At 48.7% G+C, this 142,964-nt stretch overlaps 2 protein-coding genes across 5 annotated transcripts in view; one reads left to right on the top strand and one right to left on the bottom strand.

Annotated features, from left to right (window-relative positions):
* The first annotated feature begins 20,970 nt into the window (after positions 1-20,970).
* On the top strand, positions 20,971-82,117 carry NRTN (neurturin). 3 transcript variants are annotated; one of them, XM_083421949.1, is made up of 3 exons: positions 20,971-21,974; positions 74,022-74,161; positions 79,953-82,117. In XM_083421949.1, exons 1-3 carry the CDS (start codon positions 21,946-21,948, stop codon positions 80,399-80,401), a joined length of 618 nt encoding a protein of 205 aa, XP_083278075.1. In that variant the 5' UTR covers positions 20,971-21,945; the 3' UTR covers positions 80,402-82,117. The 3 variants fall into 3 exon arrangements, with proteins under 3 accessions (XP_083278075.1, XP_083278074.1, XP_083278073.1); XM_083421948.1 differs by having other exon boundaries at positions 20,972-21,809; positions 73,924-74,161; XM_083421947.1 differs by having other exon boundaries at positions 20,975-21,974; positions 73,924-74,161.
* A 47,518-nt stretch (positions 82,118-129,635) lies between these two features.
* The window catches only part of LOC310668462 (radial spoke head protein 3 homolog B-like), an 18,296-nt gene continuing 4,967 nt past the window's right edge, over positions 129,636-142,964 (bottom strand). For both annotated transcript variants that reach the window (XM_083421793.1, XM_083421792.1), the window contains exons 4-9: positions 140,815-140,960; positions 139,646-139,849; positions 138,058-138,220; positions 136,287-136,373; positions 134,996-135,393; positions 129,636-129,741 (exon numbers count right to left, since the gene is read on the bottom strand). In XM_083421793.1, the coding sequence (XP_083277919.1) occupies positions 135,017-135,393; positions 136,287-136,373; positions 138,058-138,220; positions 139,646-139,849; positions 140,815-140,960 (977 nt within the window). In that variant the 3' untranslated portion in view covers positions 129,636-129,741; positions 134,996-135,016. The remainder of the gene's footprint in view (positions 129,742-134,995; positions 135,394-136,286; positions 136,374-138,057; positions 138,221-139,645; positions 139,850-140,814; positions 140,961-142,964) is intronic.

The raw sequence follows: 142,964 nt of genomic DNA on the forward strand, positions 1-142,964 counted from the left end.
AGAGAGAGAAAGAGAGAGAGAGAGAGAAAGCGAGAAAGAGAGAGAGAGAGAGAAAGAGAGAGAGAGAGAGAAAGCGAGAAAGCGAGAAAGAGAGAGAGAGAGAGAGAGAAAGAGAGAGAGAGAGAGAGAGAGAGAAAGAGAGAGAGAGAAAGCGAGAAAGGGAGAGAGAAAAAGAGAGAGACTCCTGCCTTGCATTGCCAAGACTCCAGTTAATTTGTGATCATGTTCCATTTAACAAGACAGCCTAAATATTTAAAATAGATTTGCGAGCGCGCGGGACGCGAGATCTGAGCGAAAGCGCGCTTTGCGAGGTCCCCCGGCTGATCGGGTTACAGCGTGCTGCAGATGGAAATTATTACGGCTCCAAGCCGGGAAAGGAGGAGAGGCACGTAGGTTTTATACACTGGTGTGACAACAACAACAACAACATCCGGACCATCAGGGCCCAGGCAGCTGTTTTGAAGCCTGATAATTTAATTGTGCTTCTAAAACAAAACTAATTCTGAGCAGGTGTGCTGAGTTGAGGATCATATCTCCATTGGCAAAACAATGGTCTTGGATACTGGGAATGCCCAGAGCGCTCCCAGGCAACTGTTCCACTGAGCATCCATCCTGATTTGTTTGCAGGGAGGTTAGACGACGTTGGCTATTTGTTGTCGGAATGTGTTTCTCCAGCTGCTAGTCCTGGGGCAACGTGGTGTCAGAAGTGGGATCCCTCTCTAGCCAGGCATTTCCCCCCTGGTAATCTGGAGGACAGCATCTTAAAAAGTAGAGACATCACCTTGCCAACAAAGGTCCGTATAGTAAAAGCGATGGTTTTCCCAGTAGAGATGTATGGAAGTCAGAGCTGGACCATAAAGAAGGCCGATCGCCGAAGAATGGATGCTTTTGAATTCTGGTGCTGGAGGAGACTCTTGAGAGTCCCCTGGACTGCAAGAAGATCAAACCTCTCCATTCTGAAGGAAATCAGCCCTGAGTGCTCACTGGAAGGACAGATCCTGAAGCTGAGGCTCCAAGACTTTGGCCACCTCAGGAGAAGAGAAGACTCCCTGGAAAAGACCCTGATGTTGGGAAAGATGGAGGGCACAAGGAGAAGGGGACGACAGAGGGCGAGATGGTGGGACAGCGTTCTCGAAGCTACCAGCATGAGTTTGACCAAACTGTGGGAGGCAGTGGAAGACAGGAGTGCCTGGCGTGCTCTGGTCCAGGGGGTCACAAAGAGTCGGACACGACTAAATGACTAAACAACAACAACAACATCATTATATGCATTTTCTGAAACTTGAAAAATAAGTTTTAGAAAGGAAATAAGATAAGATAAGATAAGATAAGATAAGATAAGATAAGATAAGATAAGATAAGATAATAAAATAAAATAAAATAAAAATAATATAAAATAATACAATACAATAAAATAAAAATAATATAAAATAAAATAATACAATACAATAAAATAAAATAAAAATAATGAGTATGCGCCCGCAATTCAAATTTGAATTGCGGTTTACATAGAGGGAGCTTATTGTGTACAGTGTTTACTTAGCTGAAGTAAGATTGATTTTATATGGGTGTTTTAACTTGGAACTGTTTAAATTGTATTGTTTATGGATAAATTGATGATGTATTGTTTTCGATATGGGCCAATGGCCGCAAAATTAAATTAAAGAATTAAATTAAAGAATTAATGAGTATGCGCCCATTTCCTTTGCCTGTCCGTCAACTCTGGAGGCGCCGCAACAAAGACTTGCGAAATCTGTTTGCCAGAGGCAATATGGTGTGTACACAGCCCATGATGTCTCTATCATAGTCCTTTCAGCGCTAGGAATATAAACCCGTCATCTGCCTCCAGCCGTACAGATCACTCCCATGGTAGCGGACCCCATCCCCTTACTCTCTCACGCATGCACTCCCCTCTCCTGAAAATTTATTGTCCGGCACAACTCCCCCCCCCCATGCTAAGCCATCGCTTCCCAGACTGGATTCCCCCCCCCCCCCGCTTTCATCATACCAATAACTCAGAGGAAATAGAAAAAGCTTTCAAGTTTCTGTTGCTAAGGGCAACTGTTTTTATTGGAGTAGCCACATGTTGGGCACATGTGTCCAAAGCCATGACGGCTCTCTTTGCAAAAAGAGGAAAGGAAAAAGCTTGCCTTCCAGCCGAGGCCTCGTTCCCCCAGCAAAACGCCGCGGAATCGCAGGAATCTTGAGCGGCGAGGCACCTAAGGGTTCATCTAGTCCGCCCCGTGGAAGACGACAAGAGAGCAACCCTGACAGACGCCCGCCAAGCCTCTACTTAGATGGGGGGCTCCTGGCTTGATAGTAGTAGATGCGCAAAGGATCTAGGGGTCTTTGTGGACCACAAGATCAGTCAAGAGTGTTGATGCAGCAGCAAAAAAGGCTAATGCTATTCCACGGAGATCATGGCCACTGGTCCCATCCCCTCCTGACAAATAGAAGGGGAAGAAATAGAGACAGTGAAAGGTTTTACTTCCTTGGGCTCCATGATCACTGTAGATGGTGACAGCAGCTACGGAATTAAAAGACGCCTGCTCCTTGGGAGAAAAGCAATGACAAACGTAGACAGCATCTTAAAATGCAGAGACATCACCTTGCCAACAAAGGTCCATATAGTTCAAGCTATGGTTTCCCCAGTAGTGATGTATGGAAGTGAGAGCTGGACCATAAAGAAGGGTGATCGCCAAAGAATCAATGCTTTTGAATTATGGTGCTGGAGGAGACTCTTGAGAGTCCCATGGACTGCAAGAAGATGAAACCTCTCCATTCTGAAGGAAATCAGCCCTGAGTGCTCACTGGAAGGACAGATCCTGAAGCTGAGGCTCCAAGACTTTGGCCACCTCATGAGAAGAGAAGACTCCCTGGGAAAGACCCTGATGTTGGGAAAGATGGAGGGCACAAGGAGAAGGGGACGACAGAGGACGAGATGGTGGGACAGTGTTCTCGAAGCTACCAGCATGAGTTTGACCAAACTGTGGGAGGCAGTGGAAGACAGGAGTGCCTGGCGTGCTCTGGTCCAGGGGGTCACGAAGAGTCGGACACGACTAAACGACTAAACAACAACAACATTCCAGTGTTTGGATCAAGGGAAGTCATAGTCCAGTTCTGTTCTGCCTTGGTCGGACCACACCTGGAATACTGTGTCCAACTCTGGGCACCACAATTTAAGAAGGATGTTGACAAGCTGGAAGGTGGGCAGAGGATTGAGACCAAGATTATCAAGGGTCTGGAAGCCAAGCCTGATGAGGAACGGTTGAAGGAGCTGGGCATGTTTAGCCTGGAAAAGAGGAGACATGATAGCCTTCTTCAAATATCCGAAGGGTTGCCACATGGAAGATGGAGCAAGCTTGTTTTCTCCTGCTCTGGAGGGTAGGACTCGAACTCATGGCTTCAAGAAAGAAGATTCCGACTCAACATCAGGAAGAACTCTCTGATGGTGAGAGCCGTTTTATAGTGGAACGATCTCCCCCAGGGGGTGAAGGACTCTCCTTCTCTGGAGGTTTTTTAGCAGAGGTCGGACGGCCATCTGTCATAGATGCCTTAGCTGAGATCGCTGCATTGCAGGGGTTAGACTAGATGGCCCTTGGGGTCCCTCTACAATTCTATGATTCTATGATCTCGTAAGTGAACTGGTCCCAAGTTGTTAAGGTTTTTATATACTGCTAGCAAAACCACAGAACTGGTCCAGCAGCAAATCAGCAAGCAGTGAAGATATCTGAGCACAGGCATTGCATTCTAACAAGGGCTCACTTCTGTCAGCAATTGTGTCGCAGCATTCTGCCAGTTCTGGGTCAACGGCGAGGGAAGCCCCACATCAAGGGCATTGCAGTAGTCTATCCATAAAGCAAGCAGCACATGAACGACTGTGTCAAGGCTTTATGGGAACTGCTTCTGGGTTTTTCCAGAGGTTTTTGAACTTAATGAGTGAAATTTGTTAAACAGAATTAGTTTTTTGCCTCTGCATCTCAGCCCTGCCTGAATCCTGATTCAACCGAGATAAGAACTTCAATAATAATCCGCACCCTGCTTTCCTTTCTAAATTGGACATTGTCCTAGAAGGCAAGTTACTGATCTTCTAAGCACAAAAAATGTAAGCTGGAGGTGGCCGGCATCAGATAAAAGCCGAACATATGAGACACCCAGTCTAAAATCCCAAACAATAAATTCCGATAATATCCCAAAAATCAAACGCAGAAGGCAGCAGCGTAAAAACATTAGAATTAAAACAGCTAATTAATATCAGCTCCAGACTCGGAGGAGGAACACAGCTGGCTCCATATTTCAGCTCCTTTATTTCGCTTGCAGCTTCGTGTCCCTGCTGTGGAGTCCGCACTGAAAAATTGCCGCCAGAGGGTAGGACTCGAACCAGTGGCCTCAAAGTACTGGAATGAAGAGTGCAGGGAGAGCTGACCAAACCAGCTGGGAAATTGGGGATGAGGGGCGTGGTTTGTGCCTGAAGAGCGGAGATCAATGCATGTTGTTGTTGTTGTTAAGTCGTTTAGTCGTGTCCGACTCTTCGTGACCCCCTGGACCAGAGCACGCCAGGCACTCCTGTCTTCCACTGTCTCCCGCAGTTTGGTCAAACTCATGCTGGTCGCTTCGAGAACACTGACCAACCATCTCGTCCTCTGTTGTCCCCTTCTCCTTGTGCCCTCCATCTTTCCCAACATCAGGGGAGTCTTCTGTTCTCATGAGGTGGCCAAAGTCTTGGAGCCTCAGCTTCAGGATCTGTCCTTCCAGTGAGCAATCAGGGCTGACTTCCTTCAGAATGGAGAGGTTTGATCTTCTTGCAGTCCATGGGACTCTCAAGAGTCTCCTCCAGCACCAGAATTCAATGATCAATGCGTAGCTGTCAACTTTTCCCTTTTCTTGTGAGGAAGCCTATTCGGAATAAGGGAATTTCACTTAAAAAAAGGGAAACGTTGGCAGCTACGGATCAATGGAGGCCACGATGGGTCAGGCGGGGAGGCCGAGGATAGCAGAAGCAGGCTTTTAAGACTGTAAACATTTTGAGGAATGGATGAGTCCAAAGTGTGGGAAAAGAAGCGAAGGCCGTTTCAGCAGCAGAGGTGGACCAGTGGCTTCAAAGTCCTGGAACGAAGAGTGCGGGGAGCAATGACCAAACCAGCTGGGAACTTTGGGATGAGGGGCGTGGTTTGTAGCTGATGAACAGATCTTTCTGTCCATGCTGCTGAGTCCACACTGATAAACTGCTGCGAGAAAGCAATGTTCTTGTGACCGTATGAACGGTGGTGTCAAACTCCTTTCAGGAGAGATTGGGGACTCTCAGGTCTGGGGGCCAAATGTGGTCTTCTAGACTTTTCTATCTGGCCAGCCCTCAAGTCCGCCTCCCGCACCCAGCTGCTGACCCTCCAAGTGTCCTGATTTTCCAGGGACAGACCCAAATTTACAAAAGCCGTCCCGTTTGATCTTGGAATGTCTCGTTTTTCCTTAAAGGCAAAGGTAAAGGGACACCCTGAGCATTAGGTCCAGTCGTGGCCGACTCTGGGGTTGCGGCGCTCATCTCGCTTTACTGGCCAAGGGAGCCGGCGTACAGCTTCCGGGTCATGTGGCCAGCAGGACTAAGCCGCTTCCGGTAAACCAGAGCAGCATATGGAAACGCTGTTTACCTTCCCGCTGGAGAGGTACCTACTTATCTACTTGCACTTTGATGTGCTTTCGAAATGCTAGGTTGGCAGGAGCAGGGACCGAGCAACGGGAGCTCACCCCGCCGCGGGGATTCAAACCGCCGACCTTCTGATCAGCAATTTGCAACGGAAAAATGTTGGAGGGTATGGAGTTGTGCGACCCCCGAGCCCAGGAGATAAGGAAGAATACAACCTTTAGAAGACATCTGAAGGCAGCCCTGTATAGGGAAGTTTTTTAACGTTCAGTGTTTCATGTATGTTGGAAGCTGCCCAGAGTGGCTGGGGCAGCCCAATCAGATGAGCAGAGTATAAAATTCTAACAGCAGTACCTTGGTTCGCAAACTTAATCCGTTCCGGAAGTCTGTTCAAAAACAGAAGCGTTCCAAAACCAAGGCGTGCTTTCCCATAGAAAGTAATGCAAAACGGATTAATCCCTTCCAGACTTCTAAAAACAACCCCTAAAACAGCAATTTAACATGAATTTTACTATCTAACGAGACCATTGATCCATAAAAGGAAAGCAATAAACAATGTGCTGCAGCCACACAATCAATCCATCAGTAGCTGAACTGGGTTCCACACAGACACACACACACACAAAGAGCCGCAAAAACAAAAACGCAAAATAAATAGCAAAAACAGACAGACCTCAGTCTAACACTTAAAATGGAAGTTTGGCACGCAAATTGGAAGCGTAACACTCAAAACGGAGCATGTTCAGCTTCCGAAAAAAGTTCGCAAACCGGAACACTTACTTCCGGGTTTGCAGTGCTTGGGTTCCAAGTTGTTTGAGCACCAAGGCGTCTGAGAACCAAGGTACCACAGTACTGTTATTGCTGTTGTTGTTAGTATTAAATAGGAGATTCCTATGTTCTTCAGATAAGGGATTCGGGTGGCGCTGTGGGTTAAACCACAGAGCCTAGAACTTGCCAATCAGAAGGTCGGCGGTTCGAATCCCCGCAATGACGGGGTGAGCTCCCATTGCTCGGTCCCTGCTCCTGCCAACCTAGCAGTTCGAAAGCACATCAAAGTGCAAGTAGATAAATAGGTACCACTCCAGTGGGAAGGTAAATGGCGTTTTAGTGCGCTGCTCTGGTTCACCAGAAGCGGCTTAGTCCTGCTGGCCACATGATCCGGAAGCTGTACGCCGGCTCCCTCGGCCAATAAAGCGAGATGAGCTTCGCAACCCCAGAGTTGGTCACGACTGAACCTAATGGTCAGGGGTCCCTTTACGACTCTTAAAGTGGTATAAGAGAGCTTTACATGTATGGTATTGGATGTGACCAGATGGGATCTGGAAAGACGGAGAAGCGAATTTAAGACTGGAGACAGGAGGGGAATGTGCTGGGCAGAATTTCACCCTCTTCCTCCCTTGCCTGGCCTAGCAAAGTCCAGAGGGTGAGAGAGAAGGGGAAGGAAGTCCACCCCACCCCTTCTCTAAGTAATGACACCTCGTTTGAGGTTCAGGGTGACTTTGTGGAGAAAAGAAATAAAATGACTTGGAGCATCAAAAGAGCAACAACAAACTGTAAAATGCAGACCGTCCTGGTCAGAGTCAGTAGCTGCTAAAGCAAACATCTTAATATGAACCAGACTCGCTGCAGAAGAGAAAACATAGACGCAGAGCAGAGGGGGGGAAAAGAGTTTGGAAACCTCTTTTCACAAAATCTGGTTGTAGTTCAGGCATAGGCAAACCCGGCCCTCCAGATGTTTTGAGACTACAACTCCCATCATCCCTGAACGCTGGCCCTGTTAGCTAGGGATGATGGGAGTTGTAGTCCCAAAACATCTGGAGGGCCCAGTTTGCCTGTTCTAGTCCAACCTTTCTCCAAAGGAACTGTTACGGAAATTACCGGAGGGGGGCACATCTTTAAAGTTAAATATTACAAATATTATGCCTGAATATATCCTTTCAACTTGACAGCTCAGGGAAGTTACCTAGCTTTAAAAATAATATAAAATCACCTCCTTTCAGAGTTTCCTCCATCCCAAAGCTATTTTCCCCTGGAAAAAGGACTCCAGGGAGTTCCCAGAGGTGACAATTTCTGGGCTCATTGTTAGCCAAAGGAAGCCAAATCTCATCACCTGACTCGCCTCAGGCTCCAGACGTGCAAAGGAACTTCTATTGTACTTTTGGGTGGTGGGTACTTAAGACATATTTGTCTATGCTAATCTTATACCTGAGTCTTGCCCTGCCATGTCTGCTTGTGCTAATCTTGTACCAAGGACTTGTCTGGACATGTTTGCCAAGGTTAACCCCTCCCCTTTCGTGACATGTCAGGGATGTAGCAATGATGCTGTACGAACTGTATTCTGGGATATGGTGGGAAAGTTTAAAAGTCTTTGTCACCCCATCCCCGGGGTTCAAATTTGCTCTTTGAACCTATTGCGCAATAAACTTTGGTCTACAGCTATTTGCTCCGGTTGGCTGGACTCCTTCCTTTATTCCACAGGCACCCGCGGGCTCTGCCCGACGAGCTGGGTGACTGAGCAGCCTCGCACCTAGATTTTTTCCTTAACAGAAGTAATTCCAGTTCACGTTCATCCCTTTACAAAACAAACCAGTTTGGTTCCGGTTCGGTTTGCAGTTCAGTTCAAAGTTCCTCAATCCAGATTGCTACAAGCTGCTGTGCTCAACTCTAAAACGTACGTACGGTGTCTAAGAAAACATCATATACATGCAGCAAATGGTTTAATTTATTCCCCGCTCCCAACAATTATGGTGTTCAAAGAATCTAAAAAGTCAAAGGCATGTAGAAGAGAAACTTTCTTTTTGTTTGCTATTTATTTATTAAACTTGTGAGTTGCTTGACCTTGCCCAGCCAAGCAGACAAGCAGACAAAAACCCCGACCTGCATAAATTTATTGCCCCCACCCCAAATTTTTATTGGTTTTCACATTATAAACAAACAAACGCATAAGGCAAACAAACATAAACCGTGGCCTTGTTAAAAATTACACTTATTAACATTGTTAAGTGACTTCCTCGCTTCCCCTTGGTTGAACTTCATTGCATGTCCTTTTAACGGTTTTCCAAATCCCAATTTTTATAAAATTTAACTTAAACATTAACATCCTTAGATCTTCATCTTATGAAATTAAACATATTAATTCATCACTTAACTTAAATAAAATCCTAAGCCAATTAAGTATCTGCAAGCTGTTTTCAGTTAATTTAACTTAACCTATTTAACTAAGTAATCATTAAATTTAATCCAATCTTCCTGATACTCCTCCTCCTTCTGGTCACGGACTCTTCCGGTTAGCTCGGCTAGCTCCGAAAAATCCATCATCTTCGTTGCATACATTTACAGTATTTTTCGCTCTATAGGACGCACCCGACCATAGGACGCACCTTGTTTTAGAGGGGGAGAACAAGCAAACAAATTCTCCCCCTCTCTGTTCAGCGCCCCTTCAGCGAAGCGGAGCCCCTTCCATTTCTCCTCCCGCTTTGCTGAAGGGGCGCTGCGCAGCTCTCCCTCTCTGCTGAAGCCAGGAGAGTCTTGCTCTCCCGGCTTCAGCAAAAGGAACCCGAAGCCTTCGGAGCGTAGCGCGAGTTCCCGCTGCGCTCTAAAGGCTTCAGGGATAGCCACCTTCGGTTTCCTTTCGCTAAAGCCAGGAGAGTCTTGCTCTCCCCTGCACACCGGAGGCTTCAGGCGGCTATCCCTGAAGCCTGGAGAGCGAGAGGGGTCAGTGTGCATCGACCCCTCTCGCTCTCCAGGCTTCAGCAAAAGCAATGCGAAGCCTCCGGAGCGCAGAGGGAGCGCTTCGGAGGCTTCCCGTTGCTATCGCTGAAGCCAAGGAGCCTGCATTCTCTCCATAGGACGCACACACATTTCCCCTTCATTTTTGGAGGGGAAAAGTGCATCCCATAGAGCGAAAAATACGGTATTTGTTTGTTACATTTATGTGCCAACTTGATCTTGGGTCTCAAGGCGGTGCCCATGGTTCTCTGCCTCCCCATTTCATCCTCTCAATAACCCTGCGAGGTAGTTTAGGAGATGCTGCGATGGACTCCAAGGTCCAGATGGATCAAGCAGCATAGAATCATAGAGTTGGAAGAGACCACAAGGGCCATCGAGTCCAACCCCCTGCCAAGCAGGAAACACCATCAGAGCACTCCTGACATATGGTTGTCAAGCCTCTGCTTAAAGACCTCCAAAGAAGGAGACTCCACCACACTCCTTGGCAGCAAATTCCACTGTCGAACAGCTCTTACTGTCAGGAGGTTCTTCCTAATGTTTAGGTGGAATCTTCTTTCTTGTAGTTTGGATCCATTGCTCCGTGTCCGCTTCTCTGGAGCAGCAGAAAACAACCTTTCTCCCTCCTCTATGTGACATCCTTTTATATATTTGAACATGGCTATCATATCACCCCTTAACCTCCTCTTCTCCAGGCTAAACATGCATAATGTGAAATGGCTTGTTACTTACATTTCTCCACCCCCTTTTCTCTTCAAAGGTCCTATTTCGGTTTTCTTTTGCAGAAAAGGCACCCGAAACGTCTCTCCAGCGGGTACCACGAGCCCCTCCCCCTCCCCCATCTGGAAACCTTATTTTCTGGGGACAGCTGGAAAGGCTTAACTCTTAACATCTGCATTGGCGGGGCTGGCAGAGCAAAGGGATGGGTGTTGTTGACGTTTCCTTCTCGCCCCTTTGGAAATGAAGAGACAAGTCAATGCAAAAGAGGTGGCTGGGAATTGCAGTACTTTTCTAACTCCACAGGGAGAGATGATGGCAAGAAGAATTGCAGACTCAAGGCCGGTTGCAGGCTCAGTTTTTGAATGTGGCAAGTGAGGCATGGAGTAAAGTTCAGTTTTTCGGATCTGCCCGGTAAGTATCTTTATACAGCGATGTTAAGCAAAACAGTGTTTGCCTCCTGTTGCTCATGAGAATTACATTACATATATTTCAATATACATTGGTACCTTGGGTTACATACTGTAATGGTTCTAGGGGTTGCTCGTGCATAAGCCGGTGCAAACACCTGGCTGGGTTGCCTGAGTGAACCTTTTCTGTCCGGACAGCCACTCATCCGTGGCTGTCTCAATCGCTGGCAGAATCCGTCAGTGGGCGTTTCTTAAACTTCTTCCAGCAAAGAAGCTCTTTGACGCCTAGTCTTCTCCTACTCTCTCTGCGTGAAAGCCTTCTGCGGAAGGAGGGCGTGGGCAGCGGAGGACCCCTACTCTCCCCGCTGGTCCCCGGCAAGGAGTCATGGGGCCGCCTCGCCGCTTCCCCCATCTGCCCCCTTCTCCACTGGTGCTACGCTGATTCTCTTCCCCAGAAGATGGGCTGCCTCTCCCAATCCCGGGACGCTCTCCGGAATCCCTCTGGATTTTGCTCTCTCCCTCCGGCACTGATGGCAGTTCCCTGACACATACGCTTCAGGTTACAGACGCTTCAGGCTACAAACTTCGCTAACCCAGAAATAGTACCTCGGGTTAAGAACTTTGCTTCAGGATGAGCACAGAAATCGTGCGGCGGCAGCGGGAGGCCTCATTAGCTAAAGTGGTGCTTTAGCTATGTAGAACTGTGTGCCTTCCCTTTGTGATGAAATACACTTTCCTGGAGCCATCAGCGCACAGCCCTGGGGCAAAATCCTGCCCCTTGCTCTCGCCCCTGCCCTGCCCCCGGGAGAAAGCAAGATAGGGAGCCCAGCCAGAACAAACCTTCTCCTAACCCCACACCTTTCCAAAGCCAGAAGACGCTTTAAATGGTCAAAACTGTACCAGGGGGAAACATGCCATATTAATCATAATAATCCTAAATCCAGGTCAGCTATATAAAGGCTGATGTCAAGGAATTTAAATCCTATGAAAAATATACACAGCGCCGGTGTTTCAAACCAGAGTCGCAAAAAAGCATTGAGATTCTCTTCTTCGTACAACCCTTAGATTTACAGGGAGGTCATGTGGTATGGGCTATTTTGGGGGGCAAATAGTGGCCGGACTCCAGGGAGGACTTAACGCTTTCGGGAACAATACTTGTTGCCCCTGTAGGTTTCAATACAGTGGTACCTTGGTTCTCAAACTTAATCTGTTCCGGAAGTCGGTTCCAAAACCAGAGCGTTCCAAAACCAAGGTGCTCTTTCCCACAGAAAGTGATGCAAAATGGAAGAACCTCTTCCACACATTTAAAAACAACCCCTAAAACAACAATTTAACCTGATTTTTACTATCTAATGAGACCTTTGATCCATAAAATGAAAGCAATGAACAATGTAAAGGTAAAGGTACCCCTGACCATTAGGTCCAGTCGTGGCCAACTCTGGGGTTGTGGCGCTCATCTCACTTTACTGGCCGAGGGAGCCAGCATACAGCTTCCAGGTCATGTGGCCAGCAGGACTAAGCCGCTTCTGGCGAACCAGAGCTGCACATGGAAACGCAGTTTACCTTCCCGCCGGAGTGGTACCTATTTATCTACTTGCACTTTGACGTGCTTTCGAACTGCTATGTTGGCAGGAGCAGGGACCGAGCAACAGGAGCTCACCCCGTCGCGGGGATTCGAACCGCTGACCTTCTGATCAGCAAGTCCTAGGCTCTGTGGTTTAACCCACAGCGCCACCCGCGTCGGTGTAAAATCAATAAAACAGTATTGTTAAAAATGAAAATGTATTTTTTTCCCCTACCTGCACTGTCTAAAGTGGCTTTGCAGTTTTAATCCGCTTCCGCAGGCACACAATCGAATCGCTCAGTAGCTGAACTGGGTTCCACATAGTCACAAAAACAAATGAGCCAAAAAAGCCTCAAAAACAAAATGCAAAATAAATAGCAAAAACAGACAGACCTTAATATAGCACTCAATATGGAAGTGTGCCACTCAGAAAGTAAGAGAAGCACTGAAATCGGAAGCGTAACACTCAAATTGTGTCATGAGTGCATGCAGGAGCCAGGCCCTGTGACCAATAGGACTCTGCAGGACTGGGGCCTTCCTAAGTTTGTTCTGAAGAGGCAAGGTGCGGCCGCACAGGTGAGGCCGATTGGTAACTCACAGCACCTGGTGGCAAGAGCTGGGAAGGGCTATAAGGTCAGCATTTCCCTTTGGCTCTTTGCCACAGCAACATGTTTCCTGCCTTGCTGTGTTTGGCTCCTTGACTTCTTGATCCTTGGACCCCTGACTTTGACTTCTTGCTTCTTGGACCCCTGACTTTGACTTCTTGCTTCTTGGACCCCTGACGTTGTGACTCCTTGCTTGGACCCCTGACTTTGTGACTCCTTGCTTCTTCATCCTCGGACCCCTGACTTCGTGACTCCTTGCTTCCTGACCCTCAGACCCCTGACTTCGTGACTCCTTGCTTCTTGACCCTCAGACCCCTGACTTCGTGGCTCCTTGCTTCTTGCTCCTCGGACCCCTGACTTCATGACTCCTTGCTTCCTGACCCTCGGACCCCTGACTTCGTGACTCCTTGCTTCCTGACCGTCGGATCCTTGGCTTTTTGACTCCTGGCTCTCTGACCTTCGGACCCTTGGCTTCCTGACTTCTGGACCCCTGTTCCTGCTCCCACTCCGCCATCTTGCCCCTGGTCCTGACGTCCCCTGCTGGGACTTTGATCGCCCATGAACCGGACCGTGACAGCACAGTTTGTACCCAGTTTGGACTGGGTGAAGTCACCTCAAACTGGGCGGTGGTTATCTCCAGAAGTGCCCTCATCGGCACAGCTTGGGTTCATCGTACCCAACCGGTCAGAATCATGCCAAAGTCTGCCACCTTGATTCCAAATGGCCCCCCCAAACGTTGACTTGTCACCCCCATCTTGGGACCCCCAGTGCGGGTTTTGGCGACGGCATCTTGAGAGACAGCTGAACCGAGGTCAAAAAAAAGGGGCAAAGTCACACAGCAGCTGTGGTTCAGTTCAGCGTCTCAATTCAAAATGGCAGCTGGCAGCCAAAGATCGGTAAAATGGCCGCCGCTACCTCAGGAAGTTGTGCGCCAAGCTTGGTGATGATATCTCAACACGCGTCTCAACCGAAGCCCCAAAAAACCAGGCAAAGTTACATTTTAGTCTGCTATCGTGAGTCTAAATGGTGCTCAGTATCCAAGCAGGGATATCATCCACCTCTTGCGCCTCAGAAACCCTCATGGCAATTTTTGTGACGATATCTCAGGAGGCATCCAACTTTACAGTTCTATGATTTCTGGTTGAGCACGATATCCCTAGTGCAGTTACACCGTAGATTTTTCTAATGGCATTATGATATTGTCAGAAAGATACTGACCCCTTTCTTAATGTTCTCTCCTATGGAAATACCCAATTTTCGCAAGTTCCAAACAAGGTTGACGGTTCTTCATGCAGGAAAATGTCACCCTGAGGCAAGGCCTGCCTTCTATTTTTATTCCTTCCCCAAGCCCCCGCCTCCCCTGCCACCATTTTCTCTGAAAAGGGAACAGTTTGGTTGAAATACTTGCTTACAGAAAACAAATGTCACATTAAATTTTAATTTTAACCATCTGGCTGAACTCGTTTTGGAACGAGTAGATGAGCAAATGTCGTGCTTGGCCCACTTTACTGACCAAGAACTGGGAATTGTATCTAATGCCAGCCTTGCTCAGCACAGACCCACTGAATTAATGGACAAGGCTATGGTAGATTTGTTAATTTCAGTGGGTTTCTCCTGAGCAGAATTTAGCTTGATGGAGAGATGGCAGAATATCCTGGCGAAAACAGAAAGGAGAGGGGAAATCGCTGATATTTGCTTCTTTGTCCCATGTTCAGAACAGAAGGATAGAAGATAGATTCTTTATTTGCATCAGCCACTGTTGTTGTTTAGTCGTGTCCGACTCTTCGTGACCCCCTGGACCAGAGCACGCCAGGCCCTCCTGTCTTCCACTGCCTCCCGCAGTTTGGTCAAACTCATGTTGGTAGCTTTGAGAATACTGTCCCACCATCTCGTCCTCCGTCTTCTCCTTGTGCCCTCCATCTTTCCCAACATCAGGGTCTTTTCCAGGGAGTCTTCTCATGAGGTGGCCAAAGTCTTGGAGCCTCAGCTTCAGTATCTGTCCTTCCAGTGAGCACTCAGGGCTGATTTCCTTCAGAACGGAGAGGTTTGATCTTCTTGCAGTCCATGGGACTCTCAAGAGTCTCCTCCAGCACCAGAATTCAAAAGCATCAATTCTTCGGCAATCAGCCTTCTTTATGGTCCAGCTCTCACTTCCATACATCACTACTGGGAAAACCATGGCTTTAACTATACGGACCTTTGTTGGCAAGGTCATGTCTCTACTTTTTAAGATGCTGTCTAGGTTTGCCATCGCCTTTCTCCCAAGGAGCAGGCGTCTTTTAATTTCGTGACTGCTGTCACCATCTGCAGTGATCCCACTAGCCATAGCAATAAAATGAAATGAAATGAAATGCACTGAAGATAGAGGTAAAAACTTAACTATAGGAAATACATTTTGGGGGTTTACATCAATAATCAAATAGATCTTCTACTAATTGCCTCCGCTAAAAAACTTGCAGTTTTTGCTGTCACCTGATCATCTTGTTCTGCAAAGTAGCAAAGGTTGAGCGACCCAGCATGGGTAATAACATCACTCCTCAAATCTTTATAAAGTGTGCAAGTCAGAAACATACGAGCCACTCACTCAATACTGCCATCTCCACAGGGACATAACCGTTTTTCCAGTGGAATTTTCTGAAATTGACCCTCAAGTTTGGCCGAAGGCAGTCTTTTCAACCTTGCGAGAGTGAAAGCACATCTGTATTTTGGAATTGCTAAATTTCGCAAATAGGGTGCCCAAAGTGTCAAAATGACAAGGTAATAATCATACCATGGGCAAAATTTTATTATTGTGGCCAGATTACAGTGGTACCTCGGTTTATGAACTTAATCCATTCCAGAAGTCAGTTTTTAAACCGAATTCGTTCTTAAACCGAGGCACGCTTTCCCTAATGAGGCCTCCCGCCGCAGGTGCATTTCTACCATTCGGCTTCCGTTCTTAGACTGAGGTAAAGTTCGCAAACCAGGACACTGCTTCCGGTTTTGCGGAGTTCGTAAACTGAACACGGCTGTTCTTAAACCAAGGTACCACTGTATTCTGCTGTCTATTGGTGGTCTCTGTTGTTGCTTTCAGCCTGCAAACGATACGTTAACTCAGGGGTCAGTAAGCTTTTTCAGCAGGGGGCCAGTCCACTGTCCCTCAGACCTTGTAGGGGGGCCGGACTATATTTTTTTGGGGGGGGGAATGAACAAACTGCTATGCCCCACAAATAACTCAGAGATGCATTTTAAACAAAAGGACACATTTTACTCATGTAAAAACACGCTGATTCCCGGATCATGTGGCCAGCATGACTAAGCCGCTCCTGGCGAAACCAGAGCAGCACATGGAAACGCCATTTACCTTCCCGCCACAGTGGTACCTATTTATCTGTTTGCACTGGTGTGCTTTCGAACTGCTAGGTTGGCAGGAGCAGGGACCGAGCAACGAGAGCTGACTCTGTCATTGCGGGGATTCGAACCGCCGACCTTTTGATCGGCAAGCCCAAGCGGCACAGTGGTTTAACCCACAGCGCCCCACCCACTTCCCACAGATACCATAAATTACCATATAGCATATATTCAACACAAAAAACAGCGGCAATTTGTTGTTGACAAAGGACAGCGGGACATATAAAGGGCCCCGTTACCTTCAGTAGCTCAGGGCCAGATTTAGGTTTGATGAGGCCCTCATGGGCATGACTCCACCAGCCACCGGCATGTGAGTCGCGCCCTGACCTCTACGCGCCTCGCAACCCCCGCCCCACGCGCCCGGGTCCCCACCTTTGCCTTGGGGGCTAATGGCTGATGGATGGCTTCTCCTCTTTCCCTGACATCTGGTTTGCAAGCCGGAATTTGTTTTACTGCTGATGACTCAGGGCTGGGGCTGGGCGTCCCCCGAGGTGATGCTGAGGTATTAAAGGGGCCTTAGGTGGAAGCCGCGGAAAAGCCGGGATGATCCAAGAACCCTGAGAGGAGGCTGACAGGATGTGAGGGCAGCGGGGAGATAAGCAGACACAGCTTGCTGGTTCGGAATCTGTTGTCGTTCTATTCCCATCACCCCTCCGCCTTCCTGTTGCAGAAGGGAAGGCTGCCTGTGTGCAAAAATGCACCAGAGCTCTGTTGCTTTGAGCACTGGATTTACGAAGTGGAGTCCTTCCACAGTAGGAAGGGAGGGATAAATTTAGCCTCTTGGGCTTGCCGATCGGAAGGTCGGCGGTTCGAATCTGCACAACATGGTGAGTTCCTGTTGCTCTGTCCCAGCTCCCGCCAACCTAGCAGTTCGAAAGCACACCAGCGCAAGTAGATAAATAGGTACCACTCCGGCGGGAAGGTAAACTGAGCCTCCGTGTGCTCTGGCTTCCGTCGCGGTGTCCCGCGGAGGCCAATTCTGGATCCACACGTCCTTCCGCAGTGTGGACATAGGTTTCTGGGCGGGAGTTGATCCTGGTGAGGGTTTGCCAAGCGTGCCTTCCTCTTAGCGCGTTCCTCCTTTTCACCCTGAGTTTGCGCTTCTTCAAAGCCCAGGATTAAAAAAACGAAAAAGAAGATTGGAAAAAGAGAAACGGAGGAAACTGGTAGGTCCCTCTTCCACAGTCAGCCTTGCGACTTTCTGGCATGGGAGCCTGCTATGCTCTGTGTTCCCTGCCATTTCGTTTTGTAGTCGTGGCTTCTTGTCTAAATTTATGTGAAACGGGCCTCCGTTAAGGTTAAAAAGCTCTCCAGCTAAAATGTCATAAAACACAATTACAACCATAAAACCCCTAATAACAGCCAGACATAAAAAAATGATGTTAACATCCAGCACGAGCCGCACCCACTCGATATATGTAAAGCACATTGAATGCACATGGCTTGCCCCTAAAGGATCATGGGAACTGTAGTTTTCGTCGTCTTCTTCACAGAGCTACCATTGCAGCACCCTTGGCAAACAGTTCTATGGCCGTTGGAGCAAAGCCATGTGTTTCACATCGGCTTTAACTGTCTGATGTGGGTGTGCCAAATGGGTTACGTGACTACAAACCTTTCAGCAGCACAAAAAAGACACAACTTGGGAGCAATTCAGACTAAAGCAGAGGAACCCAGAATGCCGAAACAGCAGATTGGTTGGGGGCTCTTGGGGCATGGCTGGTCCAGTGCTCCAGAGAGACATGCTGCTTCTGCAGATATGGATGCAGGTCTCGCTGTGGTCCAAACCACTGAACCCCTTGGGCTTCCCGATCGGAAGGTCGGCGGTTCGAATCCCCGCAACAGGGTGAGCTCCCGTTGCTCTTTCCCAGCTCCTGCCAACCTAGCAGTTCGAAAGCACACCAGTGCAAGTAGATAAATAGGTACCACTGTGGTGGGAAGGTAAACGGCTTTTCCGTGCGGTCTGATTTCCGTCACGGTGTCCCATTGCACCGGAAGTCATTTAGTTCTGCTGGCCACATGACTCGGAAAGCTGTCTGTGGACAAACAACGGCTCCCTCAGCCCGAAAGTGAGATAAGCGCCGCAACCCCATAGTCTCTCTCTCTCTCTCTCTCTCTCTGTGTGTGTGTGTGTGTGTGTGTAATTTTTTAAATTAAACTTTCTAATTTACATTTCAAAATAAGAGGTCTCCCCCTGCTATAATCTTTAGCTTCCCTTTAACCTTGGGCCCCTGTATTTCTCCACAGTTCTCTCAGAGAACTGGATCGCAAAATTCAGAGAAGTGTGAATGTCAAAGGATGGCTGTTTTTCGATCCACGTATTGCAAGGATGAATGCTAACTTTGCAACTATCACCATTTCCTTCGTGAGAATTGCTCAGGCATGTAGGAAAGGCACTCTGCACACATCCAGGAATATTGCATTTTTGGTTTGTTTGTTTTTACTACATGGGACGCGGGTGGCGCTGTGGGTAAAAGCCTCAGCGCCTAGGGCTTGCTGATCGAAAGGTCGGCGGTTCGAATCCCCGCAATGACGGGGTGAGCTCCCGTTGTTCGGTCCCTGCTCCTGCCAACCTAGCAGTTCGAAAGCACATCAAAGGTGCAAGTAGATAAATAGGTACTACTCCGGCGGGAAGGTAAACGGCGTTTCCATGTGCGGCTCTGGCTCGCCAGAGCAACTTCGTCACGCTGGCCACGTGACCCGGAAGCGTCTCCGGACAGCGCTGGCCCCCGGCCTCTTGAGTGAGATGGGCGCACAACCCTAGAGTCTGTCAAAACTGGCCCGTAAGGGCAGGGGTGCCTTTACCTTTTTACTACATAATGTTGCATTTCCAAATATTGGCTGTGTGAGAAAGCCACTTCCACCTTCAGGAGGTGGGCTTCACGGCCTCTCCATGCACACGGTGGGTGGTGGCCAGCCCTGTGCGATTGGGGGGATTCCCGGCTGCGTCACCCCCTAGCCAGCCAATCAGCTGGCTCTGGGGGCGTGGCCTGCCTTATATAAACCAGGACGCGGCCGGGTATCTCCCTCTTTGCCACCCGCCAGCTGTTCCTGCTTTCCCACCCTATAAGGTTTCCGTTCTTTGACCTTGCTATGGACCTCGGTTGGTCGCCGTCGAGGGTCCTGGTAGAAATTTTTCCACTTGGCAATTTGGCACCAGCCACTTGGCTTTCACCTACCTCGTAGCAAATCGTCACAACTTTCTGGGTACAGTGGTACCTCGGGTTACATACACTTCAGGTTACAGACTCCGCTAACCCAGAAATAGTGCTTCAGGTTAAGAACTTTGCTTCAGGATGAGAACAGAAATCGTGCTCCGATGACGCAGTGGCAGCAGGAGGCCCCATTAGCTAAAGTGGTGCTTCAGGTTAAGAACAGTTTCAGGTTAAGCACAGACCTCCGGAACAAATTAAGAACTTAACCCGAGGTACCACTGTATTGGCGGTTAGGCATTGGTATTGTTTTGTAGATGGAAGAGGGCAGGTAGCACCATCACCTGCCCCACATATTGAAGGGTAGTCCAATAAAGGATTCCGGGGGGCGTGGCCCTGTCCGAAGCCTAGGGAGGTGAGGACCTAAGGCACGCCCCCTATTGGTGACCTAGTTGATGTGCATCAACAGGACTCCCCCTACTGGTGGTTAACCCTTCCTGGACTTCAAACGGATGGGCTGAAGTCGGATATAGTCAGTTAGGACCAATGCCTAAGCCAGTTCTGCTCATCACCTGTAACCAATAAAGTTGTGGCCTTTTTTTTTAGCCCATTAACCTTAATAATTGCATAATGTGTCATTATTTCCACCTAGGGAACTCTCCATGCAATGCTGGGGTCAAATCTCTTGTGGCTTCCTGGGTTAGCTCAGCAGGCAGAGCCGCAAGACTCTTAATCTCAGGGCTGTGGGTTCCAGCCCCACACTGGGCAAAAGATTCCTGTATCGCAGGGGGTTGGTCTGGATGACCCTTGGCGTCCCTTTCTACAATTCTATGAGTCTGTGAAAGAAAAGTGGAGCAGAACAAGATTCCACCTCAACATTAGGAAGAACTTCCTGACAGCAAGAGCTGTTCGACAGTGGAATTTGCTGCCCAGGAGTGTGGTGGAGTCTCCTTCTTTGGAGGTCTTTAAGCAGAGGCTTGACAACCATATGTCAGGAGTGCTCTGATGGTGTTTCCTGCTTGGCAGGGGGTTGGACTCGATGGCCCTTGTGGTCTCTTCCAACTCTATGATTCTATGATTCTATGATTCTATGTCCTCTAAAACACTTTCATCCTTTCTGCCTTCCTTCAAATCACTCTTCAATTTATGGACTTCCCTACGTGGCCTTCCTTCCTGAAAATCACCACTCCAAATTTTGACTGCCCTTATCTGGATTCATCCACCCCCTGGTTCCCCTCCCCATGCCCCCCCAGCCTCATTTGTTTATTTTACTTTGTAAGCTCCTAGGGGCGGAGAGCTGTCTTCTTCCACCTTTTTGCCTCCGCGGGGAAGACAGCATGCGAATCGTCTACAAAAAGTGCCTCTGAAACGGCAAACGCCCGGATGACATCCTCGCTGAGCTATTCCAAATAAAATGTCCTCACCTGGTACTTAAAATAAAATCACTCCTCTCGTCTTCCCCCCCTACCCCCCCCCCCTGAAATCTAGATTTTCCAGCCCTCTCATCCTTCTCTCTTCCCATGGTTTGGCAGAAGAAGCTCTGACCGTCTCAGGAAAGACACGCTTAATTTTATGGGCACAGGGGGGGAAATTTGACACCCTCAGCCTTGGTGGTGGAGGGTGGGGCTTGCCGAAACCCCTCCCCTCTGTGGACTGCACCTTCTCCGCCCCCCTCCTTTCACACCCCCCCAGAAAAGAGTTGGAAGGCAGCAACAGATCCACCAAACCCTTTCACTAAAGCAGAGAAGCTCCAAGGTGAATGTGAAAAATGCAAAGCAGAGGAGAAGGCTGTGGAAGGAAATAACTTCTTGAAAAGTGACAGAACCAGAAGCCTTGGGGTTTTTGTTTTCTTTTGGTGTGTGTGGGGGTTTTTTCCCCCTTGCATGTGTGCTTCTTGCTTGCTTTCTCTTCCCCCCGCTGCAACCCTGCTGCTCCGTCTCCAAAGAATTGCTGAGTTGAGGCTGGCAGCTAGATAGGAAGAGGAGGAAAAGTCGGCGTTTCTGCACACCAGACGCACCAGCGCAAAGAGACTCCAGCTGCGGCCGGGAGAAGCGCCACGGAAAGGGCATCTGAGTGACCTTTGGAGGCCTGAAGATCTTCTGGCCACCTTCCTCGCAGGGGGAGGCAACAAGAAGTGGCAGGGAATTAGCCAGCTGGGGGAGACCGATTTGCCAGGTGCCCACAGGGAGGCTCCGCTGGCGAGGATCGCACCTGGCCCAGGGCCAGAGGTGGGTGGCAGGAGCCACCGTGCAGAAGTCCACCTGCTTGACCTCCCGCCAAAGGACCTCTTCTCCCTCGGGGCGAGGCGGAGGAGGGAGGCCCAGGTCAGCAGGGGGAGCTTCCTCCGCCGCCAAGAGCCACAAAAACTTCTGGAATCTGCATCTGGGTGTCCGTTTCCGATGTCCTTCAAAGTCTGGATCCCCAGGGAGTGAGAAGATGGGTCTTGGTAGCAGAGCTGCCCTGGTTTGGCAGAATGCAGGCAGCGGAATGAGGTTTTGCATTGCGGTTGGTGGTCCGTAGGAGGATTAACCCAAATTCGGGTGTGGAGGTTTTCTGGAGTTGCCGCTGAATTGTTTTTGGACTTTCCTGGGATGAGATGGGCCCTTTGAGGTGATTTGTGTTCCCACCCCCCACCCCACCCCTTGTGTTTTTGTGGGTCGTTGTTTGTTTTTTTGCAAGGATGACTGGCCTTGTGGGTTTTGATTCTTTCGGACATCTCTGCTTTCTCGGGGACGCTTTTTGACGGATGGTTTTCGGAGAGACTGGACTGCGAAGGTAAGAGGACAGGGCTCTTCCCATTGTTTTCCGGGCTGTTAAGGGAGGGTAAAATCCTGCTTTCCGGGGGAGGTGGAAATGTGAGGACATGCAGAGTTTGAGGACAACTTGCTGAGATCAATTTAACAGCCAGATCAAGAGGAGAAGTATCTTAAATATGGGAGGGTGTGGACATTTCCTTCTTTCCCCCCAGTGCCATCTCAAATCAGATCTGTCCCTGCAGCAGAATGAGATGGTCGGATCCTGATGAAGTAGAATGGCTTTATACCCCTTCAGGCTGCATGGAGTGGCGGGGGACATAGGAAATTATACATTGGTTTATTTACTTTCTGGTGTTTCCCACAGGGGGGTCATTTGCAGTCCCCCCTAGAGATGACAAGGATTGAATCCTGGCATCCAAAATAGTTCCCCTACCCTCGGGCTCCATCCCTTCTCCAGCCACAGTTTTGAGCATTCCCCCATATTAAAATGAAAGCCGAGCAAAATGCCCCGCAAGGAGAAATCTAGCACAGCACGCAGAGGGCAAGGTTTTTCTCCTTGCGGTCAAACAAGGAGCTTTTTTTTTTTCTTTTCCATTTTACATGTCAGGAAGAATTTGAGCATTCCCCCCCCCCCCTTGCAACTTTGAAAGCAGCACAGTCCACTACTCCCTTCCTCCTCAGGGCCATGATTTTTGGGCAAAGTGGAAATTCTACTTTTTGAACACAGGACCGGAGTCGGGAATTTATTTCTGGGCGGCTTAATGTAGCCTACGGTGAACGAACTTTACAAATTTGGGTGGCTCTCAGATGCTGGATAGAGAATACTTTTCATATCTCTTGTTAGAGGGTTAGGGCAGTGCCAATTCCTCAACTAATTGGGACTAAGAATTTATCCCTAGATTTAAATATTTGGTTTTTTTAAAGGGGTTAGGGGGATACCAAGAGCACTGATATACCAACTGCTTCATTCACTAATTAATGAATATCATATCTCCCCAGTGTTGACAGGGTTGTGCAAAGTTAAAATCCCCAGGGAAGAATTTTGCATGTGAAATAACGGCTCGACGCACATGTTTCAACAGTGCGTAAACCAGAAAACTCTGCTTTCTCACTGTAGACTTAGTGCAGGGCAGCGAAATGAGGGCAGGGCATATTCCTCCGTTTTCACGAATACATAAATGAGTATCAGAGCAGCTGCTCGCACCAACTATGAACTTGTTTCCAGAACTGCCCAACTTCTACTTACGGGAGCAAAACTGCATAGCCGACTATCGCAAACTCAGAATTTATTTATTTAGGGAAATCTAGCTTTGGGATACAGTGTGATTTCCTCACTCGCTGGCGACAAAAGCATGAAGCTTGCACCTTGTAATCGGTATGCCTAGGTGCACATTTAGAAATACCGTATTTTTTGCTCTATAAGACTCACTTTTTCCCTCCTGAAAAGTAAGGGGAAATGTGTGTTCCTCTTATGGAGCGAAAGCAGGCTGCGCAGCTATCCCAGAAGCCAGAACAGCAAGAGGGATTGTTGCTTTCACTGCGCAGCGATCCCTCTTGCTGTTCTGGCTTCTGAGATTCAGAATATTTTTTCCCTTGTTTTCCTCCTCCAAAAATTAGGTGCGTCTTGTGGTCTGGTGCGTCTTATAGAGCGAAAAATACGGGTAATTGCAAAGGTTTATATAGCAATGCGTTTCATCTCCTGGAATGGGGAAGACTGACATGGCGACTTGTGTTCTGCATCTGTAAACTGCCTTGAGTCTTTGTCTGGGAAACAGTCAAGGTATAAATAAATATATCCTCATCAGTATCACAATCTGTTGTTGATGTGCTCATTCTGGATGGGAAGCATGGAAGTCTTTTCAGATCTGCCTTCCTGGCGTTCTTTGGCAGTGTTCAGACCAGTGCCGGATTTACGTACAAGCTAAACAAGCTATAGCTTAGGGCCCCACTCTCTTGGGTGCCCCCCAAAAAATTTAAAGGGATGTACATTTCCAAAATATAAGATAAAAAACAAATACAGTGGTACCTTGGGTTAAGTACTTATTTCGTTCCGGAGGTCCGTTCTTAACCTGAAACTGTTCTTAACCTGAAGCACCACTTTAGCTAATGGGGCCTCTCACTGCTGCCGCGCCGCCAGAGCACGATTTCTGTTCTCATCCTGAAGCAAAGTTCTTAACCTGAAGCACTATTTCTGGGTTAGCGGAGTCTGTAACCTGAAGCGTATGCAACCTGAAGCATGTGTAACCCGAGGTGCCACTGTAAAATAAAGCCTACATACAGCAACAGTGTTTTGTGTTGTGTAGGCTCCTGTGATGTAAGTCATGGGCCCCGCTTGCTTGCTTGCTCCCTAAAATATCACTGGTTTGCTCCTTTCTATATATAGGGTGCCTACATTCTGCACGGACTGGTTGCAACATGGGCAAATGGCTTGAGATACCTATGAGGTCCATAAATGACCGTATAGCATATATTCAACACACAAAAAACAGCGACAATTCGTTGTGGACAAAGGACAGCTGGACATAGAAAGGGCCCCATTACCTTCAGTAGCTTAGGGCCTCATCAAACCTAAAACCAGCCCTGGTTCAGACTATACATACATACGATTGGATCCTGACGTTTACCCACTACAGAGCTACATTTCCCAGCACCCAGAGCAAACTACGGTTCCCAGGATTCCTTGGGGGGGGGGAAGTCATGTGTCCTTATGTGTGTCTGCAGACTTTTGTCTCTAAACTAGGCTTGGGCTGGACAGCCCCCCAGACAGAAAGCAGACCCTCCAAGCCTCTCTATTTTCCAGGGACAGTCCCGGATTTACAGAAGCCGCCCCGGTTTCTGATTTGATCCCAGAACGTCCCGCTTTTTCTTAGGGCGTCCCTATTTTCATCGGAAAAACATTGGAGGGCATGGAGTTATGTGACTGCCCTCCACAAGCCAAGGAGATAAGTCACAATGCAACCTTTAGAAGACATCTAGATAGGAAGGTTTCTTAATGTTCTATGTTTTATTATGTTTTTACCTATGTTGGAAGCTGCCCAGAGTGGCTGGGGAAACCAGTCAGATGGGCGGAGCATAAATAATGAAAGTGTTGTTGTTGTTGTTGTTGTTGTTGTTGTTCTTCTTCTTCTTCTTCTTCTTCTTCTTCTTCTTCTTCTTCTTCTTCTCGTAGTTATTATTATTATTGATGTTCTAGTCAGACGAGCGAACTGCTAGGTTGGCAGGAGCTGGGACCGAGCAACGGGAGCTCACCCCGTCGTGGGGATTTGAGCTGCCGACCTTCTGATTGGCAAGCCCTAGGCTCAGTGGTTTAACCCACAGCGCCACCCACATCCCTAAAGGTAAAGGGACCACTGACCATTAGGTTCAGTTGTGGACGACTCTGGGGTTGCGGCGCTCATCTCACTTTATTGGCCGAAGGAGCCGGCATACAGCTTCCGGGTCATGTGGCCAGCAGGACTAAGCCGCTTCTGGCGAACCAGACCAATGCACAGAAACGCCGTTTACCTTCCCGCCAGAGCGGTACCTATTTATCTACTTGCGCTGGTGTGCTTTCGAACTGCTAGGTTGGCAGGAGCTGGTGCAGAACAACGGGAGCTCGCCCGGTCGCGGGGATTTGAACCGCCGACCTTCTGATCGGCAAGCCCTAGGCTCTGTGATTCTGTGATCCTGAACTCAGCTTCAAGGTTCCATCTCTCTCTCTCTCTATAGATCACTCTCTTGTTTAGGCTTCCTCAAATACCTCTGGCCACTTGCTCTTTCGAGACGCTGCCAGGCGCCGTGGAGTGTCTTAAGTCATATAAATTTTTACTGTATTGCAATCTCAAGTGCCTTCTGGAGAAGCGAAGGACCGCTGCCAAGCCGCTTCAAGAGAAAACTTTGTTTAGGGAAGCATGTTATTCCAAGGCCCTGCTCCTCCCCCCCCCGGTTCTGCAGGCTGTGGCCGCATTTCCCCCCAAGCGCACATGCTATCCTTGACTGAGATGGTTGTTCCTGAACCATGCGCTGAGTGGTGGCTGGTGCTCCTTGCGACTGGACCCAGAGCCAAGGACAAGGCAGGGCCAAGCCATTCTACTTTGGTCTCGCTCCTCTTCCCTCCTGAGTTCTACAGGAGCAGCCTTGGCTTGAGAGCGAGCGTGGTGTAGTGGTTAAGAGCAATAGACTCGCAATCTGGGGAACCGGGTTTGATTCCCCGCTCCTCCACCTGCAGCTGCTGGGTGACCTTGGGCCAGTCACACTTCTCTGAAGTCTCTCAGCCCCACTCACCTCACAGAGTGTTTGTTGTGGGGGAGGAAGGGAAAGGAGAATGTTAGCCGCTTTGAGACTCCTTCGGGTAGTGATAAAGCGGGATATCAAATCCAAACTCTTCTTCTTCTTGGGTCTTGAGGAGCAGGAGGAAGGTGGAAGGAAGCATCTCCCTCTAGTTTGGCTGAAAGTAACAAAGGTCCGTATAGTTAAAGCTTTGGTTTCCCCGGTAGTGATGCATGGAAGTGAGAGCTGGACCATAAAGAAGGCTGATCGCCGAAGAATGGATGCTTTTGAATTCTGGTGCTGGAGGAGACTCTTGAGAGTCCCATGGACTGCAAGAAGATCAAACCTCTCCATTCTGAAGGAAATCAGCCCTGAGTGCTCACTGGAAGGACAGATCCTGAAGCTGAGTCTCCATACTTGGGCCACCTCATGAGAAGAGAAGACTCCCTGGAAAAGACCCTGATGTTGGGAAAGATGGAGGGCACAAGGAGAAGGGGACGACAGAGGATGAGATGGTGGGACAGTGTTCTTGAAGCTACCAGCATGAGTTTGACCAAGCCATTTACCTTCCTGCTGCAGTAGTACCTATTTATCTACTTGCACTGGCGTGCTTTCGAACTGCTAGGTTGGCAGGAGCTGGGACAAAGCAACGGGAGCTCACCCCGTCATTGCGGGGATTTGAACCGCCGACCTTCCGATCGGCAAGCCCAAGAGGCTCAGTAGTTTAGACCACAGTGCCACCCATGTGCGTTGTTCCATATTAAATCTTCAGAAAGAGCTGCATTGGATAGTCCTTTCTTCTACAAACATAAGGGAGTCCAGTAGATTCTAAATGGCATCAAGGGTGGATCCACTTAGAAACATGCTGCAGAAATCCATTTTTGACTTGGGCTTCTGCAGCCTGCATCTGAACTGCCCTCGCACCCTCTTGCATCGAAGCACGCAAAGGCTATTTACCTTTTTTTTTTTGCTCTATAAGACTCACTTTTCCCCTCCCAAAAAGTAAGGGGAAATGTGTGTGCGTCTTATGGGGCGAATGCAGGCTGCGCAGCTATCCCAGAAGCCACAACAGCAAGAGGGATTGCTGCTTTCACTGCGCAGCGATCCCTCTTGCTGTTCTGGCTTCTGAGATTCAGAATATTTTTTTCCTTGTTTTCCTCCTCCAAAAACTAGGTGCGTCTTGTGGTCTGGTGCGTCTTATAGAGCGAAAAATACGGGTATGCGCTCTCTCTCTGGCGCATGGATTCATATCCTAAACCTGTGCCAAAATAAGCACCCCTCCACCTTAATGCAAATTGAGGAAATGTGCGCAGCGCTTCTTCTTTTGCATAATTCTGGTTTTCCTAGCTGAGGCAGGTGGGAGAGCCCATCTCCCCCCCCTCCCCGCCCCGGTTGCTGGAAATCTGCAGCCGATTTTTGCACCCACTCTTAAAACGGCTATTGAACCTCTCTCCTGCTTCTGGAAATCCCAGTCTAGCGACAAGGCAGTACGGGTCGCCGTTGAGGCAGACGGGCTGTGGGATGCCTTCTTCTCCCTTGTAAACTGGGAGAGGCAAGGGGTGATATGTTGTTGTTGTTGTTGTTGTTGTTGTTGTTGTTGTTATTGTTTAGTCGTTCAGTCGTGTCCGACTCTTCGTAACCCCATGGACCAGAGCACGCCAGGCACTCCTGTCTTCCACTGTCTCCCGCAGTTTGGTCAGATTCATGTTTGTAGCTTCGAGAACACTGTCCCACCATCTCGTCCTCTGTCGTCCCCTTCTCCTTGTGCCCTCCATCTTTCCCAACATCAGGGTCTTTTCCAGTGAGTCTTCTCTTCTCATGAGGTGGCCAAAGTATTGGAGCCTCAGCTTCACGATCTGTCCTTCCAGTGAGCACTCGGGGCTGATTTCCTTCAGAATGGCTGCATTTGATCTTCTTGCAGTCCATGGGACTCTCAAGTCCCATGATCAAGTGGGTGATATATAAAGCGTTATATGCACATCCTCTGAATGGCTTTTGCGCACATGGACTGAATATTTCCCAGAACCTCTCTCTCTCTCCTTAAGTAAAGCAAGCTGAGATTCTCAGGAAGTTGAGTTCTAGGGTCAAAGCTGCCTTCTGTGATTTTTACGGCGCTCCTGGAGAATCGCAGCATCTAAACGCAGCCCTGAATTAGACCCATTTCCTGCTCTGTTGAAGTAAGGTGGAACTCAGGAGGCTAGCGGTGAATGGAAGGAGGTCCGCTTTCTCTGTTCCTGAAATAACCTGCTTCCTTTGGGTTCTCCCTCACAATTCTAGTTTACTGCCCTCCCAGTGCTAATAAAGACTTCACAATTCTCTCTCTCCCTCTCTCCCTATTCAAGTTGGAAGAGGATTTTGGAGGGGCATTCACACTCTGCAATTTGCTTTTGCATTTTGTTTCGGGAATATTTCATTTCTTCCTCCCAACTAGTCAGTCAGTTTTATTGCACATAGCCAAAGGCTGCCGCAATGTGCACAGAATTATTTGACAATTAAAAGAAAATATGCTGAAAGACTTAAAACATTTATATTATCAAAACATTACGTACTCTAAGCAGAGCTATAAAAGTACCCCATTGTACAAATCAAGACATTAAACAGTAAAATTCATAAGCTAAAATCATCACATGGCCACTAATGTTAAAAGCAATGTCAATTAATACAGTGTGCAATTTATACTCAGGGTCTGGTGACAAAGATAGAGCATAGCCTGAGGTAGATAGATAGGATCAAATAAATTCATCTCCTTTACAGTTAATGGCTACCTTGGCTATATAATTAGATCTAATTTTCCTAGCAGTGGTTGCAAAAAGTGCTACACACTATTAGGAAGCTATTAGGAAGAACTTACTGATGACATGAGGTGTTGACTGTGTGGATGGACTTCTGGAATCATAGAATCACAGGGTTGGAAGGGCCTGGGGGGGTCATCTAGCCCAACCCCCTGCAACGCAGGAAAATATGCAGCTGTCACATGCGGGGATCGAACCTGCAACCTTGGGGTCTTCAGCACCGCGCTCTAACCGACTGAGCTATCCAGACTGCGCTCAACTTCCTCAGAGACTTTTAAAACTAGGCTGGGCGCCGACCTGTCGGGGGGAGGAATTTGGTTTCGCTGATATTTTAATGCAAACCCACCTGATTCACAATTTCTGAAACAATTTGTTGTTGTTGTTTAGTCGCTTAGTCGTGTCCGACTCTTTGTGACCCCCTGGACCAGAGCACACCAGGCACTCCTGTCTTCCACTGCCTCCCACAGTTTGGTCAAACTCATGTTGGTCTCTTTGAGAACACTGTCCCACCATCTCGTCCTCTGTCGTCCCCTTCTCCTTGTGCCCTCAATCTCTCCCAACATCAGGGTCTTTTCCAGGGAGTCTTCTCTTCTCATGAGGTGGCCAAAGTACTGGAGTCTCAGCTTCACGATTGTCCTTCCAGTGAGCACTCAGGGCTGATTTCCTTCAGAATGGAGAGGTTTGATCTTCTTGCAGTTCATGGGACTCTCAAGAGTCTCCTCCAGCACCAGAATTCAAAAGCATCCATTCTTCGGCAATCAGCCTTCTTTATGGTCCAGCTCTCACTTCCATACATCACTACTGGGAAAACCATAGCTTTAACTATACGGACCTTTGTCGGCAAGGTGATGTCTCTGCTTTTTAAGATGCTGTCTAGGTTTGTCATCACTTTTCTCCCAAGAAGCAGGCGTCTTTTAATTTCGTGGCTGCTGTCATCATCTGCAGTGATCATGGAGCCCAAGAAAGTAAAATCTCTCACTGCCTCCATTTCTTCCCCTTCTATTTGCCAGGAGGTGATGGGACCAGTGGCCATGATCTTCGTTTTTTTGATGTTGAGCTTCAGACCATATTTTGCGCTCTCCTCTTTCACCCTCATTAAAAGGTTCTTTAATTCCTCCTCACTTTCTGCCATCAAAGTTGTGTCATCTGTATATCTGAGGTTGTTGATATTTCTTCTGGCAATCTTAATTCCAGTTTGGGATTTATCCAGTCCAGCCTTTGAAACGAAGCAGTCTTTCTGAATTCTTGCCCTTCCCTGAATTTTGTAATACCGCTCTACAGCCAGGAGCCATGTACAAAAAAAGGCACATACTAAGGGGACGTGTACATAAAAATATTGGTGAAAAAGGACCAATAGTGCATTGCATTGGGGGGGGGGAATGGCTTTGTAAATAATGTGTAGCTTGGGAGAATTTCGCACTGAACCGTTGTTGTATTTTAACGACTTTACGATACTGCACATTGCTGCAGAAATGTGGAGGTCTGAAATTAATTTTTTTGAGGGGGGGTGAGAAACAGAGAGAAACCAAAATTGTCATATCCCCCCCTTAGTTTAAGGAGATCCCTTTTCACTTCAGCGGTTCTGTGATAAATCTCCACCACCCCCGCCCCATCTATGTGTAGGATCTGAAACACAGGTAAACACAGATTCATAGCAGGCCAAGGTTACTCAGAAGCAAGCCCTGTTGGGTCCAATAAGGCCTACTCTCTAGTAAGTAGCGATTGGGGATAAATTTGGTTCCCGCAATCCTTCAAAATCTTCACCTACCTCCCGTCCAAAAACAACCCCCAAAGTGTCATACCGTAATAAAATAACAATTCACAGGGAGGCAGCAAACTAAGTCATACTGAATTTAATGGGCTAGGGACGCAGGTGGCGCTGTGGGTTAAACCGCAGAGCCTAGGACTTGCCGATCAGAAGGTCGGCGGTTCGAATCCCCGCGACGGGGTGAGCTCCTGTTGCTCGGTCCCTGCTCCTGCCCACCTAGCAGTTCGAAAGCACGTCAAAGTGCAAGTAGATAAATAGGTACCACTCCGGCGGGAAGGGAAACGATGTTTCCGTGCGCTGCTCTGGTTCGCCAGAAGCGGCTTAGTCCTGCTGGCCACATGACCCGGAAGCTGTACGCCGGCTCCCTCGGCCAATAAAGCGAGATGAGTGCCGCAACCCCAGAGTCGGCCGCGACTGGACCTAATGGTCAGGGGTCCCTTTACCTTTTAACTTTAACTCCATTGATTTCAGTAGGTCATCTCTATGACTAACATTCAATGGTACCCACATTGGGTTTTTTAAAAATAATAATAAGACAGCTTTCGGGCTTGTTTGGTTTCTTAAACCACTTAATACAACCAACTAAAACAAACAGAGGCAGAAGGATTTATTTATTCAAAGAGCAGTGCCTTGAAGAAATAATGGTTGTCAGTATATTGTTATAAGCACTTCTCTGAATGGGGAGATATCCTAAAATAAGCGCTGCTATAGCCCTTAGGAATCCAGAGAGCTCCTTATATGGGCTGCTTATATGGAATCAGACCATTGGCCCATTTAGTCCAGTATTGGCTGCACTGGCTTGCAGCAGCAGCTCTCCAGGATTCCAGACAGTGTGGTGTAGTGGTTAAGAGCGGTAGACTCGTAATCTGGTGAACTGGGTTCGCTTCCCCGTTCCTCCACCTGCAGCTGCTGGGTGACCTTGGGCCAGTCACACTTATCTGAAGTCTCTCAGCCCCACTCACCTCACAGAGTGTTTGTTGTGGGGGAGGAAGGGAAAGGAGAATGTTAGCCGCTTGGAGACTCCTTCGGGTAGTGATAAAGCGGGATATCAAATCCAAACTCTTCTTCTTCTTCTACCTGAACACAAGGTGTTCTCAGGAATCGTTTGTCAGGCGAGTGTTCACATAACAAGTTGACAATTTCTATTGATTCCTATGGGGAAATTTCTAATGCGTTCCCATCCATGGAATTTTGACACACCGCAAAAAATGCCTCAGGCACCATCTGAACCAAGCCTGGGCCTGATCCTGATGAGTCCCAGTCTGCACAGGTTCTCCTGCAACAAACACCAGCTGGGCCGAGTCAGGGGCCTGAGCCTGCCCTGGCTCCAGATGCGGGGATGACCTCGTTGCCTTCAGCTGGGCCATCACTTACAGCTGCTCCACTACCGGTTGGGTCAGGGGAGGCTGAGGTGGCCCCTGGGTCTAGTAACCCACTGACGTCTCCCGAGCTGCAGAGACTAAGCTATGAGAGAAGGAGAGACCCGAGTACTCGCAGGAGGAGTGCTCGCCTTCATGCGAGACAGGGAGGTGAGTCGCTGGGGGATCAGGACTGGCCGTTACCCCGACAGAGATAAAAGGCTGTTGGACCCTGTCCCAGGTTGTGGGAGCAACACTGCTGTTTGCTAGATCCTGCCTGAGATCCTGTACCTGTCCTTGCCTGGTTTCCTGCCTGGTTTCCTGCCTTGATCCTTTGGATTCGGGACCACACCTGGACCATGTTGCTCGGGTTACCCCAAGGGCCAGCATAAAAGGTAAAGGGACCCTGACCATTAGGTCCAGTCGTGGCCGACTCTGAGGTTGCGGCGCTCATCTCGCTTTATTGGCCAAGGGAGCCAGCGTGCAGCTTCGGGGTCATGTGGCCAGCAGGACTAAGCCGCTTCTGGCGAACCAGAGCAGAACATGGAAACCAGAGCAGCACACAGAAACGCCGTTTACCTTCCCACTGGAGCGGTACCTGTTTATCTACTTGCACTTCGACGTGCTTTCGAACTGCTAGGTTGGCAGGAGCAGGGACCGAGCAACGGGAGCTCACCCCGTCGTGGGGATTCGAACCGCCAACCTTCTGATCGGCAAGCCCTAGGCTCTGTGGCTTAACCCACAGCGCCATCCGTGTCCCAGGGCCAGCATACTTACGCCCTTATTTGTGACTGTCCCGTGATGCGCCTTCGGTTGCGGGCATCCGGAGCGAGAGGCCCTCCGCTTGAACCTGCGTTCTGCTGCTTCAGAACTGGACCCAGTCCAGGGCAGTGGAATCTTCCACGGGATAAAGGAAAGCATGTGAAGAATTCCTTTCTCCCTTCCTCTGACTAGCTCCAGCTGGGTTTAGTGCGGCCCCGTTCCCTTTCACGGCTGTTTTCAGCGCCGGAGAGAGCGAGCAAAGAAATGTGTTTCGTTTCACCTCTGCGTTTGGGAAGCGAGAAGAGTTATCTCTCTCCCCACTTGCGTTTTCTTCTTTAGAAAAAGAACACACACACACACAGCCCGCCCTGTTGTGTTCTTGTGACTTTTATGAAGTGCTTCGCTCTGCTGTGCAGGCGGTCACATTTCTGCAGAAAGAGGAGGAGGGAAAGTCTTGGTGGGGGGGCGGTTGTGGGCCCTGGGGGGGCCAGCACTGCCCCCATTGTAGGGGCGAAGGCACAAAGCTTGTTAAATGTTCCATGTGTGACTTTTTGTACATATATGGTAGCTTGGAAGGAAGAGGGAAAGAGGACGGAGCGACAGGGGAAACTCATTAGCACGCCCTGTCTTCAGCCAAAAACCGGGAACTGCTTTGAAGATAATAATAATAATACCTTTGTTGTCCATGTACAACCTGTGTACAATGAAATTAACTGAGCCACCCCCCCTCCACAAACATTCAATTTCATTGCTCTCTATGTGCTTGTCGCACAACACACCAACCCCGAAAGTCAGTTGCACTATATTATTTTCCGTTCAGCAGCCTAACGGCCCATGGACAGAAACTGTTTTTTAGCCTGTTGGTACGACTGATTATGGGACGCTGTGGGTTAAACCACGGAGCCTAGGACTTACCAATCAGAAGGTTGGTGGTTCGAATCCCCGCAATGACGGGGTGAGCTCCCGTTGCTCGGTCCCTGCTCCTGCCAACCTAGCAGTTCGAAAGCACGTCAAACTGCAAGTATATAAATAGGTACCACTCCGGCTGGAAGGTAAACGGCGTTTCCGTGCGCTGCTCTGGTCCGCCAGAAGCGGCTTAGTCCTGCTGGCCACATGACCCGGAAGCTCCCTCTGCCAATAAAGCGAGATGAGCGTCGCAACCCCAGAGTCGTTGAAGACTGGACCTAATGGTCAGGGGTCCCTTTACCATACAACTGATTATACTTCTATATCTCCTGCCCAAGGGTAGAAGATTAAAGAGGTGCTGGCCGGGGTGTTAATCGTCCCTGAGAATTTTTCTCGCTCTCCTAAGGCAACGATCCCTTGCAATGTCATCTATGGGGCTCAGGGGGCAGCCCATATGCTGTATTCACCACCCTCTGTAAAGACTTTCTGTCTGTGACTGTCAAGCCAACGTACCACACTGTGATACAATATGAGAGGACACTTTCTATTGTGGACCGGTTGAAGGAGGTCATCAGTTGTTGTTTAACACTGTTCTCTCGCAAGACCCTGAGGAAATGGAGTCTCTGTTGGGCCTTCCTAGCCACCTGACTTACCGTATTTTTTGCTCTGTAAGACTCACTTTTTCCCTCCTAAAAAGTAAGGGGAAATGTGTGTGCGTCTTATGGAGCGAATGCAGGCTGCGCAGCTATCCCAGAAGCCAGAACAGCAAGAGGGATTGCTGCTTTCACTGCGCAGCTGTTCTGGCTTCTGAGATTCAGAATATTATTTTTTTCTTGTTTTCCTTCTTCAAAAACTAGGTGCGTCTTGTGGTCTGGTGCGTCTTATAGAGCGAAAAATACGGTATATTGTTTTTCCTGTCCCCACCCTCAATTTTTTATTCATTTTATAACACAACTAAACAACACAAACAGGAAAACAATACAAACACATTCTTGTCTTATCCTTATTTTTTCCTAAACATTGTTAGGTGGGCTTCCCCAAGTCCCCCCCATCTGATTTTCATTTTACCTCATCTTTAGCAGTTAACATATATAATAATTTTTATCACGCTTACTTTTACCATAAAAATCTTCACAGTTTATCACTTACAAATAATACTATTTTAAAAAACAGTGGTACCTCGCAAGACGAATGCCTCGCAAGACGAAAAACTCGCAAGACGAAAGAGTTTTTTGAGTTGCTTCGCAAGACGAATTTCCCTATGGGCTTGCTTCGCAAGACGAAAACGTCTTGCGCCATTTTCTTAAAACCGTCAATGCATTCCTATGGGAAACCATCAATGCATTTTCTATGGGAAACCGTGCTTCGCAAGACGAAAAATTCACAAGACGAAAAAACTCGCAGAACGAATTAATTTCGTCTTGCGAGGCACCACTGTACACTATCTTCTACTTCTAACCCTACAGCCTATATTGTTTTTCCAAGTGAGGTCTTCACTAAGGTAAACTTCCAGAAATTTAAAGGAAGAGACTCTCTCCACACAACCCCCCTGATATACAACGGGGCTAGTTCCCCTCTCTTCCTCTGAAAGTCCAACACCATCTCCTTTGTCTTGCTAATATTTAGGTAAAGGTAAAGGTACCCCTGCCCGTACGAGCCAGTCTTGACAGACTCTAGGGTTGTGCACTCATCTCACTCTAGAGGCCGGGAGCCAGCGCTGTCCGAAGACACTTCCGGGTCACGTGGCCAGCGTGACAAGCTGCATCTGGCGAGCCAGCGCAGCACACGGAAATGCCGTTTACCTTCCCGCTGGTAAGCGGTACCTATTTATCTACTTGCACCCGGGGGTGCTTTCGAACTGCTAGGTTGGCAGGCGCTGGGACCGAACGACGGGAGCGCACCCCGCCGCAGGGATTCGAACCGCCGACCATGCGATCGGCAAGTCCTAGGCGCTGAGGTTTTACCCACAGCGCCCCCTGCGTCCCACTTGCTAATATTTAGGTGCAAGTTATTCTCTAGGCACCATGTAGATCCTTTTTTAACCTCCCCCCTGGACGCTGATTCATCTCCACCTGTAATTAGACCCATTACGGTAGTATCATCTGCAAACTTAAGAATTGCAGTAGATGGATCAGGTGACATACAGTCATAGGTGTACAACGCGTACAGGTAGGGACTCGGCATATGTCCCTGTGGGTTGCCAGTTCTGAGCTTCAGGGAGGTAGATGTAACGGGCCCAGTGGCGTAGTGTGGGTTGTCAGCACCCGGGGCAAGGCAAGTAATTTGCGCCCCCTAACCCGGGGCAAGGCAAGTAATTTGCGCCCCCCCCCGCTGCACTGTCCCTCCCCCAGATAGTCCCTCACTCTCTCTCCGCACCGCACCGCACGCCTGGCACCCTCCCCTCCACAGTGGGCGGCGACCCGGCGGCTCGGATCGGATTCGCACAGCCAGCGCTGCAGTGAGAGAGAGTGAGCCAGGTAGGGGCAGAGAGCTGCGAGTGCGAGCGCCCCCCCCGATGTTGCGCCCGGTGCGGCCGGCCCCCCCTGCACCCCCCACGCTACGCCACTGGACGGGCCCAATCCGCACTGTTTGTGTTGGAGGCTAGCATGGTGGCACAATCAAACAATTTAAGGCTCTGGTCTTAGAGGAGCTCCATTCAATACATGGTCCATGCTCCTTGCTTCGCTTGCATCAGAAGTGACCATACACCCTCGTGTGCATGAAGGGGTCATGAGAGCGTCCAACCCCACCTCCTCCTTAAGGTGGAAGTGGCTTTCTCTCTCTCTCTTTTAAAAAGATATTTATTAAAAGTTTTATAGTTACAGAAAAAAGTGTAAAAGAAAAAAGAAACAATGAAAAATTTTACAAGCAATATATCAAAAGTAAGTAAAAAAAAAGAAAAAGAAAAAAGAACAATACATCAAAACAGCATAAAAAAACCCCAAAACATTTAAAAACACATCCAAATTCCATATCTTTATCTTTCATTTACTTGTTTCTTCGACTTCCTCACACCTCCCTTTTTTGTATTCTAGTTCATATTAGCTAATTCAGCAAATCCTTTCCCTCTTTCTCAATTTTTGTTCTATAATTTATCTTAACACAATCTAACTTTAAATTTAGCCCGTTAACAATCAGTTTTTGCTTAATTCTTTATAACATTTCTGCTAAGGCCATATAACTTCATTCCAGCATTCTTCTAACATTCATCAATTTTGCAATATTTCTGTAAATATACTTTAAATTTCTTCCAATCTTCTTCCATCGACTCTTCTCCCTGGTCTCGGATTCTGCCAGTCATTTCCGCCATTTCCATATAGTCCATCAGCTTCATCTGCCATTCTTCCCGGGTGGGTAGATCTTGTGTCCGGAAGTGGCTTTCTCAGCCAGCAGCCAGCAAGGTCTGTTACTGAGGGCCTGATCTCAAATCTCTCTGGGGATCTGCAGCAGGAGGTGGGATCAACTGCTTGCTTTGGGGGACCCACCCCGGAGAAGAACCGGCCTCACCTGTGACTCACTGGTCTCCGCTCCTCAGACCACCTGCTCAGCGGGCAGCATCCAGGGAGTGTGCAAAAGTAGGTGAAAGGAGGATTTGCCCAGCGGGGTTGGTTAATGAACCGGCCGCCCTGCTCTCGTTGACTCATTCGTCAAAAAAGAACGGGTCAGAAGACAAGAAGAGCAGACAGAGGGTTGGCTTGTCTGAAAGCATCTATACATGCCCCATGAAATTACTTTCTTGAACGCCCTTCTCCTTTGTTCCGCTCCTCTCTTTCGCTTCCCATTTCTTCTAGCTAGGCTGTTTTCGGTCCTCACATTAGGGGGTTACCCAACTACTCAAGAGGTACACGGGTGGACAAAACTGTGGAAACCTTTTGGGAAATTTCTGAGGTTTGATGTCGCATAACACCACCAGAACCAATGTGGTGTATTGGTTAAGAGCGGTAGACTCGTAATCTGGTGAACCGGGTTCGCTTCCCTGCTCCTCCACATGCAGCTGCTGGGTGACCTTGGGCTAGTCACACTTCTTTGAAGTCTCTCAGCCCCACTCACCTCACAGAGTGTTTGTTGTGGGGGAGGAAGGGAAAGGAGAATGTTGGCCGCTTTGAGACTCCTTCGGGTAGTGATAAAGCGGGTTATCAAATCCAAACTCTTCTTCTTTTTTTGGAGCAATACCGTAAAATTACATTATCAACGGAAAGATAATTTAATGAAGAATGTAACGCAATGAAGTTTGTTCAATGATCTGTATTCTATCAAAAGTTAGAGCCAAATAACCAGAAAAAGGAAGCACAATTTGCTTAGGTTGATATGAGGTAGATTTTCTTCATTTGAATGCAGCCAATGAGCACAAGTGTATAGAGAGCCAATCAGGTGTTATGAGCCATCAAACCGTGGAAATGCACTTTCCCCAAAAGGTTTTCATCTTGTCATCTTGTTTGGGCAATGAGCCACTCAGGTCACAGTAGGATTCGGCTATTGATTAAGTACTGGAGATGAGGGGATGCGGGTGGCGCTGTGGGTTAAACCACAGAGCCTAGGGCTTGCCGATCAGAAGGTCAGTGGTTCGAATCCCCGCGATGCTCCCGTTGCTCGGTCCCTGCTCCTGCCAACCTAGCAGTTCGAAAGCACGTCAAAGTGCAAGTAGATAAATAGGTACTGCTCCGGCGGGAAGGTAAACGGCGTTTCCGTGCGCTGCTCTGGTTCACCAGAAGCGGCTTAGTCCTGCTGGCCACATGACCCGGAAGCTGTACGCCGGCTCCCTCGGCCAGTAAAGCGAGATGAGTGCCACAACCCCAGAGTCGGTCACGACTGGACCTAACGGTCAGGAGTCCCTTTACCTTTATTGGAGCTGAGAGGAGGGTGTTTGTCAGAGTGTTATATGATTGCTATCAAGTTAGTTGTTGTTGTTTTTGTTCTTTCATTTAGTGAGCTTGTAAAACATAATACAAATTAAAGAAATGGCGCAAAGAGTTGACTGGTCACTCAGAAAGCGATGTGATTACTTCTGCATTGGCTGTGCATGCCAGTTCTGCATCAGCTGATGGGGAGGAGGTTAAATCCTGCTCAGTTTGGCAGGATTCAGTGCAATCCGGAAGGGGGTCACGTTAAAACGCCTGATAAAAAATGAGGGCTCTTGCTTTAGCAAGGAGCTTTGACGTCCCGACTTTGGGACGTCAAAGTGCCGAAACACCTGGTGTCCTTGTCGCTTCCAGCCCCACCCACCTATCCAATTTGGTTCACGAGGCCGGTCCTGATGAAGATCTGGTCCATGGAGCCAAAGAAGACCCCCACCCATGGGATAGAGAGTTCCCAAGCAAAGCTGAGCCCCCGTACCTTTCTCTTGCAATCTGTGGGACCATTGAGCTCTCATTCCCGAAGCAAGCTTCTGTGCAAAGCTTGGTGGCTTCATGGCCCTTTTAACAATGTTGGTTTTGGCATGGGATCCTAGGACGACTCTTGGACAGTTTATTGCAAACTCTTGTTGACTTCCGACCCAGTCCTATAAAGGAGGGAAGTTGTTTGAAAACAGAGGGAGGGACTGAAGACGATCTCTGCACTCTTTTGCACCAGTCCATGCTTCTGGGAGAAAAGCTTCACTTTCTGGAGAGCCATGCCTTTGTGTGTGTAATTGGTGGGTTTTGATGGAAAGTAGGGATGCAGGGGGCACTGTGGGTTAAACCACAGAGCCTAGGACTTGCCAATTGGAAGGTTGGCGGTTCGAATCCCCGCAATGACGGGGTGAGCTCCCGTTGCTCGGTCCCTGCTCCTGCCAACCTAACAGTTCGAAAGCACCTCAAAGTGCAAGTAGATAAATAGGTACCACTCCAGTGGGAAGATAAACAGCGTTTCTGCTCTGGTTCGCCAGAAGCGGCTCAGTCATGCTGACCACATGACCCGGAAGCTGTACGCCGGCTTCCTCGGCCAGTAAAGCGAGATGAGTGCTGCAACCCCAGAGTCAGCCATGACTGGACCTAACGGTCAGGGGTCCCTTTACCTTAGGGCTCATTCCATGCCCACCCCAACCCTGGTATTTCATTTATTTACGTGCACAAAGTGAAAAATGAATAGATGATGATGATAGTAATAGTAGTAGTAGTAGTAGTAGTAGTAGTAATAATAATAATAATAATAATACAGTCGTATCTCGGCTTCCGAGTGCCTTGGGAGTCAAACGTTTTCAAACGTTCTTTTGGAACTCGAACGTCCGACAGGGCTTAGATAGATAGTTTATTACGGCCAAAGGCCCATATTCAATACATCATACAGCAACACAGGTATAACAAGATAAAATTAATAAATTATATTACGTTAAAATCAAGTACATCTCAGACTGTAGGTTTCTGAGTTCCATTAAAATAAGAACAATATAGCACTTAAAATATCAAATTATCAGTATAAATCAATATTATTTAGTTCGATGGGGCTTCCACGGCGTCTGATTGGCTGCAAAAGCTTCCTGTAACCAATCAGAAGATGCGTTTTGGAAGTTGAACATTTCGGAAGTCAAATGGACTTCCGGAACAGATTCTGTTCTACTTCCGAGGTATGACTGTAATAGTACTAATAATAATTTATTAGTTATACTCCTCCCATCTTGCCAGCCCTCCCCAGCTACTCTGGGCAGCTTCCAACCGAATATTAAAAACACAGTAAAACATCAAACATTAAAAACTTCCCTAAACAGGTACAAATACCACCCAGATGTGTATGAACATCCTCCAACATTCTTGACCCCGGCGTTTCTTGCTGTCTCCCCACCACAGAGCATTTCCTATCAGAAGAAGGGTGGGTGCCAACACCATGGGTAGGCAAACTAAGGCCCGGGGGCCGGATCCGGCCCAATCGCCTTCTAAATCTGGCCCGTGGTCGGTCCGGGAATCAGCGTATTTTTACATGAGTAGAATGTGTCCTTTGATTTGAAAGGCACCTCTAGGTTTATTGTGGGGCATAGGAATTCGTTCACCCCCCCAAAAAAAATATAGTTCAGCCCCTCACAAGGTCTGAGGGACAGTGGACCGGCCCCCTGCTGGAAATGTTTGCTGACCCCTGCTGTAGAGGACCTCGGCTGGCCGTGTTCTCCCTTTCTATCTCTGCCTGAGATCTTGGGGAGCTAAGAATGGATGCTTTTGAGTGATGGTGCTGGAGGAGACTCTTGAGAGTCCCATGGACTGCAAGAAGATCAAACCTCTCCATTCTGAAGGAAATCAGCCCTGAGTGCTCACTGGAAGGACAGATCCTGAAGCTGAGGCTCCAAGACTTTGGCCACCTCATGAGAAGAGAAGACTCCCTGGAAAAGACCCTGATGTTGGGAAAGATGGCGGGCGCAAGGAGAAGGGGACGACAGAGGACGAGATGGTGGGACAGTGTTCTCGAAGCTACCAGCATGAGTTTGACCAAACTGCGGGAGGCAGTGGAAGACAGAAGTGCCTGGTGTGCTCTGGTCCAGGGAGTCACGAAGAGGCGGACACGACTAAACGACTAAACAACAACAATTCTGAGCAGGCAATTTCCAATGCTTGGCTTCTACTCGACTGGGTTGCATAATCTCCCAGAGGGCACCCATCTCAGGCCTCTCCTTGCAGGCCCCTGCTTGCACATCTCTCCGGCAAGATTTTCATGAGCGTGGAAACTTGCCAGAAAGATAATGAGCTGGCGTTAATTAAGATGAACCCTCGCCCTTTTTAACATCTCCATCAACATCCCGGGAAGGTGAATGTGAACCTGGATTGACAAACCATCGTGTCTTGGAAACTGAGGTGGATAAAAAGGTAGCCGAGGGCTCTTTGAAATAGTTTTGAAAGCATCCGAGACGCTCCTCTTTTGCAGCAAAGGGAGCAGAGGTGTTTTGCTCCCTCGGGTTTACCGAATACTTTGATTTTGCCATTTCACTTTCTGCCAAAGAACCTGGAGGAAGAATTCCCTGAACCATTGACACAGTCATTACTATCTCGCTAATGCTCGTTTTATTTTTATTTATACCCGGCGGTGGGAGAGAGATCAAATTCGGTTTGCAGCTACAGGAAAACCTGCCAAATCTGCCCTTTCCGAAATAGCACGAGAACCAAAACACAGAACCAACTTTCGAAATGCACCCTTCTCCGAAATTTACAGCCATGCAACGTGTAGAGAAACAGGCACCTTTCGGGGCTGAGTGCGCACAGAAATACTTATGTTAGTAATTACAAAAATGCATTTATTTGTGGAAACTGCTTTGCAAAAGTACACACACACACACACAGAGTGGTACCTCGGTTTAAGAACAGCCCAGTTTACAAACGATTCGTTTTGCAAACTCTGCAAAACGTGTCCCGGTTTGCGAACTTTACCTTGGTCTAAGAACGGAATCCGCGGAAGCCGCTTCTGAAGAACTGGAGCAGTGCACAGAAACGCCGTTTACCTTCCCGCCAGAGTGGTACCTATTTATCTACTTGCACTTTGACGTCCTTTCGAACTGCTACGTTGGCAGGAACTGGGACCGAACAACGGGAACTCACCCTGTTGTGGGGATTCGAACCGCCAACCTTCTGATCAAGAGGCTCAGTGGTTTAGATCACAGCACCACCTGCATCTCTTACTCTATATATAGAAAGGAGCAAACCAGTGATATTTTAGGGAGCAGGCTAGCAGGCAGGGCCCATGACTTACATCATAGGAGCCTACACAACACAAAACACTGTTGCTGTGTGTGAGTTTTATTTGATTTGTTTTTTAATCTTATGTTTTGGAAATGTACATCCAGTTTTTTGGGGGGCCGGCAAGAGAGTGGGGCCCTAATCTATAGCTTATTTAGCTTATGCGTAAATCCGGCACTGCTCTGGTGTTGTGTGGAAATGGCCACCTGTTGCTCATTGGGAAGATGGAAAATAGGGGCACAGGGATGGCCTCATTGGGGCGCAAGTGTCCTGGCAGCTCCCCAAGGATGTTGGCTGTTCCCTCGCGTTCTGGATCTTCCTGGTAACGTCTAGTTTTAAAAATGGCGCACTTGCACTCAGCATTCCGGTGCCCCTGCTTCACCTGCAGGGCTTGGCATTATGGGGAGACACCTGGAGGAGGAGAGGTGGGTTGGTGGCACCTTCCAGCAATGAGCTTCCCATTCAGCCCTGCTGATTGAGGTTGAATCCTGACAAGACAGAAGTACTATTTTGGGGGCACAGGAGGCGGCCAGGTGTGGAGGACTCCCTGGTCCTGAATGGGGCAACTGTGCCCCTGAAGGACCAGGTGCGCAGCCTGGGAGTCATTTTGGACTCACTGCTGTCCATGGAGGCACAGGTCAAATCTGTATCCAGGGCAGCTGTTTACCAGCTCCATCTGGTACGTAGGCTGAGACCCTATCTGCCTGCAGACTGTCTCTCCAGAGTGGTGCATGCTCTAGTTATCTCCTCCTTGGACTACTGCAACGCGCTCTATGTGGGGCTACCTTTGAAGGTGACCTGGAAACTGCAATTAATCCAGAATGCGGCAGCTAGACTGGGGACTGGGAGCGGCCGCCAAGGCCACATAACACCGGTTCTGAGAGATCTGCATTGGCTCCCAGTACGTTTCCGAGCACAATTCAAAGTGTTGGTGCTGAACTTTAAAGCCCTAAACGGCCTGGGCCCAGTATATCTGAAGGAGCGTCTCCACCCCCATCGTTCTGCCCGGACACTGAGGTCCAGCGCCGAGGGCCTTCTGGCGGTTCCCTCATTGCGAGAAGTAAAGTTACAGGGGACCAGACAGAGGGCCTTCTCGGTGGTGGCGCCCGCCCTGTGGAACACCCTCCCTTCAGATGTGAAAGAAATAAGTAGCTATCCTATCTTTAAAAGACACCTGAAGGCAGTTCAGGGAAGTTTTTAATATTTAACGCTGTATTGTTTTTAACACTTGATTGGGAGCCGCCCAGAGTGGCTGGGGAAACTCAGCCAGATAGGTGGGGTATAAATAATAAATTATTATTATTATTATTAGGACACAGGTGGAGGACCTGAATCTCGACTGCCCCACCCATTTGACACATGGGCCGTGCTGATATTATGACATCAGATGATGACATCAGAAGGGTTTCATTGTCAGTGCAAAGCAAGTCCTGATTTGCGTGTTTGCAGCGACAGCACGATACTACGGAGTTTTCTGGTCGCAAGACAGCAACAGAGGGAGGGAGAGGGCACCAGTGGAAAACTGGCAGGTGGCTATCATTTCGCAGAGCACTTTGTGGTACCCAAAGGATGTTGACTTGTTCTCTTGGGCTAGAGCGATGCCTTGGAACAGAGTAGAAGTTGGGTTTTGCATGACTTTCCACGCATATATACTCACAAAGGATACTTCTGTTGCGATCAGGGCTTTTGCCAAACTCCAGACTCATGTCCCCTTGGGCATTTGAAGTGCTGATCGTAATGTCATTCTAATTTTTTACAGTTGTGCCCTTCCCTCAGTTTAATTAACTTTTCCTCCTTCGGAATGACATTTCTGCAGAGGCGTTCGTTCATTTGGCTGGCGTTGTATGTGTGTATTGAAAGGCTTTCTGTGACCAGTGACATAGCGTGTGTTGCTGGTGCCCGGGGCAAAGCAAGGCTTGCTCCCTCCTGGTAGACTGGGCAGTTGGGTTGGAGAAATGCGTGGCCCAACCTGGGCACAGCTTGCCTTCTTGCAGCTTAAGAAGATGGCAGGAGCTCAGCCTTGCAGCCTTAATAAGGGAGCATGTCATGGGGGTGCCTGGTTGTGCCCCTCTCAGAATTTTGTCCTTGAGACCACCACCCCCTCTGTCCCTCCACGCTATGCCACTGCTGTGAACATAATGCAGGCTGCACACTCAAATCAATCAGCTTTATTTACATCTTATTCTTACATATCGTATTTTTCGCTCTATAAGACGCACCAGACCACAAGATGCACCTAGTTTTTGGAGGAGGAAAAGAAGAAAAAAGATATTCTGAATCTCAGAAGCCAGAACAGCAAGAGGGGATCGCTGCGCAGCGAAAGCAGCAATCCCTCTTGCTGTTGTGGCTTCTGGGATAGCTGCGCAGCCTGCATTCACTCCATAAGACGCACACACATTTCCCCTTACTTTTTAGGAGGGAAAAAGTGAGTCTTACAGAGCAAAAAATACAGTACTCTTAGTCTTACATGTTCTCTTACATTTAACATGCTCTGTGAAGTAGGACTTTGTCTGTCCTGAATCTTCCGGTTTCCAGCTTCATTGGATTTCCATGGGTTCTAGTGTTAGGACACAGAGAATCATAGAACTGTGGAGGGCCCCCTTGGGGTCATCTAGTCCAACCCTTTACAATGCAGGAATCTCAGCTCAAACAGCCAGGACAGATGGCCATCCAATCTCTGCTTTAAAAACCTCCAAGGACGGAGAGTCCATAACCTCCCAAGGGAGACCGTTCCGCTGAGAAAAACGTAATTTTGATTACCTCTGTCATGTGTCTATTTACTCACTTTTCCTCCAAATTCTGGGCACAATTCGAAGTATCCCTGTATAACTGAAAGAGTATCTCCACCCCCATCGTTCTGCCCGGACACTGAGGTCCAGCTCCGAGGGTCTTCTGGCGGTTCCCTCCCTGAGAGAAGTGAGGTTACAGGGAACCAGGCAGAGGGCCTTCTCGGTGGTGGCACCCTCTCCGTGTCATGCCCTCCTGTCAGATGTCAAGGAATAAAACAATCTGGTTTTTGGAAGACATCTGAAGGCAGCCCTGTTTAGGGAAGCTTTTTTAATGTGTAGTTTGTAGTTTGGAAGCCACCCAGAGCAGCTGAGGCAACCCGGTTAGATGGGCGGGGTACAAATAAAATGAAATATAAGATAATTGAAAAGCCCCAAATGTTCCAGCCTTTCCTCAGAAGGGTTTGCTCCACCTGCTTGATCCCCAGAAAACAACAAGATCTCCTTCCTCCTTGCTAGATCATCCCTCACAGCCTCCCTTTCCCATGGATCCGGTTGAGTGCCAGCAGTTCCAGGCAGGAGGGACAGTGGTACCTCGGGTTAAGTACTTAATTCGTTCTGGAGGTCCGTTCTTAACCTGAAACTGTTCTTAACCTGAAGCACCACTTTAGCTAATGGGGCCTGCTGCTGCCGCCGCACTGCCGGAGCCTGATTTCTGTTCTTATCCTGAAGCAAAGTTCTTAGCCTGAAGCACTATTTCTGGGTTAGTGGAGTCTGTAACCTGAGGTACCACTGTGTGTGTATATGTATATTTCATATATATATGAAATTATTAATAATAAAAATAATACAGTGGCACCTCAGGTTAAGTACTTTGTTGGAGGTCCGTTCTTAACCTGAAACTGTTCTTAACCTGAAGCACCACTTTAGCTAATGGGGCCTCCTGCTGCTGCCGCACTGCCGGAGCCTGATTTCTGTTCTTATCCTGAAGCAAAGTTCTTAACCTGAAGCACTATTTCTGGGTTAGCGGGGTCTGTAACCTGAAGCGTATGTAACCTGAAGCGTATGTAACCCGAGGTACCACTGTATAGACAACCCTCAGCTAGATAGACCTGTTATGTTCCTTTGGTAGCCCACAGACTCAGGACACGCCTCTGGGCATAAGCAGCAGAGCCCGAGATACCCCAGAGGGCTAGGGTCACATCCTCTTGCCCCAGAGCTGTGCTGAGCGCCTCGCTCTCCCCCCCAAAAGAGAAGGACTTTGTGCCTCCACAGGGGAGATTTAGTAGCAGAGGCTCTGACAGCAGAAAAACAGCTGCCGAGCGGGGAGGGGGCGACTCTGGAGTCCCCAGTGCCTGCATATTTCTGCCTCATTAGCGAAATCAGAAACAGTTCCGAACCCCCGAGGAAGGAGCAGGGGAGAAGAGTTAATATGGCCTCTTCCCGGAGAGCAGCGCTCAGTCCCTGATCTTTCCTGCCAACTGCACATTTGGGAAAGATGCTGAGTGACAGGCGCTCAGCTCCTCGCCACGGGCGGCTATGCCTCGGCGGACCTTGGATTCCCCGCTCCGGCCTTCGCGACACAATCGCATCGGGCAGTGGGAAGCAATGGGGCGCCAGCCATCGGGCGCAGAATTTCATCGGCGCTAGGAGAGGCTGGAGGGACACGGGTGGTGCTGTGGGTTAAACCACAGAGCCTAGGACTTGCCGATCGAAAGGTCGGCGGTTCGAATCCCCATGACGGGGTGAGCTCCCGTTGCTCGGTCCCTTCTGCCAACCTAGCAGTTCGAAAGCACGTCAAAGGGCAAGTAGATAAATAGGTACCACTCTGGCGGGAAGGTAAACGGCATTTCCGTGCGCTGCTCTGGTTCGCCAGAAGCAGCTTAGTCATGCTGGCCACATGACCCGGAAGCTGTACGCCGGCTCCTTCGGCCAATAAAGCGAGATGAGCACGCAACCCCAGAGTCGGCCACGACTGGACCTAATGGTCAGGGGTCCCTTTACCTTTATGAAAGGCTGGCCCGATGTCCAGACAGGAGCCTTCCACCAAGGATCCATCTGGCCTGTAATTCTGTTTCACATGGTGACCAAAAACACCTACAAATAGGAGTATAGCATCTAGATCAAGGGAAGTAATAGTGCCACTGTATTCTGCTCTGGTCAGACCTCACCTGGAGTACTGTGTCCAGTTCTGGGCACCACAGTTCAAGAAGGACACTGACAAACTGGAACGTGTCCAGAGGAGGGCAACCAAAATGGCCAAAGGCCTGGAAACGATGCCTTATGAGGAACGGCTAAGGGAGCTGGGCATGTTTAGCCTGGAGAAGAGGAGGTTAAGGGGGGATATGATAGCCATGTTCAAATATATAAAAGGATGTCACATAGAGGAGGGAGAAAGGTTGTTTTCTGCTGCTCCAGAGAAGCGGACACGGAGCAATGGATCCAAACTACAAGAAGGAAGATTCCACCTAAACATTAGGAAGAACTTCCTGACAGTAAGAGCTGTTTGACAGTGGGATTTGCTGCCAAGGAGTGTGGTGGAGTCTCCTTCATTGGAGGTCTTTAAGCAGAGGCTTGACAACCATATGTCAGGAGTGCTCTGATGGTGTTTCCTGCTTGGCAGGGGGTTGGACTCGATGGCCCTTGTGGTCTCTTCCAACTCTATGATTCTATGATTCTATTAAATATGTCAGTGTATTCCGGCCCAGCGAGGCCGAGTGAGGAGGCACCTGGTTCTGATGTGGGGCGAGTGTCCAGTGCTTGAGTGCCATATGACCTGCCCTACACCTGCTAAGCTAAAGGGACGCAGGTGGCGCTGTGGTCTAAACCGCTGAGCCTCTTGGGCTTGCTTATTGGAAGGTCAGCGGTTCAAATCCCCGTGACGGGGTGAGCTCCCGTTGCTCTGTCCCAGCTCCTGCCAACCTAGCAGTTCGAAAGCATGCCAGTGCAAGTAGATAAATAGGTACTGCTGCAGCGGGAAGTTAAATGGTAAATGGCAAGATAAAAGGCACTCTGGTTTCCGTCACGGTGTCCCGGTGCACCAGAAGCGGTTTAGTCTTGCTGGCCACATGACCCAGAAAGCTGTCTGTGGACAAATGCCGGCTCCCTCGGCCTGAAGGCGAGATGAGCGCTGCAACCCCATAGTTGCCTTTGATTGGACGTAACTGTCAGGGAACTGCCATCAGTGTCCGAGGGAGAGAGCAAGCTCCGAAGGGATCCCAGAGAGCGTCCCAGGATTGGGAGAGGCAGCCCATCTTCTGGGGGAGAGAATCAGCGTAGCTCCAGTGGAGAAGGGTGGGAGATGGGGGAATCGGTGAGGCGGTCCCATGACTCCTTGCCGGGGACCAGCGGGGAGAGAAGGGGTCCTCCGCTGCCTACGCCCTCCTTGCGCAGAAGGCTTCCGCGCAGGGAGAGTAGGAGAAGACTAGGCGTCAAAGAACATCTTCGCTGGAAGAAGTTTAAGAAACGCCCACTGACGGATTCTGCCAGCGATTGAGACAGTCACGGGCGAGTGGCTGCCCGGACAGGAAAGGTTCACTTAGGCAACCCAGCCAAACGTTGGGACAAGCTTACGCACGAGCAACCCCTAGAACCATTACATTAACCATTCAGGGGTCCTTTACCTTTTTACCTGCTAAGCTAGCCTGTTGCCCATCATCATCATCATCATCATCAAATAAGTCGCTATCCTTTCACCAGAATTGGAGTAAGATTCAACTACCAGTCCAATTGACTTCTGTATGTGCCTTTTTAATTCCTGAGATGAATTTTGACGACCGGTTGGCATGTAAAAGGCAAAATACCTGCCATATTAGTCACTGCAGGCTGGGATATTATGAAGGTTAAGGATAATAGTTTGTGAAGTTAGAAATGGTTCGCAGTAGTAAATAGACTCTGCTATAACAAGTTTGCTGGCTCAGTTTTGAGTTTCAGGTTTGCCTGGGTCATGGCACAAGAGAGGATTCTATTGTCCTGAATTTAATTTGGATACTGCCCTTTGTCTGAAGATCACAGGGTGACTCACAACCTGAAAATGCGCAGAGAGAACACAAAATACAAAATGAAAACGAAACAAAAAACCCAATAACCCCTCTGACAGAAACACATTTAAAAGAATGGCTCAGGACTGCAAAGACCGCCACTCTCCATATGACCCTACCCTGACCCTGAGATCATCCTCTGAGACCCTTCTTTGTGTGCCTCCTCCACGAGAGGTCTGGAGGGTGGCAAGACGAGAACAGGGCCTTTTCTGTGGTGGCTCCCCGTTTGTGGAATACTCGCCCCAGAGAGGCCCTCTTGGCTACTTCATAGGCACTGGGCGAAAACGTTCCTCTTTAACCAGGCCTTTTAAAATGTATTGTGGGAGGGAGGAATTATTGGGTTGACTTTGTTTCTATATTATGTCTTTTGGGTTCTTTATGTTGTGATTTTATGTTGTGAACCTCCCCTGAGATCTACAGGTCTAGGGCAAAAATAATGATGATAACTGAGAGATTGCCCTTTGCCTCAGGCAGCAAAATGTCTTGAGCAGGTCCTCATACAGTGGTACCTTGGTTCTCAAACACGCCTCGGTACTCAAACACTGCAAACCTGGAAGTAAGTGTTCGAGTTTGCGAACTTTTTTCGGAAGCCGAACGTGCTCCATTTTTAGTGTTACACTTCGGATGTGAGAGTTACTCTGAGGTCTGTCTGTTTTTGCTGTTTATTTTTGTGTTTTTGTTTTTGCTGCTCTTTTTGTTTTGTTTTTGTGACTGTGTGGAACCCAGTCTGGCCACTGATTGATTGATTGATTGATTGAATGTGTGACTGCAGTACAGTGGTACCTCAGGTTACAGACAATTCAGGTTAGAGACTCCGCTAACCCAGAAATAATACCTTGGGTTAAGAACTTTGCTTCAGGATGAGAACAGAAATTGCGCGGCGGCAGCAGCAGCAGGAGGCCCCATTAGCTAAAGTGGTACCTCGGCTTAAGAACAGTTTCAGGTTAAGAACGGATCTCCGGAACGAATTAAGTTCTTAACCCGAGGTACCACTGTACATTGTTTATTGCTTTCATTTTATGGGTCAGCGGTCTCGTTAGATAGTAAAAATCATGTTAAATTGCTGTTTTGGGGTTGTTTTTAAAAGTCTGGAACGCATTAATCCATTTTGCATGACTTTCTATGGGAAAGCGTGCCTTGGTTTTGGAACGCTTTGGTTTTGGAACGGACGTCCGGAACGGATTAAGTTTGAGAACCAAGGTAGCACTGTATGTACTTTGTACTCCAAAGAACAAACAGATAAAAACAGAATCCTGATCGTGCTTTGCATTCTTCCATGTTTGCAACGCATCCGCAGATTCCTCTTTCTCCCCCCTCCCCGCCCCCCGTCAGGCCCTTTGCTGGTAATGAGCTTGCAGTTGAATAAATCCAATTTCAGGACTGAGCAGCAGGGACAGGAACAGACCGGGAGCAAAGCACATCTTTGCTTCAGAACCCAGACGCAGCTGTTTGTTGTGTGTCACTTTCTTTGCCATATCTGCCCCGTCTCAAGCAGAGATAATCCCGGCAGGGCACTCTCTCCCTTTTGCTTTCCTGGGACGGAGGGGGCTGGGGGGGGGTGGCCTTTCCTCCTCCGAAGCTGTAAACCAGACCTGCTGTGATCCTCCACAGCGCATGTGAAATTTTGCGGCAGCTGTGCTCTTCCGTCTTTGGGCTTCCCGGAACGGCGTTCCCATCCCACTTGGAATGCCAGAAATCTTGCTTGCATAGCTGTGGCTCCTCTGCCCCCTAGGCATGTAGGGAGTTTGGCCACAAAGACGACTGGTACCTGAAAGAGACAGACGGACAGACGGACCCTGCTCCTGCCGGCCGTTCCGTTCCCTCCCTCCCCGACCCCTCTTTCCCGTTTTTCTCCTCCAAAGGACTCACAACGTTCTGTGTAAGGATGCCAGAGAAAATGAGAAGTTGCTGACAATTGCTTATACTCAGAACAGAAATCAACCCGGCGATTGATTATTGCAATTGTTGCTTTCGATTTGCAAATGACACGTAATTTATTACTCCCTCCCTCACCCCACCCCAATTTAAAAATAATAATTCTTTATTTATACCCCGCCCTCCCCAGCCAAGGCCGGGCTCAGGGCGGCTAACAAGCAATAATAAAAACAAGTTGAATGATTACAACTTAAAACAAAATTAAAATACAACGTTAAAATATTAAAATGCCTCATTAAAATGTCTCATCGCAGGAGGAGAAGGAAAAGGAAAAAAGAAAGAGAGGGAGGGAATCAAATTGGCTCCAAGCCAAAGGCCAGGCGGAACAACTCTGTCTTACAGGCCCAGCGGAAAGAAATCAGATCCTGCAGGGCCCTGGTCTCATGAGGCAGAGCGTTCCACCAGACCGGAGCCAGAGTTGAAAAGGCCCTGGCTCTGGTTGAAGCCAATCTAACTTCCTTAGGGCCCGGGACCTCTAGGGTGTTGTTATTTATGGACCTTGAGGCTCTCTGTGGGGCATACCGGGAGAGGTGGTCCCGTAGGTACGAGGGTCCTAGGCCATGAAGGGCTTTAAAGGTCAAAACCAGCACCTTAAATCTGACCCTGTACTCCACCGGGTGCCAGTGCAGCTGGAAAAGCACTGGGTGAATATGCTCCCATGGCAGAGACCCCGTGAGGAGCCTCGCTGCAGCATTCTGCACCCGCTGGATTTTCTGGGTCAGCTTCAAGGGCAGCCCCGCGTAGAGCGAATTACAGTAGTCAAGCAATTACAAGCAGTCAATTTGTGTTGCGTTTGCTTCGAACAAATTGTGGAATCGTGTAGCAATGGTGTAATTAATTATGTAAAATTCTATCGCAGCAGACAGGAGAATGACACAGTATTTGACAGAAGCCCAACGGCAGCAGAATAGAAGCATCGCTGCGTGGGGAGGGAAAGAGATCAGAGCAGAAACGTTTGCCTTCTTCCATTCTTAACTCTCTGGCTACTAACCATACTTAATTCTCCATGGGTGCTCTCTCTGTGTGTGTGTGTGTGTGTGTGTGTGTGTGTGTATTTCCCACCCAACCCCTATTTAAACTTTAAAAAAATATTTGGGTTCCTCTATAGATGCTGCTAGGGACGCGGGTGGCGCTGTGGGTTAAACCACAGAGCCTAGGGCTTGCCGATCAGAAGGTCAGCGGTTCGAATCCCCGCAATGACGGGGTGAGCTCCCGTTGCTCAGGCCCTGCTCCTGCCAACCTAGCAGTTCGAAAGCACACCAGAGCAAGTAGATAAATAGGTACCGCTCCGGTGGGAAGGTAAACAGCGTTTCCGTGTGCTGCTCTGGTTTGCCAGAAGTGGCTTAGTCCTGATGGCCACATGACCCGGAAGCTGTACGCTGGCTTCCTCGGCCAGTAAAGCGAGATGAGCGCCGCAACCCCAGAGTCGGCCACGACTGGACCTAATGGTCAGGGGTCCCTTTACCTTTACTATAGATGCTGCTACAATCTTCTCGTTTCGCTTTCTTATTTCTCACTGGCGTTGTTTGGTTTAATTCCTGTGGGCCCTCACTACCTGAGTTTGTCATTAGAAAGAGTGGTGATTCGCCACCCCTCCCGAAGAACTGAAGAAGGAAAAGTGTGTTAATGGTTGTGTGTTTCTTTGCCTGTGAAACTGAAGAGCGTTAGGAAAAAGTGGACCTGCATTCTGGTGGGAATTGGGTTATGCATGAGGAAATTTTTTTTTTTGACAGCAAAGCAGAACCATCTGGAGGCAAAGAGGATAGCTCTGGTTTTGTTTACGGCTTGGATAGAGGTGCATGAGAAGGAAAATAAGAAACAGAAGCAGCCTGTTAATAATAATAATGTTAATTGGATGCTGCGCCAACGATGTCCAGAAAATCTTGTCTCCTGGCAAAGAGTCGCTGGCTCTTTCGGGCCGTTAGAGAAATCTCCTGGTGATCTGACAAGAAAGCGTTTTGCAAATGTCGGATCCTTCCTGCGCGCGTTTGTTATGCCTGGGAAAGAAAGGATGTGGTTGACAGCTTTGCAGAGCACGGATCTGGTTTATAAAGGCTGAAAGTGTACTGGCGAGAAGTGTGTAAGAATTGGACTCTGGCACCCAGTTCAGTGTGTCTGGTTGTCAGATAGCGCTGGAGAATCGCCCGGTGAAATGGCCAGTTCAGCAGATTCACAGAGGTTCAGGCTATTAACCTCGGGGTTTAACTTGCTTATTCCAAGGCAGACTATAAGGTAAAGGTAAAGGGACCCCTGACCATTAGGTCCAGTCGTGGCTGACTCTGGGGTTGCAGCGCTCATCTCGCTTTACTGGCCGAGGGAGCCGGCGTACAGCTTCCGGGTCATGTGGCCAGCATGACTAAGCCACTTCTGGCGAGCCAGAGCAGCGCACGGAAACGCCGTTTACCTTCCCGCTGGAGTGGTACCTATTTATCTACTTGTACTTTGACGTGCTTTCGAACTGCTAGGTTGGCAGGAGCAGGGACCAAGCAACGGGAGCTCACCCCGTCATTGCGGGGATTCGAACCGCCGACCTTCTGATCGGCAAGTCCTAGGCTCTGTGGTTTAAGCAACAGCGATGGCCCCAAAAGTAGCCATGCAATTGAACCAATGAGATTCATCGCAATGGATTATATGGGTACACATAACTAACACACCACTAAGTGGCAGTCAGATTTTGGGCGGACAGTGGAGTCTGATGAAAGGATTAGTTGCGAATGATGACAGCGAACTTGAGTCAAGAACAAAGAAATTGGCTTCCACCCTGGCTACCTACTTTTGAGCCACCTTGCAAATCCTATTTTGTGTTACTGGGTGGCCAATCGCATGAATGAGTATGTGCTTCATCTCTTAATCATAGGCCTCCCATAGCCTCAACGCTCTTCCTTCCTCAGGGAGAACAGGCCCACCAATGTTAGCTTCTAGCCATGGCAGATGATCTTTCATGTTCCAGAGCAGTCTACCACTGAATGGCAAAAGGACGTGGGTGGCGCTGTGATCTAAACCGCTGAGCTTCTTGGGCTTGTCGATCAGAAGGTCGGCGGTTCGCGACGGGGTGAGCTCCCGTTGCTCCGTCCCAACTCCTGCCAACCTAGCAGTTCAAAAGCACACCAGTGCAAGTAGATAAATAGGTATCACTGTGGCGGGAAGGTAAACGGTGTTTCCGTGCACTCTGGTTTCCGTCCCAGTGTCCCGTTGTGTCAGAAGCAGTTTAGTCATGCTGGCCACATGACCCAGAAAGCTGTCTGCGGACAAACACTGGCTCCCTCAACCTGAAAGCAAGATGAGTGCTGCAACCCCATAGTCGCTTTTATCTGGACTTAACCGTCCAGGGGTCCTTTACCTTTTACCACTAAATGCAAGATATTGCAGGCAAACCAGCAAGAGAGGGCTGTTATTGTCCTGCTTGTTAGTGTACCTTTGGGGCATGTGGACGGTCTCGGCTGCAAAAAATAAAAGAGAAATGGATGCTGGCACAGATTGGCATTTGGTTCCACTGTTGGTGAGAGGGACCATTTTGGGCAGCAGCTACTCGTGTGTAGGCAGGCAGGGGGTGCCAGTTTGATAACAGAGCCGTAGGTGCCATGCTCTCATACCTGTTCAGAGAGAGGTTGCTTTCAAACAGGACGGTCCAGTTAGGTTCTTCACAATTTGCAATTTGCAAATTTGCAAAATTTTGCAAAACCTTCACGAAATTTGCAATTTGCAATTTGCAAAATCTTCACGAAAATTCACCAGCGTTGTAATGCAACTTTCTTCTGAGAATTACATTTTTGTACGCGACTAACACACACGTTCCTGCAAGTTGTTGTTGTTTAGTCATTTAGTCGTGTCCGCCTCTTCGTGACCCCCTGGACCAGAGCACGCCAGGCACTCCTGTCTTCCACTGCCTCCCACAGTTTGGTCAAACTCATGCTGGTAGCTTCAAGAACACTGTCCAACCATCTCGTCCTCTGTCGTCCCCTTCTCCTTGCCCCCTCCATCTTTCCCAACATCAGGGTCTTTTCCAGGGAGTCTTCTCTTCTCATGAGGTGGCCAAAGTCTTGGAGCCTCAGCTTCAGGATCTGTCCTTCCAGTGAGCACTCAGGGCTGATTTCCTTAAGAATGGATAGATCTGCAAGTGGTTTTCCCTAATAGGATGCTTTTTCGTGTGCTGTTTTCACACTGTGTGCTTTTGCATGGGAACTTTTCTCTAATGTATTCACGCTTTGCTTGCAGTCCTCGGCTGGAGGACTGACCCTCGCAGAATTTGGAGACGTTTGATTCTTAACTCATGGTTGTGTCGCATTCCTCCTATTGTTCTGGGAAGTGTGAACTAGGGAGATTCGCCCTTAAATGCTAACGGATCTGGATTTCTTCCCCTGCTCCCGACTTCGGTCACCCTGAGAACAAATGAAGACCCCATTTAGCTGAGAATCCTGTTCTCATGCCGACCAGCTAGATGCCTCTGTGTGACCCAAACACAGCACTTGAACGGGACTTAAGTTACAAGAAAGGAGAGTCCGGCTGAACATAAGAAAAAAAACTTTCTTGACAGTAAGAGCTGTTCAAATAACGACAACAACAACAGCAACAACAACAAATAATTTTATTTATACCCCGCCCTTCCCAGCCAAGACCGGGCTCAGGGCGGCTAACACCAGGTATAAAAACAATGGATTAAAATGCAACTTAAAAACAAGATTAAGATACAACATCAAAATGCAGCCTCATTTCAGTAGAAACCCAAATCAAAAACTTTTTGCGGATGAAAACGTCAAATCTTCACCAAGGCCAACTATCCAGACTGGTCCTATGTGGGCCAGCAAAAAGCCAGGGAAGTCCCCAAATAGGAGTTCCATCACAGAAGGAGAAAGGAAAAACGAAAGAGGGGGGAAGGAATCAAATTGGTTCCAAGCCAAAGGCCAGGCGGAACAACTCTGTCTTACAGGCCCTGCGGAAAGAAATCAGATCCCGCAGGGCCCTGGTCTCATGAGGCAGAGCGTTCCACCAGACCGGAGCCAGTGTTGAAAAGGCCCTGGCTCTGGTTGAAGTCAATCTAACTTCCTTAGTGCCCGGGACCTCTAGGGTGTTGCTATTTATGGACCTTGAGGCTCTCCGTGGGGCATACCGGGAGAGGCGGTCCCATGGGTACAAGGGTCCTAGACCATGGAACAGTCTTCCTCAGGAGGTTGTGGACTCTCCTCCCTTGGAGGTTTTTAAGCAGAGGTTGCATTGCAGGGGGTTGGACCAGATGACCTTTGGGGTCCCTTCCGGCTCTGTGATTCTAGTCGGGTCTCTTGGTTTGTACTCCAGAAGCTTTTGCACCTCGTAGTGTAACAGCAGCGGCGATAAGAGAAGGGCGGAGGGAAACACGGAAGCATTTTGGCAGTGACACCCTCCTCCTCTCCGCGAGGGCCGCCAAGAACACTTCACCAATTATTGGCCGGCGGATTGAAGATAAATCTTCATTTCCTGGTGGCTTCCACCCCCTCGCCTTTGCCAAGACAAACTTGGGAGTGGGGATCTTTCGCTCTCTCCGACTCCCCCCCACCCATCCCCGGCCCCCAAATGGGTCTATTCGGAGAATCATCCTCTTTACGTTTGCCCCCCAACCCAAGTTTGTCGACGGAGAGAAATGTCACCACATGACACACCGACAAAACAAGTGGCGCTTTTTTCTGTTGTCTCGTTTTTGAGAGCTGGATATGATTCAGGGGGAAAGAGGGGGGAAACAGCCGTAATAATCTCTGTGTCGGGACAAAGACCAGCATGTGTTTTCGAAGCTCCACAAAGATGCGAGTGTCTCTTTTGACGGTGTACACAGTGGAAGTTGAGCCCGAGGCGTGTTGGGACCGGGGAGAGAAATTCTGGCCATGTTAAGAGTCTCGGAATTGCTTCGTGGCATCAATGCAAAGGCTGGTTTGTCCCATGCTCCTGCCTCCGCCAGATGCCCCTAGGAAGTTTGCAAGTGTGACCTACTCTTGTTTATAAGTCCTTGTTGATTCCCCAGCTTCTGGTATTAGAAGCCGATTATTTTTAGACAGCGGAGGCTCAACAAGGCTGTTGTAGTTCAGCTAGGCATGGGAGCGAAGTTCAATTTGGTTTGCATTCAAAGCAGAACTTACCTTCCGGCTATCCAAAACACATCGCAAACGGAAACCTAACCCGTTCTTAAAAATTCACACTTATGCAGATGCCATAGTTAAGTTCCCCAGACAGGTAAAGGGACCCCTGACCATTAGGTCCAGTCGTGGCCGACTCTGGGGTTGCGGTGCTCATCTCGCTTTATTGGCTGAGGGAGCCAGCGTACAGCTTCCGGGTCATGTGGCCAGCAGGACTAAGCCGCTTCTGGCAAACCAGAGCAGTGCACCGAAACGCTGTTTACCTTCCCACTGGAGTGGTACCTATTTATCTACTTGCACTTTGATGTGCTTTCGAACTGCTAGGTTGGCAGGAGCAGGGACCGAGCAACGGGAGCTCACCCCGTCATTGCGGGGATTTGAACTGCCGACCTTCTGATCGGCAAGTCCTAGGCTCTGTGGTTTAACCCACAGCACCACCCGTGTCTCATCCCCAGGCAGGTAATATGTACCAAAAAGACGGGTACAGTGGTACCTCGGGTTAAGAACTTAATTCGTTTCGGAGGCCCGTTCTTAATCTGAAATTGTTCTTACCCTGAGGTACCACTTTAGCTAATGGGGCCTCCCGCTGCTACCACCGCTGCACGATTTCTGTTCTCATCCTGAAGCAAAGTTCTTAACCCGAGGTACTATTTCTGGGTTAGCGGAGTCTGCAACCTGAGGTGTATGTAACCTGAAGTGTCTGTAACCTGAGGTAGCACTGTATATCAGTGCAGATTGATATGAAAACTGTCTGATTCACCCATCCCTAAGTTACGTTTTTAAAAAGGTAAAGGACCCCTGGATGGTTCAGTCCAGTCAAAAGCGACTATGGGGTTGTGGCGCTCATCTCGCCTTCAGGCCGAGGGAGCCGGTGTTTGTCTGCAGACAGCTTTCGGGTCACGTGGCCAGCAGGACTAAACTGCTTCTGGCACAATGGGACACCGTGACGGAAACCACAGTGCACGGAAATGCCGTTTACCTTCCCACCACAGTGGTACCTATTTATCTACTTGCACTGGTGTGCTCCCTGGGAACCTTCTGGGGGCTGCATGCCAACGGCGGGCGGGGCCAAATCAGTGGGTGGAGCCAAACCAACACCTGCCCACCCTCACTGGCTGCCAACGGTAGGGCAGGTTAGTCCCACCGGAGGCCCTCTGAGCATGTACAGAGGGCTTTCCTTTTCTCTGATCAGGGGAAATTCCGTTGCTCTGTATTAGGGGCGGGGGCTGCAGAATTCTAGATCAGACAATTTGGCTCCTATATCGGGGCTGCTTGAGTCTTTTCGGAAGAATGCAGTATTTCCCCGCCCCCCCCCCCGCAAAGATCCTGAGAACCGTCACGGGGGGGAAGGGCTGCTCTGAAACCCCTCCAATAACAACTGGTTCCACTTACATGCTCATTCTGTGTGTATGTTGAAATTGAGAGAATAAGCTTGTTTTGCTTTCATGCAAGAGATTCTCTCTTCTCCCCGCCCCCCCCCCCGAAAGCACGGCTTGTTTTTGCAAAACCTCCTTTAAGCCTCCTAATCCGGGCCTTCCCTAAACATCTTGACAATGTCTCTTTAACAGACAGCCCAGCGCTGTGTGTCGGAGGGGGCAAATTGCAAAAACAGACCCTCTCTCCTTCCGCCAGCCTCCTCCTCCGCCAGAGGCAGGCTGCTGTTTGGCTGGAAGAGCCCTCCTCAAGTTTTATGGGTTTTAAATAAAAAAGTGGGTTTTTTTTGGGGGGGGGAGTGAGAGAGAGAGAGGCCTAAGGCCCCCCCCCCCCACAATCGCCGCCTATGCCCAATCTGTCTGTCTGCATGGTTGCACATGCAAGCGAACTGCGGCGGAAACCCTCAGGGATTTGACATCTGCAGCCCACGTTGGGCAAGGATTGGGCAGCGGCAAGGTGCCGCATGGATTCCTTCAGCGCCTAGGCATTTGCAGAGAGCAGCCCTCCGCTGCTTGGGCTGTCAGAACACACATCTCTATCTGATAGGGCTGGGGTGGGAAATCCGATCCCCTATGTGTTCAAAGGCTGACGTGGGTTAAACCACAGAGCCTAGGACTTGCCGATCAGAAGGTCAGTGGTTCGAATCCCCACGATGGGGTGAGCTCCCGTCGCTCAGTCCCTGCTCCTGCCCACCTAGCAGTTTGAAAGCATGAAGTGCAAGTAGATAAATAGGTACCACTCCAGTGGGAAGGTAAATGGCGTTTCCGTGTGCTGCTCTGCGCTGGAGCAAGATTTCTGTTCTCATCCTGAAGCAAAGTTCTTAACCCAAGGTACTATTTCTGGGTTAGTGGAGTCTGTAACCTGAAGTGTATGTAACCTGCAGCATATGTAACCTGAGGTATCACTGTACAGCTGTATTTATACTCCGCCCATCTGGCTGGGTTTCCCCAGCCACCCTGGGCGGCTCACAGCACATAAAAAAAATTGTAAAACATTAGACATTACAAAATTTCTCAATACAGGGTTACCTCCAGATACTGACCTTCGACTGGAGATTTCATATATACTGTATATATGAAAGAACACAAAATAGATGCGGGTGGCGCTGTGGGTTAAACCACAGAGCCTAGGACTTGCCGATCAGAAGGTCGGCGGTTCGAATCCCCGCGACGGGGTGAGCTCCCGTTGCTCGGTCCCTGCTCCTGCCAACCTAGCAGTTCGAAAGCACGTCAAAGTGCAAGTAGAGAAATAGGTACCACTCCAGCGGGAAGGTAAACGGCGTTTCCGTGCGCTGCTCTGGTTCGCCAGAAGCGGCTTTGTCCTGCTGGCCACATGACCCGGAAGCTGTACGCCGGCTCCCTCGGCCAGTAAAGTGAGATGAGCGCCGTAACCCCAGTGAGCCACGACTGGACCTAACGGTCAGGGGTCCCTTTACCTTTAGGCACATGTGAGTCTAAGTAACAGGCAAACATTGGGGGAAATTCCTTTGAAAACCTGCGTACATTAAGCAGTCACCCTGCAGGGGAAGTTTCTCGTACAGAGGATTGCAGCAGTCTAGTCAATCTACTTAAAAAGTAGAGACACCACCTTGCCAACAAAGGTCCGTATAGTAAAAGCTATGGTTTTCCCAGTAGTGATGTATGGAAGTGAAAGCTGGACCATAAAGAAGGCTGATCGCCGAAGAATGGATGCTTTTGAATTCTGGTGCTGGAGGAGACTCTTGAGAGTCCCATGGACTGCAAGAAGATCAAACATATAATTCTTAAGGAAATCAGCCCTGAGTGCTCACTGGAAGGACAGATCGTGAAGCTGAGGCTCCAATACTTTGGCCACCTAATGAGAAGAGAAGACTCCCTGGAAAAGACCCTGATGTTGGGAAAGATGGAGGGCACAAGGAGAAGGGGACGACAGAGGACGAGATGGTGGGATAGTGTTCTCGAAGCTACCAGCATGAGTCTGACCAAACTGCGGGAGGCAGTGGAAGACAGGAGTGCCTGGCGTGCTCTGGTCCAGGGGGTCACAAAGAGTCGGACACGACTAAACGGCTCAACAACAACAACAAAAGTCAATCAAGGAGCGGCTGTAGCTGTTGCAACAGCTGGTGCTCCTAGCCTCTGAAGATGCCTGGGCTTTGGGGGACAAAGATGGTTCTGGGAGTATTCCCAAGCCATGCACTTGTTCTGTCAGAAAAATGTGCGGTCCACGACACAAAAGAATTGGCTGGCCAGTTTCCCGGACTGGGAAAATGCTCCCATCCCCGCAAGCCTCTGTCCCGCGATAAACTTCAGGGCCACATCTGATTCAGAGGTTGTTTTTAGTTTGTAACATTCACATTCCACATGGTTGCAATAAAACTTCAAAGCAGTCCGCATGAAAAGACGAAAATGATAACATTATGATAACATTATCAGTAAAAAGAAAAGTTAAAACCTTTTTTAAAAACCCCAATAATGTTTTTAGCAAGCGCCGAAAAGGATACAGTGGTGCCTCGCAAGACGAAAAGAATCCGTTCCGCGAGTCTCTTCGTCTAGCGGTTTTTTCGTCTTGCGAAGCAAGCCCCTAGCGGATTAGCGCTATTAGCGCTATTAACGGTTTAGCGGCTATTGGCAGCTATTAAAGGCTTAAGGGATTAGCGGATTAGCTGCTAAAAGGCTATTAGCGGCTTAGCGGGCTTAGTGGATCAGCTGATAAGCGGCTTAGTGATCAGCTGTTAAGCGGCTTAGCGATCAGCTGATAAGCGGCTTAGTGATCAGCTGTTAAGCGGCTTAGCGATCAGCTATTAAGCGGCTTAGTGGCTTGGGAAAAAGCGGGGGAGGGAAAAAACCCCGCGGGAACTCGCAAGACATTTTCGTCTTGCGAAGCAAGCCCATAGCAAATTCGTTTTGCGAAGCACCTCCAAAACGGAAAACCCTTTCGTCTAGCGGGTTTTCTGTCTTGCGAGGCATTCGTCTTGCGGGGCACCACTGTACAGTGAAAGGGCTGTCTTGCTTTCAATAGGCAGGGAGTTCCACGCTTCCCAGAAGTATTATGTGGTGCCCGTAACAGGGCCAGTTCCACAGGCTTGAAGCCGTTGCGTGGGCACATATGGGTTAAGGTGATTTCGCAGGTAATCTGTTGTGATTCAAGGACCCGCCACCCGCTTGGGGATAAGAAAGACACAGGGACACAGTATATTAGGTTAATGGGCTAAAAAAGGCCACAACTTTATTGATTACAGCATGTGAGAGGTCTTGGCTTAGGCAACAGAGCATGACTCCACCCCCTCAGGGAGGGGTGAGTCTAACAAGGGTTAACCACCAGTGGGAGGAGCCTGTTGATGCAAATACAACTGAAAGCTCCCCCTGATGTCACTGGGGGTCTTGCCATTGCCCTAGCCACCAGCAAGGGCATCGGACAGGATCCACAACCGCCGGATTCCTTTATCGGAATACCCATAAAGTAGAGGGGTAGGTGATGGCCACACCCTGCCCTCATATTCCCATGCCTAACCGCCAATACCTAAAAGTTGTGACAATTTGCTACGAGGTAGGCAAAAAAACCAAGGGACGCGGGTGGCGCTGTGGGTTAAACCACAGAGCCTAGGACTTGCCGATCAGAAGGTCGGCGGTTCGAATCCCCACGACGGGCTGAGCTCCCGTTGCTCAGTCCCTGCTCCTGCCAACCTAGCAGTTCGAAAGCACGTCAAAGTGCAAGTAGATAAATAGGTACCACTCCAGCGGGAAGGTAAACGGCGTTTCCATGCGCTGCTCTGGTTCGCCAGAAGCGGCTTAGTCCTGCTGGCCACGTGACCCGGAAGCTGTACGCCGGCTTCCTCGGGCAATAAAGCGAGATGAGCGCCGCAACCCCAGAGTCGGCCACGACTGGACCTAATGGTCAGAGGTCCCTTTACCTTAGGCAAGAAACCAAGTGTCCGGTGCCAATTTGCCAGTTGGAATAAAATTCCTACCGGGCCCCTTGGCCAACCAAGGCGACCAACCACAGGTCCATAGCAATGTCAAGAACCAAGCAGTGAACTAAAGGGATGTGGGTGGGTGATACGACGAAAACCAGCAGCGGAATGAAAGGGGAGTGCTGCCGCGGCCATGTTTGAGCGGCAAAACCCCGCCCCCAAGCCTCCACCTGGTTGGTTGGCTACCTGGGGGCGCGGCACCCTGGGGATACGGCCCCTGCTCACAACTCCTCCCCTCTGTAAGGAGGAGAGGCTATTTCAAACAGAGTAGCAGAAAACATGCTTGCTCCATCTTCCAACCCCTGGGATACTTTAAGATGGCTCTCGTATCTCCTCTTTTCCAGGCTAAACATACTCAGCTCTGATCCTCTTTCAAATCCATCTAACTGCTGGCCATCGCTGCCTCTTGGGGGGAGCAAATTCCTTCACTTAACTACGTGCTGAATGAAGTCCTGACTGTTATCCACCCTGAATCTTCCAGCCCTTTGCAGGATTAGCCTTTGCACACTCAACACTGCCTTGACCAAATTGGGTAGCACTTATCAGCCCCAGAATCGCCTTGCGAAAAGGCTCAAAGTTGAAGGAGCCCATATTTGGCTGTTTCGCTCTGTCCCCAACTCCTGTCACCTCTCGGGAGATTTTGCACAATAACAAACTGAGCTGCGTCGTGTTTTGGCACTGGAGGTTTGCTAGGCAGGCACTGAGTCTTGCGGCAGCGCTGGGAGAGAGTCACACAATGCCTAACATGTTGTAAAAGGCCATTAAAATAGGACTGGATTTCCTAGAAGTGTCTCTTTCTGCCAGAAAAAGCTTGATTTGGGACCGCTCTCCAGTTCTGTGTGGTTCATTCCACCAAATTGCAAACAGATCCTGCGAAACAAAGTGCTGCGTTTAAAGCTCTGTTTGTGATAGGTTTCGTTCAGGGATGAAAAGAGGCGGCGAATTCCTTGGCGTTCGTCGCAATCCGCGCCTCTTCCGTTCCACTGCGGTTCGGGTTCTGCTAAGACTTACTCTGTTTGTCTCGCTATCCGCTATTGCCGAAACGAATTACGGTGCGTTTTGCTGAAAGGGAAATGTCAAAAGCGATGCAGAAAATGATGTAATCATCTACATAATATTTGTGGACAACAGATAATGCCGCTTGTGAATGCTTGCCAGGGTTTCCATTCCTGATATTGGATGAGCAGGCGATCCGCAGCAAATTTCTGCTCCCAATTCCATTTGTGTCTGAGTGATCTGAAGTCTCTAAATAGTACAGTGGTAGCTATAGTTGTGTTCCGCTCTGGTTACGGACTTTCAGCTTACGAACGCAGCAAACCCGGAAGTGTTTACTTCCGGGTTCGCCATGCATGCATGTGCGGAAGTGATTTGCGCACTTTGCACACGCGCAAAAGCGATCTGCGTGCTTCTCGCATGCGCAAAAGAAATCTGCGCGCTTATCGCAAGCGCAAAAGCGATCTGACCACATCACGCTTGCGCAGAATCATAGAATCATAGAGTTGGAAGAGACCACAAGGGCCATCGAGTCCAACCCCCTGCCAAGCAGGAAACACCATCAGAGCACTCCTGACATATGGTTGTCAAGCCTCTGCTTAAAGACCTCCAAAGAAGGAGACTCCACCACACTCCTTGGCAGCAAATTCCACTGTCAAACAGCTCTTACTGTCAGGAAGTTCTTCCTAATGTTTAGGTGGAATCGTCTTTCTTGTAGTTTGGATCCATTGCTCCGTGTCCGCTTCTCTGGAGCAGCAGAAAACAACCTTTCTCCCTCCTCTATGTGACATCCTTTGATATATTTGAACATGGCTATCATATCACCCCTTAACCTCCTCTTCTCCAGGCTAAACATGCCCAGCTCCCTTAGCCGTTCCTCATAAGGCATCGTTTCCAGGCCTTTGACCATTTTGGTTGCCCTCCTCTGGACACGTTCCAGTTTGTCAGTGTCCTTCTTGAAAGCACTTGATCAAGCCGTGCACATGCGCAGAAGAGGCGCTATAGTTGCGGACTTTTCAAGGTGCGAACGGCACCCCAAAACGAATTAAGTCCGCAGTAGAGGTACCACTGTGCCTCTGTTTTGCATGTCACAAGATTCCTTTGCTGGTTCATACCTGGCAACCGTTCTTCCACAGTCATGCTCCATTGCGAAGCTCCTAAGCAGGGCAGGAGGGGTGGCCAGGGGTGGGAATTCATGCAGCCCACAATTTTAAGATAAACTGACTTAATTCGCATTTCCTGAACTCAGATGTGAGCCAAAACCCAGCTATCCTGCACATGAACATTCTCCAATCTGGAAACGAGGGAGAACAGAGTTGCATTTGGGAAGCAAGAGCAAGGCATTCTGAACTCCAGAACTCAGGAGAGAGATTTCATAGAAGCAGAGAATTCTGGAGTTGGAAGGGACACCTGGGGGTCATCTAGTCCAACCCCCTTGCAATGCAGGAATTTCAGCTAAAGCATCCATGGCAGATGGCCATCCAACCATAGCTGCCAACTTTTTCCTTTTCTTGCGAGGAATCCTATTGGGAATAAGGGAAATCCCCTTTAAAAAGGGGAAACGTTGACAGCTTTGGATCCAACCTCTGCTTAAAAACCTCCAAGGATGGAGAGTTTGTGATCTGAGCACTCGTGGCTCAAAGGCCATGAATCATCGCGCAACAGCCCTTTGAACTTCGGGCACCAATTCTGTTCCTCCCGACTTTTTGATGTCTCCATCCTTGCGATCTTTTGGCAGCTGCACCCTCCCATCGCCCACCGCGACGTCACAATTTCAACAGCCGGGGACGGATGATTTAGTCTGCGTCTAGACATGAAGGAAGGAGGGTGCATCTCATAAGTTCGCAAATATCCATCAGCGCTTGCTGTAAGAAATGTCTGCTTTGGGTTCCGTGAGACAGTTTGGCCTGCGGGCAAAGCTTCCTTTGGTGCTCCTCAAATCTATAAGGAGAGCCCAGCAGGGACACATTAAAATGGGTACATCTGATGGCATGCAGCTTGCTTGCTTCCCCCTAGCCTAGCAAATGGAAGAGGACGTCCCTATTTTCAAAAGAGAAATGTTGGAGGGGATGGAATAGGACATCCTTATTTTCACGGGAGAAACATTGGAGGGGATGGAATAGGACGTCCCTATTTTCAAAAGAGAAATGTTGGAGGGGATGGAATAGGACGTCCCTATTTTCATGGGGGAAACATTGGAGGGGATGGAATAGGACGTCCCTATTTTCACGGGAGAAACATTGGAGGGGATGGAATAGGACGTCCCTATTTTCAAAAGAGAAATGTTGGAGGGGATGGAATAGGACGTCCCTATTTTCATGGGGGAAACATTGGAGGGGATGGAATAGGACGTCCCTATTTTCACGGGAGAAACATTGGAGGGGATGGAATAGGACGTCCCTATTTTCCTCCGAGTAATGCTGGTGAGAGATTTTACTTTCTTGGGCTCCATGATCACTGCAGATGGTGACAGCAGCCACAAAATTAAAAGACGCCTGCTTCTCGGGAGAAAAGCAGTGACAAACCTAGACAGCATCTTAAAAAGCAGAGACATCACCTTGCCGACAAAGGTCCGTATAGTTAAAGCCATGGTTTTCCCAGTAGTGATGTATGGAAGTGAGAGCTGGACCATAAAGAAGGCTGATCGCCGAAGAATTGATGCTTTTGAATTCTGGTGCTGGAGGAGACTCTTGAGAGTCCCATGGACTGCAAGAAGAGCAAACCTCTCCATTTGGAAGGAAATCAGCCCTGAGTGCTCACTGGAAGGACAGATCCTGAAGCTGAGGCTCCAAGACTTTGGCCGCCTCATGAGAAGAGAAGACTCCCTGGAAAAGACCCTGATGTTGGGAAAGATGGAGGGCACAAGGAGAAGGGGACGACAGAGGACGAGATGGTGGGACAGTGTTCTCACAGCAACGAACATGAGTGTGACCAAACTGCGGGAGGCAGTGGAAGACAGGAGTGCCTGGCGTGCTCTGGTCCAGGGGGTCACGAAGAGGCGGACAGGACTAAACGACTAAACAACAACAATGCTGGTGGATATGTAGAAAATAAGAAAGTGATTCATCTGTCGCATTCGAGCCTTTGAGATGGCTCCACCAATTTTCCAGGCTGCTGGTGGAGAACTCCCTGCCCCCCCCAAAGAATCTGGGGAGCCCTGGAAAGAGCAGAAACAGAGTCACCCTACCCAGCAAGTCAGCACAAGGACTGGGTGCCTATTTAATTTGGAGAAAAGTCACGAGATGCTGCCACAGGGTGCAAGCTGGGCGTGCCACGCCGAACGGGCTCACCGTGGGGTGGGGGGAAATGACGTCACGTGGGGAGTGGCGTGTGTCAAAGGCACGAAGAACACAGCCTCCTTTCTCCTTTCAGTTCCCAAATGCCTTCGCGTCTTTCATTTCGGTTTTCCCCCCTCCGGGGCAATAATTAAACTGGCACACGGAGATCCTCGCCCGCCTTGTCTTGAGGGCATGTCTTAATCATCAGAATAATTGCTGCTTATCATTTGATGGGAGAGATTGACGGGCCTCGGGCAAATGGCGTGTGTGCGTGTGTGTGTGCGCGCCATGCAATGTTTGGTTGGGCCTCATCGTCGGCAACAAGAACATTAATTTCTGGCAAGGCTATCTCCCCAGCAGAGAAATCAGTGCTTTTGCCAGTTTCTTCCTAAACATCTGGTTGTTTTGCTCAAGATCATTTACCTGTGTGAAAGGAGGCAGTAAGCACTGCCTGTTTCCTTTTTTTAAAAAAATAATATTTTATTAAGATTTTCAAAACATTACAAAGAAAAAAGAGAAAAAAGAAAAAAAAATAAAAAAACAATTTAAATAGTTCAATCTTTCATAACTTATCTTACATTTGCTTGTTTCCCGGATCTCCCCACACCTCCCCTTTTTGTATTCCAGTTCAATTTGTTTATTCAGCAAATCCTTTCCCTCTTTACCTTTATCCTTATCTTTGATCTTAATATATTATAACTTTAAATTTTCACCTGTTAACAATCCATTTTTGCATATTCCTTCATGACATTATTACTAAAAACCCCTTAACCTCAATCCAACATCATTCTAACATTCATTAATTTTATAATATTTCTGTAGATAGTCTTTAAATTTTTTTTAAATCTTCTTCCACCAACTCTTCTCCCTGGTCTCAGATTCCGCCGGTCATTTCTGCCAATTCCATATAGTCCATCACCTTCATCTGCCATTCTTCCAGGGTGGGTAAATCTTGTGTCTTCCAATACTTTGCAATAAGTATTCTTGCTGCTGTTGTAGCATACATAAAGAAAGCACTGCCCGCTTCCATGTCTCCGTGGCACAGGGTCTGGGGACCGGAACCCTCCAGGTGTAGGTGAAATTCAGCTCCCGTCAATCTCAGCCAGCCTGTTGTCAGGGCAGGGCCACAGCTGTCAACTTACAGGTTTGAAAATAAGGGACCAGCAGCCTCGAAAATAAGGGATCAGCAGCCAAAATAAGGGATTTTCAGAACACAGGTATGTTCAACTTCTGAGCCCCTCCGAGCCAAAGGCAGAAAGCCCAGCCAGCAGCCAAACGAAGCCTCAAGCGGTGGTTCCCACAGCGCAGCAACCCGGCAAAGGGGATGCAGCAAGGGAAACCACCGTCACCTCTCCGCTGGGAAGCGCTGAGCAAAGGCGAGTCCCCAGGCAACGTGGCCGATTTGATTGGCACAAGGCATGCAAGCTCCACCCCCCAGTCGTTCTTAGACTCCTTATTGGGTGAGCAACGCAGCCAAGCAACACAGCTGGAGCCTCCCTCCTCCCCTCCTCCCCGGCCGGCAGGGAGGGAGGGAGAGGAGCTGCTTCCTTTGAAACCTGGGAAATTTAAGGGACATCATCAATAAGGGACAGCCGCGGGACACGGCACTGGGATAAGGGACTTTCCCGCCAAATAAGGGACGGTTGACAGTTATGGGCAGGACAGCAATAACTCACAAGGTGCCAGCAAAGTTAACTATTCGCTGAAACAAAATCAGAGCAGGCCAAAATACAATGCATGCTTGTATCTTATATTAACCGATACATGCATTTTTCTGTGCCTGCTTTACGTAGTGTATGCAATTTTGTAAATATTATCTGCCTGGAGAACTCCATTGCAAAATCCCCCCCCCCCAATATATTTTATTAAAGTTTGAAATAAAGCTTAATATTAAATATCCAATTTTTTTATTAGAGATAATAGAAGCTAATCTAAATAAAAACACAAACCGAAAGGAGGGGAGAAAAGGAAGGGAAGGGATTAAAAGAGAGAGAGAGAGAGAATTTCTGTCTCTTCATCTGCCAGCTATATAGAGATTCTCCCCCCCCAAAAAAAAAAATCCACTCCAATATAACACCCAAGAATTCCACTTTCTAGAAACCACACTGGAAAATTCGAATAAATTTGGATTTTGATGGATGGCTGCATTTGGATCCAGGAAGTGTGAATTAGGTAAAGGTAAAGGGACCCCTGACCATTAGGTCCAGTCGTGGCTGACTCTGGGGTTGTGGTGCTCATCTCACTTTATTAGCCAAGAGAGCCGGTGTACAGCTTCCGGGTCATGTGGCCAGCAGCACTAAGCCGCTTCTGGTGAGCCAGAGCAGCACACAGAAACGCCGTTTACCTTCCCGCCAGAGCAGTACCTATTTATCTACTTGCACTTTGACGTGCTTTCGAACTGCTAGGTTGGCAGGAGCAGGGACCGAGCAACGGAAGCTCACCTATTGCGGGGATTCGAACCACCGACCTTCTGATTGGCAAGTCCTAGGCTCTGTGGTTTAACCCACAGCGCCACCCGCGTCCCGTGAATTAGGTAGAAACGCCTTTAAATGAGAACTGGAAATACCGTATTTTTTGCACTATAAGACGAACTTTCCCCCTCCTAAAAAGTAAGGGGAAATGTGTGTGCGTCTTATGGAGCGAATGCAGGCTGCGCAGCTATCCCAGAGGCCAGAACAGCAAGAGGGATTGCTGCTTTCACTGCGTAGCGATCCCTCTTGCTGTTCTGGCTTCTGGGATTCAGAATATTTTTTTTTTCTTGTTTTCCTCCTCCAAAAACTAGGTGCATCTTATGCTCTTATAGAGCAAAAAAATACGGTAATTTCTGCCCCTTCCCTAAACTGGTAGGGTGATAACTGACTTTAGGCGGTAAGATTTGGTGGGAAGCAAACTCTGCTTGCCAAAACGAACCGTTTCCGTAACTTTCGGTCTGAGTCTCTGCTTAACATCAGGAGATGCTTTTCGAGTCGAAGCGAATGTAACGAGGGATCTGCTGTGTTGACATTTTTATTAGCGAATTTTAACTGAGAGCAAGCATGGTTATGAGTTACTGATCTGGAACCTGGCAGCAAGCCGAAGACCGTGAATCATACAGAGAAACAACGGTCAGCGTTCTCCACCGCTTAGAACTCACACAAGATCCATTCATTGTTTTTAACTGACTGGTTTCTTGCGGGACTCCATTTGGGCAGCTACTGCTTTCAGAAAATTCTGCAGCGCTGACGGGTTGGCTGCTAGGATCAGCTAATTTTTTGTTGCTTCCCCTATTTATAACGTTCCTGCGTTTGACAGTATAGCAATTGCAAAGTTTGTTTGCTTCTAATAAAGGTAAAGGGACCCCTGACCAGTGGCGTAGCGTGGGTTGTCAGCACCCGGGGCAAGGCAAGTAATTCGCGCCCCCTAACCCGGGGCAAGGCAAGTAATTTGCGCCCCCCGCTGCACTGTCCCTCCCCCAGATAGTCCCTCGCTCTCTCTCCGCACCGCACCGCACGCCTGGCACCCCCCCCCTCCACAGTGGGCGGCGACCCGGCGGCTCGGATCGGATTCGCACAGCCAGCACTGCAGTGAGAGAGAGAGAGAGTGAGCCAGGTAGGGGCAGAGAGCTGCGAGTGCGAGCGCGCCCCCCCATGTTGCGGCCGGTGCGGCTGGCCCCCCCTGCACCCCCACGCTACGCCACTGCCCCTGACCATTAGGGCCAGTCGTGGCCAACTCTGGGGTTGCGGCACTCATCTTGCTTTACTGGCCGAGGGAGCCGGCGTACAGCTTCCGGGTCATGCGGCCAGCATGACTAAGCCGCTTCCGGCAAACCAGAGCAGCGTATGGAAACGCCATTTACCTTCCCACCAGAGCGGTACCTATTTATCTACTTGCACTTTGACGTGCTTTCAAACTGCTAGGTTGGCAGGAGCTGCGACTGAGCAACGGGAGCTCACCCCGTCATTGCGGGGATTTGAACTGCTGACCTTCCGATCGGCAAGCCCACGAGGCTCAGTGTTTGCTGTCGCAAAAGCGGAATAGAAATATTAAATCAAATCGAAAGAAGCCTTGCGAAAACCGAGTTGTCAGATGAAAAGCAGAGGCCCTTGCAAGACTGTGCGAAACTGGGGATGGGGCTTGCTATCAGAAAAAACTGCTCCTTTTCCCTTATGGGGTACCCAAGAACCCATTTAGAGTCATTATGTAGGTTTTCTATCGGTAGGAGAAAATAACAGAGGCCAACCAGAGAATATTGAGAAGCAAAGCAGCTAGTAAGCCTGATCTTTATTAAACTGTTGCAACAGGGTGCTGCCCTCACCCAGTGGCGTAGCGTGGGGGGTGCAGGGGGGGCCGGCCGCACCGGGCGCAACATCTGGGGGGGGGGGCCTGCTCGCACTCGCAGCTCTCTGCCCCTACCTGGCTCACTCACTCTCTCTCACTGCAGTGCTGGCTGTGCGAATCCGATCCGAGCCGCCGGGTCGCCGCCCACTGTGGAGGGGAGGGTGCCAGGCGTGCGGTGCGGTGCGGAGAGAGAGCGAGGGACTATCTGGGGGAGGGACAGTGCAGCGGGGGGGGGCGCAAATGACTTGCCTTGCCCCGGGTGCTGACAACCCATGCTACGCCACTGCACTCACCCCACGCAGGAGGGAGGAGGAACCCAGAACATTGGTGTGCAAGCTCTTATGCAGACATTTGAAACTGCCTACGCTGTAGCTCAAGACCACCCCCCACCCCCCGAAAAAATACACATACATCACAAAAGAGGCGGTCTATAGCAGAATCCTGTCTGGCAGGAAACCTGTTAATGGTCACTGATTGCTTTTATCTGGGCACCCTGGCCATTCTTCAGCGATGGTAAATACTCAGTTCCTGAATCCAGATCACAGGCTCACCCTATTCATACACAAATACGCCCTTAAGACAGGATTTGCAAGCAAAAAGACAATGGGGTGGCTATTCCCATTTCCTCCCTCCTTGCAGAGAAACATTTGAGGTCAATTTGGGAGAGTCAAAATGGCTCTCCTGTACTATTCCAGACACGTGGTTTATATGCTTATGTATGTGTTTGCCTTGTACATTTATGAACATATGATTTTTATATATATATGAGACCTTAGAATTCCTATAACAGGCTACAAAATGCTTAGGAAGTACATTGCTCTTTGCAGAGAGATTGGGACGCAAACAGCCAGGGGAGCCGTGCAAAGAGGAGCTAAATACCTTTCCTTCTCGTCTCTGGAGGCTGATCCATTAGATTGGATGGGGCACTGCCCCACCAACCACAGTCTAGATTCCTCCATGCCCACCTGCCTTCTTCCTTAACAATGAATCCAGTGGGTGGCTTTGCCTGTCATTTTCCTACTCAGTAGCAGGTGGTGCTGTGGGTTAAACCACAGAGCCTAGGGCTTGCCGATCAGAAGGTCGGCAGTTCGAATCCCTGCAATGACGGGGTGAGCTCCCGTTGCTCGGTCCCTGCTCCTGCCAACCTAGTACTTCGAAAGCACGTCAAAGTGCAAGTAGATAAATAGGTACCACTCCAACAGGAAGGTAAACGGCGTTTCCGTGCGCTGCTCTGGTTCGCCAGAAGCGGCTTAGTCATGCTGGCCACATGACCCGGAAACTGTACGCCGGCTCCCTCGGCCAATAAAGCAAGATGAGCACCGCAACCCCAGAGTCGGTCACGACTGGACCTAATGATCAGGGGTCCCTTTACCTTTACTTTTAGCAGGACGTAGCTGTGCTTAAATTTTAGCTCTGCTCTTTCTAGGAACAGGGAAGCACTTGAAAGCTCTGCGAAAGCCTGTTCTTTAGCGCTCCATCGGAGCAAATGGCAATCTGGGGTTTTGTGGATTGATGTTTTCTCTGATTCAGCTTTAAGGAGTGGGTTTTTGCAGGGAAAGCTATGAAGCATAATAAAGGGGGGGATTAGCTTGGACACGGAGGTTTAAAGTGTGGACCGTACAGTGGTCACTTCAGGTTACAGACTCCGCTAACCTGGAAGTAGTACCTGGGGTTAAGAACTTTGCTTCAGGATGAGAACAGAAATTGCGTGGTGGCGGCAGCGGGAGGCCCCATTAGCTAAAGTGATGCTTCAGGTTAAGAACAGTTTCAGGTTAAAAACGGACCTCCGGAACGAATTAAGTTTTTAACCCGAGGTACCACTGTATCCAAAAGGATAAAGATAAATATGGATAGTTTGTTGCTTTAAATGTGTGTTAAACATATGGTACTCTGTCTTGCTCGTGTCGCTACAGTGGTACCTTGGTTCTCAAACTTAATCCGTTCCAAAACCAAAGCGTCCCAAAACCAAGGCCTGCTTTCCCATAGAAAGTAATGCAAAATGGATTAATCCGTTCCAGACTTTTAAAACTAACCCCTAAAACAGGAATTTTGCTGTCTAACGAGACCATTGAGCCATAGAATGAAGGCAACAATCAACGTATCATACTGTAAGATGAATAAGACAGTATTGTAGATGATAAAAATTAAAATTAATCTTTCGCCCTTACCTGCACTGATAGTCATTGTTTGGATAGGAGGCTTTTATCCATTTCTGCATTTTTTGGAGGTGGATAAGCCCCCCACCATGGGACGCGGGTGGCGCTGTGGGTAAAAGCCTCAGCTCCTAGGGCTTGCCGATCGAAAGGTCGGCGGTTCGAATCCCCGCGGCGGGGTGTGCTCCCGTCGCTCGGTCCCAGCGCCTGCCAACCTAGCAGTTCGAAAGCACCCCCGAGTGCAAGTAGATAAATAGGGACCGCTTACTGGCGGGAAGGTAAACGGCGTTTCCGTGTGCGGCTCTGGCTTGCCAGAGCAGCGATGTCACGCTGGCCACGTGACCCGGAAGTGTCTCCGGACAGCGCTGGCCCCCGGCCTCTTGAGTGAGATGGGTGCACAACCCTAGAGTCTGTCAAGACTGGCCCGTTCGGGCAGGGGTACCTTTACCTTTACCTTAAGCCCCCCACCACCACGTGCGCCTCTTTCGAATGCTATTGCAGGGGGTCTGGGTGGGGCAGGTATACCAGAGCCCAGGCCGGTGTAATAAAGACTCTCGTTTTTGCCTGTTTTGCAGAGTTTCAATGTTCTGACTTGGTCTACGATGAAGGTATGGAAGCTGGCGGCTATAGCCTCGATGCTCTTCAGTTCCATGTTGTCCGTTTTGGTTTGTAGAGACTTGTTCACCAGGAGCCAGGATCACACCCACTTCTCCTCGTCGCTGTTTTCGAGAACCTCGTCGTCTTCCTCGCTCGCCGGCGGCCACAGGAGGCACCCAAGGGCTCTGGGACGCCGTGGATCGCTGATCTCCCAGTGTAAGCTTGGGATCTCAGCCCTTCCTTCTCCCAGTGGAAAATGAGTAGGCTTGTTTGGGAGGGTGCACTAGTGCTTATGGGACAGAGCTGGGTGTGAACCTAAGGTGTTCTCAATGGGACCTCTTTAGGTGGTTCCTCAAGCGTGGCGCTGTGGGTTAAACCACAGAGCCTAGGGCTTGCCGATCAGGAGGTCGGCGGTTCAAATCCCCGCGACGGAGTGAGCTCCCGTTGCTCGGTCCCTGCTCCCGCCAACCTAGCAGTTCGAAAGCATGCCAGTGCAAGTAGATAATTAGGTACCGCTCCGGCGGGAAGGTAAACGGCGTTTCCGTGCACTGCTCTGGTTCGCCAGAAGTGGCTTAGTCATGCTGGCCACATGACCCGGAAGCTGTACGCCGGCTCCCTCGGCCTGAAAGCGAGATGAGCGCAGCAACACCAGAGTCGGTCACTACAGGACCTAATGGTCAGGGGTCCCTTTACCTTTACCTTGATCATTATAAACTTGGGCTTCTATGCAGCATGTAAAGGTAAAGGTACCCATGCCCGTACGGGCCAGTCTTGACAGACTCTAGGGTTGTGCGCTCATCTCACTCAAAGAGGCCGGGGGCCAGCGCTGTCTGGAGACACTTCCGGGTCACGTGGCCAGCGTGACATCGCTGCTCTGGTGAGCCAGAGCCACACACGGAAACGCTGTTTACCTTCCCGCTAGTAAGCGGTCCCTATTTATCTACTTGCACTTTGATGTGCTTTCGAACTGCTAGGTTGGCAGGCACTGGGACCGAACAACGGGAGCGCACCCCGCTGCGGGGATTCGAACCGCCGACCTTTCGATCGGCAAGCCCTAGGCGCTGAGGCTTTTACCCACAGCGCCACCCGCGTCCCTTTATGCAGCATATCCCGGTGTAAAACTCTCTCCCGGACAGAGATCCTAAACTCGAGGCTAAATCGACTCATCACACATACACGCAAAATTTACATGCGCGCAAAATTGATGTAATTGTATCTGCAAATCCCCGCTTAGAAAACTGTGTATGGTGGCATGAGATTTCCTATGACAGCATACAATCAAATCCAGACCCGTCCTACCCAGATGGGATGAGATGGGGAGATTAGATGAATTTTGGGGACTGTTTGACTGGGACATGGTTGCTTCTGAGATTGGTTACATTTGGCTACCCCCCCCCCCACTGAAAAAAATGGATTTAATTGCACGTTTGTCTATGGATTAGAATTCTTTCAAAGGCAGTTGATTGGGGTGGGTTTGTGTATACGATTAGGTCAGGCTTTTTGCGGTTATCGGATGCCTCCAAATTCCAGCTGCGAAGGAGAGAGGGCGACTTCGACGGGGGGCACCAGGCTGATTTCAGTCAGAAGCACGATACTAAGGCGAGACAGAGTGCTGCCAGCCCAGTTCTGGGTGCCTCGTTTTAAGAAGGGCATGCAGGAGGAAGAAACCAAATTTCAGACCGCAAGGGACTCCCTCTTAGGGATGGGTGAAGAAGGGCTTGGTCTAGCTCTATCTAGGCATTCCTGTGAAGGGACGCAGGTGGCGCTATGGTCTAAACCACAGAGCCTAGGGCTTGCCGATCAGAAGGTCGCCGGTTCGAATCCCCGCGACGGGGTGAGCTCCCGTTGCTCGGTCCCTGCTCCTGCCAACCGAGCAGTTCGAAAGCACACCAGGACAAGTAGATACCGTATTTTTCGTCCCATAGGACGCACCTAGTTTTTTTGGGGGGGGAATAAAGGGGGGAAATCCCTTTATTTCCCCCCCAAAACCAGGTCGGGGAAACCAAACCAGGTCGGGGAACAGTGGGATGGCGGCGCTTCGCCTCCCCGCTGTCCCCCGAGCTTGTCGGGCTGGCCGATGTCTGCCTGAAGCGCAGGGCGCTCTGCTTCAGTGTGCCCCGCGCTCCATGCAGCAGGCTGCTATCCGCAGCCTAGGGAGCCCTGCGGGAACTCCTGCAGGCTCCCCAGGCTTGCTGATAGCTTCCTGAAGCCTGGAGAGCGAGAGGGGTCGGTGTGCACTGACCCCTCTCGCTCTCAAAGCTTCAGCGAAAGCCTGTATTCGCCCCATAGGACGCACACAAATTTCCCCTTCATTTTTGGAGGGGGAAAAGTGCGTCATATAGGGCGAAAAATATGGTAAATAGGTACCGCTCCGGCGGGAAGGTAAACGGCGTTTCCGTGCGCTGCTCTGGTTCGCCAGAAGCGGCTTAGTCATGCTGGCCACATGACCCGGAAGCTGTACGCCGGTTCCCTTGGCCAGTAAAGCGAGATGAGCGCCGCAACCCCAGAGTCAGTCACGACTGGACCTAATGGTCAGGGGTCCCTTTACCTTAACCTTTAGGCATTCCTGTAAGCTACCAATTGCACACACCGGGAGAAGAGTGAAGTGCTCCAACCCCCAACTCCATTGCATCACCCTCCAGGAATGTTTACATACAGTGGACTCTCAGGGTGCGAATGTGATCCATGCGGGAGGCACGTTCGCAACCCGCAGCGCCGCGTCTGCACACGCTTGGGTTGCGATTCGGCACTTCTGCGCATGTGCAAAGCGCGTTATAGTGCTTCTCTGCATGCGCGGCCGCCGAAACCTGGAAGTAACCCATTCCGTTACTTCCGGGTATCGGCGCGTCAGTAACCCAGAAAAACGCAACCTGAAGCGTCTGTAACCTGAGGTATGACTGTATGTTGGAAGCTGTCCAGAGTGACTGGGGCAACCCAGTCAGATAGGTGGAGTATAATAATAATAATAATAGTAATAATAATAATAATAATAATAATACAGTTGTACCTTGGATGCTGAACGCCTTGCGAGTCGAACATTTTGGCTCCCGAACGCCGGAAACCCAGAAGTGAGTGTTCCGGTTTGTGAACTATTTTTGGAACCCGATTGTCCGATGCGGCTTCCGATCGGGTGCGGGAGTTTCAGCGGGGAGAGGGAAGGAGAACAACAGCAAAAAAAAAAGGGGGGGGAGTCAAGGGGGGGTCAGTTGGCTGGGGGGGGGTGAGTGAGAAATGTCCCTATTTTCATCTGAGGAGTGTTGGAGGGTATGTAAGGAGGAGAAGGAAGCTGACAGGGGAGCGGCTGCTTGGAAGTAAGAAGGCGAGCAGGTGGGGGGGCTGGCTGGCTGAACGAACTTGGAGGGGCAGTGCTAACTTTGCCCTAATGGGGCCACCTTCCCCAACGAGAAGCGGAAACCCAGCCAGATGGGCAGGGTATAAATAATAAATTGCTGTTGAGTCGTTTAGTCTTGTCCGCCTCTTCGTGACCCCCTGGACCAGAGCACGCCAGGCCCTCCTGTCTTCCACTGCCTCCCGCAGTTTGGTCAGACTCATGCTGGTCGCTTCGAGAACACTGTCCCACCATCTCGTCCTCTGTCGTCCCCTTCTCCTTGTGCCCTCCATCTTTCCCAGCACCAAAGTCTTTTCCAGGGAGTCTTCTCTTCTCCAGAGTCTTGGAGCCTCAGCTTCAGGATCTGTCCTTCCAGTGAGCACTCAGGGCTGATTTCCTTCAGAATGGAGAGGTTTGATCTTCTTGCAGTCCATGGGGCTCTCAAGAGTCTCCTCCAGCACCAGAATTCAAAAGCATCCATTCTTCGGCGATCAGCCTTCTTTATGGTCCAGCTCCCACTTCCATACATCACTACTGGGAAAACCAGAGCTTGAACTAGACGGACCTTTGTTGGCAAAATAATAAATTATTATTATTATTATTATTAGGACGATGTGCCAAGCAAGCAAGCAAACCCCGACTGTTTCAAACCGAGCCTTCTGGGCCCTTCCCCAAATTGGCGCCAGCGAATTACTGGCGGCGAATGGTCATTGGAATCAGATGCTGCTGTCCCCTTTTGTTCTTTCCTGCCTGGGAACGGAATAAAACCCTCCGGCCGCTGGGTCCTTTAAAGGCCCTCGGAGGCTTCGTGGAGGCTGTTAAATCCAGGTTCCGAGCGGAGGCCAAGTTGCCTTCGTGGAAAAACGCTGGATGCTCGGAGCGTGCTAAACAGCACACCGGGTTGTGGGGTGGGGAGGGTATTTAATGCAAAAATAAAAATAGAGGGCTGTGCCCCATGTTTGTGGCGGTGGACGGGAGAGTTTTGGGTTCTTTTTAAAGAAAAAAACCTTTTACCAATCCATATATGAGATTCTCTGAATCTCACAATTTCCTGTCCTGTCCCCTGCATGGGTCCTTAATATAATTATTCTACATACAGGTAGGTAGCCGTGTTGGTCTGCCATAGTAAAAAAAAATTTTAAAAAAAATCCTTCCAGTAGCACCTTAAAAGGTAAAGGTAAAGGTACCCCTGCCCATACGGGCCAGTCTTGACAGACTCTAGGGTTGTGCGCCCATCTCACTCAAGAGGCCGGGGGCCAGTGCTGTCCGGAGACACTTCCGGGTCACGTGCCCAGCGTGACATCGCTGCTCTTGTGAGCCAGAGCCGCACACTGAAACGCCGTTTACCTTCCCGCTAGTAAGCGGTCCCTATTTATCTACTTGCACCCGGGAGTGCTTTCGAACTGCTAGGTTGGCAGGCACTGGGACCGAACAACGGGAGCGCACCCCGCCGCGGGGATTCGAACCACCGACCTTTCGATCAGCAAGTCCTAGGCGCTGAGGCTTTTTACCCACAGCGCCACTTGCGTCCCTCCAGTAGCACCTTAGAGACCAACTAAGTTTGTTATTGGTATGAGCTTTCGTGTGCATGCACACTTCTTCAGATACATGAAAGCTCATACCAATAACAAATTTAGTTGGTTTCTAAGGTGCTACTGGAAGGCATAATTATTCTAAAACTACATATCATTGCGTTCTCCACAGTTTACATCTCTCTGAATTATCCATCCCACCCCCGTATCTTTACAAGTTGTCTTTAAAGTCCAGCTCACGTTTTTATTTGTTTAACAATGGTCTCCTAAATAAGTTATAAATTCTTCCCATTCTTTTTTTAAAGTCGTTATCTTCTTGATTGCTGAATCGCCCGGTCAGTTTTGCCATTTCAGTATAGTCCTTACGGTCTTCAGACAAAAACATACTGGAGGTCCCAGGCCACAGGGAGGTTAGGCTGGCCTCAACCAGAGCCAGGGCTTTTTCGGCTGTGGCCCCGATCTGGTGGAACGCTCTGTCTCATGAGACCAGGGCACTGCGGGACTTGACATCTTTCCGCAGGGCCTGCAAGACAGAGCTGTTCCACCAGGCCTTTGGCCAAGCCACAGCCTGACCCCCTCCTTTGGTAATCCTCACAGAACTGTAGCCCAATGGTTGCCATTAATCTGATTTTGAATTGATTTTAAAATGAATTGATTTTAGAATGTTGTGTTGCTTTTATTGTTATTGGCCGCTCTGAGCCCGGCTTCGGCTGGGGAGGGCAGGATATAAATAAAATTTTATTATTATGTTGTTATTAAGGTAAAGGGACCCCTGACCATTAGGTCTAGACATGACCGACTCTGGGGTTGTGGTGCTCATCTCACTTTATGGCCGAGGGAGCCGGTGTACAGCTTCCGGGTCATTTCAGCATGACTAAGCCGCTTCTGGCGAACCAGAGCAGTGCACGGAAACGCCGTTTACCTTCCCGCCGGAGTGGTACCTATTTATCTACTTGCACTGGTGTGCTTTCGAAGTGCTAGGTTGGCAGGAGCAGGGACTGAGCAACGGGAGCTCACCCTGTCATTGCGGGGATTCGAACCGCTGACCTTCTGATCAGCAAGTCGTAGGCTCTGTGCTTTAACCCACAGCGCCACCCGCGTCCCTTATATTATTCTAATTTCCTGTCGTTTCTTTTAAAAATTCCAGACAGCACGTTGTTCGAGAGCTACACGGAGGGAGAAATCCGCCACCTCATCTCCACGCTGATCGAAAGGTACAGCCAGTCCATGAATTCGGGGGGCCACGAACTGCCGCTCTTCGCCAAAGCTGGCAACCGGATGAAACGCGCCAAAGCCCGCCACAAGCCCTGCTCCCTCAAGGAGCTGGAGGTGACTGTCAGCGAGTTGGGCCTCGGGTACAAGTCGGACGAGACGGTCCTCTTCCGCTACTGCAGCGGCACCTGCGACTCGGCCGTGCGCAACTACGACCTGTCCCTCAAGAACGTGAGGAGCATGCGGAAGATCAAGAAGGAGAAGGTGAGGGCCCGGCCATGCTGCCGCCCCCTGTCGTACGACGACGACGTCTCCTTCTTGGACGCGGGGAACCGCTACTACACGGTGAACGAGGTCTCGGCCAAAGAGTGCGGCTGTGTGTGATGGAGCAAAGGTCGGAAGAGGAGGAGCCTGGCTGCGCACCCAGCGGTGCCCAGAGGCTGCTGGCGTGTGGGTGGTTGTCCAAAGGTGGAAGAGGACGCGAGGAGAAGACTGACGGGACATCCCCGCTTGGAGCAGCCAAGGAGACAACTCGATTTTAAGTCTACCTCAGGGCCGTCAACGGAGGCCAAGAGAAGCTGGCGTCTGGTTGAGGGCCTCCTCAACTGGTGGGGAGCCGGGGAACCTCTTGATTCCAACGGTGCAAGGAATCCTGTCAAGGGCCTCGCCGGGCTGCCGCGATGGAGGAACCGGCGCACTCTCGACGCAGCCGGCTGGAGGAACGTCGTTCCAAGCTTTGCAGCGGATCGAAAACAAGAGAGATCTCTTGCCTGGTGGTCTTCTGGAGGAGCTGTCCCGTGGGCAGTGGCCACTTTGCCCAAGCTGGAGATCTTTACGGGGATGGTTCCACATGGGACCCAGGTGCCAGTGGCCGTTCCTGCCAGTGAATCCTGCGGGCAAAGAAGGGTTGAGAGATTGAGGAGCGCTCCTCCCATACTTGCAGGGGAGCCATCCTGCCGCCATCTTAAAGTACACACACCGTTATAACAGTGCTGTGTAAAATGTATGTTTGTATATACATGTAGACATAGGTTTAAAGTATTGACCAATGTGTACAAAAAGGCTGACGTTCCTTTCCAGGCATTGCATCAAATTCTTAATGGAATCGGCGGCGTCCGGGGGGTTCTGAAACCAAAGAGCTCAAATGTTCCACATTAAACATTGGAGGGATATTGGAGAAGACGGAGGTTTGGTGGCAGAGTTTTGCAGGTTTCGATTCCTGGCTCTTCCAGTTGTGTCTGAAATCATGGAGAGCCTCGGCCAGCAGGTTGGGCCAACGTGGAGCTCTGTGGACCTGACTCCGTTTTAAGGCACCTGCACTGTTGTTTCAATCTGCTCGGAACCATGAGGACTAGGTGCTTAAATTGATTTTATGGGAAAGAGGCACTGTTTCATGCAGGCGGTCCAAAGTTCGATCTCTGGCAACTCAAGGTAGTTCAGGGAAGGGCTGTGGAGAACTGTTGAAGGTTTAGTATAGAGAGAATCATAGAATGGTCGAGTTGGAAGGGACCCCAGGGGTCATCTAGTCCAACCCCCTGCAATGCAGGAACCTCAACACGCAGTCGTCCCCCCATCCTGTTTGAAAGCATACCAGACCCTGCTCATGTGCTAGCTGTTTTATTGGGACACAATCCTCAAATCGCCTACTCCTGGGAAGTGGAGCAGGCCAGTGTTACCCAAACTTGGGTCTCCAGCTGTTTTTGGACTACGACTCCCATCATCCTTAGCTAGCAGGACCAGTGGTCAGGGATGATGGGAACTGTAGTCCAAAAACAGCTGGAAAGACGCCCAAGTTTGGGAAATTCTGGGCAAGGCAGTGTGTGAGCTCCTAAAGCTCTGGCCAAGGCCACTTCCTAACTGTCTCCAGACTTTGTGAGGGGCCATAATTTTGGAAGCAGAACGTCATGAGTTCAAATCTCTGGAATTGACTGCTTTCCAAAGGTGTCAGGTTTCAGGTTCCATCTTTGCCTCAGGGAGAACTGCAGGAGCCACGGCCAATCAGAGGAGAACAGCCTCTGGACATCACAGATGTCCCATCAGTCTCCACCAGCTTAGCCCAAGGGTCAGGGATGCTGGGCACTGCAGTCCTATAACATCTGGAGAAGGCCAGTGGCGTAGCGTGGGTTGTCAGCACCCGGGGCAAGGCAAGTAATTTGCGCCCCCCCCCCGCTGCACTGTCCCTCCCCCAGATAGTCCCCCGCTCTCTCTCCGCACCGCACCGCACGCCTGGCACCCTCCCCTCCACAGTGGGCGGCGACCCGGCGGCTCGGATCGGATTCGCACAGCCAGCACTGCAGTGAGAGAGAGTGAGCGAGCCAGGTAGGGGCAGAGAGCTGCGAGTGCAAGCGCCCCCCCCCGATGTTGCGCCCGGTGCGGCCGGCCCCCCCTGCACCCCCCACGCTACGCCACTGGAGAAGGCTACAGTACACAATAATCCACTAGATGAATCAATGAACTGACTTAGCGTTAAGGCTACTCTCTTTATTCCGTGAAATAATGGAAATGACAGTCAAAACAAGCTTTAATTTGCAGTGTCACTGTGCTTCTCAAAGCGAGGTTGATGGCTTCTCTACTGAAGAAGGAACCAGATATTCAGCCTTAAGAGGCATTTGAGGCTGACCGGTGAGGAGGGAGATAAATTTGATTCAGTTACCATTTAATGGCAAATCAACAACAGCTTAATATTTATACCCCACCTGTCTGGCTGGGTTTCCCCAGCCAGTCTAGGCAGCTACCAACAGATTATTAAAAACATGATAAAACATCAAACATTAAAAACTTCCCTAAACAGGGCTGCCTTCAGATGTCTTCTAAAAGTCGGGTAGTTGCTTATTTCCTTGACATCTGATAGGAGGGTGTTCCACAGGGTGGGCGCCACCACCGAGAAGGCCCTCTGCCTGGTTCCCTGTAACCTCACTTCTCGCAGGGAGGGAACCGCCAGAAGGCCCGCGGAGCTGGACCTCAGTGTCCAGGCTGAATGATGGGGGTGGAGACGCTCCTTCAGGTATACTGGATTCACACGTCCCCGAAACAATATGGGAGCCAAAGCAGCCATCCTTTGACATTTGCACTTCTGCGAATTTTGCAATGCAATTCTCCAGTCGATTAAACTGCAAATGAATATACATATCCTAGGGTTAAATGTGCATGCATATGCATATGACGTACAAAAATCCATTGCACAAGGTACATATATTGGGGGGGGGAGTGTGAAATTCGTAATAAAATGCTCATCAATTTTCATGAGAACTTTCCCCCAAGAAAAATTGTAAACTAATGCGGAAATGTGATGGAACCAAACTTAAGATTGGGAAAAATAATAACCAGAAACCGGGACATGGATGCCCATCCATACTTCTGGCGAAAGGGACGCGGGTGGCGCTGTGGGTTAAACCACAGAGCCTAGGACTTGCCGATCAGAAGGTTGGCGGTTCGAATCCCCGCGACGGGGTGAGCTCCCGTTGCTCGGTCCCTGCTCCTGCCAACCTAGCAGTTTGAAAGCACATCAAAGTGCAAGTAGATAAATAGGTACCGCTCTGGCGGGAAGGTAAATTATGTTTCCGTGCGCTGCTCTGGTTCGCCAGAAGCGGCTTAGTCCTGCTGGCCACATGACCCGGAAGCTGTATGCCGGCTCCCTCGGCCAATAAAGCGAGATGAGCGCCGCAACCCCAGAGTGGGTCACGATTGAACCTAATGGTCAGGGGTCCCTTTACCTTTACCTCCCCGGCCATTGCCAGGTTCAGGGCGGGTAACATCATAAAACTAACACAGTATACAAAGAACATAAAAACAGGCAATCGATTAATTAAAATACATCTTAGAATTAGTTCAGAGCAAATTAAAATCTGGACAGATGGCAGTCCACGGGTAAAATTGAGATTGGTTAATATTCTCCAGGGTCCAATGTTACCACCGGTCTTATAAAGGACCTGTGAGCAGGCTAGGAAAAAGAAGAATCAGACTGAACCCCAACCAAAGGCCTGGCGGAACAGCTCCATCTTGCAGGCTCTGCGGAAAGATGTCAAAATCCCGCAGGGCTCTGGTCTCTCGTGAGAGAGCAGCAGCGATGCATCCTTTGATCCCAGCCTCACTTTTGCTGGCAAGGCTGGGATTGAGGCAGTTGCACCAGTCTTAGAGACCAGTGGCGTAGCGTGGGTTGTCAGCACCCGGGGCAAGGCAAGTAATTTGCGCCCCCCCCCGCTGCACTGTCCCTCCCCCAGATAGTCCCTCGCTCTCTCTCCACACCGCACCGCATGCCTGGCACCCTCCCCTCCACAGTGGGCGGCGACCCGGCGGCTCGGATCGGATTCGCACAGCCAGCACTGCAGTGAGAGAGAGTGAGTGAGCCAGGTAGGGGCAGAGAGCTGCGAGTGCGAGCGCGCCCCCCCCAGATGTTGCGCCCGGTGCGCCCGGCCCCCCCCTGCACCCCCCACGCTACGCCACTGTTAGAGACTCAGGCCTGATTCATTTGCAGGTCAGTGAGGATTGTTGCTTGTGTGGAAGGAACAAATAGGAACCTTTGTTCTGCTTTGCGGCATGCGTTTTGCCCTAGTTGTCTGCCCTGGCTGGACAGCGGGCAGCTGTCCGGATCCATAGGGCTGGCTTGCATTCCACGTTCTTTGCTCCCGCCTGTGAAGGGCGGCAGGACTTTACGGTTAGTACTTCTGTTTAGCATTTCCTTGGCCCGGGAAGGCGGCCAAGAAAGAGGGGGGAGAGAAATGCTCTTTCAGGAGACAAATGAAGTTGGCTTGGCCAAGGCAGAAGTCCGAGGGCTCATTTATATCCTTCCAGAGTAAACAACGGTGACATTGCTGTGAAACGCTGCCTGCTATCGCAGAGCTCTTTGTCCAACGCTGCTCTGAAAACCAGTTTGGAAATAAGAGAGTCCTTGCTCAAAGCTAGGGACGCTGGATGAGGGACGCGGGTGGCGCTGTGGGTTAAACCACTGAGCCTAGGACTTGCTGATCAGAAGGTCGGCTGTTCGAATCCCCGCCACGGGGTGAGCTCCCGTTGCTCGGTCCCTGCTCCTGCCAAACTAGCAGTTTGAAAGCACGTCAAAGTGCAAGTAGATAAATAGGTACCGCTCGGGCGGGAAGGTAAACGGCGTTTCCGTGCGCTGCTCTGGTTCGCCAGAAGCGGTTTAGCCCTGCTGGCCACATGACCCGGAAGCTGGACGCCGGCTCCCTTGGCCAATGAAGTGAGATGAGCGCCGCAACCCCAGAGTCGGCCACGACTGGACCTAACGGTCAGGGGTCCCTTTACCTTTACCTGCTCAAAGCTATAAGGGCCGTGAATTGCAGCCAAATCTCATGGCATCTGTGGATGCGGCAACCGGGTGGTGGAAACTTCCTCAGTCTGGGTTTAGGGGGGGCAGGAGAGAGATTCAATTAGGTCTGCATTTTAAAGGCACCCTTTAGCCAACTTGCACTTTCATGAGAACCGAAACACATAATAATAATAATTTATTATTTATACCCCACCCATCTGGCTAGGCTTCCCCAGCCACTCTGGGCAGCTTCCAAAAAAATATAAAAATACTGTAATACATCAAACATTAAAAGCTTCCCTAAACAGGGCTGCCTTCAGATGTCTTCTAAAAGTCTGGTAGTTGTTTATCTCTTTGACATCTGATGGGCGGGCGTTCCACAGGGTGGGCGCCACTACCGAAAAGGCCCTCTGCCTGGTTCCCTGTAGCTTTGCTTCTCGCAATGAGGGAACCGCCAGAAGGCCCTCGGAGCTGGACCTCAGCGTCTGGGCAGAATGATGGGGGTGGAGACAATTGACATTTGCACCTCTCACAGTTTTGCAGCACACAAGCAATGCATGCGCCAATGCGTACGCACGCAAAGGCACATGTAAGTGCAAATAGCGCACGAGAACATGCCGCGTGCATTGAAAAGAAGGCATGGAGGGTTGTGGGGGAACCAGGGGGCTGCACGATGTCCGCTGCTGAAGAGCCATCAAACACAAGGGGGAGCGTTATCCCTGAGTACAGGTGTATTCTGATGCAAACCTGGACCGTTTGGACCAAAACAAACCAACAGGCAGCAGCTGTGCTGGATTTCAGATAGGGGTTGCTCCCCGCCCTTCCTGCAGGTGCTGGAGATATGATTCTGGGACCTTCTGCATGCAAACTCACTGGGCTGCAGTCTTCCCCCTCAAAGACATAGCTACCGGACCAAATAACCAGTTCATCTAGCTCAGATTCTGTCCATGGTTATTGGGTCTTGAATAACAATAACAATAATAATAGTAATGTTGTAGTTGTTGTTTAGTTGTTTACTCGTGTCCGCCTCTTCGTGACCCCCTGGACCAGAGCATGCCAGGCCCTCCTGTCTTCCACTGCCTCCCGCAGTTTGGTCAAACTCATGTTGGCACCTTCGAGAACACTGTCCCACCATCTCGTCTTCTGTCGTCCCCTTCTCCTTGGGCCCTCCATCTTTCCCAACATCAGGGTCTTTTCCAGGGAGTCTTCTCTTCTCATGAGGTGGCCAAAGTCTTGGAGCCTCAGCTTCAGGATCTGTCCTTCCAGTGAGCACTCAGGGCTGATTTCCTTCAGAATGGAGAGGTTGGATCTTCTTGCAGCCCATGGGACTCTCAAGAGTCTCCTCCAGCACCAGAATTCAAAAGCATCCATTCTTAGGCCATCAGCCTTCTTTATGGCCCAGCTTTCACTTCCATACATCACTACTGGGATAATAATAATAATTTATTATTTATACCCTGCTCATCTGGCTGGGCTTCCCCAGCCACTCTGGGCAGCTTCCCAAAAAAATATTAAAATACTGTACATTGAACCTGGGAGCTTTTGCAATTGCTCTTCCAGTGTGCTTTGACCCTTCCTGTCGCTGTTTTCCAGGCCATTTCTCCTCCTTCTCCATCCATTCTGCACCAGTTTAGCTCAGGGGCCTCTCTCTTTCTCTCTCCCTCTCCCTGAGTTCCTCTCATCCATCTCTCCATTCAGCCGGCCAGGAGGACATTTCCCAGTCAACAGCAGTTTTTCCTTAAAGATGCCCCTTTCTCACAATATCTTCCTTACCCAGGACTGTGCTTCTGCGTGAAAATGGACCGTTTCCACCGTGCTAAAATTTCCAAAGGGTCGGCAGAAGTGAGATCCGAGGCGGGTAGAAAAAACATCTGTACGCGAAAACAGTGGCGTAGCGTGGGGGTGCAGGGGGGGCCGGCCGCACCGGGCGCAACATCTGGGGGGGGGCGCGCTCGCACTCGCAGCTCTCTGCCCCTACCTGGCTCACTCACTCTCTCTCACTGCAGTGCTGGCTGTGCGAATCCGATCCGAGCCGCCGGGTCGCCGCCCACTGTGGAGGGGAGGGTGCCAGGCGTGCGGTGCAGTGCGGAGAGAGAGCGAGGGACTATCTGGGGGAGGGACAGTGCAGCGGGGGGGGGGCGCAAATTACTTGCCTTGCCCCGGGTTAGGGGGCGCAAATTACTTGCCTTGCCCCGGGTGCTCACAACCCATGCTACGCCACTGCATGAAAAGGCTCCCTTTTATTCTTGCCGTCTTTCCTTTTTTGTCCCCCACCACCCCATCCCATCCACGTTCTATTCTGTTTTGTTTTGCTAATCATCGTCCAGGAAAGGCCTCCGTTCAATAAGAGTCCCGATACAGATGTTTGGGAGAGAGTAGGCATGTAGAAAAGGCCGCTTTCCAGGTTCCTGTCTTTTCTTTGGCTCCACTGCCCCACAAGCGTCCAGATGACATCAACACACAGAGCGCTTCCATGGTTGGGCAACGAGAGGTCCAAACCGCAGGCCAGGAATGCATCCACGAACGGGACGACATCTCCAGAAAAATGTTCTTGAGAAGGGCCAATTTGGAGAAAATATTTGGGATGGGAACGGGACGCGGGTGGCGCTGTGAGTTAAACCACAGAGCCTAGGACTTGCGGATCAGAAGGTCGGCGGTTCAAATCCCCGCCACGGGGTGAGCTCCCGTTGCTCAGTCCCTGCTCCTGCCAACCTAGCAGTTCAAAAGCACGCCAAAGTGCAAGTAGATAAATAGGTACCACTCTGGCGGGAAGGTAAATGGCGTCTCCTTGCGCTGCTCTGGTTCGCCAGAAGCGGCTTAGTCCTGCTGGCCACATGACCCGGAAGCTGTACGCCGGCTCCCTCGGCCAATAAAGCGAGATGAGCGCCGCAACCCCAGAGCCGGCCACGACTGGACCTAATGGTCAGGGGTCCCTTTACCTTTACTATTTGGGATGGGGGGGGAGGTGTTTTGCCTCTCTACTTCCCCACCAGCTTCCCCCCCCATCCATCCCTTCCCCACCTGGTTCTGGAGATGGTATCAAAGCACTATCAAAGATTCTTCTCCCCGCTGCATCCCCTTATCTTGGGGATTACGCCTCTAGTTATCTCCCACTTGGACTACTGCCATGCGCTCCACGTGGGGCTGCCTTTGAAGGTGACCCAGAAACTGCAGCTAATCCAAAATGCGGCAGCTAGACTGGTGACTGGGGGCGGCTGCTGAGACCACATAGCACCAGTCTTGAAAGACCTACATTGGCTCCCAGTACATTTCCGAGCACAATTCAAAGTGTCAGTGCTGACCTTTCAAGCCCTAAACAGCCCGGTATACCTGAAGGAGCGTCTCCACCCCATCGTTCAGCCCGAACACTGAGGTCCAGCTCTGAGGGCCTTCTGGTGGTTCCCTCATTGCGAGAAGTGAGGTTACAGGGAACCAGGCAGAGGGCCTTCTAGGTGGTGGCGCCCGCCCTGTGGAACGCCCTCCCACCAGGTGGCAAGGAAATAAACAACTACCTGACATTTAGAAGACATCTGAAGGCAGCCCTGTTTAGGGAAGCTTTTAATGTTTGATGTTTTAATGTGTTTTTAATATTGTGTTGGGAGCCGCCCAGAGTGGCTGGGGAAACCCAGCCAGATGGGCAGGGTATAAACATATTATTATTATTATTATTATTAGTATTATTATTATGCCTTGCTGGCTGCCACAAAATATTTGAGCCCCCCAGCTGATGGGCTTTGCCATTCAAGTTTTATTAAATTCCCACAAATTTCACATAAAATTCCAGTACATAATAATTTATTTTTGTTGGTTCTATCAACTTCCCATCCCATTTCCCGTGGTATATTTTTTTTATATAATATTATTGCTGCACCCTCTTTTATAGATTTTGTTCAACTTGGCACCCCTGCTGGCGACATTCCAACTTCCAAACCATTTCCTTTCAATCCCAGACCTGCAGCTGTGTCATAGCTAGCCACCACCAGCCATCAAAAGCCATCGATGACTACTGGTTCTCATTAAGAAATTTCTAAACATGGAAAGAAAGGGCTGCTGTCGCAATGTATTATTTCCCTGCGATCTAGAGATGTGCTGTGGGAAGGACTATAGTTCAGTTGCAGAGCACGTGGTCTCCACTTAGTGTTGGGAAAAACAAAACTCTGGAGAGCTTCTGCCGGCCCGTGTAGACAATATTGAGTTAGATGGACCTGGCATAAGTCAACAATCTGTGTTCCTCAATCGCCCATCGATTTACCTTGAGAAGTTGATGCAATTCCACTGTATATTATGCTGAGCTCTATTTATTCAAAGTAACTTATGATATTTATTTAGGTACCCTAAAATATATCCTACCTATTGCGCTGAGGGCATCTCCATCTTCTTCCCCTCCCTCTCCTAATTTATTGTGCAAAACGATGCCAAACTTTGCTTGCCTTTCAAGTACGTTTTTCTCTTACCATTTATTTCTCAGCGGAAAGCAGACGAGTTCTTGGAGGAAGAAGCAAACGCCTTAAGAACCGAACGCGATGTTGGCATGGGGGGGAAATGATTAAAAAAGAGAGGAATAACTGAACAAAAGCAATTGGTGTGGTGTGTTAATTCTGCATCAGGGCGAAGATACAATGGGTGCCATTCTACAAGGGTAGAGTCGTTGAAGTTCATAGATAAGAACTGAGGTTCGTTAATTTCAGTGGGTCTGTGGGTTAAACCACAGAACCTAGGACTTGCCAATCAGAAGGTCGGCGGTTCGAATCCCTGCAACGACGAGGTGAGCTCCCGTCGCTCGGTCCCTGCTCCTGCCCACCTAGCAGTTCGAAAGCACATCAAAGGGCAAGTAGATAAATAGGTACCACTCTGGCGGGAAGGTAAATGGCATTTCCATGTGCTGCTCTGGTTCGCCAGAAGCGGCTTAGTCATGCTGGCCACATGACCCGGAAGCTGTACGCCGGCTCCCTTCGCCAATGAAGTGAGATGAGCAGCCACAACTGGACCTTATGGTCAGGGGTCCCTTTACTTTGAGTAGGGCATAGTTAACCATAACTCTGTCATGCTCCTTTCAGCTCACAGTTGAGATGTATGATATAGGCAGGTAGCCGTGTTGGTCTTCCGTAGTCGAAACAAAATAAAAAAAAATCCTTCCAGTAGCACCTTAGAGACCAACTAAGTTTGTTATTGGTATGAGTTTTCGTTTGCATGCACACTTCTTCAGGTGCACCCACTGTTGTAAAAATGGGTGCAAAGTGTGCAAAAAATGGTGCAAAAATGTGGTTACAAAGCATGGATCCTCAGGACTTTTGCATTGGGCTACCCCAAACCCAGAAGGGACGCGGGTGGCGCTGTGGGTAAAACCTCAGTGCCTAGGACTTGCTGATCGCAGGGTCGGCGGTTCGAATCCCCGCGGCGGGGTGCGCTCCCGTTGTTTGGTCCCAGCGCCTGCCAACCTAGCAGTTCAAAAGCACTCCCGGGTGCAAGTAGATAAATAGGGACTGCTTACTAGCGGGAAGGTAAACGGTGTTTCCGTGTGCTGCGCTGGCTCACCAGAGCAGCTTCGTCACGCTGGCCATGTGACCCGGAAGTGTCTTCGGACAGCGCTGGCCCCCGGCCTCTTAAGTGAGATGGGCGCACAACCCTAGAGTCGGACACTACTGGCCCGTACGGGCAGGGGTACCTTTACCTTTACCTTACCCCAAACTCACCATCAAATCACATGTCTGTGGCCACAACAAAAACCACATAAATCACACATCCACTGTTTCGTTCAGAATATTTGTTTTCTTGTTTTCCTCCTTTTATGGAGCAAAAAATATGCTAATTTAGCCGGGAGTGAGCACTGCACTGCTTCACTTACTTTAAAACGTGGAGAGTGAGCCCCTGTCTGTTTGGGGTGTGTGTCTCTGTCAGCCAGCTAATAGCTGCCCTAAATCCCTGTCCTCAATGGCGATGCAGCAGTCGTTTGCCCCATCCAAATATTAAGTGTTCCTGGAGCAAGAGAGTACAGTGGTGCCTCGCAAGACGAAAAGAATCCGTTCCGCGAGTCTCTTCGTCTAGCGTTTTTTTCGTCTTGCAAAGCAACCCGATTAGCGGATTAGCGGATTAGCGGATTAGAGCTATTAGCGGTTTAGCGGCTATTAGCGGCTATTAAAGGCTTAAGGGATTAGCGGATTAGCTGCTAAAAGGCTATTAGCAGCTTAGTGCCTTAGAAAAAGGGGTCGGGGAGCGAAAAAAAATCGCAAGAATCGCAAGACATTTTCGTCTTGCGAAGCAAGCCCATAGAGAAATTCGTCCTGCGAAGCACCTTCAAAACGGAAAACCCTTTCGTCTAGCGGGTTTTCTGTCTTGCGAGGCATTCATCTTGTGGGGCACCACTGTAAAAGGAATCTTCAGGAGAGGGTTTATCATCCCCACCGTTCCTTTGACACACTTATTTATCTATTTATTTAGAGCATTTGTAACCCTGCTCTCTAAAAGCGGGTGGCGTCTCTCCGGGCTGCGGGTGGCACTATGGGTTAAACCACAGAGCCTAGGACTTGTCGATCAGAAGGTCAGCAGTTCGAATCCCCACGACAGGGTGAGCTCCCATTGCTCAGTCCCTGCTCCTGCCAACCTAGCAGTTCAAAAGCACCTCAAAGTGCAAGTAGATTAATAGGTACCACTCTGGCAGGAAGGTAAATGGTGTTTCCGTGCGCTGCTCTGGTTCGCCAGAAGCAGCTTAGTCCTGCTGGCCACATGACCCGGAAGCTGTACGCCGGCTCCCTCGGCCAGTAAAGCGAGATGAGCGCCACAACCCCAGAGTCGGCCACGACTGGACCTAATGGTCAGGGGTCCCTTTACCTTACCCCTGCGCTCTAAAAGGTTCCCAGAGTCGCTTTCATACAAAGCAAGACAGTCTCTACCCACAGGCTTATAAACTGGGGGGGGGGGGCATCATCATCATCACACAACACACAAGGAAAAAGGAACAGGGAGGGATGAGGAGCATCAAAACTCGATTTCTAAACCGTTGACCAGGTGGCGCAGTTACAGAACTGTAGAATGGTAGAGTTGAAAAGGACCGTTTGGGTCACGTAGTCCAACCCCATGCAATACAGTATTGTTGATGTTTTTGCCGAAGCTGGGACTCGAACCCACAACCCAGAGATTCAGGGGCAGGAGCTGGGTGTCCAGCAAAGCTGGTGGAGTGTGAGCCCTGCTGCTTCCCCTGTTTCCCAGTGAGGGAATGGCCCCCAGGCAGTGGCGTAGCTGGCTTGTCAGCACCCGGGGCAAGGCAAGTAATTTGCGCCCCCTAACCCGTGGATTTGCGCCCCCTAACCCTAACCCCCAGATGTTGCGCCCAGTGCGGCCGGCCCCCCTGCACCCCCCACGCTACGCCACTGCCCCCAGGTGACAACTGTGGGGAGAGGACACCCGATGGAGCTGGCCTACCAGAACAGATCCAACGAAAGGAGCCCCTGTGGGATGCCAAACACAAGAGCAGTCAAGTACAACATTCCTAGAGTGAACATGTTTACAAATGGGGAGGAATGTTTGTCCAGCCAGCTGGTAAACTTCCTGTTTCCTTCTGGGCTGGGACAGACTTCCTCTGCATGGGACTAGAGGTGGGCGTGGCCTCACCTGTGCAGGTAACGACAAAAGCACAGAGCAGGGCGGCCATCTCTCTCTTTTTGACTACATGCATTGAAGAAGCAACATCTGCTTAGCCAAAGATGCTCTCTTGCCTTGAGGACAGAGAGACTGTCTCTTTATGAGATAGTTTCCAGGTATATGTCACTTTTCTAAGCTAAGTCTGCCTTCTGGGATCCGGTTGTGAAAAGAATGTGAGTCAACGCTTTTTATACTTTTACAGAAGACTGTGTCATGTCTTATCTTTTATGAGGGAATAAAGGGAAAACACCAGAACAGTTAAGGGACGCAGGTGGCGCTGTGGGTTAGACCACAGAGCCTAGGACTTGCCGATCAGAAGGTCAGTGGTTCGAATCCCCGCGGCGGGGTGAGCTCCTGTTGCTCAGTCCCTGTTACAGCCAACATAGCAGCTTGAAAGCATGTCAAAGTGCAAGCAGATAAATAGGTACCGCTCTGACGGGAAGGTAAACGGCGTTTCTGTGCACTGCTCTGGTTCGCCAGAAGCGGCTTAGTCCTGCTGGCCACATGACCCGGAAGCCGTACACCGGCTCCCTCAGCCAATAAAGCGAGATGAGCGCCGGCAACCCCAGAGTCAGCCACGACTGGACCTAATGGTCAGGGTCCCTTTACCTTTACCTTTACCTTTACCAGAACAGTTATCATAGAGGCTTTAGCTAGCCTGAGCCAACGCATCCGCTGCAAGTTTAAAAGGGGGAATGTTACTCTGCTAAATTGTGAACTTGTTAACACAAGTTGGAAAGACGATAACCAGACAATATATCCTCTCCTGCATCCCTGAACATTCCCAGAGCCCCGAGATCTGCAAAGCTTCCTTTTGCATGCCAACCTAGTGAAGGGGGAAAAAACCACTTTCTCTCCCTACTGCTTCCAAGCAGGACAATGGAAACACCAGATTCCAGGGGCACACAATTGTAGATTTGGAAAGGAGCCCGAGGGGCATAGAAGCATAGTTGGAAGGGACGCCAAGAGTCAACTAGTCCAACGCCCTGCGATGCAGGTATCTCAACACGCGGTCTCCCATCCAATTCGAAACCACACTGGACCCTGCTTAGCTCTGCCAATGTGGCAGCAGTTTCGTTGCTGCACCACTAGGAGTGATGTCGGCTGCACCCGGCAAGCTCAAGGACCCTTTCCCGAAATCAACTCATCCTATTCATCCATTGCATCACTTTCCCCCCTTTCCTGCTTACGGGACGGGAGCCAGAATCGGAGCTCGCCAACGAAAGAGGGTGAGATGCAAGAGGAATGAGAGCCCATCAGCCTTCTCTGGCGCCGTTCAAAGGTAAGAGTCTGTCCTTCCGATTGCTTAGGTCAGGGGTCAGCAACCTTTTTCAGCCATGGGCCGGTCCACCGTCCCTCAGACCATGTGGGGGGCCGGACTATATTTTGGAAAAATATATAAACAAATTCCTTTGCCCTCCTCTGCACACCTCGCAGCTTGTCAACATCCTTCTAAAACTGTGGTGCCCAGAACTGGACGCAGTATTCCAGGTGTGGCCTGGCCAAGGCAGAATAGAGCGGTACTCTTACTTCCATTGATCTGGATTAAGTCAAAATGGTTCGAACTTCTGCCCCCAAACAAATTTGATTCGGTCAGTCCTGGGAATTACCGTATTTTTTGCTCTATAAGACTCACTTTTTCCCTCCTAAAAAGTAAGGGGAAATATGTGTGCGTCTTACAGAGTGAATGCAGGCTGCGCAGCTATCCCAGAAGCCAGAGCAGCAAGAGGGATTGCTGCTTTCACTGCGCAGCGATCCCTCTTGCTGTTCTGGCTTCTGAGATTCAGAATATTTTTTTCTCTTGTTTTCCTCCTCCAAAAACTAGGTGCGTCTTGCGGTCTGGTGCGTCTTACAGAGCGGAAAATACGGTACTTTCAGTTGCAGTTCAGAGGGGGTGGGTTTTGAACTAATTCGGGGAACTTCGTTCAGGCAAACTGCAGCATTCAGAACTGGCAACTGCTCAAGTCACACAGTGAGCTACAGAACCGCAAAAAAATTCAGACCTTAAGGACTAGAGGCTTGACTTCCAATATGTATCGTGAATGTCGTGGTGCCAGGGAAGTGGACCCCCTGGAAAAGATGCGAAGGTGTCTTTCTTTCCTTCCTTCCTTCCTTCCTTCCTTCCTTCCTTCCTTCCTTCCTCCCCCTCCCCAGAAAACAAAGTGCCTTTAGACAGCCCTGAAGATTTATAGAGTTTAGGGGAATGGAAAAATGTTCCGTTTATATTACCGCGCCTTGTGCCACCCAGATTTCTGACAGCGGCAGGAGCAGAAAAAGCTTGGGTAGAGCGCCAGGCCCCCTCTCCCACTTCCAAAGCCACGCTCTGTAAATATTTTATTAAGCATCTTTGGAGTCTCATAAATCTTATTTCCTTAAAACAGGAGAGTGCCGCCAGGTCTTCCACAGCAATAACAACGAAGAGGGGCTCTGGGTGGGCCGGGGAGGGGGGAGAGGGGAGGGAGCGAAGACTGGCAATGGCCATCTTGGAAGGCGATGTCCGGAGAGTCTGGCTCGCGGAAGAAGGGGTGACGGAGGTGGAAAATCGCACAGCGGGGTGGAGCAGACAACATGATCGATGGTTTGCCCTACATGGAAGTTCCCAGGGGGGTTAGGAGAAATATGACTTTGGGGAGAGGTTTATAAAATGATGCCTGGGCTGGATAAACAGAAGAGAGAGAGAGATTTTCTCCGACTTCCGTAAGACTAGAACTCGGGTCGCCTCCATGGAGCTGGTGTACAGGAGATTAGCTTTGTTGTTTAGTTGTGTCCGACTCTTCATGACCCCCTGGACCAGAGCACGCCAGGCACTCCTGTCTTCCACTGCCTCCCGCAGTTTGGTCAAACTCATGCTGGTAGCTTCGAGAACACTGTCCCACCATCTCGTCCTCTGTTATCCCCTTCTCCTTGCGCCCTCCATCTTTCCCAACATCAGGGCCTTTTCCAGGGAGTCTTCTCTTCTCCTGAGGTGGCCCAAGTCTTGGAGCCTCAGCTTCACGATCTGTCCTTCCAGTGAGCACTCAGGGCTAATTTTCTTCAGAATAGATCAGTTTGATCTTCTTGCAGTCCATGGGACTCTCCAGAGTCTCCTCCAGCACCAGAATTCAAAAGCATCCATTCTTCGGCAATCAGCCTTCTTTTTGGTCCAGCTCTCACTTCCATACATCACTACTGGGAAAACCATAGCTTTAACTATACAGACCTTTGTCAGCAAGGTGATGTCTCTGCTTTCGAACTGCTAGGTTGGCAGGAGCTGGGACTGAGCAACGGGAGCTCACCCCGTCGTGGAGATTCGAACTGCTGACCTTCTGATCGGCAAGCAGATGTGGAGGGTTTGAGACCGTGGAGAAGAGGCTGCACTAGGAATCCACCTAGAGTCAAGCCCTGCTTCTGCTCTACACGTTTCCCTGGGAGTAAGACCTGGCGAAAACAATGAGAGTTACTTTTGAGCAAATGTAAAAAGGTAAAGGGACCCCTGACCATTAGGTCCAGTCGTGGCCAACTCTGGGGTTGCGGCGCTCATCTCGCTTTACTGGCCGAGGGAGCTGGCTTCCAGCTTCCGGGTCATGTGGCCAGCAGGACTAAGCCGCTTCTGGCAAACCAGAACAGCACACGGAAATGTAGTTAACCTTCCCGCCGGAGCGGTACCTATTTCTCTACTTGCACTTTGATGTGCTTTTGAACTGCTAGGTTGGCAGGAGCAGGTACCGATCAACGGGAGCTCATCCCTTCGCAGGGATTTGAACCTAGGCTCTGTGGTTTAACCCACAGCACCACCCGTGTTCATTGAGCAAAGGTACACAGGGTTATTTCCTGAGCCCCACAGAATAAATCTGCTCCCTTTGCAATGGCCTGCTCTGAGAGCCAGTGTGGTGTAGTGGTTAAGAGCGGCAGTCTCGTAATCTGGTGAACCGGGTTTGCTTCCCCGCTCCTCCACATGCAGCTGCTGGGTGACCTTGGGCTAGTCACACTTCTCTGAAGTCTCTCAGCCCCACTCACCTCACAGAGTGTTTGTTGTGGGGGAGGAAGGGAAAGGAGAATGTTAGCCGCTTTGAGACTCCTTCAGGTAGTGATAAAGTGGGATATCAAATCCAAACTCTTCTTCTTCTTCTTCTTCTCTCGCTTGCTGCCTTATGGAAAAGGCTGTGCGTGCATGTGTGCTAATGAGCCAGCGAGAACAGCTCCCCCCCCCAAAAAAAAAGAATAATTAAGTTTTAATATAGTGCTGGATTCCTCAGCAGATCTGGTTGTGCTTATGAGAGAATGAGAACATCTCTCAAACACATCCAGGAAATGTCACCCGAGCAGTCTTGCAATCATATATGAATTTTTATACAGGGACAGGCAAGGAAATGACCAATATTCACATTTTCATCAGGAATGGAGGTCATGTAAAAGAATAGGAGCAGTATTTGCTCTTGTTTTTATAAGTCCACAAACATTATGTACATAACTACTTTATTTTCCACCTTGTTTTTGAGGTTTTCCTTCCACTGAATCATAAAATCATAGAATTTTTTAGAGTTGGAAGAAACCCTGAGGATTGTATGCTGCTTTTTTTTGCCGTTCTGTTTCGCACGCACATACAAACACGTGCTGCTTTTCCTTTTTTTAAAAAATAATTTTTTTAAAATTAAATTTTCCACCGTGATAACACAAACCACAAAGCAAAATGATACACAAAAACAGAAAAGGAAAAAGAAGAAAGAAGAAAGGGGGGAAGGGGGGGGACAGTAAACAAATAGACAATAATAACAAACTTAATTCTTCACAAATCCAACTTTTTAAACATCTTAATTGACTTCCTCAAATCCCTCCCTTCTGAGTTTCCTTGTAATTTAAAAGTAACAGCTTTCCAATATCATTACTAAACTAAAACAATTTCCAATTATAGTCATCTTATTCACTTTTCTTAACATTCTGAATCCCATTTATTTAATTATAACTTAATTTATCCTAGGCCTATTTGTTTCTTTCAAGTCATTTCTAATTTTTTATATTACAATATTTATTCAAATAGTCCTTGAATTTCCTCCAGTCCTCTTGAAACTCCTCTTCTTTCTGGTTGCGGATTCTTCCAGTCAGGTCGTCTAGCTCTGAAAAGTCCATCATCTTCATCTGCCAATCTCCCGCTGTTGGTACTTCTCGTGTCTTCCAATTTTTATCAAGTAATATTCGGGCGGCTGTTGTGGGCACGTGCTGCTTTTCCACTGGGGGAAAGGTATACAATTCATTTCCGTTCCCGAGCAAACGAACATCTTCCAAAGTATTGCCAGTTTAAAAAAAGGAGGGGAAAGAGAGACAAGATTTATAGAGGAGCCAAACTCGGACACTGCTTTTGCCGTGGGTGAGAGCGGTGTGTGCATGTGTCCATTTTTCAACACCCACTGAAAGAACACTTGATGAATCCCCTAAAAGGCGGCAGAGAGGGACGTGGGAGCGGGAATAAAATTTGCGGACAGATTTTCCTTCCAAGCTGGCTTGGGGTGTTTCGCAAAACCTTGCTGACAGCTTCGGGAGAAACATAGGTATGCTTGTGTCATTAAGGCTACACCGCAAACGGAATGGGGCGTGGGTGCCCAGAGCCACTTTTATAAAGTGACGGAGGGAATCGTTTTAATTATCGCCCGGCAGTCTTCCATGAGGTCACCGCTGCTACAGCTGATCTGCATTTCCAAACCCACCATGTTCCCATGAGAGCTGTGGCCTTCAGGTGCCGTTGCGGGGCTCCAGAATGCTGTGGGAATGTTCAGGGATGCAGGAGAGGATATATTGTTTGGTTATAGCCTTTCCAACTTGTGTTAACAAGTTCACAATTTAGCAGAGTAACATCCCCCTTTTTAAACTCACAGCGGATGCGTTTGCTCAGGCTCGCTAAAGCCTCTATGATAACTGTTCTGGTATTTCCCCCTTATTCCCTCATAAAAGATAAGACATGACACAGTCTTCTATAAAAGTATAAAAACAGTTTACAGTGGTACCTCGGGTTAAGTACTTAATTCGTTCCGGAGGTCCGTTCTTAACCTGAAACTGTTCTTAACCTGATGCACCACTTTAGCTAATGGGGCCTCCTGCTGCCGCCGGAGCACGATTTCTGTTCTCATCCTGAAGCAAAGTTCTTAACCCGAAGTACTATTTCTGGGTTAGCGGAGTCTGTAACCTGAAGCGTATGTAACCTGAAGCGTATGTAACCCGAGGTACCACTGTACTCACATTCTGTTCACAATCGGATCCCAGAAGGCAGACTTATCTTAGAAAAGTAACATATACCTGGAAACTATCTCATAAGGAGACAGTCTCTCTGTCCTCAAGTCAAGAGAGCATCTTTGGCTGAGCAGATGTTGCTTCTTCGATGCATGTAGTCAAAAAGAGAGAGATGGCTGCCCTGCTGTGTGCTTTTGTCATTACCTGCACAGGTGAGGCCACACCCACCTCTAGTCCCATGCAGAGGAAGTCTGTCCCAGCCCAGAAAGAAACAGGAAGTTTACCTGCTGGCTGGACAAACATTCCTCCCCATATGTAAACATGTTCACTCTAGGATTGTTGTACTTGACTGCTCTTGTGTTTCACATCCCACAAAACCATCAGACCCAGCCAGCTGAAGATAACCAGAGCATGGACCACTCTGGCCAGACAGTCTGCAGGCAGGTTGGGTCTCAGACGGCGTACCAGATGGAGCTGGTAGACAGCTGCCCTAGACACAGAATTGACCTGCACCTTCATGGATAGTTATGAGTCCAAAATGACTTTCAGGCTGCACACCTGGTCCTTCAGGGGCACAGTTACCCCATTCAGGACCAGGGAGTCCTCCATACCTGTCCGCCTCCTGTCCCCCAGAAACAGCACTTTTGTCTTGTCAGGATTCAACCTCAATATGTTGAGCTTCTTAGCTGCGATCAACAGGGTGTTTGTACACAACACAGCAGAAGACAAGCAACTCGACATCAAGGTTTGCCATTGTCCTCTGCTTGAGATGCTGGAATTCTGCTGCCAGTTGGTGCTGACAACACTGACCTCGATGGGCTGGTGGGCAGCTGTTCTCTTGCTGTGATTCGGTTCGTTTTCTCTCCCAATTGCTTAAGCTTAGAACGGACTCTTTGCAAGCCAAGAGAGGAAGGAAACTTTCGATCGGGGAGATTGCAGAGACTTGTGCAACTAAGAAGCCGCTCCAAAAGACACATTAGATTTTGGCAGGCTGCGATGTTGTGTTCTGGAAGAGGTGTTCAAGGCAGGGCTGCCTCCGCTCTGCCAATATCCTCAGGGCAAGACTGTTCCGCTTGCTCCTCTTTCCCCGAGTGTGAAGAGACGACATTGCCATGGCTGACCTGTCTTTACTCTGCTCTGCCATTGACGGCTACTAGGACATCGGCACTTGCCAGGCCTGAAGCGGAAGAAAAATAAATAATAATAATAATAATAATAATAATAATAATAATAATAATATCTTTATTGTCATTGCCCCCTTCGGGGACAACAAAATTACTTGACTGCTCCATAAAAACACTAATTAAACAATATAGTAAAATACAGCAAGGGAGATTAGATGACTTTCAAAGTCCGGGCTTCCCATTCAGGGCCGAGATCGCTCTGGAGAAGAAGCTGTTCTTAAGACGGCTCGCTCTTGTCTTCATCGTCCTGTATCTCCGTCCCGACGGCAAGGGCTCGAAGCGACAGTGACCAGGATGCGATGGATCTTTTACTATGTCCAGTGCCTTCCTATGGCACCTTGTGGCATAAATCTGCTCTACGGTGGGGAGTGGGCAGCCAACAATACTCTCTGCTGCCTTAACAACCCTGCACAACCCCATCCTGTCCTGGGTAGTACAGCTTCCGTACCACACACATAAGCCATAAGTGAGCACGCTCTCAATGGCACAGTGATAGAAGGCAAGCAGCAGTTTCTGCGGAAGATGGTTTTTCCTTAGTATTCTCAAAAAGTACAGTCTCTGCTGCGCCTTCTTCACAAGCCCCCTTGTGTTGACACTCCAGGACAGATCCTCTTGTAATTCAATGCCCAAAAATCTGAACGTTGTTACCCTCTCCACACAGACCCCATCAATCAAAAGTGGCTGGACGTTGCTCTTCTGTCTCCTGAAGTCCACCACAAGTTCCTTTGTCTTCCTTGTATTTATGAGCAAGTTGTTAGCTCTGCACCACTCTGTCAGCCGCTCCACCTCATCTCTATAATCCGTTTCACCCTCCCTTTCAGAGATGAGCCCAATCACGGTTGTGTCATCTGCACTTGGTGCAAGCCACCTTGCGGGTAGGGGAAAACTTCCCAAATTCTCCGTCCTGGGTTTGGAGGCACTGAATCCTCTTATGTCTGCAATAGGGTCGTGATCCTGCATCCAGGATGAGCAAAGGCGTCCTCTCCATCAGGGAACTTGCTGGCAAGACTCAGACCGCACTGGTCGTGCTCCTTCTTGCTTCCTGGTCAGCTTGCCTCTGCCTTGCGATTTTTGCACGGTTCTACCAATGCCAGTTGATGCAAGTAGATAAATAGGTACCACTCCAGCGGGAAGGTAAACGACGTTTCCGTGCGCTGCTCTGGTTCGCCAGAAGCAAACATGAATCTGACCAAACTGCGGGTGGCAGTGGAAGACAGGAGTGCCTGGCGTGCTCTGGTCCATAGGGTCACGAAGAGTCGGACACGACTGAACGACTAAACAACAACAACAACAACCAATGCCAGTGGGATACGGGTGGCGCTGTGGGTTAAACCACAGAGCTTAGGACTTGCCGATCAGAAGGTTGGCGGTTCGAATCCCGCAACAGGTGAGCTCCCGTTGCTCGGTCCCTGCTCCTGCCAACCTAGCAGTTCGAAAGCACGTCAAAGTATAAGTAGATAAATAGGTACCGCTCCGGCGGGGAGGTAAACGGCGTTTCCATGCGCTGCTCTGGTTCGCCAGAAGCAGCTTAGTCATGTTGGCCACATGACCCGGAAGCTGTACGCCTGCTCCCTCAGCCAATAAAGCGAGATGAGCGCCGCAACCCCAGAGTCGGCCACGACTGGACCTAATGGTCAGGGGTCCCTTTACCATTACCTATTGTAGTTTTATATCTTGATTTTATTCTGTGAATTGCCCTGAGATCCCCTGGTATAGGGTGGTTGTTGTTGTTTAGTCGTTTAGTCGTGTCCGACTCTTCGTGACCGCCTGAAAGCGCGTCAAAGTGCAAGTAGACAAATAGGTTATTTGTGGGGCCTGCCTGGTGTTTTTACATGAGTCGAATGTGTCCTTTTATTTAAAATGCGTCTCTGGGTTCTTTGTGGGGCATAGGAATTCATTCATTCATTCATTTTTTCAAAATGTAGTCCGGCCCCCCCAAAAGGTCTGAGGGACAGCGGACCGGCCCCCTGCTGAAAAAGTTTGCTGAGCCCTGGAACAGAGCATCAGGCGTAGCCCTGAATAAATGGCAAGCCTGTCTTCAAAATGCACTGTAGGTTTTTCCTCGCTGTGGCACTGGGTGCGTTTCTGGGGCAAGGGACTTGCTTTCGCCTGCCCCAAATGTGGAGCAATCAGGACGCTTGCCAAAAACAAGGGCGTGTGAAGTCAGCTGTGGGGAGGAAAAGGGTATTTCCCCCCAGATGACTGATGTGCTTTTATGGGCTTCCTTTTGACAAATTGGAAGGGAGCGCAGACTCCTCCGAGAGCCACCTCTGCGGTTGAAAAAGCCGCAGCAAACAGAGCCGAGGAAGCAGATAAGAGCTGCTTTGTACGGTCGTGCCTAAAACACATCAGCCCAGTTTCCTGTTTCCAAGAGTGGACAGCCTCTGGGAAGCTCGCAAACTGGGCATCGAAGCGATAGACTTTTCTCTCTTTATTTTTGTCCCGCTCCATCAAGCCTGCTGTCCTTAAAAAGGTGGTTCATCATGGCTATGAGCCATTGGTACTTTTCTGCTCTGTCAGTGGTGTAGCGTGGGTTGTCAGCACCCGGGGCAAGGCAAGTCATTTGCGCCCCCCCCCCCCCGCTGCACTGTCCCTCCCCCAGATAGTCCCTCGCTCTCTCTCCGCACCGCACGCCTGGCACCCTCCCCTCCACAGTGGGCGGCGACCCGGCGGCTCGGATCGGATTCGCACAGCCAGCACTGCAGTGAGAGAGAGTGAGTGAGCCAGGTAGGGGCAGAGAGCTGCGAGTGCGAGCGCCCCCCCCCCCAGATGTTGCGCCCGGTGCGGCCGGCCCCCCCTGCACCCCCCACGCTACGGCACTGTGCTCTATAAATATCAGGCCAAAGCTTCAGCATCCCTGTGTAATGGAAGAAGCAAAGATCACCCGTGTCGAAGCAATGATTCTTCAATCTCAACTTCATTGGACCGGCCATGTTGTGCGGATGCCTGGTGATCATCTTCCAAAGCAACTACAGTGGTAGCTCGGGTTACATACGCTTCAGGTTACATACGCTTCAGGTTACACACTCCGCTAACCCAGAAATAGTGCTTCAGGTTAAGAACTTTGCTTCAGGATTAGAACAGAAATCGTGCTCCGGCAGTGCAGCAGCAGCAGGAGGCCCCATTAGCTAAAGTGGTGCTTCAGGTTAAGAACAGTTTCAGGTTAAGAACAGACCTCCGGAACGAATTAAGTACTTAACCCGAGGTACCACTGTACTCTATTCCGAACTTAAAAATGGAAAGCATGATGCTGGTGGTCAACAAAAGAAGTTCAAAGACTCTCTCAAGGCAAATCTAAAAAAATGTAGTATAAACACCAACAACTGGGAAACGCTGGCCTGCGAGCGCTCCAGTTGGAGAACAGCCTTTACTAACAGCCTTCCCTTCCTCCCTCCCTCTCTTTCTTTTTTCCTTTTTTCTTTTCCTTCTCCTCCTGCGATGAGGCTACATTTTAATATTTTAATGTTCCATTATTTTAATGTTGTATTTTACTTTTGTTTTTAAGTTGTAATCATTCATCTTGTTTTTATTATTGCTCGTAAGCCGCTCTGAGCCCGGCCTTGGCTGGGGAGGGCGGGGTATAAAAATATTATTATTATTATTATTATTATTATTATTATTATTATTATTATTATTAAAGGTGTCATGGATGTCCCCACTGTGGAAGGACGTGTGGATCCAGAATTGGCCTCCACAGTCACTTACGGACTCATTGCTAAAACTGTGTTTATGGAAGACAATCTTACTCGGCTACAAGGGATCACAGAAGAAGAAGAAGAAGAAGAAGAAGAAGAAGAAGAAGAAGAAGAAGAAGAAGAAGAAGAAGAGGAAGAAGAAGAAGAAGAAGAAGAGGAAGAAGAAGAAGAAGAAGAAGAAGAAGAAGAAGAAGAAGAAGAAGAAGAAGATCAGTTGTGCCGGGCAAATGTTCTCACTGACACACTGGCAATCAAAATGCAGGCCGTTCCAGTATCCGTGGATTTCCACCTAACTGGAGCTCAGCTGGGTTTTCGATGAGTCTCCATACCACCACACCCCACAAAAAAGAACCACATTTTTAAAGGGCATAGGGTGTAAATCGGATCAACCAAATGCCTAGTTAAAGAGGAATGTCTTTGCCTGGTGCCTAAAGGTGTATAATGAACCAGGTGAACTTCCCTGGGGAGAGCATTCCACAGATGGGGAGCCACCACAGAAAAGGCCCCGTTCTCGTGTTGCCACCCTCTGGACCTCTCAAGGAGGGGATACACGAAGGAGGGCCTCAGAAGATGATCTCAGGGTCCGGGTAGGATCATATGGAAAGAGGCGGTCCTTAAGGTATTGCTATCCTGAGCCATTTAAGGCTTTATAGGTCAAAACCTTTATAGGTCAAAACGAAGATCATGGCCACTGGTCCCATCACCTCCTGGCAAATAGAAGGGGAGGAAATGGAGGCAGTGAGAGATTTTACTTTCTTGGGCTCCATGATCACTGCAGATGGTGACAGCAGCCACGAAATTAAGAGACGCCTGCTTCTTGGGAGGAAAGCAATGACAAACCTAGACAGCATTTTAAAAAGTCGAGACATCACCTTGCCAACAAAGGTCCGTATAGTTAAAGCTATGGTTTTCCCAGCAGTGATGTATGGAAGTGAGAGCTGGAGCATAAAGAAGGCTGATCGCCAAAGAATTGACGCTTTTCAATTATGGTGCTGGAGGAGACTCTTGAGAGTCCCATGGACTGCAAGAAGATCAAACACATCCATTCTTAAGGAAATCAGCCCTGAGTGCTCACTGGAAGGACAGATCGTGAAGCTGAGGCTCCAAGACTGTGGCCACCTCATGAGAAGAGAAGTCTCCCTGGAAAAGACCCTGATGCTGGGAAAGATGGAGGGCACAAGGAGAAGGGGACGACAGAGGACGAGATGGTTAGACAGTGTTCTCGAAGCTACAAACATGAATCTGACCAAACTGTGGGAGGCAGTGGAAGACAGGAGTGCCTGGCGTGCTCTGGTCCATGGGGTCACGAAGAGTCGGACACGACTGAATGACTAAACAACAACAGGTCAAAACCAGCACATTGAATTGGGCCCGGAAACTCATTGGTAGCCAGTGCAGTCAGAATGGGATCGGTGTAATATGCCTTACAGGAATCCTGCCCGCAGCCGTTCCCTGGGTGGGCTCGAACCACCAATCTTTTGGTCAACAGCCGGATGCACTGACCCACTGCGCCACCCGGCTCCCAAGACTTTGGGAATGCCCGGGATTTAGCCTCGTTGCTTGTTGGAGCTGAGCCAGGCTGGTCTGCCAGGAGCAGCTCAAGGCAACGACCCCACAAAGCGTGCAAATCAACATTCCTTGCTGGCAGCTGAGAAAGCTATCACAAAAGGGGGTGAGATTTCCCTTCTGCTTGCAGCCTCCCTGTTGGCTGTGGCTGCGGGCAGGGGCGTTGGGGTCAATGGGAAAAGAAGGGTGAGCAGTGTGGCACCGTTCAAAGCACTGACAGTTTTCCCCGTGGAATGGTCTTCTTCTTTGGAGATCCCTCATACCCGAGTAAGATTGTCTTCCATGAACACAGTCTTAACAGTGAGTCCGTAAGGGACTGTGGAGGCCAATTCTGGATCCACACATCCTTCCACAATGGGGACATTGGTTTCTGGGCGGGAGTTGATCCCGGTGAGTGTTTGCCAGGCGTGCCTTCCTCTTAGCACGTTTTTCCCTTGCGTCCTGAGCTCGAGTGTCTTCAAAGCCCATGACGCCTTTGGTCAAGGCTGTTCTCCAACTGGAGCGCTCGCAGGCCAGTGTTTCCCAGTTGTCAATGTTTATACTACTTTTTTTAGATTTGCCTTGAGACAGTCTTTCAACCTCTTTTGTTGACCACCAGCACCACCCTTTCCATTTTTACGTTCGGAATAGAGGAGTTGCTTTGGAAGGCGATAATCAGGCATCCGCACAACATGACCAGTCCAACGAAGTTGATGTTGAAGAATCATCGCTTCAACACGGGTGATCTTTGCTTCTTCCAGTACACTGACATTAGTTCACCTGTCTTCCCAAGTGATGTGTAATTTTTTCCAGAGACACCGTTGATGGAATCTTTCAAGGAGTTGGAGATGGTGTTTGTTAAGTGGTCCATGTTTCATAAGCAGACAGTAAGATTGGTAGTACAATAGTTTTGCAAATGAACATTTTGGTTTCCCTGCTATTGTCCCGGGTTCTCAAATGTTCTGCACTTCAATTGGGTGAAAGCTGCACTCTCAGAGCTCAGACGATGCTGGATTTCAGCATCAGTGTCAGCCCTTGTGGAAAGATAACTGCCCAGGTAGGAGAAGTGATTGACACTTTCCAACGTTACACCATTGAGGTGGATTTGTGGCACTGCAGAGGGGTTGTTTTCTGCATGACTGGCTGGCAGGCAGGCACCTTAAACAACAGGGACAATAATGACTTTGGAAATCAAAAGTTATATTGGTTCAATTCACACAATTTAGTTTTTGCTTGTTGAGCAAAATGTGTGCAAAATCGTGTAGAAATCATTAAAAATTATTGCAAAGTGCTTGCAGTTAGATTTATTATTATTATTATTATTATTATTATTATTATTCATTACCTGAGATGTTCAGAAGGTAGAATCATCGAATCATAGAGTTGGAAGAGACCACAAGGGCCATTGAGTCCAACCCCCCGCCAAACAGGAAACACCATCAGAGCACTCCTGACATATGGTTGTCAAGCCTCTGCTTAAAGACCTCCAAAGAAGGAGACTCCACCACACTCCTTGGCAGCAAATTCCACTGTCAAACAGCTCTTACTGTCAGGAAGTTCTTCCTAATGTTTAGGTGGAATCTTCTTTATTGTAGTTTGGATCCATTGCTCCGTGTCCGCTTCTCTGGAGCAGCAGAAAACAACCTTTCTCCCTCCTCTATGTGACATCCTTTTCTATATTTGAACATGGCTATCATATCACCCCTTAACCTCCTCTTCTCCAGGCTAAACATGCCCAGCTCCCTTAGCCGTTCCTCATAAGGCATCGTTTCCAGGCCTTTGACCGTTTTGGTTGCCCTCCTCTGGACACGTTCCAGTTTGTCAGTGTCCTTCTTGAACTGTGGTGCCCAGAACTGGACACAGTACTCCAGGTGAGGTCTGACCAGAGCAGAATACAGTGGCACTATTATTTCCCTTGATGTAGATGCTATACTCCTGTTGATGCAGCCCAGAATTGCATTGGCTTTTTTAGCTGCCGCGGTAAAATGGTAATACTTTGGTTTTCCAAAAGCAATTGATGTCCTTCTTCGTCAAGCAACCAAGCTGAATGTTGCCCTGTCACAAACATAAATTGGCAGATTTGAATTCCTCAAATCCAAAAACGTATTTTTAAGACCCCTCACTGAAGAAATTTGCAAAAAGTAAGTTTTGCCTCCTAGACAAAAAATGGAAAACACAAGAACTACCAACAATTGAAGAATGGCAGATGAAGATGATAGAATTTATGGAGCTGGCTGATCTCACTGGGAGAATCCGCGACGAGAAAGAAGAGGAACATCAAGAAGATTGGAAGAAATTTAAAGACTATTTGAATAAATATTGTAATATTAAAGATATGTAACCACTTGAAAGAATCAATTAGGCCTAGGATTAAATTGGGATTAAATTTATAAATAAGAAAATGCACGATAAGGAAAGTGATGTATTATGATTATGACTGTGATTTGGTTTTTTGAAATATTGATATTGGAAACTGCTACAGATAATTACTAAGAAATTCAGAAGAGACTAGAGGAAGTCAAATACTATGTTTATGAAGATGGATGGTAAAAGGTAAAGGTACCCCTGCCCGTACGGGCCAGTCTTCACAGACTCTAGGGTTGTGCGCCCATCTCACTCAAGAGGCCGGGGGCCAGCGCTGTCCGGAGACACTTCCGGGTCACGTGGCCAGCGTGACATCACTGCTCTGGCGAGCCAGAGCCGCACACGGAAACACCGTTTACCTTCCCGCTGGTAAGCGGTCCCTATTTATCTACTTGCACCCGGGAGTGCTTTCGAACTGCTAGGTTGGCAGGCGCTGGGACCGAAGAACGGGAGCGCACCCCGCCGCGGGGATTCGAACTACCGACCTTTCGATCGGCAATCCCTAGGCGCTGAGGCTTTTACCCACAGCGCCACCCGCGTCCCCTGAAGATGGATGGTACTTAATTGTAATTAATTAAGCGGCATTATTCTGTATTGTATGTTTTTATTTTTTTCCTTTTTCCTATCTTTTTTCTGTTTTATCTTTTGTTTGTTTTTGTTACTGTTAATTCTTTTGTATTATGCTTATTTACTGAAAATAATAAATATTATTTGGGGGGGAAGTAAGTTTCGCCCCCCCAAATGACACACCCTACTGGCGCCCCCTAGTTTTGCTGGACTTCAAGCTCTGGTTAGAACCAGTCAGGTATGGGGTGACTGGGACTGAAGTTTTGCAAAATCTGAGTGGCCGCAAACTCTCCACTTCTGGTTTCTTGCTCCAGAGGAGCCGCCTTGTCGCTTGGACAGTGTGGAGAGTTTAGGTTGGAGGGGGAGCGTTAAAAACTTTTACAAGGTTTGGAGTCCTCGCCGGTCTGCTTCTTGGGTTGCCTCCAGTCCTGACTTCGGGGATTCATCTTGAGCCTATAGTGGTCAAAACAGAACAAAAACCAGCTACTACACGTACGCAGAGGCCGGCTCCGGGAATTTCTGCGCCAAATTTCCATGCTAATAAAACACGACACCCAGTGTGATAATCGCTTAGCAAAACCTTTATTGGATGCCTTGTCCCGTCACAAACTGCAGGGCAAGGGCTGTTTACTGGCGCTGCAAAAATGAATTTCTAGCCAAGTCTTGGAACCGGACAGGCACCCCAGCTGACCCCAGCTTGCTAGCAGGGGTGGTTTTTTTGCGAAGTATAAAATGAAGAATGCCTGTATGTATGTTGCTGAAAGGGTTTAACATTGGAAATCTCTATTAAAGCGTGCTGAAGCTCTCTCTAATCTCTAGCTGGGTTGATAAGGAACTGTTGATGTTCTCTGCTGGCCTTCTCGTGAGTGTTTAACCTTAGATCATGTGATTAAGGTATTCGATTGCAAATCTCCATCTTGAAGGGAGTTGCCTGTTGGTTTTTCTCAGGACATAACAGAAACAACAACGAATGTAATAATCTCTCCAGCAGCTGCATAGCCTTAGGCTGGATGAAGGCTAATGCAAGCTATGGGAGAGATTTGAATTTTACTCTGATCGTAATTATGTTACATATATTTAAGAAGAAGTATCTGAGCTTGGATATTACAGAATTATCTGGATGTATCATTGATGTTTTTGTACCTGTTTTGAAGAAGTTCTGGCTAGTAAAGCTTTGAATCTGAATATTTTTTATTCCAAAAGGATTCTGTTTTCTGCATCCAATCACTTCATGCTGTGCAAAATTAATATCTGCAATATATTTAGCTCACTTCCCATGATCTGCAGAAGCTAAGAGTCTGTAAATGCATTTGGAAGGAGAAGGTGTCAGAAAGGACTATATCACTTTAGCAACAGGGAGAGTGTTGTCTGTTCAGGAGAGGAATTGTAGATTAGCAAAAGAGTCTTTGATTGACATGCAGAACACCCCAAGTGCAGTTTACGTAGCGCTGAGAAAGGCCCCATCTAAAACCCCAGAGAGCGGTTGACAGTCAATGGAGTGGCACTGTGGGTTAAACCACAGAGCCTAGGACTTGCCAATCAGAAGGTTGGCGGTTCGAATCCCCGCAACGGAGTGAGCTCCCGTTGCTCGGTCCCTGCTCCTGCCAACCTAGCAGGTCGAAAGTACGTCAAAGTGCAAGTAGATAAATAGGTAGCGCTCCGGCGGGAAGGTAAACGGCATTTCCGTGCGCTGCTCTGGTTCGCCAGAAGCGGCTTAGTCATGCTGGCCACATACCCGGAAGCTGTACGCCGGCTCCCTCAGCCTATAGAGCGAGATGAGCACCGCAACCCCAGAGTCGGCCACGACTGGACCTAATGGTCAGGGGTCCCTTTACCTTTTCCATTTGATTCAATTCAGTTTGTATTTAAGAGCGAGCCTGGCTAATTTCCTGTTTTTGAAACAATGCACCAAATCTCAGCCATCCTTCAAAATTCACACTTCTCTGAACATTGCGATGCGGTTTTCCAGCCAAGAATTGTGCATGAAAATGCGTTTACTAGTCAAATTGCGCAAGTGAAAATAACATGGAAAGGTGTATTATATTAGGGAAAACTGATTTGCAAAAAAAAAATAATGAGCATGTTATGGAAAATTGCATGCAAAACTGTATAATTGGAGAATTTCACACTGAGATGTGGATAATTTTTTGCGTGGACTTAAAAATTAGTAATTAGTAATTAGAAATTCAGCTTCTTATAGCAAAATTCAAGCTTAAACTGAAGAAAGTAGGAAAAACCACTGGGCCGGTAACATACAATCTAAACCAAATCCCTTATGAATACACAGTGGAAGTGAGGAACAGGTTTAAGGATTTAGATTTGGTGGACAGAGTGCCTGAAGAACTATGGATGGAGGCTCGAAACATCAGACAGGAGGCAGCAACGAAAACCATCCCAATGAAAAGGAAATGCAAGAAAGCAAAGTGGCTGTCCAATGAGGCCTTACAAATAGCGGGGGAAAGAAGGCAAGCAAAATGCGAGGGAGATAGAGAAAGATACAGGAAATTGAATGCAGAATTCCAAAGATCAAACCTCTCCCTTCTGAAGGAAATCAGCCCTGAGTGCTCACTGGAAGGACAGATCCTGAAGCTGAGGCTCCAATACTTTGGCCACCTCATGAGAAGAGAAGACTCACTGGAAAAGACCCTGATGTTGGGAAAGATGGAGGGCACAAGGAGAAGGGGACGACAGAGGATGAGATGGTTAGACAGTATTCTTGAAGCTACAAACATGAATCTGACCAAACTGCCAGTGGTAGTGGAAGACAGGAGTGCCTGGCGTGCTCTGGTCCATGGGGTCATGAAGAGTCGGACACGACTGAACGACTAAACAACAACAAAAATTAGTAATCTCAAAGTGATGTGGAATGTGGAGAACTAAATCTAAGATCTGGGGGCAGGGGAGAGAAATGGAGAGGAACTGAAATGGGCACGTTCTCTACCTGAAGGCCAAACCAGGTAAATTTTGCAGATAAAGCTGATGGTCCACCATTAAGCTAAGCTTCTCCCCTGCCCAAGAAGCATAAACAAGATTATAGTCTTCATGGTTTTAAATCAAGGGCGTATTGAAATAGGAAGCCAGGTTGTTTGTGAGCAGGATGTGAAATTCCAGCTTCCTCTCCTCTTTTGAAGACCAACTTCTCTGGCCATCGAAAAGCCAGAGGTTTCTAGACCTCAGAATTCAGTTTCCACCCAGGCAAACAATTCTTGGGGCTTTGTTGTTGTTTAGTCGTTCAGTCGTGTCCGACTCTTCATGACCCCATGGACCAGAGCACGCCAGGCACTCCTGTCTTCCACTGCCTCCCCCAGTTTCGTCAGACTCATGCTGGTAGCTTCGAGAACACTGTCCCACCATCTCGTCCTCTGTCGTCCCCTTCTCCTTGTGCCCTCCATCTTTCCCAGCATCAGGGTCTTTTCCAGGGAGTCTTCTCTCCTCATGAGGTGGCCAAAGTATTGGAGCCTCAGCTTCAGGACCTGTCCTTCCAGTGAGCACTCAGGGCTGATTCCATGGGACTCTCAAGAGTCTCCTCCAGCACCATAATTCAAAAGCGTCAATTCTTCGGTGACCAGCCTTCTTTATGGTCCAGCTCTCACTTCCATGCATCACTACTGGGAAAACCATAGCTTTTACTATACGGACCTTTGTTGGCAAGGTGATGTCTCTACTTTTTTTTAAATGCTGTCTAGTTCTTGGGGCTACAAAAGCCTTATTGCCAACCAGTTGAGACTTTATATCCATCCCTTCCTAAAAGGAAGGGTATCTTTTTATACACAATGGCGGCAGCAAGAGTTCTTATCGCGGCAAAATGGAAGAGTAATGAAATTCAATCTATGCAAGGTTGGAGCTGGATGAATCCCTAGCCGGAATTAAGATTGCCGGAAGAAATATCAACAACCTCAGATATGCAGATGATACAACTTGATGGCAGAAAGTGAGGAGGAATTAAAGAACCTCTTAATGAGGGTGAAAGAGGAGAGCGCAAAATACGGTCTGAAGCTCAACATCAAAAAAAACGAAGATCATGGCCACTGGGCCCATCACCTCCTGGCAAATAGAAGGGGAAGAAATGGAGGCAGTGAGAGATTTGACTTTTTTGGGCTCCATGATGACAGCAGTCACAAAATTAAAAGATGCCTGCTTCTTGGGAGAAAAGTGATGACAAACCTAGACAGCATCTTAAAAAGCAGAGACATCACCTTGCCAACAAAGGTCCATATAGTTCAAGCTATGGTTTCCCCAGCAGTGATGTATGGAAGTGAAAGCTGGACCATAAAGAAGGCTGATCGCTGAAGAATGGATGCTTTTGAATTATGGTGCTGGAGGAGACTCTTGAGAGTCCCATGGACTGCAAGAGGATCAAACCTTCTCGAAGAGACCAGCATGAGTTTGACCAAACTGCGGGAGGCAGTAGAAGACAGGAGGGCCTGGCGTGCTCTGGTCCATGGTGTCATGAAGAGTCAGACACGACTAAACGACTCAACAACAACAAGGTTGGATCCAAAAGCTGACAGAATAGGCCAAATTTGGTGGTCTATCAGAAAAAAAAAGACTAATTAAAAACAGGAATTTGTCTCCAAATGGAAGGTTTTCAAAGAATATTTGAAATACAGATATAGTAGCTTAAACTCTGTTGCAGCATTCGAGGAACTTCAGTAATAGTTGCAAGGTAGATATAAGAATTAAGATATATTAAGAAAAAGTTAAATGATGATAAAAGTGTGTATTGGCAATGAGTAATATGAAATCAAAATACGGAATAGACGGGAGGTTGGGTCTTTAGTGTTAAGACCAATTTATGTTTTGTTGTTTGTTAAGAAAATTTTGTGCCTGCTGTTATTCCTGTGTGTAATTTGGTATGTGTGTTTTCTCTTTTTTTCTTTTCTTGCTGTATCAATAAAAATTTAAAAAAAAAATTTTTTTAAAAGAGAGACTTAATATCCAACCCATTTGGTCGGGGTGGGAAGAAGGAGACAACCATTTCAACCTTGCAAACTGCAGCGCCGTCAGGGGGCCTTGACTGACAGACTCAGAAAAAGCCTGCGATGTCTTGTTGTTGTTCACAAAAACACCCCTTTTGATGTGCTTTGTTGTTTAGTCATTTAGTCGTGTCCGGCTCTTCGTGACCCCCTGGACCAGAGCACGCCAGGCACTCCTGTCTTCCACTGCCTCCCGCAGTTTGGTCAGACTCATGTTTGTAGCTTCGAGAACACTGTCCCACCATCTCCTCCTCCGTCGTCCCCTTCTCCTTGTGCCCTCCATCTTTCCCAACATCAGGGTCTTTTCCAGGGAGTCTTCTCTTCTCATGAGGTGGCCAAAGTCTTGGAGCCTCAGCTTCAGGATCTGTCCTTCCAGTGAGCACTCAGGGCTGATTTCCTTCCGAATGGAGAGGTTTGATCTTCTTGCAGTCCATGGGACTCTCAAGAGTCTCCTCCAGCACCATAATCCAAAAGCATCCATTCTTCGGCGATCAGCCTTCTTTATGGTCCAGCTCTCGGTTGATGTGCTCATCCTCTTCCTTTGTTCGTCATTTGACTATTGCGACGATCCAGAACTGCGGGGAATAATACATCTGGCCTCAAAACCTTCGTGGCCAAGCCAGCAAACATACTATAAATTACAGTAACATGCTTAAAGAGAGATGCCGGTTTTCCGTTGCAAGATTTTATAGACTTGATCCAACCTCAGCTGGAAGTTGGAAGCCTGTGTTTCTCTGTCTTCCAGCAATGTTTTCAGAGACACGCAAACACACATAACACTGACACACACATATGGTGGTAAATCTTAAGATTGCTTTGATAGATTTTGTAATCACCCCATTAGTGGCTCCTTTGGGAACAGTTCAAGGAAGAGCTTTTTTTATGATCCGTATCAAACCAACTCCAAAATAAGGAAGCCATATTCTAGGGATAGCGAAGTGGAATTTTCTCCTTTGCAATCCTTGACAGTTCCTCTATTTTAGAGGCAAGGAAGATCAGACAAGGGAGCCAAGTGCGGCCTTCTGGACCTGTGTCCCTGACCATTGGGACTTTGCCTCAGGCCTCTTCCCTCCAAATACGCAAGCCCAACAGGAGACACTTTTGTCCATCTACTGGGAGGAGCCACCACTGAGAAGGCCCTCTTCCACATTCCCGCCTGGTGGGACCAAGACCCAAGCTGTCTGTCCTATTCTTTTGTATTACTAAAGCATATATTATTATTATTATTATTATTATTATTATTATTATTATTACCCTGCCCATCTGGCTGGGTTTCCCCAGCCACTCTGGGCAGCTCCCAACAGAACATTAAAAACACGATAAAATATCAAACATTAAAAACTTCCCTAAACAGGGCTGCCTTCAGATGTCTTCTAAAAGTCAGGTACTTGTTTATTTCCTTGACATCTGATGGGAGGGCATTCCACAGGGCGGGCGCCACCACCAAGAAGGCCCTCTGCTGGGTTCCCTGTAACCTCACTTCTCACAGGGAGGGAACCGGCAGAAGGCCCTCGGAGCTGGACCTCAGTGTCCGGGCTGAATGATGGGGGTGGAGAAGCTCCTTCAGGTATACTGGGCCGAGGCCATTTAGGGCTTTCAAGGTCAGCACCAACACTTTGAATTGTGCTCGGAAATGTCCCGGGAGCCAATGTAGGTCTCTCAGGACCGATGTTATGTGGTCTCGGCAGCTGCTCCCAGTCCCCAGTCTCGCTGCCGCATTTCTGTTATACCTTCCCAAGTTCCATGTTTTAGAAAAATTCTGTACAGTGGTACCTGTACAGATGCTTCAGGTTACAGACGCTTCAGGTTACAGACTCCGCTGGCCCAGAAATAGTACCTTGGGTTAAGAACTTTGCTTCAGGATGAGAACAGAAATCGCGCGGTGGCAGCAGGAGGCCCCATTAGCTAAAGTGGTAAAGGTAAAGGGACCCCTGACCACTAGGTCCAGTTGTGACCGACTCTGGGGTTGTGGCGCTCATCTCGCGTTATTGTCCGAGGGAACCGGCGTACAGCTTCCAGGTCATGTGGCCAGCAGGACTAAGCTGCTTCTGGCGAACCAGAGCAGTGCACGGAAACGCCGTTTACCTTCCCGCCGGAGTGCTACCTATTTATCTACTTGCACTTTGACATGCTTTCGAACTGCTAGGTTGGCAGGAGCAGGGACTGAGCAACAGGAGCTCACCCCATCGCGGGGATTCGAACCGCCGACCTTCTGATCGGCAAGTCCTAGGCTCTGTGGTTTAACGCACAGCGCCACCCAGCTAAAGTGGTACCTCAGGTTAAAAACAGTTTCAGGTTAAGAACGGACCTCCAGAACGAATTAAGTTCTGAACCCGAGGTACCGCTCTATTGAGTTTTGTAACTGACTCTGCAAACAGAAAACCGTATAATACGGGGGAAACAGGCTGTGCACGGAGCCGGGGAATCTCTGAGAAAATTCTTGATCTGCCTGTTCTCAGCGCAGCTGGTCTGTTGCTGGTCTCTCGGCCTTTTCCGAATCTCCCCCCAAGGCCAGGCGCTCATGCCACCTTCCCCGGGAAATCGGAGAGCGATGAGGAATGCGCCATAAACTGAGAAAGGGGTGATACATCTTCTTGACTGCATCTTTCAAGGCGGGCTCCGTGCGTGGCGGAAAAAGGCAGGGGGGGGGGGAGGACGGACCGCCCCACAGCAGCTAAGCACCCCACAGATGCAGGGGGCCTCTTGGTTGCTGTTGTTGGTAATATTGTCAAGTGGATTTAGTGCCAGCTTTGCAGCGGACCTCCGCTGTCCTTCTCAGACACTGCCAGGGGAACTCGCCCATCTCAAGGAGCAGCTGTACAATCCCAGTGCCCACCCACCCGTTTGCGTCCGACTTCAAAACCAGCAAGAGGAGGAGGAGGAGGTCTCCTTCCCTCTTGCCCCTTGGCTCCCTCTTCCATGACGAACCATAAAAAAGAGGCCGTGGAAGTCTGAAAAATCCATTTTGATTGGCACTAGGGCATGGAAAAATTGCTCCATAAATAGCAGAGCTCTTGGAAGGAAAGCTACGAGCTCTTTTATTTTATTTTTTTGGTTGTTGTTGTTTCTTCTTTTTTTGTTTAAAGCCGCGGCAAATTGGCCCGCGTGTTTACACGTCCTCTAATGAGACGAAAGGAATCGCAGGCTCTTTGGTTTTTCCAGACCCCGGGTGCCAAAGCGCTGAGGAGGATTTCAGGCAGGCCTCAGATCTGCCTTCCGAAATGGGGATCTGCGGTGGGGCAGGCTCAGTGGCGTAGCGTGGGGGGGTGCAGGGGGGGCCGGCCGCACTGGGCGCAACATCTGGGGGTTAGGATTAGGGGGCGCAAATCCACGGTTGTTGTTTTTTTTGAATGATATTTTTTATTTTAACAATCAATAAACAAACAATACAAACAAATAGATACAAAAAAGAAAATAAAAACCACACTTACAGACAATATAAAATACAGTATACAAGAAAAAATAAAAGAAAAAGTTAAAAACAATCATTGTGTCTTTGCATTATTTAACATTAACCTGGGTCTGCGACTTCCCCAGTCCTTCCCACTCTGTATTCTAGATCTTATATTCTGACAGTAAATTCTTTCCCTCTGGCATATCTTTAGTTCAAATTAATCTTGGTATCTTAACATAATTACATTTCCATATGTCAAAAACATTAGTCTTTCTTTCTTAATCATTAAGTTTTTATGCTAATATTTCTTTTAGATTCAGTCTGATGTCCTCAAGCATTCTTTATCTTATAATGTTTCTGTAGATAATCTTTAAACTTCCTCCAATCTTCTTTCACCGTCTCTTCTCCCTGGTCTCTGATTCTGCCAGTCATTTCTGCTAATTCCATATAGTCAATAATCTTCATCTGCCATCCTTCCAGCGTGGGTAATTCTTGCGTCTTCCAATAGGGGGCGCAAATCCACGGGTTAGGGGGCGCAAATTACTTGCCTTGCCCCGGGTGCTGACAACCCACGCTACGCCACTGGGCAGGCTTCAAAACAGACATGTCGGGACACAGACAAGCAACAACCAGAAATTCAGTTTTCACCCCCTAACCCCCAGCCCCCTGGATTGTATGTGTGATGCACGCAGATAAGCAAGCAGGTGCGGGTGTTGAGGGGTCTTCAGCACCCCCAAAATTTACAAGGAGGGGACTGGACACCCCCCAAATCCCATGGCCCTGCTCCACCTCTGCCTCCCTGCAATGGGGGGGCGGGCAAGTCGGTGCCCTTGCATGCAGGGCTCAGAAGTTGACTAGCTGTGGCAGCGAGAATATTATAGGCACAAAAATGGAAGCAAGAAGAATTACCGACGAAAGAAGAATGGAGGATGAAATGGATGGACTATGCAGAACTTGACAAGTTAACAGAAAGGGTTTGAAACCAGCGGGACCAGAGATTCTTAGAAGACTGGAGTAAATATACAAACTACAGTGGTGCCCTGCAAGACAAATGCCTCGCAAGATGGAAAACCCGCTAGACGAAAGGGTTTTCCATTTTGGAGGTGCTTCGCAAAACAAATTTGCTATGGGCTTGCTTCGCAAGACGAAAATGTCTTGCGAGTTCCTGCGATTTTTTTCCACTCCCCACCCCCTTTTTCTAAGGCACTAAGCTGCTAATAGCCTTTTAGCAGCTAATCCGCTAATCCCTTAAGCCTTTAATAGCCGCTAATAGCCGCTAAACCGCTAATAGCGCTAATCCGTTAATCCGCTAATAGGGTTGCTTCGCAAGAAGAAAAAACCGCTAGACGAAGAGACTCGCGGAACGGGTTCTTTTTGTCTTGCGAGGCACCACTGTATTTGCAAAGTAATCGTAACGAACAGATCACGCCAGTAGGACTGCAAGAAGTTTTGTAAGGAGGATTATATGAAATATTGCAAGAAAGACTATGAGGAGAATTATCAGTTAATGACAATTAAGAGTAATAGTGAAATTAAGAAATGCAGAATAAGTGATAAAGAACGGAAAATCATCAGAGGTGTTGATGAAAGTCTAAAATATTGCATAAGATGAAAAGTTATGTTATATGACTGTTGGAAATGATAAAAAACCAATAAAAATGTATATATAAAAAAAGAGAGAAATTGATTAGCTGTATTTATTCAGTGTGGTGTAGTGGTTAAGAGCGGTGGACTCGTAATCTGGTGAACCGGGTTCGCTTCCCTGCTCCTCCACATGCAGCTGCTGGGTGACCTTGGGCCAGTCACACTTCTCTGAAGTCTCTCAGCCCCACTCACCTCACAGAGTGTTTGTTGTGGGGGAGGAAGGGAAAGGAGATTGTTAGCCACTTTGAGACTCCTTCGGGTAGTGATAAGACAAACCTAGACAGCATCTTAAAAAGCAGAGACATCACCTTGCCAACAAAGGTCCGTATAGTTAAAGCTATGGTTTTCCCATAGCCGATTAAAAAGGTTGGCGGTTCGAATTCCCGCGAGAGGGTGAGCTTCTGTTGCTCAGTCCCAGCTCCGGCCAACCTAGCAGTTCGAAAGCACGCCAGTGCAAGTAGATAAATAGGTACCACTTTGGTGGGAAGGTAAACAGCGTTTCCGTGCGCTCTGGTTTCCGTCACAGTGTCCCGTTGGGCCAGAAGTGGTTTAGTCCTGCTGGCCACATGACCCGGAAAGCTGTTTGTGGACAAATCCTGACTCCCTCGGCCTGAAAGCGAGATGAGCGCCGCAACCCCCTAGTCGCCTTGGACTGGACTGAACCGTCCGGGGGTCCTTTACCTTTACCTTTTGCACATTCTCAAGAGCGCTCTCTGTTATTCCTATGCAGGTTCTCCGGCTCACAGACACAAGGATGGGAAGTGAAAACGTAAGAGATTACAGTGGTACCTCGGATTACAGACACTTCAGGTTACAGACTCCGCTAACCCAGAAATACAGTGGTGCCTCGCAAGACGAAAAGAATCCGTTCCGCGAGTCTTTTCGTCTTGCGGTTTTTTCGTCTTGCGAAGCAAGCCCATTGACGGATTAGCGCTATTAGCGCTATTGGCACTTTAAGGGCTAAAAACGGCTTTTTAAGGCTTAAGGGATTAGCGGTTTTGCTGCTAAAATGCTTTTAGCAGCTTAGCGATTCAGAAAAAGGGGTTTTGGAGCAAAAAAAACCTCAAAATTTTTCGTCAATTTTCGTCTTGCGAAGCAAGCCCATAGGGAAATTCGTCTTGCGAAGCGCCTCTGCAGACGGAAAACCCTTTCGTCTTGCGGGTTTTCCGTCTTGCGAGGCATTCATCTTGCGGGGCACCACTGTAGTACCTCGGGTTAAGAACTTTGCTTCAGGATGACAACCGAAATCGTGCAGCGGCGGCAGCGGGAGGCCCCATTAGCTAAAGTGGTACTGTTCTTAGGTTAAGAACAGTTTCAGGTTAAGAACGGGCCTCCAGAACGGATTAAGTTCTTAACCCGAGTTCTTAGCCACTACATTATGCTGAAAGTGAAATGAATAATGTCAGGTTTTGAGTAAAAAAGCTAAAAATTCTTTTTGAAAGGACTCTGGCCTTGCCTCTCCTCAAGCCACGCCCCTCAACAGTGTGGCCCCGCCCCCACTTTGAGAGCCGTCATCTGCCTGGAATCTGTCTCCAAACTGCAATAATTGTTTCTTGCAATGTTACATCTTCCTTTTTTTTATAATAATTTTTATTAATTTACAACAAAAACAAATCATACCATAATTTCACATCTAATTTTTCACAAAATCTTTCTTTTCTGGACTTCCTTCAGCTTTTCCATAAATCTTCCGTAGTCATTATTAATTTACGCATTTCTTAGGTTTGTATTGTCTTTATTTGAACCTTTCTTTTTCTATTCCCTTTTAACAATACTTCTCGCGTTTCACAGTGCTTTTTTAAATCCCTCTAGCGTTATTTGACCATCACTTATACTCTCCAGATATTCCACAAATTTTCCCCAGTCTTCTGTGAACTTTTGGTCTCTTAAATATCTAATCTTCCCAGTCATCTTATCCAACTCAGCATAGTCTAGCAGCTTCCTTCTCCATTCTTACATTGTCGGTATTTCCTGTTGTTTCCATTTCTGAGCCAGTAACACCCTTGCAGCTGTCACTGCATACTGAAAGAACTTACTATCCTTTCCCTTTATCTCTTTTCCTAAAATGCCTAACAGAAAGGCCTCTGTCTTCTTTATAAATGTATATTTTAATATCTTTTTCAATTCATTGTATATCATTTCCCAGAAGCCTTTCACTTTCTTGCATTCCCACCACATGTGATAAAATGAACCTTCTTTCTCTTTACATTTCCAATACTTATTGCATGTCTTATACATTTTCGCTAATTTTACTGGTATTATATAAAACATTTTCATAACATTTTCTTTTAGTGTCACACATGCTGTAAATTTTAGGTTCTCCTTCCATAGTCTTTCCCAGTCTTCAAATTGGATATTACAACCAAAGTCTCTGGCCCAGTGTATCATTACCGACTGCAATGTTACGTCTTCCAAGCCAGAACTCTCTGGCTTTCTCACGGCTCGTTTTGCCTGGTTTTCAGAGTCATGCCCGTCGCTCTGCCCATTTTCGCCAGGGGCCTTGCCCACCACCACCACGGAGCCCCTGGGAAGCCGCCCCCCAAGGAATGTAAGGCCTCCCACCCGAGCTGGGAGGTAAAAAAAAAAAAAATCCATTGTCTGGAAGCAAAACCCATCTCTCCCCCCCCCCACTTCCAGCCTCTTCCTTTTGCTCATCTGCAACCATCTGCAGCCTAAATCATAAATTAATCTGACTAAAACTCAAGTTAATAGACTTGCGGAGACCCCCAGATTCTGATCTTGACGGATTAGAGTGGAGAGGAAAGATCCGGAAGTATATTTCTCAGCCCTTTGTTCAATGGGGCGACTCTGAGAAAAAGTCTGCACGTTCTGAGTCGGTAACGAGTTCCAGATTTTTTTGGGGGGGGGCTGTGCTTGTCAGCTGCTTTGCATTATTTATAGATCCCTTGTGGTCATCGGGAAATGATGGGGTGGGTGTGGAAGAGTGGGGTCTCATCGCTCCGGACTCAAGGCAGCCTGCCCCCCCTCCGGGATACGTTACAAGTTTCGTTCACAATTTTTCAAACAACGCACCCCCCCTCTCTGAGTATTCTGTTTCCAGGTCTGAAGTAAGAAGCAATTATGCTCCGTCCCTTCCTTAAGGCAAGGTTGTAGATTTACAGTGCCTGGGGGGTGGGGTGGGGGGTTGCTGGGAGCCTGAAGCCGATTAACACCCCCTTTTTTTTGCAAACGAATAAAAAAAATAACGGGGGAGGTCGTGTACAAATTCACAGCGTGAGGTTTGAAACCTGAAGCGCCGAGGTAACGCTCTCGCATCTCTGCATGGCGGTTGTGACATGATTTGTGGGGAAGGGTACATTTATTTATTTACAGTGAGGTGGGGGGGGGAAGTATTTGATCCCCTGCTTAATTTGCCCGTTTGCCCTCTGACGAAGAAATGACCGGTCCATAATTTTACAGTGGTACCTCGGGTGAAGTACTTAATTCGTTCCGGAGGTCCGTACTTAACCTGAAACTGTTCTTAACCTGAAGCACCACTTTAGCTAATGGGGCCTCCCGCTGCCGCCGGAGAACGATTTCTGTCCTCATCCTGAAGCAAAGTTCTTAACCTGAAGCACTGTTTCTGGGTTAGCGGAGTCTGTAACCTGAAGCGTATGTAACCCGAGGTACCACTGTAATGGTCATATAATAAAATAATAATAATAATAATAATAATAATAATAATAATAATAATTTATTATTTGTACCCCTCCCATCTGGCTAGGTTTCCCCAGCCACTCTGGGCGGCTTCCAAAAGAATATTAAAATACTGTGATACATCAAACATTAAAAGCTTCCCTAAACAGGGCTGCCTTCAGATGTCTTCTAAAAGTCTGGTAGTTATTTTTCTCTTTGACATCTGGTGGGAGGGCGTTCCACAGGGCGGGTGCCACCACCGAGAAGGCCTTCTGCCTGGTTCCCTGTAACTTGCCTTCTCGCAGCGAGGGAACCGCCAGAAGGCCCTCGGAGCTGGATCTCAGTGTCTGGGCTGAACAATGGAGGTGGAGACGCTCCTTCAGGTATACTGGACCGAGGCTATTTATTGGACCTGTGAGAGACAGAATAACAACAGGGGGAAAAAACCCAGAAACCCAGAAGACAGAAGTCAGAGATTCTGTCTCTCACAGCTACAATAAACCTACCATTTAAATTACGGACTGGTCATTTCTTCGTCAGAGGGCAAACGGGCAAATTTAGCAGGGGGTCGAATACTTATTTCCCTCGCTGTACAGCGGTGCCTCGGGTTACATACGTTTCAGGTTACATACGCTTCAGGTTACAGAATCCGCTAACCCAGATCAGGTAAATTAACTTTGCTTCAGGATGAGAACAGAAATTGTGCTCCGGCGGCACGGCAGCAGGAGGAGGCCCCCATTAGCTAAAGTGGTGCTTCAGGTTAAGAACCGTTTCAGGTTAAGAACGGACCTCTGGGATGAATTAAGTACTTAACCTGAGGTACCACTGTATTTGGTTTTGTCATCCTTGAAGTCAGGGGAGAGGGGTTGCGACGGCAGCCGGTCTCCACCCCTTCTCCAGCGATTCCTGGCTCTAAACTGGCCTAAACAGTTTTCAGCGTCAGCCATACGGCTCAAAATAGAATCGTGGAATCGTAGAGTTGGAAGGGGTCCCCAGAGCCATCTAGTCCAACCCCCTGCAATGTAGGAATCTCAACTGAAGCAGGCGCGGCAGATGGCCATCCGAATAACACCAGCCAAGTCTTCATTCATGCATTCCTTTATTTCTTCGCTCGTCCGCCGTGTTTTATCTTCCGCCAGAACACATCTGCAGAACAGCCTGCCTGTCGGGAAAACAACACAGTCCCTACCTTTCAGGCTTACCAAAAAAATAAAAAATGGCACCACACAAAAGGAAAAAGGATTGGAGAGGGAAGAGGAAAGCAAGCAAACTCAGGTGCCGCGTTCTTAACATTGCAGGGTTCTCATTACTCTTTTGTTGACCAAATCCTGAACTGATTGATTCAGGTCACTGTATTGCTGGGTGGTTGCAGCAGCCAAAAACCTACATTTTTCTGGCTCGTGGGATTGACCAGTCAGTTGTGTTTTCCGCCCCTTGACCCATAAGTCTGTTGACCCATCGCGTCGTTGCATTAATCCACCTGAAAATGCAGAAGTCTGCATTTAAATTGACTCCCGATTCCACAATTTGTCTTCATTTTTAACGGAGCAATTTCCTGTTACAGAAAGCCGGTTTGAACTCAATCATCACGGAGGGGGCGGTGGCGATCCTAAAATTAAAAAAGGGGAATGGGGAGGATGAGGGGTCGAATCCTATTCCATCCCTCCCACCCCCCCACCCCCTTTGCACTCAAATTTTCTTCCTTAAGAAGAATTTCCCCATCTGCCAACCCATCGAGAGATCTGGTTACTTCTGAACGATGCTTGGAGGGGCTTTGTGGTCAACAGATACCTCCGACCTGGGTGTTGCCATGGCAATGAATACATGTGGTCCCATCTTTCCCTCCTCACCGCCCCCCCCCCCAACTTGCCAGAGTAATCTCATTGTCTGCAGATATTCTTGGAAGGGAATTCTCACGCTGCAAGAAGGCAGATGGCCGCAAAGTCCAGGCTCCTTGATTTCCTCACCTGGGCGATGAATTTTATGGCTGCTGGCGCGAGTATAAGGAACGGCCGCCGCGGCCCTCCGTGGGGCTTGGTTACAGCCTGAATGAAATATTTCGGGAGGGAGGGAAAGCGGGGGAAGGGGGGTAGTGGAAGGAAATGGGCGAAAATAGACACAAGGCCCAGCTGTTGGTTTATTTACCGTATTTTCCGCTCTATAAGACGCACCTGACCACAAGACGCACCTAGTTTTTGGAGGAGGAAAACAAGAAAAAAAAATATTCTAAATCTCAGAAGCCAGAACAGCAAGAGGGATCGCTGCGCAGTGAAAGCGGCAATCCCTCTTGCTGTTCTGGCTTCTGGGATAGCTTCTCAGCCTGCATTCGCTCCATAAGACGCACACACATTTCCCCTTACTTTTTAGGAGGGGAAAAGTGAGTCTTATAGAGCAAAAAATACGGTATATTTTCCCCCAATAATGTTTATTAAATTTCATACAAAATTTCAAACAAACAGAAAAAGAAAAAAAGCAATAATAAAATAAAAAATAAAATAAAAGAAATAAAAGTATTTCAAACCTCACATATACCACCACATACAATAAGACTTCGTTAATTAATTAAAATCCAACTTCATAAACATATTGCTTGGCTTCCTCTAATCTCTTCCAACCGAATTTCCTTGTAATTAAATGTAGCAGTTTCCAATATCATTATTCCATATAACAATATTCCGGTCATAAATCAAATTTCCTAACTTTTCTCATCATACTTTTTCTTATTTATTTATTTAATCCCAATTTAATCCTAGGCCTAATTAGTTCTTTCAAGTGGTTACAAATCTTACAATATTACAAATTGTAATATTGTACAAATTGTACAAATTTGTACAATCTACAAATATTACAATATTTATTCAAATAGTCTTTAAAAAATTTCATCCAATCTTCTTGATATTGGACGAAACAGCTGGGGCTGTTGGTTTAAACCAGGCATAGGCCAACTCGGCCCTCCAGATGTTTTGGGACTACAACTCCCATGATCCCTAGGTAACAGGACCAGTGGTCAGGGATGATGGGAACTGTAGTCCCAAAACATCTGGAGGGCCGAATTTGCCTATGCCTGCTTTAGAGCTGCAGGACAGCACCTGATATGAGTTAATCTTCATTTCCTGGGAATGGAACACAAAGCACAGCTACATAGCCCAGGTAAAACCAGGGATGTTCCTAGGGGACCAGATTTACCGGACCATACCAGCCCCCAACCTTGCAGAAATCTACTATGTGGAATACCGCAGACTTTTTACAGTGGCTAGATTAAATGTCCTTGACTCTGCGATATTGTGGGGAAGGTACAGGGGAGTACCATACGCCCAGAGAACCTGTCATTGTGCCATGGGTGTGGTTGAATCCACCGAACACATTCTCTTGACTTGCCCTTCTTATGCAGAGCTTAGACAAAATTTTATAGCCCCACTTCTACGTCAATTTAGCTTCCTACCCGGAGAAAACCAGGTTTTACACTTGCTAAATAATGTCACCTTCCTTGGTGGCCAAATGTCTTTTTTTAGCTTTTAAGCGTCGCAAGACTATAATTGACTGTATTGATATAGGGCTATCTGTTTAACCCATTTTAGTGTTGGTAAGTTTTAAAATCTTTTTCGATGTTTTTAATTGTGTACTGACAAATGTTTCTTCTTCTGACTGACGGTCGAATAAAAGGTTGATGATGAGCACAGCTACAGAATATCCTCCAACATTTCTCCAATGAAAATAGGGACATCCGATTCCATCATCATATTTTTATTTTTGTTCCCCGCCCATCGGACTGGGTTGCCCCAGACACTCTAGACCCAGCTTCCAGCAGCAGCGGGCAAAGCATGCCTTGGAGGCCAGATCTTCTGCCCCAAGCATCCTGCTGCCTGAGGCAGTCGCCTCGCCTCGCCTCTTGGGTGTGCCGGCACTGACTACTGGGATGGCCCCTGGAAGATCGCTCTATATGCCGAGGGAGCTGGCATTTTTCCTGGTCATGTGGCCAGCATGACTAAGCCGTTTCTGGCGAACCAGAGCAATACACAGAAACGCCGTTTACCTTACGCTGCAGTGGTACCTATTTATCTACTTGCGCCGGCATGCTTTCGAACTGCTAGGTGGGCAGGAGCAGAGACCGAGCAACGGGAGCTCACCCCGTTCCGGGGATTCGACCTTCTGATCGGCAAGTCCTAGGCTCTGTGGTTTAACCCACAGCGCCACCCGCATCCCGAGAACAGACTTAAAAAGGTAAAGGGAACCCTGACCATTAGGTCCAGTCGTGACCGACTCTGGGGGTGCGCGCTCATCTCGCTCTATAGGCCGAGGGAACCGGCGTTTGTCTGCAGACAGCTTCCGGGTTATGTGGCCAGCAGGCAGTGGCGTAGCGTGGGAGTGCGGGGGGGGGGGGCCGGCCACACTGGGTGCAACATCGGGGGGGGCGCTCGCACTCGCAGCTGTCTGCCCCTACCTGGCTCACTCACTCTCTCTCACTGCAGTGCTGGCTGTGTGAATCCGATCCAAGCCACCGGGTCACCGCCCACTGTGGAGGGGAGGGTGCCAGGCGTGCGGTGCGGAGAGAGAGCGAGGGACTATCTGGGGGAGGGACAGTGCAGCGGGGGGGGGGTGCAAATTACTTGCCTTGCCCCGGGTAAGGGGGCGCAAATTACTTGCCTTGCCCCGGGTGCTGACAACCCATGCTTCGCCACTGCCAGCAGGACTAAGCCACTTCTGGTGAACCAGAGCAGCACACAGAAATGCCGTTTACCTTCCCGCTGGAGTGGTACCTATTTATCTACTTGCACTTTGACGTGCTTTCGAACTGCTAGGTTGGCAGGAGCTGGGACCGAGCAACGAGAGCTCACCCCGTCACGGGGATTCGAACCGCCGACCTTCCAATTGGCAAGCCCTAGGCTCTGTGGTTTAGACCACAGCACCACCCACGTCCCTGATAACAGACTTACGGGACCCTGAATCCATTGGGCTGTAAAAGCAACGCTCCCTAGCTGGCTGCAAAGAAGTACTTGACAACGTAATCACTTTGTGGTATCCTCTTTATTTTCAGTTCACACAAAATGCTTTCGGGGTGGGGTGCAGCGGGTAAGAGGAAAACAGATTTGACATTGCATACGCTTCCAGAGCTGATCTACACGTTTGGAAAAAGCACACTATAATAGTCGTGCGCCGGACTGTAGCACTTCAGAAATCGCTGTGCAAAGCGGGAACAGGGAATCTGTGTTCCAACGGATGTCTCTGGTTACATTCTCTATGGGGCTGCTGGGAACTGGAGTCCCACAGCCTCTCCCCAGAGAGGGCCACAGGTTCCCGAGGCCTGGTGCAAGGAAAAAGAAAACAGCTCCCCGCCTTTGGAAATCTAGCTGCTCAAGGAGGAGGCGAGATTGCGTCTCCTTCCTTGCTTCGGAAAAGCGGTTTGAGCATCTGTTCCGAAATGCTACAGGTGTGCTTTTTTCTGAACAGGCAGATCGCTCCCCGCGAAAATAATCAGAACAACGGACTTCGTGACGACAGAGAGCTTTCGCTAGTTCTTTAAAGTATGGCAAACCGTTTGGGGCTGTGATCCAAACTCCTACCATTCCTGGGTTGATGGGTTCAGATAGGTAGATACCTGTTCTGTTGCCGCTGCCTGTCCCTGGAGGGAGTTTGGGTCACAGCAGCTGGTCAACCCAGAAACCTTGACCGCTGGACCCTTTGCGCCCTGGAAAGAGGAAGGAGGGGTGGCAATGGGGCAGATAGGAGGGTTAGGGGGAAGAAGAGCCCGATAGGTCCTGCCAGAGCTATGGGCATCTTCTCTTAGAGGCGGCGGTAGCAGCTGCGAGCGGCTTTTAGCATTGCATGTGACGTCCCACCATTCAGGAGCCACCTTGAATGTGGGTTACACAGGGAGTTCAGAGCTGCAATCGCACAACCCTGTTTTCCACCCACCGACCCACATTTATTGGTGCTAAATTTTGGGGTAAGAAAAAACGAGAAGAAAAGATAAAAGGTCCCATTTCTTAAACAGGATGTCTCCAAAGAGATCGCCTTAAAGGGGAGCAGTAACTTTTTCAACTAGACGCACAGGCTCGTATCCAGCGCTGGTCATATTCAGAGTCAACCCCCCCAAAATAAAACGGGTCGGATCCGTTTCATTTCGGCAGGTTCCTTCTGAGTAGAGCTGTGCTGGGGACAAGCTGGAGGCATCCTTAAAAGGGAGGAAGGGGAAAGAAAGATCAGTCATTTCGCTGCCTCTTCAATGATTCGTTTTATACGAGGAGAAGGAAAACTAAAGGGTGGGAGATTTCGCTGTCTTTGAGCTCGTCCGCATTCGCCTTTGACACTTTACCCCGGGGAAACCCGAACTTTACTGCTAGATCAGAGCACACATCAGTTGGGTTGGGTTGACGTTTGCTCTGATTTATCGATGAAGGGCAGTTGAGACAAGCAGAAAACCGCTTCGACTTGCGCTTTCTAGACTTGGCCCAAGCGCAGATCTGGGTGAATTCTTGGTCAGTTCACCCCCCCCCCAAAAAAAATCTTACATATAATACCATTGCAACAAAACCAAATTAATCTTAAAATTAATTAAAATTAATTAATTTAAATTAATTTAAATTAATAATTAAATTAATTAAAATTAATTAATTAAATTAATTAAAATTAATAATTAAATTAATTGAAATTAATTAATTAATTAAGTTAATTAAAATTAATTAATTAAATTAATTAATCTTAAAACGATAGATACAATCATAGGTAAAACACAAACATGGAAATGCATTGAAGTTATTTAAGAATACGACTGAACGGAAATGCTTTATGGGATAAAACACAAACAGTGCTTTCCAAAGAGAAACATTTTAAACGAAATAATTAACCTGGTTCAGAGGTGGGAGACTGGGGGGGGGGGGAGGAAGAGCACAACAACAATAATAACAACAATAACAACAACAACAACAACAACCAATCTATTTATCTCCACGATGATTTCTTTTGTACTAGGAAAATAACCTTAAAAGAAAAAAGAAAAACCTCCTTTTTTGCTGAAGTCATGAATAAATCAGACTTATAAGGCAACTAGGTAAAAATGAAATTATCCTAAGCTTTCTAAAAATGTATATAGGCATGCACATAAGCACAAACATTCTCTAAAAAAATAACACATTTTATGGTCAAATAATGCAGATACTATGGTTATAATGCAAATAACTATGGTTAAACAATGCAAAGGTTGCTAAAAACTTTCTAAACGTCAACACACAGATCTGGCAGAACTTTGTCACCACTCCTAGTCCCATTGAAATCGGACCCACTCAACAAGTTTAGCTCTGGATAAATTGTATCTCGCTGACTTCAACAGAACTTAAATAACAACAAACTTCTACCAGATGTCGTCTGGGATTTATTTAGGCACATTTAAGTTGCAAACAATTAATGGGAACATGCACAAATTTAAAAAGAAGAGGAATTCGTTGAAAACTAGTGTGATGTTTCTTAGCGCCGAGCTTTTTTGGGGCTAATAAGAGCATAGACCTCGCACGTATTTTTGAAAAACCGCAGCTTTCCGTTTATTGCTTGCACCAGGACCAATTAAATTCAGCATTTTGTCAGTTGGCACAAAGGCGTTGGTGCGACCTCCTGGAATCCCTGGAAAGAGAACGGCAAAAAAATAAAATAAAATGTAGTTATTATGGCCGGCACGAGTTTTATCGCTTTTACCGAAGTGAAAGCAGCCCACCAGCCTAAAATCGCGAGGGCAAGATGGCAGAGGGTCATGGAAGAAGGGAGAATAATAAGGATATTAATAGACAGGATTGCAAGTTGTTTTCATATGCAATGACAGCAGCAAGAATATTATTGGCGCAAAGATGGAAGCAAGAAAAACTGCCGACGAAAGAAGAATGGAGGATGAAGCTGATGGTAAAAGGTAAAGGTAAAGGTACCCCTGCCCGTACGGGCCAGTCTTGACAGACTCTAGGGTTGTGCGTCCATCTCACTTAAGAGGCCGGGGGCCAGCGCTGTCCGGAGACACTTCCGGGTCACGTGGCCAGCGTGACAAAGCCGCATCTGGCGAGCCAGAGCCGCACATGGAAACGCCGTTTACCTTCCCGCTAGTAAGCGGTCCCTATTTATCTACTTGCACCCGGGAGTGCTTTCGAACTGCTAGGTTGGCAGGCGCTGGGACCGAGCAACGGGAGCGCACCCCGCCGCAGGGATTCGAACCGCCGACCTTTCGATCGGCAAACCCTAGGCACTGAGGCTTTTACCCACAGCGCCACCTGCGTCCATTCTGCTGATGGACTATGCAGAATTAGATAAATTAACAGGAAGGATTCGAAACCTGCGGGACCAGAGATTCTTAGAAGACTTAGAAGACTTCTAAGAAGTCTTAGAAGACTGGAGGAAATATATGAGCTATTTGAAAAGCAATTGTGATGAACGGAATATACCTGTAGGACTGCAAAAAGTTTTGTAAGGTGGATGACTTAAAATATTACAAGAAAGACTATGAAAAGAATGATTAGTTAAGGATAATTAAATGTACAGTAATGGGAAATTAAGAAATGCAGAATAAGTGATAAAGAACGGAAAATCATCAGAGGTGTGTTGATGGAAGTCAAAAATATTGTATAAGATGTGAAGATATGTTGTATGACCTGTTGGAACTGATATGTTAAAAAATCAATAAAAATGTATTTTTTTTTAAAAAAAAAAAAGGAAGAAGGGAGAGTAATAATTAATAAATTTTGTTTGTTTTTTATATTTTGGAAATGTACATCCAGTTGTTGTTTTCTTTAATTTTTTGGAGGGCCGCCAAGAGAGTGGGGCCCTAAACTATAGCTTGTTTAGCTTACAGTATTTTTTTGCTCTATAAGACTCACTTTTTCCCTCCTAAAAAGTAAGGGGAAATGTGTGTGCGTCTTATGGAGCGAATGCAGGCTGCGCAGCTATCCCAGAAGCCAGAACAGCAAGAGGGATTGCTGCTTTCGCTGCACAGCGATCCCTCTTGCTGTTCTGGCTTTTGGGATTCAGAATATTTTTTTTCTTGTTTTCCTCCTCCAAAAACTTGGTGCGTCTTATGGTCTGGTGCATCTTATAGAGCGAAAAATACGGTATATGTAAATTCGGCGCTGCCCGAACCTGAATCAGACATGAACTGGAATTAGTTCCTTTGCAGACATGTTGACCTGGAACCAGTTCTTCTTAAAAGGGGGATTTTTTCCAAGCACTCCATTTGTGCACCTAAGCCAGGGGTAGGCAACCTAAGGCCCAGGGGCCGGATGCGGCCCAATCGCCTTCTAAATCCTACCTGCGGGTGGTCCAGGAATCAGCATGTTTTTACATGAGTAGAATGTGTCCTTTTATTTAAAATGAATCTCTGGGTTATTTGTGGGGCATAGGGATTCATTCATTCCCCCACCCTATACAGTGATACCTCGGGTTACATACGCTTCAGGTTACATACGCTTCAGGTTACAGACTCCCCTAACCCAGAAATAGTACCTCGGGTTAAGAACTTTGCTTCAGGATGAGAACAGAAATTGTGCAGCGGCAGCAGGAGGCCCCATTAGCTAAAGTGGTGCTTCAGGTTAAGAATAGTTTCAGCTTTTAATGTTAGAAGAATACTGGAATGAAGTTACAGGGTTTTAGCAGAAATGTTATTAAGAATTATGCAAAAACTGATTGTTAATGGGCTAAAGTGGAAAATTTAAGATCGTGTTAAGATAAATTATAGAACAAAAAATTGAGAAAGAGGGAAAGGATTTGCTGAAATAGCTAATTTGAACTAGAATACAAAAAAAGGGAGGTGTGAGGAAGTCGAGGAAATAAGCAAATGAAAGATAAAGATATGAAATTTGGATGTGTTTTTAAGTGTTTTTGTTTCTTCTTGTTGTTTTGTTGTACTGTTTTTTCTTTCTATTTTTGATGCATTGTTTGTTAAATTTTTTATTGTTTCTTTGTTGTCCTTTTTCCCCCTGTAACTATTAAACCTCTAATAAATATTATTATTATTTTTTTTAAAGAAAGAATAGTTTCAGCTTAAGAACGGACCTCCAGAACGAATTAAGTACATAATCAGAGGTACCACTGTAGTCCGCCCCCCCCCCAAAAAAAAGGTCTGAGGGACCGTGCTGAAAAAGTTTGCTGACCCTTGCTCTAAACTGAAACCAATTCCAGAGGAGGATAACTAAAATCACTGCAACTCACTTGCATCTCAGCCCACAGGCTAGACAGGAAGGCTTGCTCTGATGCTTTTGCTTTTGTTAACATCCCAGTGGCGATGCTGCCATCTTGCGGGGAGAACGCGCAATAAACAATGCCGGGTTTACGTATAAGCTAAACAAGCTTATAGGGCTCCACTCTCTTGGGGGGGCCAAAAAATTTAAAGGGGGAAAAAACTGGGTGTACATTTTCAAAATATAAGATAAAAAAAACCAAATACTGTAAAGCCTACATACAGCAACAGTGTTTTGTGTTGTGTAGGCTCCCAGGAGCCCCGCCTGCTAGCCTGCTCCCTAAAAAGTCACTGGTTTGCTCCTTTTTACAGTGGTACCTCGCAAGACGAATGCCTCGGAAGACGAAAAACTCGAAAGACGGATTTCCCTATGGGCTTGCTTCGCAAGACGAAACGTCTTGCGCCTTTTTTAAAAAACCGCCAATGCATTCCTATGGGAAACCGTCAATACACAGTGGTGCTTCGCAAGACGAAAAAACTCGCATGACGAAAAAACTCGCAGAACGAATTAATTTCGTCTTGCGAGGCACCACTGTATATATAAGGTGCCTACATTCTGCATGGACTGGTTGCATGACAACATGTGCAAATGGCTTGAGATACCTATGAGGTCCATAAGTGACCATACAGTGGTACCTCAGGTTAAGTACTTAATTTGTTCCGGAGGTCCGTTCTTAACCTGAAACTGTTCTTAACCTGAAGCACCACTTTAGCTAATGGGGCCTCCTGCTGTCGCTGCACCGCCAGAGCCCGATTTCTGTTCTTATCCTGAAGCAAAGTTCTTAACCTGAAGCACTATTTCGGGGTTAGTGGAGTGTGTAACCTAAAGCAAATGTAACCTGAAGCATATGTAACCTGAGGTACCACTGTAATAATAATAATAATAATAATAATAATAATAATAATAATAATATAATTTATTTCTATCCCGCCCTCCCTGACCAAGGCCGGGTGCAGAGCGCCGCCAGAGCCCGATTTCTGTTCTTATCCTGAAGCAAAGTTCTTAACCTGAAGCACTATTTCTGGGTTAGTGGAGTGTGTAACCTGAAGCGTATGTAACCTGAAGCGTATGTAAGCCGAGGTACCACTGTATAGCATATATTCAACACAAAAAAACAGCGGCAATTTGTTGTTGACAAGGGACAGCTGGACGTATAAAGGGCCCCATTACCTTCAGAATAGCTGTAAACTTTCAGATTTGTAAATAAGGGATCAGCAGCTTCGAAAATAAGCGATCAGCAGCCTCACCTGTCCCGAGGACAGTCCACGGGATATCTAACAATCCGGGATAGCAGCAGGAAGCAGTGGGAATAAGGGAATTTCCCGCAAAAAAGGGACGGTTGACAGCTATGACCTTCAGGAGCTTAGGGCCGCATCAAACCTAAATCCGGCCCTGACAATAAATATCAGCAAAGGGGCGAGGTTCCCCCCTTGCTAACAATAATGGCATCCCTTGAACCACATTCCATTTTATTTTATTTGAAGTATTATTATTCTTATTTTACTCTGCCCGTCGGCAAAAAGGGAAAAAGAAGAAGACTCCCCAAGCGGTTTTTACGAAGGCAGTTCTTACAAAAGGGAAAGGGGTTGGCAGGGAAGAGGCAAACCTAAGAACGTAAAAAAGGGTTTTGCTGGATCAGGGCCAATGGCCCCATCTAGGCCGTCATCCTCTTCTCACAGCGGCTGACCAGAAACCAGCGAGCACGATTCGAACACAAAACCAGCTCCTGTGGCTTCCAGCAATTGGAATTTGGAAAGGTTGCTGGCTCCATGAATTTGCTGGTAAAAGGTAAAGGGGACCCCAGTTGTGACCAGTGGCGTAGCATGGGGGGTGCAGGGGGGGCCGGCCGCACCGGGCGCAACATCGGGGGGGGGCGCTCGCACTCGCAGCTCTCTGCCCCTACCTGGCTCACTCACTCTCTCTCACTGCAGTGCTGGCTGTGCAAATCCGATCCGAGCCGCCGGGTCGCCGCCCACTGTGGAGGGGAGGGTGCCAGGCGTGCGGTGCGGAGAGAGAGCTAGGGACTATCTGGGGGAGGGACAGTGCAGCGGGGGGGGACAAATTACTTGCCTTGCCCCGGGTTAGGGGGCGCAAATTACTTGCCTTGCCCCGGGTGCTGACAACCCACGCTACGCCACTGGTTGTGACCGACTCTGGGGTTGCAGCGCTCATCTCGCTTTATTGGCCGAGGGAGCCGGCGTACAGCTTCTGGGTCATGTGGCCAGCAGGACTAAGCCGCTTCTGGTGAACCAGAGCAGCGCACGGAAACGTCGTTTACCTTCCCGCCACAGTGGTACCTATTTATTTACTTGCACTTTGACATGCTTTTGAACTGCTAGGTTGGCAGGAGCAGGGACTGAGCAACGGGAGCTCACCCCCTCGCGGGGATTCGAACCGCCGACCTTCTGATCAGCAAGTCCTAGGCTCTGTGGCTTAAGCCACAGCGCCACACGCGTCCCATGAATTTGCCGGGGACTCCCTTTAACCCCCCATTTTTGCAGCGAGCGGAGGTGGCACCCAACTTTTGCAACAATAATAATATCTGCAAACTGCCTTAAATTTCAGTCTGGGGAAAGGTGGGGTAGAATAATAATAATAATAATAATAATAATAATAATAATAATTCTTTTGGGGCTTGAAGAACTAATTCACACCTGCCCTACCTGATTCATTTAGTAATCCCATCACTGTGGTTCTGGCTCCTTGACTTCTGGCTCTTCTGCTGCTTTGTCCTGATCCGGAGCGGATTCCAGCTGGTCTGGGGCTTCCGGCTGGTCTGAAATCGGTGGCTGTTCCGTGGCTTCGGATTGGACAGGAGCTTCCAGCTTATCCAAGGCATCCAACTGGCCGAAAACATCTGTCTGATCCAAGCCGTCCAGTTGGCCAAGGGATTCCAGCTGTTCCATGATTCCCTGTGGATCCGGGCTCGCTCCCAACAATAATTCCATGGAGGGAATCATGGCCTCTTCCGGGTCGGGGGGCAGAATGACCTCCGGCCGGACCGGCAACACTCCTTTCTCGTAACAGTCCAGCCTCATTTCCATCATGTCTCGGATTAAGTCTGCAAGGAAAGTTGTGTTGCGTTAGAAATTGTAAATGGTAATACAGTGGTGCCCCGCAAGACGAATGCCTCGCAAGACGGAAAACCCGCTAGACGAAAGTGTTTCTCTATGGGCTTGCTTCGCAAGACGAAAATGTCTTGCGATTCTTGAGGGGTTTTTTCGCTCCCCACCCCCTTTTTCTAAGGCGCTAAGCTGCTAATAGCCTTTTAGCAGCTAATCCGCTAATCCCTTAAGCCTTTAATAGCCGCTAATAGCCGCTAAACCGCTAATAGCGCTAATCCGCTAATAGGGTTGCTTCGCAAGACGAAAAAACCGCTAGACGAAGAGACTCGCAGAACGGATTAATTTCGTCTTGCGAGGCACCACTGTACAGTCGTACCTCGGGTTACAGACGCTTCAGGTTGCGTTTTTTCAAGTTACGGACCACCGAAACCCGGAAGTACTGGAACGGGCTGCTTCCGGGTTTTGGCGGTCGCACATGCGCAGAGCCACTAAATCATGCTTTGCGCATGCGCAGAAGTGCCGGCCGCGTAGACTAAGGGCACCACACATTTTAGGAGCCCCGCGACAACAGGTCGAAATGAATACTGTACGTTTTGTGTAATAAAATTGGTTTGTTAAAACTGTTGTTTGGTAAAATTAAAAAAACTTTTAGGAGATAATTTGCGAGGCTCCCCCCCAATAATTTGCAATGAGCCCCCCAACTTGAAGCTGAGGGAGCTGAATTCTGGCAGTGGCTTCCAAGGCTGCAGTTGCCAGAGAACGACCCAAGCTGCTTTGCTTTTATTTAGAAAAATATATAATTTTGCATTGTCGTTTTGTAAGAAAACAACAGCCACAAAACCTTATTTGCACATGGGGAAAAACCCCACACCGGGATAAATTAACTTACTGTCGGCTATTGTTCTGCCCAGAACCCGGTTTTCCATTATCTCTTCTATCTCCGACATCATCCCTGGGAAGAAGCCTGTCTCGATGTCTGTGAAATACAAGGAGAGATTTGAAAAATTATTACCCGTATGGAGAAATATTGGAGGGTTGTTTTTTGGTAGAGCAGCTGAGGCTGGAAGCAGAAAGAGCTCACCCACTCTGTGGTGCAACAAGGGCAATTAAAAGCTTGCCAATTAAAAAGACTGGCGGTTCAAATCCCTGTGACAGGGTGAGCTCCCGTTGCTTTGTCCCAGCTCCTGCCAATCTAGCAGTTCGAAAGCACACCAGTGCAAGTAGATAAATAGGTACCACTCTGGTGGGGAGGTAAACGGCGTTTCTGTGCGCTCTGGATTCCGTCACAGTGTCCCCTTGTGCCAGAAGTGGTTTAGTCCTGCTGGCCACATGATCTGGAAAGCTGACTGCGGGCAAACGCCAGCTCCCTCGGCCTGAAAGCGAGATGAGCGCCGCAACCCCATAGTCGCCTTTGGCTGGATTTAACCGTCCAGGGGTCCTTTACCTGGTCCCCTGTGTGACACCAAAATTTGATACCCTCTGCCTCTCGCCTTACATTCTAACCACCGCCACAACAACAACAATTTATTATTTGTACCCCGCCCATCCGGCTGGGTTTCCCCAGCCACTCTGGGCGGCTTCCAACAAAAGATTAAAAATACATTAAAATATCACACATTAAAAACTTCCCTGAACAGGGCTGCCTTCAGATGTCTTCTAAAAGTCTGGTAGTTGTTTATCTCTTTGACATCTGATGGGAGGGCGTTCCACAGGGCGGGCGCCACCACCGAGAAGGCCCTCTGCCTGGTTCCCTGTAACCTCACTTCTCACAGAGATGGAACCGCCAGAAGGCCCTCGGAGCTGGACCTCAGCATCCGGGCTGGACGATGGGTGTGGAGATGCTCCTTCAGGTATACTGGGCCAAGGTCGTTTAGGGCTTTAAAGGTCAGCACCAACACTTTGAATTGTGCTCGGAAACGTACTGGGAGCCAATGTAGGTCTTTCAGGACCGGTGTTATATGGTCTTGTCAGCTGCTCCCAGTCACTAGCCTAGCTGGTAATGTATATACAGTGGTACCTTGGGTTACATACGCTTCAGGTTACATACGCTTCAGGTTACAGACTCCGCTAACCCAGAAATTGTACCTCAGGTTAAGAACTTTGCTTCAGGATGAGAACAGAAATCACGCGGCGGCGGCAGCGGGAGGCCCCATTAGCTAAAGTGGTGCTTCAGGTCAAGAACAGTTTCAGGTTAAGAACAGACCTCCAGAATGAATTAAGTACGTAGCCAGAGGTACCACTGTATTGCTTGCTGTTTAGAATAAAATCTTCTCACTCGCTTGTGTTTGCATTGCCTCTTGCATTTAAAAGAACCACCTTGCATTTAGCAAGACAGATGCCTTTCTTGGTGTTATGTACTGAAGTTCTCACCCTGGGCCAGCAGGGGGATACTGTAGATAGTTATGCAAATAAGGGATTGAAAGTGACATTCAGTGATTGGATAGTTTTAGAAAGTTGTTACAGTTACGTTGTACTGGAGCTCTATATAAGCAGGCTGACTGAACCCTTCAGTTCAGTTCTGTTCTGGCCTGTGAATAAACAAGAGCTGTTTGAAGAATCGCTGTGTCGTCTGATATGTTCGCCCACAACTTAACACTTGGGGAGCCTGAGATCAGAATGAGAGCCCCCCCTGCCATCTCAACACACAGCAAGCCACACACCTCTCTCCACTGGATCGTAGAAGTATCCACTCTGCCGAAGGCTGCCGAAGACGGAAGGAATAAGGTCCGACAGGTAGCGCTGAGCGAACGCCCGAGCCGCAATCTTCTCTGAGGTCTCTTTCTCCTTCTGGAGGACTTCTAGCTGCTGCTTTTTGCGACGCTCCTGACGGAAAGGAGAAAACAGCCGGTGTGGAACTTCTGGGCTTTGTTTTGGGTCTTTCCCCCAAGCCATTTCAGCAGACTTTGAATCAGACCCGGTAGCTGATGGTCAACCGAAGAGATGTAAAGACTCTCTCAAGGCAAATCTTTAAAAATGTACCTTCAGGCAAACCTTGGATCCTCGATACCTTGCGAGTTGAACGTTTTGGCTCCCGGACGCCGCAAACCCAGGAGTGACTGTTCCGGTTTGTGAACGTTCTTTGGAACCCAAACATCCAACATGGCTTCCGCGGCTTCCGATTGGCTGCAGGAGCTTCTTGCAGCCAATCGGAAGCCGCACCTCGGTTTATGAATGTTTTGGAAGTCAGACGGACTTCCGGAATGGATTCCGTTTGACTTCCAAGGCAGTATAAACACTGACAACTGGGAAGCACTGGCCTGCAAGCGCTCCAGCTGGAGAACAGCCTTTGCCAAAGGTGTCATGGGTTTTGAAGACTCTCGAACTCAGGACGCAAGGGAGAAACATGCTAAGAGGAAGGCACGCTGGGCAAATCCACACCGTGATCAACCCCCACCCAGAAACCTATCTCCCCTATGTTCAGGGAAGTTTTCTGTGTTTTAATATTTTGTTGGAAGCCGCCTAGAGTGTCAGGGGCAACCCAGCCAGATGGGCAGAATATAAATAATAAAATTGTTCTTGTTGTTGCATGTCTTAAGGGTATGTCTGTGTTTGAATAGGGTGTGAGCCTGTGACCTGGCCCAGGAACTAAGTATTTATCACTACAAAAGACTGGCCAGGATCCCCAGGCAATCCAATCAAGTAACCTGCCAGACAGGAGATAAACAAGGACAGAAGAAAAACAACATTCAAATTTCTCTTTTAAGACCGCAGTTTCTGTGATGTATGTATGATGTATCTGACCAATAGGGAACCTATGTAAGGACTCTATATGGGCTCTTAAAAAGGTAAAGGTACCCCTGCCCATACGGGCCAGTCGTGTCCGACTCTGGGGTTGTGCGCCCATCTCACTCAAGAGGCCGGGGGCCAGCGCTGTCCGGAGACACTTCCGGGTCACGTGGCCAGCGTGACATCGCTGCTCTGGCGAGCCAGAGCCACAAACGGAAACGCCGTTTACCTTCCCGCTAGTAAGCGGTCCCTATTTATCTACTTGCACCCGGGAGTGCTTTCGAACTGCTAGGTTGGCAGGCGCTGGGACCGAGCAACGGGAGCGCACCCCGCCGCGGGGATTCGAACCGCCAACCTTTTGATCGGCAAGCCCTAGGTGCTCTTGGATACCCCATAAGGGAAAAGGGCGTTTTTTGTTTACAGCACCATTATTCAAGGCACCCCAGGGTGCCATGACACACGGGTTGAAAACCACTGCTTCTTTCCCCTTCCCCGCCCAGTTAGCAGTGCCGGACTCTGTACCTTTTCCTCTCTGTGCCGCCGCTCTTGCTCCTCAAGTCTCTGGACCTCAGCGAGTTCCGCACGGCGCAGCTCGTGGTACGCGTACTGATGCGCCCGCAGGTCGGCGAGTTCCTCTTCCTCCATAACTTCCAGCAACGCTTGCTCGATGGTCTTGCCGACCAAGACCTCCAGCATCGGCCTCACTTCGATATCAAAATCGAAAAGCTGGGGGGGGGGGTCCGAAACAAAGAGGAGAAATCAGAGGTGGGCTGACCTAGGGGAACATCTTGAGAAATGGTTTTCTTTAAAGCGTAAATCTGCACATCAAGACAAACTTCCCGCCGCAGTGGTACCTATTTATCTACTTGCGCTGGTGTGCTTTCGAACTGCTAGGTTGGCAGGAGCTGGGACCGAGCAACGGGAGCTCACCCCGTTCCAGGGATTCGAACCGCCAACCTTCTGATCGGCAAGCCCAAGAGGCTCAGTGGTTTAGACCACAGCGCCATGTGCTCCCCTTATACAATGGTTTTAACTGTCTTTATATGTGCAGTTTTTGAAATACAGGTTTTTGTTGTGAAATCGTTTTGAGATGCTTTATAGAAAGTAGTTTATAGAAGAAATGGAACAATAAGAGTACTGTGCTCTAGCTCACCCAGTCGCGGGGATTTGAACCGCCAACCTTCTGATCGGCAAGCCCAAGAGGCTCAGTGGTTTAGACCAGGGCTCAGCAAACTTTTTCAGCAGGGGGCCGGTCCACTGTCCCTCAGACCTTGTGGGGGGCCGGATTATTTTTTTTGGGGGGGGGGGGGAATGAACAAATTCCTATGCCCCACAAACAATCCAGAGATGCATTTTAAGTCAAAAGACACATTCTACTCATGTAAAAACACGCTGATTCCTGGACCGTCCGTGGTCAAGATTTAGAAGGTGATTGGGCCGGATCCGGCCCCTGGGCCTTAGTTTGCCTACCCATGGTTTAGACCAAAGCACCACCCACGCCCCAGCGGCATTGGACGTGGCATTGGGCACAGTCCTGCCTAGAGGCATTGGACATGGCATTTGGCACAGTCCTGCCTAGACCAGAGTTCTGGAAGCCTGAAACAGACTTGCCAGGCTTGGCTTGGAGGGGGTTGGTCTAAGTGACCGCTGGGTGTCCCTGCCGACTCTACGGTTCTATGGTTCTAACGTACATCTCCTTCCCAGATCTGGGTGGCCACATCTCTGCCGGTCTTCGCGGGGATGAACAGAGGCGTTGCTGGCCTGTCCAGAAATGCGTCCGTTTGGCATTCCATGTCCACTTCGATGATACGGTCCGCAAGCTCTTCCAGGTACAGTTCTGAAACGGCATTTGGGATGCTCTTGTGTAGGGGAAGTTTTGCAGCTCTCCTGACTCCGATGCAAAACTCCTGCACGGAGGACAATCAGGATAGAAATGGGACTCCTGAGCTCTGCGTGGGGCTGCCTTTGAAGGTGACCCGGAAACTACAACTAATCCAGAATGCGGCAGCTAGACTGGGGACTGGGAGCGGCCGCCGAGACCACATAACACCGGTCTTGAAAGACCTACATTGGCTCCCAGTACATTTCCAAGCACAATTCAAAGTGTTGGTGCTGACCTTTAAAGCCCTAAACGGCCTCAGCCCAGTAGACCTGAAGGAGCGTCTCCACCCCCATCGTCCAGCCCGGACACTGAGGTCCAGCACTGACGGCCTTCTGGCGGTTCCCTCACTGCAAGAAGCCAAGTGTTTTGTGTTGTGTAGGCTCCTATTTTGTTATGTGCAAATGGCTTTAGATACCTGTTAGGTCCATAAATTACCATCTAGCATATATTAAACACACAAAAAACAGTGACAATTTGTTGTTGACAAAGGACAGCTGGACATATAAAGGGCCCCATTACCTTCAGTAGCTTAGGGCCTCATCAAACCGAAATCCGGCCCTGAGCAGGCGTCTTAATTCGCAATATATTGCCAGGTTCAAAACTATGAAACCGATATCACGGTATAGAACTGGTTTGGGATGAAAATATATCACCCAGCCCTACTCACAAGGAAACCTGCTTGGCTAGTTGAACAATGGAATCCTCCATTAGATTTTTTTTAAACATGGGGATTAGAAGGGATTTCGGCATTGTGAAGACTAACACACACCCACAATATCAATCACAAACTAACGTGGAGGACTGAATTTAAGATTGGGAAGGATGTGAAAGATAACAAAAGCATTCTGGGAAATGATTTATAATGAGTTGAAAAAAATGTTTAAAATAATGTTTGTGGAAAAACCAGAAGCCTTTTTACTAGGAATTTTAGGCGCAGAGATACCAAAGGAGCAGAAATGACTATTCATGTACGCGACGACAGCAGTGTGGATACTATTGGCCCAGAGATGGATAGGAGATAAAGTCCCGAGTAGAGATGAATGACTGATGAGGAAGAATGGACTACGCCAAAATGGCAAAAATGACCGGGAAAATCAGAAACCAGGAAAAGAAGAGCTTTAGTGAAGAGTGGGAGAAATTTACAAATTACCTAAGGTAAAGCAACCCCTGACCATTAGGTCCAGTTGCGGCCGACTCTGGGGTTGTGACGCTCATCTCGCTTTATTGGCCAAGGGAGCCGGCGTACAGCTTCTGGGTCATGTGGCCAGCAGGACTAAGCCGCTTCTGGCGAACCAGAGCAGTGCACGGAAACGCCATTTACCTTCCCGCCAGAGCGGTACCTGTTTATCTACTTGAACTACATGCTCTCAAACTGCTAGGTTGGCAAGAGCAGGGACCGAGCAATGGGGGCTCACCCCATCGCGGGGATTCAAACCGCCGACCTTCTGATCGGCAAGTCAGAAGCCACAGCGCCACCCGCGTCCCTCCAATTCCTATAGCTTGTCCAGTTATCTTTTGACATTTGTTTTCCCATGTATCTTCCGTCATTACCTGTTCAAATACGTCAGATTGTATACCGTATTTTCCGCTCTATAAGACGCACCAGACCACAAGACACACCTAGTTTTTGGAGGAGGAAAACAAGAAAAAAAATATTCTGAATCTCAGAAGCCAGAGCAGCAAGAGGGATCGCTGCGCAGCGAAAGCGGCAATCCCTCTTGCTGTTCTGGCTTCTGGGATAGCTGCGCAGCCTGCATTCGCTCCATAAGAAGCACACACATTTCCCCTTACTTTTCAGGAGGGGAAAAGTGAGTCTCATAGAGCAAAAAATACGGTATATTCAAAAACATAGTCATTCCATTTTTCCATTGTCCATTTATCGTTTCCTTTAAACCCTGATGCAATAACAAGCATACCAGCTAAGATCATAATTTTATAGCAATCTTTCTATTTTACCAT

The sequence above is a fragment of the Podarcis tiliguerta genome (genome assembly GCF_965153285.1).
Source record: "Podarcis tiliguerta genome assembly, chromosome: 18".
In the NCBI taxonomy this organism is placed as follows: Eukaryota; Metazoa; Chordata; class Lepidosauria; order Squamata; family Lacertidae; genus Podarcis; species Podarcis tiliguerta.

Bases quoted from the DNA above. Each gene is read 5' to 3' on its own strand.
- NRTN (XM_083421948.1), top strand. From the start codon at position 73,951: ATGAAGGTATGGAAGCTGGCGGCTATAGCCTCGATGCTCTTCAGTTCC. The intron at 74,162-79,952 runs GTAAGCTTGGGA...TAAAAATTCCAG, and splicing joins TGGATCGCTGATCTCCCAGT to ACAGCACGTTGTTCGAGAGC.